The 144,179-nt window shown below is 29.1% G+C and overlaps 2 protein-coding genes across 3 annotated transcripts; one reads left to right on the top strand and one right to left on the bottom strand.

The window, feature by feature from the left end:
• Positions 1 to 45,645: 45,645 nt before the first annotated feature.
• Positions 45,646 to 80,848, bottom strand: LOC129958624 (uncharacterized). Of its 2 annotated transcripts, none has more exons than XM_056071223.1 (3): positions 80,759 to 80,848; positions 51,080 to 51,196; positions 45,646 to 48,633 (listed from the first exon to the last, which is right to left on the bottom strand). In XM_056071223.1, exon 3 carries the CDS (start codon positions 48,559 to 48,561, stop codon positions 45,733 to 45,735), a length of 2,829 nt encoding a protein of 942 aa, XP_055927198.1. In that variant the 5' UTR covers positions 48,562 to 48,633; positions 51,080 to 51,196; positions 80,759 to 80,848; the 3' UTR covers positions 45,646 to 45,732. The 2 variants fall into 2 exon arrangements, with proteins under 2 accessions (XP_055927198.1, XP_055927199.1); XM_056071224.1 differs by lacking the exon at positions 80,759 to 80,848 and adding an exon at positions 70,913 to 70,985.
• A 3,745-nt stretch (positions 80,849 to 84,593) lies between these two features.
• LOC129958877 (uncharacterized) lies at positions 84,594 to 138,976 on the top strand. The gene is made up of 2 exons (XM_056071599.1): positions 84,594 to 84,834; positions 138,030 to 138,976. Exon 2 carries the CDS (start codon positions 138,132 to 138,134, stop codon positions 138,864 to 138,866), a length of 735 nt encoding a protein of 244 aa, XP_055927574.1. The 5' UTR covers positions 84,594 to 84,834; positions 138,030 to 138,131; the 3' UTR covers positions 138,867 to 138,976.
• The last annotated feature ends 5,203 nt before the right edge of the window (positions 138,977 to 144,179 follow it).

Here is a 144,179-nt window from a genome sequence, read left to right as displayed (position 1 = left end):
TTAAAAAAGGATCCAGATGATTAAGAACTGTGTTAAATTCTAACCAAATTCAAAAAACATATTCGTCGTTAAATTTCGATTAAATAATTCTATGATCATACTACAACAAATTTAGGTAATTTAGTGTTGCAACCTATGTTTCTATCTGTATACTATAATATGGGATGAAATACAACAATATTTTTTATAGAATTAGATCTCAGTGCAATTAAACCTCAAAAATGTCATCAAAATTATACTCACACAATTTTTTGATAACCATTTAAAAAAAAAAAACCCTCAAGACATTTTTTTAAAAATATTTTTGCAAATTTTTAACAATGAGAGAAAAGATCAGTATTTGAACAAAAAAAAAAGCATAATAATGCTTAATTTTCTTTAATTAAGTGTAAAATTATTTATTATGAGTTATTTTGGAGCAAAATTAGGGAAATTATTCTTGCCCCCCCCATGTCGAATTTGTCTTGCAATCCAGGCAATCTAAGTGAAAAAGATGCAACAGAATAGAATCAGAAGAAATCTGACGCCGTTGCTTATATTAAGCTATCATTGTCAGACGAACAGGCCCTACAGTTTGCAGCAGAGGAAAATGCAAAATCTTTGGGATAAAATAAAGTCAACATTCACGGGTCAAGAAAAGACAGCAAAATGGATGCCGGCAATGAAATGAAAAATCTTCAAATAAAAAGTAATGAGACGGCAAACGATTATGTTGTCAGAGCAAGAGGAATTGCTGCGAAGTGTCATTCTTTAGGACTGGATGTCACTCGTTTATTATACAGTGCGCGGATTAAAAGAAAAATTCTCTAAAGTACGAGAAATTCTCAAAACCCAACGTGACAAGTCAATGGATGAAGTATTAGAAATTTTACGTGAACAAGAAAATACCTGTTATTCGCCGACGAGTACTAGTACTGAAGGAATCAATGCGGAAGTGTTTTATTCTAGAAAAAAACAAAAGTTCATGTGTAAGGCTCTGTTACATCTGCAGACGTCCAAATCATATCGCCAAGGACTGCTTTTACAAAAATAAAAATACTAGTCAAAGTGCTCCATGTGATGAAAATAATCAAACGCGAAATACACAACACCGTGCCAACCAGTCAACAAAACAACGAAGTGTTAGTGATAATGTGTTTACTACTTCTCATCAACAAGAAAGCTTAAGTAATAAAATATGGTTGTTGGACAGTGGAGCTTCTTGTCATATGGCCAAAGACAGTATGTGGTTTGAAGAAATAATCCCTGAAACAAAGGATATTTATTTCGCAGGGAAAGACTCTAAAATTTTGTGTGAGGGAATCGGAACAGTTAAAACAAAAACTGTGAGTAGTAATCCTACAAATTTAACAATTACAAATATTAACTATGTTCCTGAATTAAGATAAAATTTACTGTCAGTAACTTGTTTGATGGATAAGGGTTGTAAAATTAAATCGAATAATAACTGGCTGTTGATTTTTGATAAAGATAACAATTTAGTTACTAAAAAATTTAAAAATAACAATAGATTAGAATTATATTTAGAACCATTGTATAATCCAGAGTGTTACTTTTCTAAGCATTTCACTAGTAATTATGAGATTTGGTATTACAGATTATGTCTTTAAATCCTAAGTATATGCTTAAAATGAAAGATTATATAGATGTTAATGATATAAATGATTTTAGATGTGAAACATGTGATATAAGTAAGATAACCTGAAAAACTCACAATAATGTTGACTAAATCAAAGTTCTGAGCGTGATTAATTACTGCTGATCTATGAGGTCTTGTTGAACCCGAGTCATTTGGTGCAGCAAAATATTTCATGATATTGGTAGAAGATTTTTCTGGCATGTATTTTACTTATTTCTTAAAAAATAAAAATGAAGTGTTTAATACAATTTTGCAATTTAAAGCCAAATATAAAAATCTAACTGATAAAAGAATTAAAAAATTCAGAACTGACAATGGCTTAGAATTTGTAAATGAACAACTTGATAGTTATCTTGCTAATTCAGGAATATTTCATGGAAAAATTATTCCATACAATAGTGAAAGTAATGGTAAAGCTGAAAGAGCGAACCGCATCCTTTTAGAAAGGGTTAGATCTTTATTATATGAAAGTGAGCTTCCATTAAAATTTTGGGCCGAAGCCATTAATTGCAGCACCCAAGTGTCTAATGCAACCCCAAGTAAAGGAAAAGAAAAAATATCCCTTGAAATTTGGACAGGTAGAAATTAAATCATCTTAAAAAATTAGGCTGTGTGGCTTATTTTCACGTTCCGAAAGTAATAACAAATAAAGTTGATGTTCCAGGAAGCCGTGGTATAATGCTAGGATACGCTAGAGAAAGAAAGGTTACCGAATTTATGACATTAAAAGCCGAAAAATAATAGAAGAGATCAGTTAAATTCAATGAATCTTTAAAAGGTAGTACTTATTGCGGGAAAACGAAAGCTGAAACTTGGGATATTAATCCACTGCTTGAAACTTCTCCAGCGACATGAGAGATAAATCAAAAAACAAAATATGATATATCTAGTTTAGAAATTCCTGCCGAATCGGTAGAGGATGAGAATAGTGATTCATGAATTCTATACCATAGCAGAACTTCGCGTCAGACGGACGCCGCTATGGGGGATGAAAAAGAAATACCAGATGTTGAGTCAAGTAGTAATAATATCGTAAATCAGATTCCAGTCAGACGTTCGGAAAGGCTCAAATCTCAACAAGTCAGCTAATGTAGTTTATAACATTCCGAATACATACTTGGAGCAAAAAATAGTGCCGATTGGAAGAACTGGGAAATAGCAATGAAAAATGAATTGGATTCGTTAAATAAACACGAAGTTTGAGAAACAGAAACAGGCCTGCAAAAACAAAATTAATAAAAATCAAATGGGTATATTCTTTAAAACAAGATAACTCTGGTGAAACAAAATATAAAGCGAGACTTGTAGCTGCAGGTTTTAATAAAATAAAAAATGAAGATTATTCCGAGTCTTTTTCACCCGTTGTGAACATCGAATCTTTCAAAATGTTAATGGCACTTGCATCTAAATTGAATCTATTTTTTAAGTTCTTTGATGTTAAAACTGCATATTTATACATTGATATTTAAGAAAATATTTACGTTACCTCCACCTGGTTATGAAAAATTAATTGGAGATGAAAAAGTTTGTGTAAGTTGCGAAATAGTATTTATGACTTACCACAATCAGGTAGAAACTGGTATATGACTATATAAGGTGTCTTCAAGCACCATGCTGAGATTGATTGAAAATTAACAACAAAAATAATATATTGAACTGTTGAAATGAAACAAAATTCTCTTTCATTGTTGTTGCCAATATTTCATCTTAGCTTTTTTTTTCTTCTGTTGATGATAAAGATATGAAGAAACGGTTTATTTTTGAATAATGAGTAGATTTTTTAATAAAAATATGCTTTCAATATACTTTTTGAAACTTATAGTACTTACAATTTAGGTTTAACTTCATAAGTATGCAACAGTGAAATTTTTATAAAATGTATCCATTTTTAAATCCTGTTATTCCTTAACGTAAAAAATTATTGGATGAATAAGAATCATTGTTAATGAAATTAATTAATATTAGTGAAGAATATAATCTGTAATACACATAAACAATGCTGAACGATTCTCTATTCTTCTGTTATTTAAGAAAGATTTTGAGTCAGTTGAATTTTTAACAGATTCGTTTTTCAAGTTCCCATTTCAGTTGAGATTACCGAAAATCAGAGGAGAGCATTACAAAAAATGCGGAACGGTAAAAATTTTTTGAAGTAGTGGTAAATGTTACATGTCTATCAAATTTTAAGTTTTTAAATACTCTTGTGAGTAAGCGATCAAGAGCAAACTAAATAAATTTTAGCATGCTTATGCTTTCCGATGCATATTTAAATTTTTTTTTGAAAAAATATATAAAGTCTAAATTTCAGTCGAAATATTTTTAAAATATTCTACACTTTCCTCCACAATCATTAAATCCTAGCTTTTCCGCGGAGAATACGCAGTAAACCCTCCCTCTTATCGTTGGTGGCAGTTAGCATTCTCTTTTCAGTTACATTGTAAAATGTACCATACAGCAAGTAAATTCTTTTTTATTTACTTTCTGTTTGGTATCCCAGCCTGTGGTCATCTGGACCCTCTCAATACACATGTATTTCTTCGAGTTCTACCGCATCATGACTAACTTAGACTTGTTCTATGCTAATTTTATTTGCTTACTATTATATATATATATAAAGTTATTTTTCTTGCTCGGCTTTTTGAAATATTGAGAGAAATGCTTTGTCTATTATATTAATATAATGAAAATTTAAAACAACATTGTCGTGTATCGTAGGTAAAAATTGGGCATATCATCTTATTGCTGATTCTAGTATTACAAAATTGCTAATTCGTATGGGGAGAGAGGTAAAATATTTACAATATATGGTTGTGCGTACTTCTATATTTGTGATTTGACTCCAGGTCATTACATTAAAAAAAGTTCCCTAAATATGCTTGAGGGGTGGGGTGGGGGCAAAAGTGTTCTTTATTGCAATGGTTCAACTTCAAAAAGATGGCAGAAGTTCGAGAAAAAAAAAAAGATTATATCTTTGGAACAGCAGTTTCATAAATAGCGTCAGTAACTCCTAATTTCTCTTTAGTTATTCAATGCAGAAATTGCAGCGGAAGAAAAGTGAATCGCTAAACAGGAAAATAGTTTGTTGAGGAGAAATATAATGGTTATCGGAGTTCCGAAAGGCATAAAGCGGCAAAATGCATCCCCACTTTTAATTTTGAATTGTCCTTTTCATTTAAACAAATGTTAAATCGAAAAAAAAAATCGAAATTTTTAAAGTGAATTAAAGAAAGAGAAATTTGCTCAACAAAATATTAACCTCTGAGAAAATTTTGACTGCCGTAATGCAGGTATTTCAAAGAAATCGATGATGTTGTGTGAAACTGGAGATTTTGAGTAGATAAAAGATATGCAAAATAAGATGAAATGGGGTGAGCATTTGCAGAATTGGTCTAATTTTAGGATTATCGAATCCTCGAAGAACAAGAAATTAATCAATATAGCAGTTTTTAAGTTACGTGCTTAAGTTTTCTTATTCGTATATCTTGCAATAATTAATTCTATTCTTAATGATAATTAATTCTATTCTTAATAGAAAAGCAATTTTGTTTTTATCAGAAAAATAAGTAGCAAAATTAAATTTATTTAAAGAGAAATAAGAAAAAATTAAATCTACATCCTCTTTTATTTACTAAAATTTGAATATTCTCATGTTTCTGAATTAGTTTTATTCGAAATCGTGATTATAAAAGGAAATGTTTGTGTGTGTGCGTACTCCTCACCAGCACAAGATGTCAGCACAACTCTCCAAGAAATCCAAGATATCATTACCAGCCTCCCGGAGGAAAAGATTATCATCGGCGCTGATCTCAATGGGCACAACACCCTTTGGGGGTACAGATCCAATGACAGCAGAGGCAATGAAATCTTGGATTTTATCTTAGCAAATAATTTATACATCTTAAATAAATCAGATGCCCCACCAACTTTCCAAAGAAATAACAGCATTGGCTGGCCAGATCTGACATTATGTTCCCAATCAATTATAGACTCTTCCATTAACTGGGAGGTTCTGGATGATATTTTCTTAAGTGACCATAGATATATACAAACAACAATAGCATCCACTATAGCTAACCAGTTCTACAAAAGATACAAGATACGCCATGGGAATCATTCTAGATTTCTCAATATACTTGGTAAAGATATTTATTATCTAGAAAATAAAATAGCAACAGCAAGAAATTCCAGAGAGCTAAATGACGCTACAATAGTTCTTCAAAACTCTATTATTAATGCCTGCAACAAAACCTTTAAGATCAAAAAACAGCTTTTGTTAACGAAACCAAACTGGTGGACAGACAAATTAGAAATTCATAAAAAGAAAGTTAGAGCACTGAGAAAGAGAGCACAGAGGGCACCAGAAATTGAAAAGCAGTGGAGATACCAGATCTTCAAGAAAGAAAAAACAGAGTACAAAAAGCATATTAAAAAATCAAAAAATACGGGCTGGAGAAATTTCTGCAGTTTAGCCTCCAACCCATATGGAAAGCATTACAAAGCCGCCTTCCGGAAATCTGTTTTCCCATCTCAAATCCCATACCTGATGAACAGTGACCCAAAAGGAAGTCTGAAAGAAGCAGCGCAAACCATCTTGGACCAGATTTTTCCATCTCCTGCTATTTCAACTAACTATAATTTAAACACTTCAACGTAGCCACTTGACCCTCCATTTTCCCTCCAAGAAATTTCAATGATTATAGACAACCTTCCGTCAGGTAAAGCTCCCGGTATTGATGGAATTGACAACCTCCTTCTTAAAATTATACACAAGCGCTTTCATAATATCTTCCCAACTCTCTTTAATAAGTGCCTAGAATTAAGTTGCTTCCCAGATTCCTTGAAAATAGGAAATATTATTTTATTCCAAAAACAAGGAAAAGATCAGAGACTGGCATCTTCATATCGACCCATTTCTCTCCTGCCAACAATCGGGAAGGTGCTAGAGAAATTAATGACCCAAAGGTTAACTTATCATCTTGAGACCACTAATAGCCTCAGCGAGCATCAACATGGGTTTAGGGAAGGTAAATCTGTAGACACAGCCATCCATGAGCTGATAAACAAAATTCAAGCTGCAAGAAGAGAGGGCAAGCATGTCTTAGTGCTCTCTATTGATATAAAAGGAGCCTTTGACAACTTGCAACACAAAGAAATTCTCAAAAGTCTGGATGAAAGTCCCTGTCCTTTAAACATCAATCGCCTCTTTCACAGTCTCCTCCAAAACAGGAAAGTGACCCTAATGACTCCAGAAGGTAGGGCCATGGAAGATCAGAAACAAGGCTGCCCTCAAGGATCATGCAGTGGTCCCGCTCTCTGGAATCTCGTAGCCAACGAAATTCTCAAGCAGGTCTGGCCAGAAAATGTGCACATCCAGGCCTTTGCAGATGATTTTGTACTGGTTATCGAAGCGGACACAAAAAATAGCCTGGAAAGAGAAACTCAATTTGCAATAGCCAAATTTAACTCCTGGTGCTCAAATAATCAACTTTCCATCTCCACGGAAAAAACAACCCATATTTTATTCAGCAAAAGGGCGAGAGGCCTCAGAATCCTGTGGAATGGAGACATCATTAAGATAAACAAATCTATTAAATATTTAGGAGTCCACATTGATGATCAATTAAATTGGATGGAACACATAGAAAAACAAGGAGAAAAGGCCATTAAAATGCACCAAAACCTCAAAAGAATCGCCAGCAGCACATGGGGAAACTCTCAGAAACACAAAAGAGTTCTCTACAAGACAGTAGTTGAGAGAATGCTCGCCCATGGTTCATCAGCGTGGTGTCTAAACCCAACATATAGAATGAAGAGGAAGCTCTCCACCATTCAGAGACCATTTCTTCGCTACATTTCAGGTGCTTACCGCACAACTCCAACAGCAGCGCTACAAACCATTCTCGGCATTCCACCCCTGCACCTGCAATTACAGTTTGAAGCCAGACTGACGACAATATATCGCCTAAGAATCCCTCTTCCGCATAATATAACAGAGATACAACCAGAAGATCTTGAGAAGAAAGCAACTGGTTGGTCTACTCACCCTTCACAGCATCTCCATCCCAACCAAATTTCATTGGAAGATGAAGGAATAAATTTATCTCAAATAAATAATATCAATATCTTCACAGATGGCTCAAAAACAGAACAGGGAGTTGGAGCTGCGTTTTGTGTTCTGTTCAATGATTCCTGGTCCAACCACTGGTCTGCCAAATTGAATGACAACAATACCGTTTTCCAAGCTGAACTCACTGCACTTCATGAAGCAGTAAAATATACATCTCAGTTTTCAAACAACAATACTTTTAAAATACATGTTGACAATAGAGCTAGTATCATGGCATCTTCAAATCCAAAGAGCACAAACCAAAAAGCAAGAGACATTTTTGGTGTCCTGCTTTCAAAACCAACAATAAAAATTTCATGGGTTAAAGCACATGCGGGCAATATAGGCAATGAAAAAGCAGATCAACTGGCAAAGGACGCAACGCAAAATGGGCAATTTTATATACAAACAAAGATTCCAAAACCACATATAAAAGCCCTCCTCCGGAAAGACATGCTTGAGGAATGGTAAGGATATTGGAGCAATGGTGTCACAGGTAGAAAAATTTTTAACATCCTGCCTTCAGTCAACCTTAATCCCACTAACTGGAACAGAGAGGAAATTATTTTCTTCTCAGAACACGGCCCTTTTCCTGCCTACCTCAAAAGGTTCAATCTGTCTGAGAGTGACCAGTGCAGTTGTGGTGGGATAGGCACCGCACTTCATTATGCTACGGAATGCATCCTTACAATCTCGTGGCATATGAAAAAACCATCACCAAGCCATGAACAGGAATGGCGGAAAAGAGTCGCCGGCAACTTCCTTTCCAGGCAAAAAATACACAGTATAATCAAATTTATAAGTGGAAATGGAGACCTATTCTTGCCTCCATAGCACTCAACATCAAGTCTCCTACCAAAAAAGACTAAGGGAAAAAACAAGCACTGCAGTCTCCTGTCACACATTTCAATCAAACAGAGATTGTCTTCATTTCCATTTCTCAAATTATTTCCATCTGATTTATTTTAACTGCATCCTGATCTACTATATCATAAAAAATAAGTGAAAGATTATATGTATATTTTTACAAATTTTATCTCTTAATCTGCATTATATTTCTAAGTTTATTACTACAAATTATATTTCTGTTGAAAAATTATGTAAACGGTCTCATCATAATATAATTTCTTATATAATTGTAAATTCTGTAAATAGTTATTTTTGTTTCGTTTTCCTATTGTAAATATTTTGTTAATTAAATAAAATTCCCGTAACATGCCTACCAAACCGTTCAGTGACTAGAATGGTCACGGATACGGGGGTATGAGACGGCGTTCTGTTCTGTGTGTGTGCGTATTGTACCGTAGTTCACGAAGCAATATCTTTATAAGAAGTAAAAATAAATAAATAAAAACGTATAAAATCATCATTTTTGGCGTGTTAACGATTCATAGAATTTAATAGTTTTATTTTATGTTTCTGACTGATTTTGCTAACATTTATCAAGTCACGGGCGACACAGTTCAAGTACTGCTAGTAATCTAAATTAGCGATTAGAAAGCTTTTTTAGAAATCTTAAATAACGCTTTCAGAGATTTTCAGGCATCGTTATTATTAGATTAAAATTTCAACTGTAATAAGACAAGGCAGTAATGTCTTTTAATTTAAATTTGCATTTCTGTGCCAATATATCTTACTAATATATCTTTCCTCTTATTCGTGTATCTGTATTGTTTATAATGGGATAATCAGAAAATAATTTTTTAACAGAAAAAAGTAAAACAAAAATAAGTTCTTACAATATCATTTCCAAAAAAAAAAAAAAAAAAAAAAAAAAACTCAAATGTATATGATATTAAAACACATACAGCTTTAGGAAATTTCTGATCAATTTTTACATGATTAATTTAAAGATTTATTACAACAATTTTTACATGATTACATTAAAAGTTTATGTTCCTTTATTTATTCATTTTTTGATTATTTCTATCAATCCATCAAGCTACAGACCAGACCAGGTGTTTAAATTACAACTACCAAACCTGACACATATAAGGGTGGGAATGCGCACATCCAAGGCACTTAAAAAATTTTATTTTCAGAATTGAAATTTCGGCGCTTGACGTGATATTTTCCGAAACTATTACAGCATAAAAATGTTTTACAACTTTTTTTATATTCAAAGAATCATCTTATTAATAATGCGACTTTTTGCCACACAATTTTTTTCATATTTTTTAACCTAATATTAAAAATATTTTAAACGTATTTTAAAACAATATATTGAATTGTTGAAATGAAACAAAATTCATTTTCTTAGTTGTTGCCAAAATTTCATCTTGGCTTTTTTTCTTCTGGTTATAATGAAAACATGAAGAAACGATTTGTTTTTGAGTAATGAATAGATTTATATATAAAAATATGCTTTCTATATACTATCTGAAACTTACAATTAAAGTTTAACTTCCCGAGTATGCAACAGTGAAATTTTTATAAAGTCTATTCATTTTTTAGTTCTGTTACTCTTTAATGTAATAAATTATTTTGATGTATAAGAATCAATGTTACTGAAATTAATTAATATCAGTGAAGAATATAATCTGTAATACGCATAAACAATGCCGAACGATTCTCTATTTTCTGTTATTTAAGAAACTTTTCGTATTAGTTGAAGTTTAAACAATTTCATTTTTCAAGTTCCTATTTCAGTTCAGGTTACTTAAAATAATAGAAATGCATTGCACAAAATATGGTATGCTATAAGGTTTTTGAAATAGTAGAAAATGTTACATGTCTATCAAATTTTAAGTTTAAATATACTCTTCAGAGTAAGCGATCAAGAGCAAACTAAGTACATTTTAGCATTCTTATGCTTTTCGATGCATATTTTAATTTTTTTGAAAAAATATATAAAAGCTAATTTTAGTCGTAATATTTTTTAAATATTCTGCACTTTCCCCCACCTTTTTCGCAGAGGGATACGCAATAAGCCTACCTTCTTGCAACTGATTTTTGATCGGAGTTAGCAGTTTTCAGTACATTGTAAAATCTACAACACACCAAGTAAATTCTGTTTTTATTCATTTTTTGTTTGGTATCCCAGTTGCGGTCCTCTTGACCCTCCCAATGCACATGTATTTCTTCGAGTGCTGCCGCATCATAAAGCTAATTAGACATTTCTGTGCTAATTTTATGTACTTACTTTTATGTATATTTATATTTAGGTTATTTTTCTTGCTCGTCTTTTTGAAAAATTATATTGAGAGAAATATTTTGCTTATTATTTCCACATAATGAAAACTTTAAACAACATTTAACCGTATCGTAGGTAAAAATTAAGTATATCATCTTATTGTTGATTCCAGTATTACAAAATTATTAATTCGTATAGGGACAAAGGTAAAATATTTACAATATTTGGTACTTGTGTAGTTCTAACTTGACTCAAGCGCATCACAGTAAAAAAAAAAAAAAATCCTTAAATAGGCTTAAGGGGATGGGGTGGAACATAGTGCTTTCTATCGCAATCGTTTAATTTTATATGGATCGCAGAAGTTAAAAAAAAAGTAACAGTAGTTTCATAAAATGTGTCAGTAACTCCTAATTTCTCTTTAGTTGTTCGATGCAGAAACTGCAGCGGAAGAAAATGCAATCACTAAACAAAAAAACAGTTTGTTGAGGAGAAAGAAAGGTTATCGGAGTTCCACAAGGCATAAAGCATCAAAATGCATCTCCACATTTTATTTTGAAATGTCCTTTTCATTTAAACAAGTGTTAAATCGAAATTTTTAAATTTCATTCAATAAAGCGATGTTTGTTCAACAAAATATTAACCTCTGGGGAAATTTTGACTCTCTAAATGCAGAAATTTCAAAAAAATTGCGGGTGTGGTGTAAAACTGGAGATTTTGGGTAGATAAAAGGGATGTAAACTAAGCAAATTCAAGAAATGTAGTGAGCATTTTCAGAATTCGTCTCATTTAAGGATTATAGAGTTCCCGACAGAGCGCGAAATTAATCAATATAGCAGTTTATAAGTTATCTATACATGTGTATGTTTACTTATTCGAATCTCTTGCCACAAATGATAATTAATTCTATTCTTAATAGAAAAGCAATGTTGTTTTTATCAGAGAAATAAATAGCAAAATTAAATTCATTTAAAAATAAATAAGATAAAAAAGAAAATTAAGATAAAAATGAAAATCTTTATCATCTTTAATAAGATAAAAAAGAAAATCTTTATCCTCTTTTATTTATTTATTAAAATTTGAATATTCTCATATTTTTGAATTAGTTTTCTTCAAAATCCCGATTATAAAAGGAAATGTTTGTGTGTGTATATGTTATAATAGTTCACTAAGCAAAATCTTTATCAAAATTTTTTTAAAAAAACCTGGTACAATCATTATTTTTGGCGTTTTAATGATTATTATAATTTAATAACTTTATTATGTTTCTGGCTCTTATTTTGCTAATATTCTTCAAGACACAGGCGACTCAGTGCAGTTACTGCTAGTAATCTAAATTAGCGATTTGGAAACTATTTTAGAAATCTTAAATAAAGTTTTCAGAAAGATTTTTGGGCATCATAATTATTGGATTAAAATTTCAACAGCAACATGACAAAGTAGTAATGTCTTTTAATCTATGATAGCTAATCTATTTTAGTTTAATCTATGATAGCATTTTAATACCAATATATTTTATTAATAATCTTTCCTTCTATTCGTGTATCTGCACTGGTTTTATTGTGTAATAAATAAATAATATTTAATCGAAAAAGGGAAAACAAAAAGATATACTCACAATGTCGTTTCCAAGATTTTTTTAAAAAAAATTAATGTATATAATATTAAAGCACATACAGCTTCATCTTTCTTTCTTTCGCCACAGAATATTCCCGAATTTGGAATTTTCTGATCAATTTTTACATGATGCGGAAAAGTTTCTGTTCCTTTATTTAATTTTCTTTTGACTATTTCTTTTAAGCCAAGAAGATTTGGCTAGATCGTTTAATTTAGGGCCACCAAACTTGACACATGTAAGGGTGGGAATGCACAAGGGATGTAAAAATTTTCGTTTTAATTAATTAAAAATTAAGTGAAATTTTGGCCCTTTACATGATAATTTCTGAAACTATTACAGCACACAAAGTTTTTACATCATTTTTATATTCAAAGAATTGTCTTATTAATAATATGACTTTTTGCCGCACTATTTTTTTTTTCATATTTTTATCCTAATATTAATAAATATTTTAAACGTATTTTTGAAATGAAACAAAATTCTATATCATTGTTTTTGCCAATATTTCATCTTGGCTTTTTTTCTTCATTTATTTAATCATTCAATTAATGGTTCAAAAATTTTAAAAACCTGGAGACATTTAATCGAATATGCGTATTTTACAATTTAATTCATTGTTTTTTCTTCCTACTAATTTATGCACAGTATCATATTAAATTGGCTATATTCCTTGTTTAGAAAAGCTGAGGAAAAGAATTCGTCCGAACTTCATTTTCGAAATAACTGTATTTATCTTTTCTTTTAAATATGGTACAAATGAGTCATTTAATAAATAATTTAGGATATTCTGTTTTTCGGGAAAATCAGGCAGAAATTAGGATCGTCCCAGCCACACAGAAACATCAGGTCATTTTGCACATAGAAATACGTAGCAAAAGTTAAAAAAATTCAATTTAATTTTTCTCCACATCGGATTCTTTTCTTTCTGCATGGGACTCTTAACCATTATAGAAGAAGGGGCATTGAAATGTTTTTTTTTTTTCCTTGTTAAGGGGACGGTGGTCCACAAAATGATTGGAACCTCCGCTTTGGACCGAGAACTGTAAAATTTGACTCAGATATACACCGGGATGTAAAAATCAACACCTTAGATATAATTTTGAAATTTTAATTAAAAATTAAATGAAATGTTGCCATTTTTTCTCCCGAAATGCTGAATCTCATGAAACAAAACAGTGGGAGTGGTATCTTCGAAGCTCTCTCGCATACTCTCTAACAAAGCTTTCATCCGCCCACATGAAATTCACACCTTGAATAAAGTCGCGAATGCCTTCGTGGCATTGTGTACAAAATATTCGTCTCCTTCACAAATTTAGTATTTTTATTAAATTGCGATCCTTAGTGTGTTTTTTTACGCCTAATCCCTGACATTCAACAATAAGTAACCGAAAATCGAATCTGATGAAAGTCAGTGAGTTTTGGGGTTTACATGCTCGTAAATGTACAGGCCGATATAAAATCAACTTCTCGACGGTTTTGATTCTGAATTTGATTGATATCTACACTTTAGATGTTGAATATGTGTACCAAATTTTATTCATCTACCTCTCTTCGCTTTCTGATTATCGTGTTAAGTTATATTCGGAGTTAGACAGACAAGACTTCTTGTCAATAGATTTCGTTGAACATTTGACTGAAATTTATAAATTTGGTATAAAGATCATATGCCAAATTTCTTGTCTAGCTCAAAGCGTTTTTAAATTAACTTTCTCATGGACAAACAGACATAATACCAAAAATATATTTCTGGAAGTCGGGGAGGTCTAAAGCTTAGGCATTAGTCAAAATCACGAATTTGAATTTTTTGATGATTACAATACTTTCTCTATACGTCATATAAGAGAAAGTATAAAGAGTTTTATATCATCTTAAAATTCAGAAAATATCTCTTGAATGAAATCAATTTAATTGTTGTACAGTTATTTGTTTATCTTAAAGTAATTTTTAAACTTATTTTACAACATATTTAACTCTTGTATAAATAAACTAGAATTGTTGCCATTGCTGCTACAAATACTTCATCTAAGATTTTTCTTTAATTATTGATGATGAAGGCATGGAGATAGATACATTTTATTTTTCTATAAATAGGTTTCTTCTTTCAGTATACATCTAAAAACTTTTTGAAATTTTCTTATGCGTTAGTCAAGTTTTACTTTAAAATCATCAATCAACTAACTGGTCGTCAAAGGTCGCTAGCAAAAAATAAATGAAAAAATTGCCAGAGAAGATTATTTTGATGTTAGGGGAAACTCAAATTAAAAGTACGACTAAAAATTAAATCCATAAAATAATGTAGTTAACTATATAAAAAGTAAATTTATTTGAAGAAACAAGAAAAAAAATGGGTTACAAAAAATCTAGCAAAACATTGAAATCGCACCGCATCTTATTACGATAAAAGAAAGTTTTATTATCATAAAAATTAAAACAGATTTTGCACTCATGTTTTTAACAGAAGAGCAACATTATAATTAGAGATCTGATGGATCAATGAATTTGATTGGATTTTCATTACGATGTCGCAAAGCATTGATGAAAATTATAAATAAATTTTTTTTAAAAAATCCAAATTTAAGAACAAAACAGCATGACAACTAAACTGGTCCGATTTGAAATACTGATAAAACTTGATGGGTAACTTGATGCAATAATTTTAAAAATTGCATATTAAAGAATAAAGTTTCAAACAGGCTTCGTGATAAAGCATATGATAAAATTTATGAGATTTATAAAGTCATCAGAAACCTATCAGTCACTCAAGAGCACAGTGAAACAGCAATCTCAAAGCAGAAGACCATTGAGAATAGATTAAGAAATTTATTTCATGAGAAGTTGAAATCCTAAGCATTGCGCTCAATTCAGACATAATTATTACAAAATTTGCATGCAGAAATAATTATTGACAGATTTGCACAACTGGTATTAGAACTCATTCGTACGGACATTTCCGGACGAGTCATAAACATCCAATAAATCAATCGTAACCCATTGAAAAAAGTGGCTAGGGAGTGATTAGTCTAGGTTAACTAAAAATATGTTAGCTGTTAGCAAGAATATTTGGCAAGAAAATGTATTAGTATTTTATCTAAATTTTGATGTTAAACGTAAGGGGAAAGCTTTAATCTGTCTGTCTGCGTGTATATTTGCTGACTTCTGTACAAATCAGACCGTTTGATTTATAACTATCTAATTTGGTAAATATATAATTTGGAGGGTAGAAATGTGCTTTTCAGGACGATTTTATTTAATATTTAATTAACATTTTAATTTATCGAAAATTAAGAAATATATTGGCGGTTTTCGAGATAACATTCTAAAATTTCACTGTAGAAAAATAGTTTTTACATATCATAAAATTCATATATATATATATATATATATTTAATGATGCAAAATTTTTTGTCATATAATTTTTCTTTCTGTATTTAATAAATTTTTGAAATATTTTAAACATATTTTGCAACAATATACTATTTTACTGTTGAAAATAATACTTTAAACTGTTCGCAATGTTGCTACTAATATTTCATCTTGACTTTTTTTCTATCATTGTAACCAGGATATGAAGATTCGGTTTATTTTTCCATGTCGAGTAGGTTTCAATATTAGGTATGTGTGAAATAAATTTTTTTATATTTACAAATAAGGTTTAACTTGAAATTCTAGCAATATTGGAAAAATTTTTGAAGTGCGTCTATTTTAAAATATTACATGAAAATTGTATGATAATTTGAGTTAAATATAACATTATTTTTGTGGGATAATAATTTTGGGTTGCATTGAATTTCACATTTCTTCTTCTCAAATATATTTGTGTTAAAATCAGTGACTCTACGTACAATGGTCTGTCTTTGTAAAATAGATCGTCTAAATCGGTGAACTTTCTTTGAAAAATTGTGAAAACAGAATTAGTTAAGAATTTTTTTTTTCAAATATGTTTGTTTCTACTATACCTACAGCTGCTAGAGACCAACTTTTAAAGGTCTTTAAAGGTCATAGTTAAAATAATATACACTTATATGCATTTTAAAATCATTTCCCAAGTATTATAGACATTAAAATATATTTGCTCATGATCAATCAACATTAAATAAAAGATTATTCTAATATAAAAGAAATGCATTAAATACAAAATAATCTTTACGGATAATTGCTTTTACATTTACTATAAGCTAGGTTTATTTTGATTTATTTCATTTTGTGTCCTCATACAAAAAAAGGGGGGGGGGGCTTTTTTTATGCAAATGATATTTAATGTTATCAATTTATTAATTTCATAATAAATGTATGCTAAACAATGACAAGGATATTTTCATACTTTAAGGATTTCGAACATTCTTTCTGAGAGGTTACTAGACCGCAGAGGCATGCTGGTAAAGTCACGGTTTCAGGCTGGTAAAGTTCGGTTCCATCGAAGAACTATCGTGTAAGTGGGTCTGGCGCATGTTAAATCCGTCGGGGCCAGATATCCTCCCACTTTTGTGGTGTGAAAGTTTGGAGATGGGGTGCCAGCTCAGGTGTCGTCTTCGATATCTGGCTGAGGTTCAAATTAGTGAAGTAGTGTTGCTTTAAAAAACGGGACGTTAATATAACTGAACTGATAATCGTAAGAAGTTACTTTGATAGTAATTTCAAAATACAAATGTTATGCAAAAATAATTTTAATTATTTTTTATCGATAGTAACATTCAAACGTTAACGTTTTGTTAAGCATTTCTTCAAATTTAATACAAAATCATCAAAATTTTAGTCTATGTTGAGAATAAAATTACAGCTGATACATAAGTATTACACTACATTTTTTTTTTACTGAACAGTATTTTAATAGGAAATTATTATTACAAATTTCCATAACAAAATTATATTGAAGATTTAATAATTAAAAAAAAACTTTTTCATGCTACAGCAAAAAGTTTCTCCTGCCATGCAATAACATAAGTCTTATTTTGTTATTTTTAATAAAGAAACTAATTCTCTAAACTCAATTGCTCTTTTCGAAATTTTATATTGATCTTGATCGGAGTTCTGCGACCTGTGGGCTCATTGCGTAGCCAACTAGACTTTTACCATAACAAAATGTCTGTAACAAAAACATAGTTTTCAAAAAAAAAAAATTGTATAAGAACATCTGAATCAACGGGTACATTGAAATGTGTTCGCAAAGCCGTTTCTAATAAATACAATTAAATTCCCAAGAATTTTGAATCTGCAGTACGGTAGTTTTTATGGCAACAGGCCGAAGAAATTATTTAAAAACTCTAATGAAGCCAAAAAAAAAAAAAAAAAAAAAAAAAAAAAGAGGGCTAGTTTATTAAATAGACAAAGTCGGCAACTGCCAAGAGGCCCCTGAGTTCTCAAAGATTTTTAGCGGTAATTTGAAAATTATTTAATTTTATACTTTCATTTAATTATAGAGGCCATGTAATTGAAATTCAAAACAAAATAAAATATTGTGTAAATTAATTTTGGGTCTTTATTCTAGTGATATTCCTAATTACCATTCGCAAGTTATTTACTACGTTATTTTATAACTCTAAAAATTATGTGCATTTTAATTTCAATAAATAACTCCTCTTTTTATAATATATTTAAAATATGGTAAGAAAGTAATTTAATTTATTTAAAGTAATTTATAATTATTTAAAATAGGTCTTTTTTTTTACAATTTTTCTTAAAGCTAATTTCAAATTTTAGCTGTGCATTCTTTTATACGTAAAGTACTGAAATCGACTTTTTAGTAAGAGACTTGTGGTAGCATTTTGTCAAAATTTGCTACTTAAAATTGCTGAATAAAAAATAAATTAAAATCGAGAATTTGATTTTAAAAATTTGGAGGGAAAAGCAGGCCTACATATTTACAGCACCTCAGGGTCCCTGCAAGTTTAATCGGTCCTGAATTCTTTTGAAGCTGGAAATATTCACATTGTTTGAAATATGGAAAACGAGTGATTCAATTCAATGTAAATTCATCAGGTTTTTTGTTTTGTAAGTCTTCTGGGAAGAAAGCACACTTTATGAATAAAAACTTATAGTAATAATGTATTTCTATGATGTTGAAGAATGCATTACTAGTGCTTTTTTCATCGTGAGTTAACGACTCATTTTACATGTAAGAAGGATCTTGCAACAAAAGAAACAAAATTTTCAATGATGCAAACAAAGTTTAAATTCCTAAAAAATATATAATATATATATTAATGTATAAAAAATTTTTTCATTCTGTTTTATTTTTCAGCAGTAAATTTCGGTTATCGTTTAATAGTGCATCTATAAGAAAATTAAATTTGAATTCAGCTATTGAACATCTCTTACAGACGTTCGCAGCAGCAAAATTTAACAAAATATTAATACATTTCTGTGTCATTAGGCTCCTTCTTTTTGTGAACTCTGTACTTTCAATATTCCATATACAAAATGGAAAGTCATACCACGAAAGAATAATTTATTCTTATCAGATTACATGTCTTAAAAAACATAAGACATTGAAATAAATCTACGATGATAACCAGAAAGCTTTAAATTTGTAATAGCTCTTCTACTCTGGGTATTTAGAAACTGATATAGCGCGCGCTATTTAATAGAAATGTAACATTCGTACATGGTGTTTTCTTATCACTTATGGCATTTCAAAAATTGCTTTTGTATCTATTCCCACCTGAGAAATCATTCCAATACCAGTTACCTCATTTAATTGTACTTCAAACTTAATAAACAATTTTTTTTAAGTGCCGATATTTAAATAATATATATTTAGGTGTTTTCGAACTGATTGAATTAAATAAACGAATCAAGAAGAAATAAAGCAAGCACTGATTAAACCAAAAACCCTTCATTTAATGAAGATCGTTTTATTCATGTAAAGTAAAACGTTTACTATCTAAAATATAGACGAAATAATTATTGTTTGGAAGTAAATACTGTATTTATATAAGAAGAAATATCATCCGTCCTGAATACATTTATCGAAAAGCAATTTATATTTTATAAAAGACAAAGAAGGGAAGTATTCGCACTGTATTAAAAAGCATAAAATTGTATTAAAGAACATGTCATTAAGTATTCAAAAGTGCGTTAAACATCAGGTTAAATTTCGCCAAATCTCACACTTTTAGATAACGCTTAAAATATTGCAAACTCTTATGGAACTCATTCTTATCAATAAATCATATCACTGACTTTCCGACTCGACCGAAGGCACACGGATAATAAATACTGAATGACCGGATCGCCGCAACAGCAACATTGGTGGGAACTATAGTTGAGTCCTAAGGGCCATCAACGGCCACGCTACAACGCTTCCCTAAGGAAGTACGTCCCGTCATCGATGGAAGGAGGCAGACCCCCAACTATTTATGTACCCTCCAGGGTGGCGAGATCCAACCACCATGCCAGAAGCACCTTATCCTCATTTCGAGGTGCCCCCCCCCCGGTTGGTAAAGCAAGACTATTGAGTGACAGTTTTAAGACCGGTCCAGAAATGTTCTGCACGGAAAAGTCATTCAACCGCACAATCATCTACAGAACTAAAATACTTGTTGCATTGTCCTTAAATTAATGAACTGCGCATAATATATTTCTGCACTTTCAAGCTGTTAATAAGAAGTATTCTTTAAAAATACTGAAATTGCTAAAGTTTAAACATCACTTTAAATCTCGATTTTTTTTAAAAAAATTCAAAATAACAATATAGTTCCGAAATATCAGCACATTATACATCTATCAAGAAACTAATTTAGAATTCAATATAAATTTACTTTTATATTTGATATTCCATACTTTCTTAAATTTTTATAAGTTCACTCAGCCATTGGTTCTAATTCTGCGAAATATTTTATTTCCAGTTTAAAATGGTTGAATGACTTTTCCGTACAGGACATTTCCGTTCCGATCATAAAACTATCAATCAATTGACTTGTTTACCAGTCGGCTGTGTAACAGTTCCATAAAAGGTTACAATATTTTAAACGTTATCTAAAACTGCCAGATATGGCGAAATTTAACATGATGTTTAATACAGTTTTGAATACTTAATGAAAATTTCTTTAATACAGTTTCATGCGTTTTAATAAAGTCTGAATACTTTTCACTTTAACTTTTATGTAGGATAAATTGTTTTTCAATTAATTTATCCAAAAACGTATGATAAAAATTCAAGGACGAATAATATTTCTTTTCATATAAATACTGCATCAACTTCAAAACAAAAATAATTTCTTCTATATTTTAGAAAGTAATTTACTTTACATGAATATAACGATCATCATTAAAAGAAAGGTTTTTGGTTTAATCAGTTTTTGCTTTATTTCTTCTTGATTCGTTTGTTTAATTCAATAAGTTCGAATACCTAAATACATGTTACTTAAATAAAGGCACTTAGAAAAAAGTTGTTTGTTAGGTTTAAAGTATAATTAAATGAGGTTACTGATATTGGAATGATTTATTAGGAGGGAATAGTTTCAAAATCAGTTCTTGAAATGCCATAAGTAATAAGAAAATATCCAAGTACGGATGTTAAGCTTCCATGAGATGGAGAGTTATATCAGTTTCAAAAAATCAATTTCGAGAGTAGAAGTGCTATTACAAATTTAAATCTTTCTGGTTATCCCCGTAGATTTAATTTCAGTGCGGCTGCATTTTTAAAAATTTGTACTCTGATAAGGATAAATTATTTGTTCTTAATATAACTTTTCATTTTGTATATGAAATATTGCAAGTACAGAATACATAAAAAAAGAGAGAACCTAATGACACAGAAAAATATCAATATTTCACTAAATGATCATTTGCTACTGTAAAAATCTATAAAAGATATAAATTTTTTTTTCTCTATATGACTAATAAACGATAACTGAAATCTATTGCTGAAAAATAATACCTTTAAAAAATTGATTTATGCATTAATATATGGAGTAGATATTCTTCACGAATTAAAATTTTTTAAAAGATCGTTCTTACATGCAAATTGACTCGTTAAAGCGCCTGATGAATGATGCTTTAGTAATGCACGTTTCAACAAAATATATCTACACTTTTACTAAACGTTTTTACTCTTAAACTATGCTTTATTCCCCACAAGTCTTACAAAACAAGAGACCTGATGAATTTACACTGAATTTAATCACTCGCTTTCCATATTTCAAACAATGTAATTATTTCAAATTTCAAAAGAATTCAAGACCGAATTGCACCTTCCAGGGGCCCTGAGACAATATGACTTTTTTTCTTCCAAATTTTTAAAACCTAATATTTCTTATTGATTTTAATTTAATTTTTATTCAGTAGTTTTAAGTAACAAATTTTGACAAACTGCAATCGCGAATCCTTTCTAAAAAGTCGATTTTAGTAATCCAAGTATAAAAAAAGGACGCAGTTTTGAAAATAACTTTAAGCAAAACCGTTATATATATATAAAGGATTACTTTTTTTAACATACTCTAAATAATATTATAAAAGTAGGGGATATACTCTAAAATTAAAAAGCACCTAATATTTTAGAGTTATAAAATAGCGTAATAAATAGCTTGCAAATGGTAAGAAGTAATATCACTAGAATTAAGTTCCAAAATTAATTTATACAATATTTGAATTTCATTTGAACAAGTTTGATTACACGACCTCAATAATTAAATGAAAGTATAAAATTAAATAACTTTCCAAATACCACTAAAAATTTTTTAGACCTCATGAGCCTACTGACAATTGCCTATTTAATAAATCGGCCCTTCATTCCCTCTTCATTAGTATTATTTAAACAATTTCTTTGGCGTGTTGACTTAAAATCTCCGGTACTATAGTTTCAAAACTCTTGGAAATTTAATTATAATTATTAGAAACGGCTTTACGGACACCTTTCGATATGGCCGTTGATTCAGGTGTTCTTTAGCAATTCTTTTTTTGAAAACTACGTGCATGTTGCAAATAACTTAATTTGGAAAAAGTCTAACTGATTACACAAGGAGCCCACAGGATGTAGAACTCCAATTGAAATCAATATAAAATTTCAAAAAGAGCAATTGTATTTAGATCATTAGTTTCTGTATTGAAAGCCGTAAAATCAGACTTATGTTGTTCATTGCAGGAGAAACTGTTGCTGTAGCATTAAGGACATTTTTTTTAAAAAAATCCTCTTCTCATAATTATGTGCATGAACATTTACTTCTTTTTCTATAATTTACCTTCTATCATAATATATGAAACCTTGATTAAATCTTCAGTATATTTTTGTTATGGAAAATTGTAATCGTGTTATTAACATGAAAGGAATAATTTCCTATTAAAATATTGTTAAATAAAAAAATTGTACTGTAATACTTACGTAACATCTGTAATTTTTTTCTCAACAAAGACTAAAATTTTGATGATTTTATATTAAGGAATATTTATTTGAAGGAATATTTAACAAAATGTTTAATGTTTTAATGCTACTATCCATAAAAAATAACACATCTCATTTACACTTTATAATTACAATAAAAGTAACCTCTCACAAAGAATGCTCAAAATACTTAAAGTATAAAAATCCTTTTTCATGAATTTATTATGAAATTAATAAATTACTAATATTAAATATTATTTGTGTAACGAAATGATTTCCCTCTTCTTTTATTTTTTATGAGGATATAAAATGAAGTAAATCAAAATAAATTCAGTTTATAGTACCTATAATAGCAATTAAACTTAATGTTTATTTAATATTTAACGCATTTCTTTTAAATTAGAATAATCTTTTATTTAATGTTGATTGTTCATGAGCAAATACATTTTAATCTGCATAATATATATTTGTGAAATGATTTTAAATTGTATTTAAGTGTATATTATTTTAACTATGATAAGAGCCTTAAAAGTAACCATCCTAGCAACAGCAGATGTATTAGAAGCAGAAATATCAAAAAAAAAAAAAAAAAAAAAAATCTTTAATTAATTCTGTTTTTACAGAAATTTCATCGATTTTGATAGTCCATTTACAAGACAGTCCATTGTAGCAGAGTTTCTAAATTGAACACAAATCTATTCGGCAAGAAAAAATGTGCAATCAGTGAAATCCAAGATATTAAAGCACAAAAATAATGTTATCTATTGCAAATTATCATTCAATTAAGAAAAAAATGTAATTAATTTTATTGTTTCATCAACCTTTAAGTTGCTTATCTTTATACTATTAAAAATATGTATAAATGTTACATATCATATAAGTTTTATAGCAAAAATCTTCCATTTATATTTATGTGTAAAAAGATAAAGTTTTGATGTATAAATATAAACTTGAATACCAGATTTTTAAGCATGAGATTTGGTGTATTTTTTAACTATACTAGGTTTGTTAAGTGATTTATTTTATATGTATATGAATTATTCATTTGATTGCTGGAAATTCTAAATTTTTGAATGTATTTTATTTCAAATAATAAGAAACTTATGAGTTGTTAAATTCTGTTACAAATTTATGTATTATTAATTAGCTAAAATGTACCTTTAAATTACTCATTTATCTTAAAACAATTAGAATTGTCTATGTCTGTAATAATTAAGTTCAGGTTTATTGTTTCAGAATGGAATTTTACTATCTTAGATTTCTTATTAGTTTATTGATTTTTATATCAGAATTATATTTGATATACTTTGACTCTGAATGAATGATTCAGAGAATTAATATGATTTTCAAATGTATATTTTAAATTTGCTGTCCTTGGTGACTAGTTAGGTTGCTATGATTAATGGTTGATGAAAATTTCAATTCAAAGCTACTCGACATGTACCTAAATATACCTAATCTTTATATCTTGATCACAAAGATAGAAAAAAAAAGCCAAGATGAAATATTAGCAAGTAATGTAAAATGAAAGTAATTCTCAATAGCTTGCAACATGATTAAATCATTCTTTAAATCAGCCTTCAAAATTAAAAATCTAATAATATTTACTTAATTAAAAAAATTACAAGCAGAAAGTCAAATCATGCACATTATTTACCATTTAAAAGTCTTTATTAAGTTTAATTCAAAATTAATAAGACATATAATTTAGAATTCAACTATCTATACATCCTCCAACTCCTTTTCACATATATATATCATAACTGTCAATGAGCTTAAAAGAATAAACATTTCTGAATGAATATTTGCAGATAAGTACATAAAGAATTCAGTGTATCAGTTGACCAAGATATATATTTATTCATTTTTCCTTGAGCTTAGTATATCAACTTTTTTTAACGTTTTTTCAGCATCAGATAGAATTCTGGAAACAGTTTTAATATATTTGTTGTTAAATATATTATCACAAACTGTTAATACTGCATCACATTTTTAAGCTTAATATATCAACTTTGCACATATGTTCATGTTTTGAGACATTCAGCATGAAAGTATTTAACTCTATTTTTCCCCTGATACACTGCTCACATTTTTCTGAACATTTCTTTTATATAGTCCTATAATATATCAACATAATCATGAAAAAGATTGTAGGTAAAACAATCACGAAAAAGATTGTAGGTAAAACAATCACGAAAAACAAAGTAATACGAATATGATTAAAATTATCAACAAAACTTTAAAAAAACAAACAAGAATTTTAAAAAATGTTTTAAAACGTAATATTACAATACAAGTACGTATTATTCATTTAGCAAAGATATAAAAAGATTTTGAAAAAATGTTGTAATTTATGATATGATTAACTGCACAATGAAAAATAATTCTTTATCCACTAAACACATCCAACATAAAAATTCTAATCCATTTACAGGTAATAAAATGATGTCATCAGTGTTGAAAGTGTCTTAAGTTCTAAGTATATTTAAGTTTCACAAACCTGTTTGACAGTTGATTCAAGGCCAAACAAAAAACAGCTGGGACTCAGGCTGGAAAACAAGCCGGTGCAAATATGGCCGCGTTTATGCACATCGATGCAAAGACACTAAAAGACGATTGCAGTTGAAGTTGAGGAGTTTTTCTACTGGCTATTCTAAAAGATAAAAGAGGCTTGGCCAGAAGTATTGGTGGTATATAAAATTTACTGCTTCCAGCTAAATCAAAACATGCCTTCATATCATTTTAGTCAGAACTTTTTATTGTTGCTTGAAATAACAAGACATATGATTAGTTCGTCAATTCAAAATACGTGTTCCTTTGTAGCTAAAACTTAAATCTTACTGTATACAAAAAAAGTTCTTAGCTTAAATTATGTGTATAAAATTGTTTCCATCATTCACCTAAAATTTCAATATGAAAGAAAATTATATAAGGATTTTACATATCAAAGTTTCAATAATATGTGTTTGAAATAAAATGCTTGAAAATATATATTAATTGATTTTAAGCTCTGGTATTTGGCATAAAAAATAATTTCGGAGAATAATTATAAAACTATTTAAGATGGTATATTTTTTTTCTTTAAAAATTTTTAATGGGTATTTTCTAACACTATTTGAAAGTAAAAAATTTATAAAAATCATAGAACTTTAATTTGAAATTGACAGAGCCACGTCAGCCATCTGGTTCTTTAAAAATCAGTTCCCCAAGAAGCACTACGAGGAGGTGCGCCTCTCCAAAAAAATTTTTTTTATCCTTCAACAATTCTCTTATTACTATTAATACTTTGTTTCCGTGAATACAATTAAGATGTACTGATGATATCCAGTTTTCTTTTTTTGCCTTTACTTAACTTTGCATTGCTACTTTTGAGCTTGGAATAATTATTTAAAAATATATTAATAAAAAGAGATATAAATTTTTGACTGTGCTCTTCTTTTGTTCGTTGTGGCGTACAGCATATGCCTGCAATATTTAAAACTGGAATTTTACTTAATATTATTTTTTTTAATGCTGATCGTATATTTTCTGTGTGGAGGAGACTTTCACTGTCTGTTAAAATAAATTTAAAAATTTTGAAACTTGCTGCAAGAATTTTAACGATGTCTTCATCTGGATACGTCTACTTTCCTTTATCAATATCAAGCAAATATTCTTTAGCAACAGAGTTTGTCATTTCAAAGATCAATTCTTTTTCCACGCATAATAATTTCATACAGTCGCTACATTGCAAATAAGGTTTTAGCTTGTAAACCGCATATCCAGAAAGATAAATATACAAAGGAATTAACTCTTCTTCTTCATCCATAAAATTATAGAAATCTACACCCTTTATTTCGAATTCTGAGATTTGGAAAAATGCTTCTTTTTTTGAAAAATTACAGAAAAATTCTTTCAAATGAAAAGAGACATATTTTTTTTAATGCAGTTTTAACAAGGTATTAAGGTATTTTAATTTTTTTTCTGCTTGTAAAATTTTTCAACAGAAACACTAACATTACCACCACACAGCTGTCTGTATTGACCAAATCTGCCTTCCAGAGGATCAGTTTGATATTTGCCAGTTAAGACGTAGCTATTGGGAGAAATTTGAAGCTGATAAGTAATAATTTCAACTGCTCGTAATAAAATTTGATAGCAAAATTAAGAGGATCTTCATTTTCTTCTGAATCAGTTAGGTATGATTTTAGATCAAGCAAAATATTTCCAAGTGAAGCATTTTCATTCATATCTTCCTTATTTTTGAGATATGCAAATAAATTTTCCATTTGAGAACACAGAATTGCTTTTAATTGTTTGTCTTCATTCATGGAAAATAGCCAAGTCATACTCTGGTGGTCAATTTTTTTTTTATTGAAGAAAATATTTATATTCATTTTAGAATCAATTGTGAAACTGGCTTTAATTTCTAAAGGAAGATAATTGGGTTTTAATGTGTAGTAACTAATTCTTGAATCATCAATATGTGCAATTCCAAAAACTTTTGATTATATCTGTACGTTTAATTAAATCTTCAAAACAAGAAATAACATCTGAGTTTAAAAATTCTGTTATTTTTTTTATCAGATCTTTGCAATTGAATTTCACGTCGCATTTCAGGATCTTTTCTTGAAGACAACGAATTTGCTTGAGAATCAGAGAGATAGAGAGGCAAGTTTGGAAAAATGGAAGGAATGGATTTGGGTTTCAATTTGAATCTTTTACGTTGCTTTACTTCCGTATTACCCTCAGGTAGCGTACGTACATATTCTTTAATTACATCATCATTTTGAAGTGATGGATACAAACAACCGATCTAGCAGTAGGCGTAAAATCCTTTCTGTGTATTTTTCGGAGCCATTGTTCCTTCAGATCTGCATCATTGGGGAATTTAAATACTTTTATATTTTCTATAGTAGAATGATAATTCAATTTACAACCTGGTACACAGAAGACTGATGGCATTGTTATCTTTAAAGAAGAATAATTAAAAAATATCAAATTATTTATTCCATTGAACAAAAATAACCAAAAGATAAATTTAAACATTTTTCACATTTCCAAAGGGTTGCAAATAGTTGTGATATTTTCATAAAATAATACTCTAATTTTCTAATATTTAATGATAGTTTTATTTATCTGAAATTATAATGTTATTTTTTCTGAACTGTAGAAGCTATCGACTTGTTTAAAATTATTTTAAAAAGTAAAATATTTCCTGCGAAAAAAAAAAATTTGAAAAAATTGAACGCAAAAAATTAGAGAAACAAACAAACAAACAAAAAAGCAAACAAAATAATTCTGCTATTAGTATTACACAAATTGAATTATATGAATCGTTAAACCACTCGTGTTTACACTCTGCAATGAATAAAGATGTCTAATGCTAAGAGACAAGAAATGATTTTAGGTTTAATCTACACTTCACATTAAAACTTATAACTCGAAAAAAAAAAACTGCTATTAAAGAAAAATAAATAGTCTTAATTACTCACATGATAATCAAGTGTGATACGGTACTTCGTTTTAATGCGATGCAGAGGCGATGTTATAGAATTTTAATGCAAAAAAATGCTCAAAAATCTTCACAATCACAAACGAACAGATGCTAGGGACGATGGACATCAACTGCCTAAAGCTGATAAAAGTCCATCGCTTAGTTAAAATCAGTAATGGCGGAAATGGTCAGTGTTCCAGGCCCATAAAACTTTTAGTGCTCTCTTAGTTCCCGGAGGCCCCGTCCACACCGAGTTTTTTAAGAAATTCTTGTACCAGAACTTCTACAGCGGAGAAACGACGCCGATGAGTCATCAGTAGAAATCCCGAAGTTTTCACCTCCTTCAGCGACAATGCTTAATGATCAGTGAAATGACCCCTTTACATCCCCCGCTGCTATCTTCCTTAAGCGGCGGTCCAACAACCTGCCACCTCACGGATTTGGTCATAAATCTGACATCCGACCCACTGGGGGACCATACTCCTCCGTCGCCCGTGGTACGCCTGTATTTTCCCGCAAAATGTCGGTAGATGGATAAACATCAGAGAGCCGGAAAATTTGTTTAGGCTATGGGGGGGGGAGGGGGTCAAAGAAACTGAGGGTTTTGAGCGGTCGAAAGGGGAACGCGTGCCGTCTGAAGATTTCTCCGGTGGTGGGTCCGCTGCCACAGGCGGGGGTGGCACCACGAAGGAAGGGTGACAGTTTTATGACCACATCTGTGAAGATCCTCTGGTCGTGAGACAGCTGCTTCTGAAGTGCAGAGTGAAGCGATTTAAAGAATCCTGTGCCCATCTTGCGAGATAGCAGTATTATATTTTTACAACTTTCAACAGTGTTCGGTACAGTTCAACAGTGTTTCCTTCAAGTATTCACGATTTTTATGCCATCATGTCAACATAAAAATCTAGTATGAAAGGTGATTCCTCAACATATCAGCGAGTGTTGTGCCATCATGTCAACGTAAAATTCTAGTTTTAATAGTATGTTCCATGATAAAAAAGAAACGTCCTTTGTCTTATGTGATTGTATCTACAATTGCATTTCTCAATCTCTCTCTTGCTCTTTTTTTTCCCTAGAGAGTATGTAATATCTCTCTTCATAATCAAAACTTCAACAGCTTATTATAACTTCAACAGCGACAACAATAAGATTCCAATAATTATTAATGGAGTCAAGTTCATCATAATGGTAACTTTTATTGCTGCAATTTGAATTTCTATTTTATCAAAATATACTTTAGTATTATTAATATATACCTGAATTTTTTTGATTGATTTCCATATAATTTTTGCTTTTATATTCAATATTACATCTATTATATCTTTGAGTATTTTATGTATATTGTCTTTTACATTACTTCTTATCATTGCTATTTGAAAGTACTTGATTGTTTCTATTTTAAAACAATACATACAAATTAATACAGTATATTTTATTCTAAGTAAAAGCTTATTTAATCTTTTTTTTTTTTTCCTTTAAATCGCATGTTTTGAAATATTTATAAGCAAATATTTTCATTGAAATACACGTTGAAAATATTCTATTTTAATAATTAAAATAATTTAAATTATATCAATTTTGATCTTTTGAATATAAGCTGAAATTATTAAGTATTATTTTACTGAATAACAGTGTTTCTATATTTTGAATTTATACATATTATTTCTTGCATCTTTTTAATGATTAAAAAGAATTTAAGAATCATAACAATTTTGATTTTTGATTATGAAAGGAAATTATTAAGTATTATTTTGCTGAATAAGAGTATTTTATTTTTTAAATTTAGGCTAATTATTTCCTATTATTATAATAATAAAATTAATAGTATATAAAATTATGTATAATAATGTATAAATATATATAAAATTACCATATTTAAATTTATAATAATTTATAAGTATTGATTTTATATTATTTATGATAACAGGTGAATTTCATTTTAGCTGCCAATTAATTTTCTTTTTTTTAACAATTATTCAATCCAAGACTGGAAACGAATTCTTTTAAACTTAATCAGGCTGGAACTCATTAATTATTTTCCCCATTTAATTAATTAATTCCCTGGTGTATTCCTTCTCTTGCAAAAATGCCATTTTTTGGAAGTAGAAGAAAATAAGATCTTGTGAATTTAGATGCAAAATTAGATCTAGTTGCAACCCCAGATAAGACAGTTTTAAAACTAAAGGATTTAATCATTAAATGCCGTGGATGTGAAGAAGAGTTTGTTAAATTAATATTCAATAATATTTTGGAGGACCGCTAGAAAAAAGAAACGGAAGAGTTAAAAGGGGGGGGGAGAAAGAAAGAAAGAAAAGAAAAGACGAGATTGAGGTGGAAAATCCAAGACTGGAGGCTCAAATCAGGTCAGGTCAGGGAGAGAAAACAGAAAACACGTGAACACCAGACAACGAATTAAATAAACTCTTCTACAAATTTAGATGTCACCCTTGCTTGGCTTACTACCTCTGTATGTAACACACATAATCGCGCGAGAACCTGAAGAGAAAGTGAACGATTACGACAACGTGAAGGACCTGTTATTAAAAAGATTCAGGCTTATTCCTGAAAAATTTAGGCAACTTTTTATTTCGCATCGGAAATTACCTGAGAAGACTTGACAAGATTTTTTCCACGATCTTAAAACTCATTTTGACGGATGGACATTAGGTTTGAAAATCGGAAATTCCGAGCAGTTGCGTGAACTCATTAAATGCTGACCATATGAAGCTACGTGCTCCACTAGAATGTAAGGTTAACTTTTTGGACGAGTTAATTCTCCTAGTGAGTTAGCGGACAAATTAGAAGATGTGAGAAAGACATTAAAACGGTCATTCGCTGCGTATTCTAAAAGATAGGTATGAAGTGAAAAAATCAGGTAGATACAGGAAATTTGAACAACAATCACGTATGGTTGAATATCACAGACGAAAAGGGAAACAAACTTGAGAAGAAGTCCTCACAGCCAGGTCAAAGTAGACACTATGGAAAAAAGTAAATATTATGATTATAACCCTCCTCGCCATTCCTATTCGAATTCTGTCAAATTTAAGGAAACGTCAGAACCGGTAAGAGAGTCAAGAAAAAATATCAGAACGCGCAAGAGAATCAAGCTCTCACATACAAACATGTTTCGATTCCTCCAAAAGAAGAATCAAGAACAAGGAATATAACTCTTGGAAAGAAGACGCTTGTAGCACTGGTAGACACAGGTAGTTCATTCAGTCTCATACGTGATGATGCGAGTGAGAAATAGCTGATCACTCCAAACTATCGAAAAATACTAAACACTATCTGGAATAGGAAAATCACGGGTCTCAACAAAAGAATTTTTCAAGCAAGAATTTCTTCATAGACGAAGACAATTATTCTCTAGTGCGGCACGTCGTACTGGCAACTCAGTTGGGATTTGAAGCAGTCCGATCCGATTTTAAGAGCAAGCTTCACTCGATTTCACCAAGAATGGTGATGAATTTTCTAAATACGAGACATCAGCATGGCTCATGCAAGTCTTTAAATTATGTCTTCAAAATGAAATCGAGTTAGGCCACATTACCGATTCTAAAGTTAAGAATACATTTGCAAAGATGATTTACAAGTACAAGCCTAAAAAAAACTGTCACCACTGATGTTTCAATGAGAATTATTCTGAAGGATTTTATACCAATTTATCAACCAGCTCACCGCCTGGCATTTTTAGAAAAGCAAGAAATAAATCTATAAATAGAAAAATGATTGTAGCAGGGAATAATTAGATCTGGTTCTTCTGAGTATACTAGCCTTGTTTTGTTAGTGAAGAAAAAAGACAGCATTTCTAGATTGTATTTCAAGATGCAAAACTGATGACACTGATTAGATTTCAAAAATTGATTTTTCCATGTTAATGCAGATGAAGTAAACCATAAATTTATTTCTTTTATCGTTCCAGATGGTCAGTTCAAATTCAACAAGACGCCTTTTTATTTAAGCCCCAGCCCTGGTGATTTTCAAAGATACGTCTAGTGCATTTTTAGAGATCTTATGAGGAAGAGTATAGTTGCAATTTATATGGATGACTTGATTATCCCATCAGCAGATGAAGGAAAGGATTGGAAAGGCTCAAAAATGTATTTGAAATTGCTTCTAAATATGGACTGGAGAAATTTCAAGAAATGTCAATTCCTGAAGAGAAAATGTGAATTCTTAGGACATATTGTTGAAAATGGTAATTTATGTCCATCATTTACGTAAACACTTGCTATAAGAAAATTTTCTGAACCAACAACTGTAAAACAAATTCCAATTTTTTTAGGATTAACGGGCTATTTTCGAAAATTCATTGTAGGTTATTCCAAGATAGCTTAAATCATTTAGTGTTTTGACAAGGAGAGAAAATCAGTTCATTTTTGGTCCACATCAAAAAGAAGGTTTTGTGAAACTTAAAAATTTATTGTTAAAAAGCCCAGTTTTGAGAATTTCCAAGCAAAGGAAAAGAATGGAGCTTCAGATAGATTTCAGCTAACATGGATATGGAGCTTTACTTCGAAAAGTAGCAGAAGATGAAAAATTACATCTTGTATAGCATATATATATAAAAAAAAAAGTTCAATTGAATCAAAATACAATAGTTACGAATTGGAAATTCTTCAAATTATCGAAGCCATTAAAACATTTCGTGTCTATTTGTTAGGTAATAAATACATTTACCATTTTTACTGACTGTTCAACCTACCAGAAAACCATGAATAAGAAAAACATCATCACACGTATCGCCAGATGGAAATTGCTACTGGAAGAAATTGATGATGAAATAATACACAGAACAAGGCAGAGGATGCAACATATTGATGCCTTCAGCAAGTATTCTATTCTGATCGTTCGAAACGATACTCTGACCGCCAAATTGAAGAAAACTCAATCAGATTATGAAAATATTTGTACTCTAAAAAACCCTCCTGGATAGTAATGAATCACAAGAATTTTTTTTATGAAACTGAATTCTTTATAAACTTGTAAATGGGCGGGAACTCATCTTAATTCCAAAGGATATGCAGACAAAATTGATCAAATTAGCTCATGAGAAAGGTCATTTCTCAGCCGCTAAAACCGAAGAAATTGTCAAACAAGAATTCTTTTCCCCCAATCTTAATAAAATGGCTCACAATTTGGTCATGAATTACGTGCCATGTATACTCGCCAATAAAAAGGGTGCAAAGAAGGCAGAGTTTCTGAACCCGATCCCTAAAGAACATATACCTTTAAGCACTACCATGTATATTTGACTGGTCCATTATCATCAACCAACAAAACCTACTAACCAATTGTTGCTGTAGTTGATGCTTTCAACAAATTCATATGGCTATATCCCGTAAAAATAGTTTCGGCAGAAGACGCTTCGGATAAATTAAAATTAAAAAAAAAAAAAAAAAAAAAACTTTTTTGGAAATTATGGAAGGATAATAATTGACAGAGGGTCCGCCATTACTTCAAAAGCTTTCAACGACTATCGTGTTGAAGAAGGAATCCAACCTTTGCAAATAGAAGCTAGAGTTACTCGTGGAAATGGACAAGCTGAGATAATCCATCGTATTCTCATACCAGTACAAACAAAACTGACTCTGACTGATGCGACAAAATGGTATCGATACTTTTAGACAAGTTGCAAAGAATTCTCAACAGTATTATCAATCGTAACACCAAATGATCATCCTTCGAACTGTTAACTGGTGCCAAAATGAGAAACGAAGATGATATTGCAATAAAAGATTTGCTAACAGATTATGGAAGACCTGCAAAAAAAAAAAGGGGGAATTTTTTTTAAGACAAGATGCGAAAAAGAATATCCAAACAATGCAATCCGAGAATAAAAGGACATATGACAGGAGAAGAGAAAAAAGCGCCTAAATACCAGAAAGGTGATCTAGTACCGATCCAAAAGATGCAATTTGGTTTCGTTTTAATGCTAAGACCTAAATTTCGAGGACCATATTGAATCATTAAAATGAATCCTAGGGATCGGCATGAAGTAGAGAAAATAGGCAATCAAGAAGGGTTTAATTCGGCCACCACTTTAGCCGATATAATGAAACCTTTCACTTCCAGTTAAATCGGTAATCTATTTTAATTATTTATAATATATTTTATATAATTGTATTTAACCTAGTTTTACTCAGTGAGTGTTTATTGTTATTACCACCATCCAGGAAAGCATAATTATTTACAAGAAGATGCAGCGTGGCACAAAAGCAGAAGTAAGAAAGAAGGCAAAATAAATGATCACTAGTCTTATATAACATAGGATTTCCGACCACGAGCCAATTCAATACATGTTTTGACCTTCAGAAGGGCAACGGAAGCATCACTTTCATTTGATACGTAGTACTGATGGCGCATTAGTTTTACAGAGGAATTAATTAAACCGAAAGTGGAACTGGATCACGAAACAAGAGAATATTTTTAGAATGAAGTTACTGTTACGTAAGCATGTTGCCCCGCCTCTCACTTGTAACGCCCTCTAGCGGTATATGTAAAAAACCACCAGTCTTTGTAACATCATCGACGTAGCAGCACACCGAAAGGCAAAGCTCAAACCAACTCCCGAAAGCGGAGAACCAATAAAATCTTTAAAATACAAAAAAGGTCCGTCACCATTATTGAACCTCTCCATTCTGGTCCGTCGAGCCGGAGACGAATTAGCGAAAATACGGAGAAAAATAAAACTCAAAAAACCAAAGAGTTAAATAGAATCCGTGGAAGGATAAAGGCGAAACTAACAAGTGTTAAAAAATTTGTTGAAAGTAGTTCAACGGTTGAAGAAGAAAATAAATTCATATTAAGCTGTCAACAAAAGCTGGCAATTGTGGAAGAAATAAAACAAGAATTAGAAATTTTATTCAAGGAATATTTAGAAATCGACGAAGATGAAACGCTAAGCCAAAAGTGCGATCAAGAAATGTTGGATATCGAAGAAGAAAGAAACGAATTAGAGGTAAGTTTGAAATGCTTACTCTCTAATTATAATGTTAAGGAAAATGTAATGCATAATATAAATGATCAAAATTCAAATTTGAAAGCTTATATCAATCATATTCAATTAAAAACGAAACTTCCGGAAATTCCCTTACCGTTATTTTACGGAAAAATGGTATTCAGTAATTTCAAAAATCAATTTATGAGTCTAATAAACGATAATATCGAATTAACGAATGATCAAAAGTTATTTTATTTAAAAGCTGCCCTCCGTGGTGAAGCAAAATTTATAGAAACAAGTGACGATACATTTGAGTCACTATTTGCTGCTCTCGAAGAACGCTTTGGAAATAAGCGAGCAGTTGTTGATATCCACATTCGAAATATGCTAAAACTAGAAAAATTAAATTTTGAGTCTGCAAAAGGCTTACGAAATATCACAGACACAATAAATAAAAGTCTGAGAGGTTTAAAAAGTTTGAATTTAGAATGTAATGACTTAGCAAATGCTATATTAGTAAATATAATATTAGAAAGACTTGACAAGGAGAGTAGAAAGGCATATGAAATGTCCATACAATCAAAACAAATACCTTCATTGAAGGAGCTCTTGCAATTTTTAGAATCAAGAGCGATGGTACTCGACCAATTAGGGAAATACTCTACAAGTAACAAATTCCACAAGGAATTTCAAGGCGCAATAAATAAGCCGAAAAACTTTCTTCATGATGCGAATAAACTAAGTAATGTAAAGCCATGTATTTTATGTAAATTTGAACATCCTTTACAAAGATGCTCTGAATTTTTAAAATAGAGTGTTACTAAAAGAATCGAGCTTTAAGAAAAATAAAACATTTGTAAGAACTGTTTGAAATTGCATGAGCCACCCTGCAAATCCACATTCCTCTGCCGAAGCTGTCAAAAATCAGGCCATAATTCTTTGATACATCTGGATCCTAAACTCTTAAGTGCGCGCCTTGCAGAGGTAACGCCCCCAAACGCGGGGGAGCAACTTTATGTAAACAATGAACCGTCTGGCTCGTCGAGGTTGCCACAAAAACTAACCCCTGATCTGAGTCAGCGCTTACAAGTAACTCGAAACTATCGTCAAACATTCTATGCACCGCTCAGTTATTTATTGAAGACGCATTTGGTCAAAAAATAAAAATAAAAGCCCTGCTGGATTCTGGGAGTTCGGTAAACATAATAACTGCAGATTTGGCCAATTCTTTAGATTTGAAGCGGGAAAAGGTTAATTCATCCATCTCTGGTATTAACGGAGGAGAATTCTTCGTTAAAAATAAATTAACCACTACCATTTTTAATGAAGACAATGATTTTTCCAGAACTGTGTCATTTTTAATTATGCCTAAAATAACGCATTTAACTCCTTCTAATGAAATTGATATCTCAAAAGTCAACTTCCCAAGTGAGATAAAACTTGCGGATGAGACTTTTTATAATTCTAGTCAAATTAATGCATTACTCGGATGTGAGTTGTTCTTTGATTTATTGAAGGCAGAAAAATTTAGATCATACGATAATTCACTCTTGTTACAAAATAGTGTGTTCGGATATTTAGTAACGGGAACAATCAACGGCAGAAATTCGAATTTCTTTTCTGGATTAATTTTTGAAAATGATAATCTGGAGAATTCTGTTAAAAATTTCTTTAACTTAAAATCTTTTCCTGGTGATAATACAGATGATTCAGTCGAATCAAAAACATATGAACAAACTTACTGTGAGGAACATTTTCTTTCCACTCCTAAGAGGGATAGTACCGGAAGGTATGTTGTTAAATTACCAATAATTGAAGAAAAACGTTCTACACTAGGTGATTCAAGAGAAATGGCGGAAAGGAGTTTAAATTTACTTTGGAAAAGATTAGATAAAAATAAAACAATGACAATACAATACAAGGCTTTTATGGATGAATATTTCCAGTTAAATCATATGGAAAGAATTTTAGATTCTCCTGAAATTGCCAATAGTGAATATTATATTCCTCATCATGCCGTGTTTCGCCCAGAAAGCACATCAACACCCTTGCGTGTCGTACTTGATGCATCTGCAAATTCCAGCAATGGAGTTTCACTTAATTCCATTTTATTGAACGGCGGAACAGTTCAACAGGAACTATTTTGCATCATTCTAAGATTCCGAACATATCAGTTTGCATTTAGTGCAGATATAAAGAAAATGTAAAATGTTTTGGTCGCAGAAGCAGATAGAGACCTCCAAAAAATTCTGTGGAAACCTAAAAGATTTGCTCCTGTGGAAACATACAAACTACGGACTGTGACATATGGAACAAAATGTGCTCCATTTTTAGCCATCAAAACACTCAAGGCATTAGCTCAGAAAGAAAAAAGTGAATTTTCTCAAGCATCTGAAGCACTTCTTACTGATGTTTATGTTGACGACATTTTAACTGGTTCAAATAACTTACCAGAAACCAAGGCTTTACAACAGCAGTTAATAGAACATTTAAGTAAAGGAGGCATGCAACTTCACAAATGGGTTTCAAACCATCCTGAATTATTAGGGAATAAATCAAAACTTAAATTTTGAATTTCCAGACTTAACAACAGTTAAAAATTCAAAGATGTGTTATCATCAAGAATCCCGCCACCATAGACCTACATTGCTTCTGTGATGCCTCAGTTAAGAACTACGGTGCAGTCATCTATGTGTGTTCAAAAAATAAATCCTGTGAAGTGAAAACAAGTCTCTTGTGCAGCAAATCGCGAGTGTGTGCAATCAATACCGACTTTATGAAAGAAGTTAAAACTCTTTGTGAATTGATTTTACTAACTAATATTTCTAATAATTTTATTTGTAATATTTTAAATTTAAGTAACAACTGTGCTAAAATTGTAAGTTATCTTTTCAGATTTATTAATCATTTGAAGTGTTCTTCTGAATGTAAAAAAGGTAAGATTATAATAATGGAAATTCAAGCAGCATCCAACTTCATGGTAAGCAAGGTGCAACCTTCTGAATTTTCAGAGGAAATTAATTATTTGTCAAAATGGCAAAATTAACTAAATTAGTACAACAAGTTTGGAAAAATTAGAAACGTAATTATTTGAATAATTTACATCTTAGAAACAAATGGCAGTTTGCTAAGAATAATGTAAATCTTAATGATATGGTTGTAATCAAAGATCCAGATTTGCCTCCATATAAATGGAGACTGGGTAGAATTCAAGAATTAATAAAAGGTTCAGATGGTTTAGTCAGAGTTGTTGTAATAAGAGTTTTGAATGGTGTTATTAAAAGAGGTATTAGTCAAATATGTTTACTTCCAAAAAATTAATTGGATTTATATGTGTATATGATTGTAAATAATATATAGAGACTTTAACTCATTTGTATAAATTTGTATATATAAGAATTATTTCAGTATTATTTTGTGTAAATTTATATATAAGAATTATTTCAGTATTTTTTGTTTTTACATTTATTCATTTTTTTTATAATAATTCTGTCAAATTTATTGTGATGTGTGAAATTCATATAGTGTCTGAATATTGAAATTGAGCAATTTCAAGGCGGGAGTATGTTACGTAAGCATGTTGCCCCGCCTCTTACTTGTAACGCCCTCTGGCGGTATATGTAAAAAACCATCAGTCTTTGTAACATCATCGAAGTAGCAGCACGCCGAAAGGCAAAGCTAAAACCAACTCCCGAAAGCGGAGAACCAATAAAATCTCCGTCACCATTATTGAACCTCTCCAGTTACTATGGGCTAAATTAAGATAAAATCTTGGCAATTAATTAAATTGAAATTAGAATTAAAATATCATTATATATATATATATATATATATATATATATATATATATATATATATATATATATATATATCTTTTATTTCAATATTAGCTCTGGTGTTAAATTTCAAGGGGCAGGGATATGCGGATTTCGGTAACTAAAAATAAGGGAGATGACACTTATTTTCTATTTGGTCTTTGAGCCATTTTATGGAAATTAGGCTTTGTTCTCTTCTAAACTGGAATGTTTATTTTTTATATTAAAGTCTTGTGTTGAAGTTATAGGAGAACTATTTCGTCCCAACAGTGAGATTCCTGCATGAATAATCCTTAGTTCATTAATCTGTACTATTTTACTTATATGGCTGGACGCATTAAATAGCTAAAATAATGGAGGAAAATAAATGTCAGAGTTTGAATTTTAAGAAATGCATTTTAATTAATAAAAAATGAATGCAATTCTGAGTGTACATTAAATTCTAAATTCAAAATAAAATCGCATGGTGCTAAAAATTTTAAATGACACATTGTTATTTCATGTCCCATAAGCTTAATAAACCGGGGGGGGGAGTGTATAAATTTAAAATAGGAAATCAGTGAAATTCGTGTTACACTTCAAAGCTTAACGTTTTCCGAGTATACAGGATGAAATGCCATATATAGCCATTTTCGAACAAAAGACCATATCTTCACATATGTAATTTTTTATGATTCTCCAGGACTAGTAAAAGATTTAAATGTGCTATAAGGACATAAAGAAAAGAGAGATACTCTATCACATTCGGTTCCAGTGTTTTTGGTTAGTTTTTCAGCCGCTTCCCTTTCAGTGGTTTTCTAGCCAGTAGACATATTATGCACGCAAATTTTCAAATTTATGATTAGGTATTGGAGCACCTACACACTTGACAGTCAGAGCCGCGTCACATCTGCACATACATGAAGCTCTCTAATCATCTCAACAGATTATTTCTAAACCGACAGAGACAGCTATGTAGCTCTAATTGGAAAAATGCTTTAAATGACATTTAAAAATATAATTTCAAATTGTTTCAGTCAATGAACGTCCTACAAAACCAGATCAAGCAGTAAAAGAAAGCTTTTCATGATTATAAAATACACTGAATCAAATAAAGGAGGAATTAATGACCTGCTTGGAAAATTTAAGTAAATTCAATAGTTTTAATAATTTAAAAATTTGGAAAGTCTCTGTTTGACCATTCCAGCATGAGGAAAACTCAAAATTTCAAGCAAATTACATAAATAATCGAATTATAATTTTATTAAATGGCTGAGTACTAAAAAAAAACGGAAAAAACATCACAACTTCTAACAACAAAGATTTTAAAATATTTCATTTGGAAATAAGAATAAAAATTTAAAAAAATTTGAATAAAAAAATCGTTACGTGGGTTAAAAGCATCAATAAGAAGAGTACTTTCAGAACTTATACAATTATTCCTGATATTTCATTAACAAAATAAGCTACTACATTTTTTAAACTATTGATCTTAAGAGAAGGAAAAAAAAAAAGGAACGGTTATACATATAAATATATAGGGGGTTTTCATAGGGTGCTAAATTAATCTTATAGAATAAAAACATTTTACGGATAGTAAGTTAGCAAATATATGTTCTGGATTTTATTTATTAAGTAATTAAAACTTGAATCAACTACAATGATGGGATTTCGAATTTGTAATTAAAATCACAAGAATTGTAATTACTTTCTAATAGACAGTACACTTATAGAAATTGACACTTACGACTCATACTCTGGTATACTTTACAGGACTTAAATATCATAGAAAACCTATTTATTAGAAAAGAATAAATTCATAGCTGTAAGCAAAATAATAGTAATCTTGCTTGAAAAATAATTATTTAAAAGAAATTAGAATAAAAAAAAGACATAAAATCAATTTGATTGAACATAAAAGATGCCGATGTATGTATCTTCTGTTCAGAGGTGAGAAAAGTGGCAGGGAGGGGGCGATTGCCCCCCCCCCCTTCGGGAAGAAATTGAGAATTTCGTTGGCAAAAGTCTTCATTGCTACGGAATAGTGGTATGGAAAGTTGAGTATTAATGAATATAATAATTTAAAACGCATCTTACAGGCAATATATTATAAACATTCGGAATATCCTAATAATAATTTAAGTTGGCAGAATGACAAGTTAGTCTAAAAGTCAACAGGTGAATATAGTGTCGCATTTTCCGATTATTCTTGGTGGATCGGCCAAGATATCAATGCAACGTTAATGTCAGGCATGATTCAATTGTTGACCATTGAACCTATAATTTGTACTACATTTGGCAGAAGAACCAACGAGGTGGCAAGGGAATAAGATGTCGTATTTTGCCGGCTATTCTTTGTCGGTCCACTAAGAAATCAAAGCAACAGATGTTGGCGACAATTTATAGCACATTTGGCAGAATAACAGACGAGATGACAAGTGAATAAGATATCGCATTTGCCAACGTTTATGGTTGGCAAAGAAATCTATGTGACGACGATGCTTGTATTACATTTGTCAGAATAACCGATAAGGTGGCAATTGTATAAGATGCCATTTTTCTCACTATTCTTCGTCAGTTGACTAAGTTATTTGTGTAACAGATGTAAGTGATTGTCGACAAATTTTCAGACATATGATGAAACGGCCACATATTCAGCCTATATTTGCTCTACAATTGGTAGAAGAGTCGATTAGGTGACAAGTAAATAAGACGTAGCATTTGCCTTTCAGCTAAGAGGGAGGTAAAAGGATTCATGAAAAATTTATTTTTTATTTTTATTCGCTATTTCAATCACTTGCTGATGAAATTATTCAGAAAATTAGAGCATCTATATTATTCATGAATAAGGCGGTAAGGTTGTTTAGTTGAATTCAGATTTTACTGAGTAGTTCAGAAAAGAAATGGCATTTTATTCAGCCAAATATTTCTTTCTCAGTTATAAATTAGCAAGGTCTTCCGATTTGTTATGCTTTATTTTATTATGATAATTTATTGATTAAACTCTGGTTAATAGATAAAGTAAATTTTATAAGAAAGCAATATTCGTAACTGCTGTTGGTACTCTTTTTGCAATATGCATCGTAGCTAAATATTCACTACAGCTAAAAATGCAAAAAAAGTAAAAAAAAAAAAAACTAAGGAAGGGGGGAAAAAGTTAAAAAATGAAAAAGAGAGGGGGGGAGAAATAGAATCAAGTGTTATCTTAATATGTGCTGGAATCGCTGGAATACTCCTTTGAATTCTTCCCTTTTGTTGGTTTTCTTTTTTGATACATCCAGTAAACAAGTCTGTACGACCATGATTTTGAATTATCATATTCAACTTGTGGGGAAACAAAACAAACCAAAAAGCTTTTTTCGTCTTCACGAAAAAATAAGGCACTTTTTAAGGACTCTTCCTGAAAATTAAACACTTTTAAGGTGCTTAAAAATGGTTTTCAATTTTAAGAACTTTCATGACGCTACACACCCTGTAATTCCAATAGTAATTTTTATTTTAATACTTACTTGGCTAGTGTAATGAATTTTTATATTAATTTGTTTTATTTAAATTTGTAAAATAACTCGAACGAAAACATAATATTTGTATTAAAATATTCATGCAGTATTGGGTACCAAATAATCTGAATAGCGACGAAAAAATTACATTGCTATTCTTTGTAATCAGATAATGACTAATTGCTGTCCTTTGGAATGTGATAATTGAATCCATTTACTGGTTTAGAATTTTTAAATACAAAGATGTCCATTGTTTAGTATAAAATAACAGAATAAGAAATCATATGTCATGATGAAATGTAATATATGCATTTGTTATACATTTGAGTTTTTTCCACCCCTTTTTAAAGTTTTAAAAAAACACATATTTCAATTACCGCAGTATAAATGCGCTAATAATATTGCGCAACTACAAAAACATATAGAAACTTCTCTGTAATGTTAACTAACAGTGAATTTCAGTTAGATATCCGGAAAAAAAATTGCATACTTACTGGAAAAGAATTTTAAAAAAATAAATTCCTTATTTGTACCAATCGATATGAAATAAATTATTTTTAATGTTCTGAGTAAACTGTCATTAAAAGAAACTTCGATATAGCTTTAAATTAATGATATAATTTTTTGCCAAGTTAAAATGAGCTACCAAGATAGAGTGCTCACAATACTCTAAACATTGTTTTGAATGTTATTCTAACAATTTATAGGCTAAACGAGAAAGCTGCAGCGTTTCCCACGAAAACGTGGACTTAGCTTTTCTTGAATCGAATTATGCAATTCTCGAGATCTATTAATTTTCGTTTATGTAATAATTCTACTAGATTTTTAATATATCCAGCCCTTTTGTATAAATTTATCTATTTTATTAATTATTTAATCTTACTAATTTTAATTCTAGGAGAGTATGTTTGGCAGACAACATGATTTCATGAAGTTCAGCTTTTTGGGTTCCAAATATGTGCCATGATTGATTTCTTTCTCTTAGAGGAACACTATTTATTTCAAATCAATTTTATTAATTATTTTTTTGAGTGTATTGAATATTATGGATAGAGAAGATACTGTAAAGAAACAAAAATTTTATTGTTACTATTATTTACATCTTAAGTAGGGTACAAATAATAATTCCAGTTAACAGAAGAATTATAAAAAAAATAATAACATTTTTCAATAACATGAAATATAGAAAAAAAAAATCTGAAAAATTATTACATTATTATTCATGAAACTTGTATGAATTACAAAAGTATATACCACACAAAATATTTATTAATATCATAGTAAATTTTCTTAATAATGTATGTATGTATGAAGAATATAAAACTGAGTACAAATGTACAAACTTTCAAAGAAATGTAAACACAAAACATAATTACAGAAAACTTTCAATAACATGGAATGTAAAAAAAAAATCTGAAAAATTATTACATTATTATTCATGAAACTTGTATGAATTACAAAAGTATATACCACCCAAAATATTTATTAATATCATAATAAATTTTCTTAATAATGTATGTATGTATGAAGAACATAAAACTGCGGACATTTGTACAAACTTTCAATAACATGGAATGTAGAAAAAAATCTGAAAAATTATTACATTACAATTCAAGCAACTTTATAAATTGCAAAATTATATACCCACAAAATATTAATTAATACTTATTAAAATAAATTTTCTAAATAATGTAAGTATGTATGCAGAACATAAATCTGCGTGCATTTGTACAAACTTTCAAAGAAATATAAACACAACACATAATTACAAATAACTTTCAATAACATGGAATGTAGAAAAAAATCTGAAATATTATTACATTATAATTCAAGAAATTTCATAAATTGCAAAAGTATATACCGCGCAAAAGATTAATTAATATCATAATAAATTTTCTTGATAATGTATGTATGTATGCAGAACATGAAACTGCGCGCATTTGTACAAACTTTCAAAGAAATGTAAAGACAACACATAATTACAGATGACTTTCAATAACATGGAATGTAGAAAAGAAAAATTATTACATTATAATTCAAGAAACGTTATAAATTTCAAAAGTATATACCACACAATATATTAATTAATAATCATAATAAATTATTTTAATATATAATCATGCTTGATTCTTTCTGTTAGAGTGTCACTATTTATTTCAAACCAATTTTAGTAATAATTTTTTATTTATGTGTATTGAATATTATGGATAGAGAAGATACTGTAACGAAACAAACTTTTAATGTTACTATTATTTACATCTTAAGTAAGGTACAAATAATAATTCCAGTTAACCGAAGAATTATAAATAAATAGTAACATTTTTCAATAACATGAAATGTAGGAAAAAAAAAACCTTGAAAATTATTACATTATAATTCAAGGAACTTGTAAAAATTGCAAAAGTATATACCACACAAAATATCAATTAATACTTATCATAATAAGTTTTCTTAATAATGTATGTACGTATGCAGAACATAAAACTGCGTGTATTTGTACGAACTTTCAAAGAAATGTAAACACAATACATAATTACAGATGGGCCAAACAAAAGAAATCTAAAATCATTACATTAATGCTACAGCTATAAGTCATTTCATTGACTTTAATACACTCCCAGATTCATATCACATTTTAGAGTAAAAATTACTTTTACGATTAAAAATATGTAGTTTTTCTCTAAACCCAATGTATTCTTTATAAATATCAGCACTGCAGGGTTCTGGTTAATAGTTATTTATTTGTTAAAAATGGGTCTACCTAAAGAAATGCCTAATTTTTCTTTTTCAGTGTTAATATATTTTGTTCGAAAATTACTTTCAAGCTCAAAATTTGCAGATTCCTTTAAAAAAAAACATTTTATGTCAGTTGACATAAAATACAAGGGTATTTTAGGAATCCCAATAAAATGATATGCGATGCTAGTATATCATTGTATAAATATAAAATGATACGAGAGATTGATTCAGTTGAACAATTATGTTCAATCGAATTAATGCAGTTTTGAAATATCACTTTAAATAAATATTTACATTTTAGTGAAAATGCTTTAGAATTTTTGTACAAAAGCTTTTAAAAACCTTTTTTAAACAATGATAAATAACTGCATAAAAAATACCTTTAAAAATCGTTTAAAATACCACGAAAAGATGTTATTTTTTTCTTTTGGAGTCTGATTTTTCAGAAGAATTTTTTGCTCCATTTTCATTCATTTCTTCGTTTTTCTATATCCATTTCTTCTCTCTCTATTTCATTTATTTCTGCTATGTCCATTTTATTCTCTTGTGGAATTTCGTTGTGATGGTCTTCTGATGTTTTACGAGTTCCCATCAATCTTTGTAAATAAGTACGGCGTTTTGACTTTGATTCAGGAAATTTAGGTATATCAGAAATGGGAACAGGTTTAAAAGATATAACTTGTTCTTCTTTATCTTTCTTGATACATAATGTAATGTCACATGACTTACAGCCTTGCCCATCACAGTATTCTTCGGACTCATCAAGATCGTCTTCCTCTCCGCTTTCGTCATTAGGTCTTTCATCAGGAGTGAACACAGTATCAGTTGAAGAATTATTTTTTTCTTGTGAAGGTTCATTAATGAGTTCATGGGAAGGTGCTAAATTAGGAGACACAATATCAGCACAAACCACGGTCTCCGGTGTAACGTTATTCAATTCATATAATTTATTGGCTTCAGTAAAACTGCCTACACTTGAAGAGTCCAAATGTGAGGCGATTTCTGCATCCAATGCATCACCACCCTCTTCTGAAGTGTCATGAACTGAATCCACAGCAGAGCTTAAATGGGCTTGGATTTCGTAACATGTTTTTGCTTCAGCCACAGATGACACATTTTCTTGACTTAATTTAGTATCATCTGGAAGAACATCTTGATTCACAAGTTGAATGCACTCTTCCAAAAGTATTTTAATCGCATTGTTTTCACAAGGAATATGACTAGGTTTTGCATCGATACTCTTTTCAACTTTTGAAAAGCAATTTTCGCTACTAGTCGAAGGAATTTGATTTTCGACGCTAAGGTTGTCACATCTGTCGTTACTTGTCAAATGTTCAGTGTTTGAATCAATTGCAAGATTTGACTTTTGTTTCATCTCGCCATGCTCACCAAAAGTTATTTCTTGTACTTTATCACAATTTTCTAAGCTCCTTCCATTGAGAGGCAAAATTTCTCCCTTTTCATTAACTTTTAAATTAACATCATATTCACTCGAATTTTTAAGGTTCTTCATAGTCTCTCCACCCTCACCTGGAGTACCATGCACTGAATCTACGGCAGAACTTAAATTGGCTTGGGTTTCGTTACATGTTTTTGCTTCAGCCGCAGGTGACACATTTTCTTGACTTAATTTAGTATCATCTTTAAGAACCTCTTGACTCACAAGTTGAATGCACTCTTCCAAAAGTATTTTAATCTCATTGTTTTCACAAGGAATATGACTAGGTTTTGCATCGATGGTCTTTTCAACTTTTGAAATGCAATTTTCGCGACTAGTTATCTCAGTTTTGTTGCATTTTGGTACTTCACTGACATCATTATGAGTAGTGTGTTCCTCTGAACGCTTTGTGTCTGACATGTTGGATTGAAAGTTAATACAAGTTTCTTTTTCTTTTTCACTGATGAAAACTTCAGGTTTGTTTGTACTCTTAGTTCTGAGTTTTTGACCCTTTCGTTTTGAGAGCATCCTATTTTTGTATAATGATTTCCTATTTTGTATCCTACGCTTTGGTACTTCACTGACACCATCGTGACTAGTGTTTTTCTCTGAGCGCCTTGTACTAGTTTCTGATAGGTTGGATTGAAAGTTTTTGAAAGTTTCCTTTTCTCTTTCACTTGCGGAAATTTCAAATTCGTTTGTATTCACATTTCTGGGTTCCTTATCTGTTGGGTCACTCAACATCCTGTTTATGTTTCCTAATCTTCGGGCCTGTATCACAAATCTTTCGGCTTCCACCGCAGCAGATGTTATTTGTCGCCATTGACCCTCCAAATAAACATCTTTATTTAAAGATCTTTTGATAATCCATTCTACTAATTCTTTATTAATTACATTCTCAAAATTTTCATTCATGGAAGTTAGTTCCTTTTCCAGATTTCTTTGCCGAAGCTCATCTAAAACATTACTGCTTGCGCTTCCTCTTAATTGTACTAAGTATTTTATAAATTCTCTTATATAAAAGTCATGTCCACATAGGATATAAGATTTTTTGGAATCTTTACTTTTTACTGATTCAGTTTGTTCTTTTGAAAAGCATATTAAAAATGGTCTCTTTTTCATGATTTTTCTATATTTGCGTCTGTCCTTTCTTGTAGGCACTTTGTCCGCTTGCCAGAATATTTTCTTCATTGGTCTTGGTTTACAGGGTTTTCTTTCTGTACTTTGTTTTGATGAAGAAGGCTGATGATGCTCTAGTTCTCCTTTTTTCCTCAGATCCTCAGCTGCCGTTTTTCTTTCTAGTATCGGTAACATAGATTCCGGTAATCTTTCAAGCAAGACATGAAGATGTCTTGTGAGTACTATTTCTTTTTCTTTGGAGTCGGTTTTATTCTCTACTATTTTCCCCTGCTTCGTTGGTGCAGCTCTGTTATTTCTTCTTCTACCTCGTTTTGAAGAAGAAGGCTGATGGTGCTCTAGTCCCTCTTTTTTTCTCAGATCCTTAGCTGTCGTTTTTCTTTCTAGCATCGGTAACATAAATTCCGGAAATCTTAGCTTCGTCGGTGCCGATCTCTTATTTCTTCCCCTACCTCGTTTAGAAGAAGGCTGTTGGTGCTCTAGTCTCTCTTTTTTTCTCAGATCCTTAGCTGTCGTTTTGCTTTCTAGCATCGGTAACATAAATTCCGGTAATCTTAGCTTCGTCGGTGCTGATCCCTTATTTCTTCCCCTACCTCGTTTAGAAGAAGGCTGATGATGTTCTAGTATGTCTTCTTTTTTCTTACTCATTTCTGTTTCCTTTCGTAGCAACGGTAAATCAGAATCCGGTTCATTTTCGGATTTTTCATTCTGTTTTTCCATAATTTAGGATGGGGTGGTGCACTCTCAGAAAAGCTAAGTGTCGAATTTTCAGGTACGAAATTCAAAAGATATCTGTAAAGGTAATTTATAAAAAAAGAATTAATATATGTAAAGCTTAAATCAATGTGCATGTACTTTGACCAGTGTATTTAACTAAATTGTCATGGAATTACCTTTTTCTTGAAGCGAGAAAATAATATATATTAAGTTAAAAGTTTCATATTTTAGAAACATCATTAATAATTACCGACACATATACACTGTCCATACATAATAATAAAAATGTCTGCAAAATTGATGCTATTATTACATAAAATTATTTTCAGAGAAAACCATTTTCAAACATTTAATTATAAAATTTCTGTGATTTAATAGCGTAAAACTTCAAAGAATCACTTCCACATAACTCACGTATGCCAAAAATTGTTTATTATTTATATGTAGGAATACGGAAAAACTGTTCTGATTACCATGAAATTAATAATCCATACACCATGCGTGCATCATATATATATATATATATATATATATATATATATATATATATATATATATATATATATATATATATATATATATATATGTGTGTGTGTGTGTGTGTGTGTGTGTGTGTGTGTAATGATATTTTTAAACTTAATTTAATTCTAATTAATTTCCTAAATTCTTAGCCTAATTCAGCCCATGTCAAAATCATTCTAAAATATTCTCTTATTTCCTGATCCCATTCCACCTTTTCTTTTTAATTAATTCAAGTGAAGCTTTGTAAAAATGACTGCATCAGCGGTTCTCACGTGCCGAGTGAAGGGACACAGAATCGCTGGTGTAAACAGATTTTTCTAAAGGACCCCTCTGTTTCTCTTGTCAAGGTCGACACGTGTGAGAAATTCCAATCAGAAACGACACGTGTCAGAAATCTCATGTTACATAAGACTAGGGATAAAATGTTCATCAGCTCTTTTTCTTTTCGCTCTGTGTTGTGTGTATGCTCGTTGCTTCTGCTTGTACATAATGCGTGTCTCTCCGTGATGAAATAAAATTACGTCAAAAAAATCGAAAGTCTCTTCACTGTCTTCGAAAATGCCTTCTGATTAAAAGTTTATATGCTTACACACTCACGCACGCATACACGTCACACACATATATGTACAGGTGGTTATCAAAATAATGGGAACACCTTAGATTGATAACGAATCCTTTATTAGTATGGTGTATGACCGCCTTTGGCATGTAATAGAGCTTGGATTCGCCTAGGAATCGATTCATACAAGTGTTGAATAGTGTTTAGAGGAATATTGTACCATTCCTACTGGAGATATTGTGAATGTTCTAGGAGAGAAGCCGTTGGAAATTATCGTTTCCGTATTGAACGCTCTAAAATAGACCATAACTGTTGAATTGTATTGAGGCCGGGTGACTATGTGGGCCAATGCAGATGTTTAACTTCATCATCGTGTTCATCAAATTATGATTGAAGAAGTCTCGCTGTATGCATTATTATCCAGGCAAATTCCAACTCTTGCAGGAAACAAAGTTTGCATCATAGAATGGATCTGGGTCAGATAAAATTTCTCTATACTTCTCCCTAGTGATCCTTCCTTTGAGAGTTACGACTGGTTCAGCAGAAAACTACGACATGGTTGCCAATATCATGTCAGATCCACCTCCATGCTTGACAGTTAGAAGGAGACAATCACTATCATACGCTTGTGCAGGTGTCCTCCAAGCGTGCACCTGTCCTGTTATAGGGAAAAGTGTGAAGCAGGATTCGTCAGACCATATTACTTTCTTCCACTTATCAATCGACCAGGTTTTGTGAGTTCGACACCACTGTAGACGACGTATACCATTAACATCTGTGACAAGTGGCTTGGAAATTCCTGCTCTACCATAAATGTTCTGTTTATGAAGGTGCCTTCTAACTGTAATCGCTGACACTGGAAAATCCCCATCTGGCCCATCTAACACCCAGATAGGGATTGAGCTCTGCGGTCACTTTTACTGCGTTATTCGCTTTTTAGACATTACAATCCTATTCAATACTCGTCGGTTTCTTTCATTGAATTTCTCTTTCCACCCACTATTCTGCTTTGCCGAGCTTGTCTTGCCGCACTGTGTGCATGCCGTCATGACTTTAAACACCGTGCCTCTAGGAATGGCTAAAAGTTGGGATGATTCGGTCACACTTGCTCCAGCTAGACGGGTTCCTACAATTTGGCCTCTTTGAAAACCTGATAGGTCCGACATTTTACGCCTTTCAAAAAAATCCAAGAATTACAAAACATCAATAAGACTAACACATACTACCAGAATATATACATTGCTATTTATATATATATATAAAAAAACGGTGGTTGTTATTATATTTTAATGCTTATGAAGCGCATTAAAAAATGTCACTTTAATTAACAGGTGTATATATATATATATATATATATATACACACACACACACACACACACACACACACACAAAAGAATTAAAATCAAGTTAATAGGAAAATCAAATAAAAAAATAATACGGCCTGAAGACTTTTTCAAAGATCACCCTCAGGCAGGGATTCAAAAAAAGGAATTTTTTCTGTGAGGGAAAGCAGACAAGAAAGTCTAATAATGATTCCTCTTGACCCGAAAATCCCCTGAAATTAGAAAACAAATTAGAAGAAAATAACTACTAAAAAGTAAAAATGCAATAACAAAATAACAATAAACACTAAAAACACTTAAACCATTAAAGACCAAACAAAAAGGAAAGTACATACCAGCAGCAGCAAGGAAATTTTAAGCTATCGATTGTGATTCCCGCTTTTTAAAAACACAAAGCTAACGTATTACAGATAAATAATAATTGTAGTCTCCCAGCGCCATCTATTGAGTGATCTAATATGCAAGGAAAGTTCTATTTTTATTTTAGGTAAAGGATTAATCCCAAACCATATCTTGTTTAATTAAAAAGTTGACATTACCGGATTCATTTTTTATTTGGTTTATTTGATTTACCTATTAACTTGATTTTAATACTTTTGTATCAATTCATCTGTGTTTTAGAAGTAGCTGCATTTGCGCTCTCTAAATACTATAAAGTTTTTCCTGTTCCTTTTTTGGTTTTAGTTTGTATAAGTAAAAGTTTTTAGTAGCGATTCCGAACCTATTTCGTTTCGTTTTCGAAATATTTCTTACTTTAGATTGGTTACTTATATATATATATATATCTTTTAATACAACTGTTGTTCATTTTATTATAATGAGGTAATTGTTCATCTAATTTGAATAATATTTCAATCTTTAACAGTTTAAATAATTATAGAGGAATAAAAGTTTCAACTCCACACCACTTTCTCCCCTTTAGAGTTGGGTTACCTACTAACTCGTCCGAGAATTTCACCTTCCATACAACATATTCGTCAATGGTTCAAATCTTGTAAAAATTACTTCACTCATCGCATTAACAAAATTATTTGGCCAAAACGTTTTACGAAAATATAACTTTTTAACAAGGCGTGGTTTCAGTTCTAATCGCAGAGATTTGTAGATAAATCGTGTCAAGAGAAACACTGCAATTGGTAAACTCCCGATAAGGAATTTACAAAAAAGCTGGAACAAAAAATTGAAAAAGACAGTTTCCTCACATAGTTAATAAATAAAAACTTGATTTGTCATACAAAACTCTCTGTGAAGAAATTGAAAACGAATTGTTTCAAGACATCTGCATGTATCATCTATGACTGTTATAGACAAATAATATCGAGTCAATCAAATGATTAATTTAAATACACAAAAAAGGCCGCTAATGAGGAAAAAAAGTTTCCGGAATTATGAGGTATTTTCATAATTTAATCCTTTAACTACCAACAGGATATATACATCCCACTAATCATTTAAAATTAGTTACAATAATTCTTATTGGAAGTACTTCTTTGAGGTTTATTTGACCATAATTCCCCAACCCCTGACTTAAAAATCATTTGGGAAAAAAAATTTGTTTTATTCAGAACCTATTCTCTTCACATGAGTAGAAAAGAACGGAATTTTTTTAAATAAAATTCGCAGTGAAAAGATCAAGAAAGATTGTTATTTCACATTTATAAAATTACATTTAATAATTGGGAATTAGACGGTGTCCTATGGCCTTTATTATTTCTTTCAATACTTCTGGCACGGTATCCAAGAACTTTTTTGTCATTTTGAAGAAATGTTATTCTAAACCTCCCAAATAGCATTTTTTAGTTCAGTTCTGTTCTGAATTCCCTATTTTTCGAGTTCAAGACCGATTTCTTTAAATCGGGAGACAGAGATGGACTGTAAATATATTGTTTAGCATGATAGATGCATCATTCCTCTCAAATCTTGGATGAGTGTTCAAGATCGTTTTCTAGTGGGATATTAAGTATAATTCTAAAGGACAATTTTTATTTCCAGGTTCATACGTCTTCCTTTAGACTGTAATTTCGATTAATCACAAAAATGTACCGATTCCCATAAAGATAAAGACTTAAATGCTTTTTTTCAAACTCGAATTTCTTTTTTTCTGTTAAATAGTTTCTGTTCAATAGTTAATAGTTTCTGTTTACTAGTTAATAGTTTAAATAGTTTCGGGTTTTTTTCTGTTAATATTACATTTCCATGAGATAGCGCGTTGTAACAGTTTCTAAAAATCAGTTTCCAGAGTAGAAGAGCTATTACAAATTTAAACCATTCTTGTTATCGTCATAGATTTATTTCGATGTTCTTACATTTTTTAAAACATGTAATCAGTTAAGAATAAATTATTTATTCGTTGTATGATTTTTCATTTTGTATATGGAATATTGAAAGTACAGAGTGCATAAAAAGAAGGAGTCTAATTACATAGAAATGTATTACTATTTCGCTAAATATTGCTGCTGCGAAAATCTATAAGAGATGTTAGCTGAATTCAAATTTAATTTTCTTATAGATGCACTATTATACGATAACCGAAATCTACTGCTGAAAATTAAAACATAATAAAAAATTTATTTATACATTAATATACGTAGTATATATTTTTTAGGAATATATATATATATATATTTTTGTATATGTATATATTTTTTTTGAAGATCGTTCTTACGTGTAAAATGAGTTGTTAATTCGGGATGAATGCTCTAGTAATGCACTTTTCAACAATATAGATCAACACTTTTACTATTAAGTTTTTATTCATAAACTATGCTTTTTTTGTCACAAGTCTTACAGAACAAGAAACCTGGTGAATTTACACCGAATTTCAAACAATGTGAATATTTCTAATTTCAAAAGATTTCAGGACAGATAAAACTTACTGGAGCCCTGAGGTAATGCTAATCTCTAGGCCCCTTTTCCCTTCCAAATTTTTAAAAACCATTATTTTTATATTGATTTTAATTTAATTTTTATTTAGCAATTTTAAGTAGCAAATTTTAAAATGCAAACCCCTTCTAAAAATTCATTATTCAATATTATAAGTACTCTTCGATTTCAATATTTTACGTATAAAAGAGTGCACAGCTAAAATTTGAAAGCAACTTTAAACAAAATTGTAAAAAAAAAAAAAAAAAAAAAAAAAAGGACAACTTTCTTACCATATTCTAAATAATATTATAAAAAGAGGGGCTATTTATAAAAATTAAAATAAACATAATTTTTTAGAGTTATAAAATTGCGTAGTAAATAACTTGTAAATGGTAATTAGAAATATCACTAAAATAAAGATCCAAAATTAATTTATACAATATTTGATTTTTGGATTTGAATTTCGATTACACGGCCTCTATAATTAAATCAAAGTATACCATTGAATAACTTTCAAATTACCGCTAAAATTTTTTTAGAGTACCGTAGCCTCTTGACAGTTGCCAATTTTGCCAATTTAATAAATTGGCCCTTTTTTCTGTTATCATTAGAATTATTTAAACAATTTGTTTGGCCTGTTGACATAAAAACTCCCGTACTATAGAATTTAATTATATTTATTAGAAACGGCTTTATGGACATATTTCAATGTGTCAATGTTGATTCAGATGTTCTTATACAATTGCTTATTTGTGAAAACTATGTGCATGTTGCAGACATTTTGCTTTGGTAAAAGTCTATTTGGCTACACAATGAACCCACAGGTCGCAGAACTCCGATCAAGATCAATATAAAATTTCAAAAACAGCAATTGAATTTAGAGCATTAGTTTCTTTATTAAAAGTAATAAAATCAGACCTATGTTATTGTATTGCAGGAGGAACTGTTGCTGTAGCATTAAAAAAAGTAACAGAAAAAAATTATCTTCTTATAATTATGTGAATGAACTTTCACTTCTTTTTATGTAATTTACTTTCGATTATAATTGCATGAAACCTTGATTAAATTCAGTATATTTTCGATATAGACGTTTGTAATCGTGTTATTAACCTAAAATGAATAATTTCCTATTAATGTATTGTTAAAAGAAAAAAAAAATTATTGTAATAGTTATGTAACAGCTGTAATTTTTTTCTCAACATAGGCTAATATTTTAGTGATTTTGTACGGAATTTAAAGGAATACTTAACAAAATGTTAAAGTTTTAATGCTAATGTCTATAAAAAAATAATTTAAATTATTTTTACACAATATTTATATTTAAAAATTACTATCCAAGTAGTCCCTCACAATTATCAGTTCATTATATTAAAGTCCCGTTTTTTAAAGCAACACAAGGGTTATTTTGGGATGGACCTCGCAATTTTGGATCTCAGTCAGATGATGACATCTGAACTGGCACACCCTCTCCAAACTTCCACACCAGCTAGAGTGCGTTTGGCTCCGACGGATTTAACGTGCACCAGACCCGCTTACACGACAGTTCTTCGATGGAACCGAGTCTCGAGCCTGAAACCGTGACTTTACCACCATGTCTCTGCGGCCTAATAACCTCTCACAGTGAATGTTCGAAATACTTAAAGTATGAAAATAGCCTTATCATTTTTCAGCATACATTTGCTTTGAAATTACTAAATTTTTAACACTAAATATCATTTGCATAAAAAAAGTCCCCCCCCCCTTTTTTTGTATGAGGACACAAAATGAAATAAATCAAAATAAACCCAGTTTATAGTACATGTAAAAACAATTATACGTAAAGATTATTTAGTGTTTAATTCATTTCTTTTAATTTAGAAAATCTTTTATTTAATGTTGTTTGCTCATGAGCAAATACATTTTAGTGTGCATAATACTTGGCAAATGATTTTAAAATGTATTTAAGTGTATATTATTTTAACTATGATAAGATCTTTAAAAATTTGTTTCCAGCATCCTCAGATATATTAGAAACAAACATATTTGGAAAAAAAAAAAAAAAAAACTTAACTAATTCTGTTTTCACAATTTTTCACAGAAACTTAATCGATTTTGACGATCTAATTGTACGTAGATTTACTAATTTTAGCTCAAATATATTTGGGAAGAAGAAATGTGCAATTCAGTACAACCCAAAAATTTTAACGCACAAAAATAATGTTATATTTAACGCAAATTATTATACAATTAAAAAATTTTCTTTAATTTTATTGTTTCATCAACTTTAAGTTGCTTATCTTTATACTATTAAAAATACGTATAAATCTTAGATATCATATAAGTTTTATAGCAAAAATCTTCCATTTATATTTATGTGTGAAAAGATAAAGTTTTCATATATAAATATAATCGTGAATACTAGATTTTTAAGCATGAGATTTGGTGTATTTTTATAACTATATTAGGTTCGGTTAAGTGATTTATTTTATATGTATATGAATTATTTATTTGATTACTAGAAATTCTAAAGCTTTGGATATATTTTATTTCAAATGATAAGAAATTTATCAGCTGTTAATTTCTGTGAATCGTCTATGTCTATAATTGTAAAGTTCAGGTATATTTTTTTAGAATACAGTTTAAATATTTTAGATTTATTTTTACAGTTTATTGTTTTTCATTTCAGAACTGTATCTGGTATACTTTGACTGTGAATGAATGTTTCAGAGAATTAATATAATTTCCAAATGTATATTTTAAACTTTCCGCCTTTGGCGACCAGTTGCTTCATTGTGATAAATGGTTGATGAAAGTTTCAATTGCTTCCTCAACAAATCACTCTTAAACTTTAAATTTTGATATCTATCTGTGTATATACAGTGTCTCACAAAAGTCATGGGACACTTGTGCTTTACAAAAGGAAACTGTAATAAAATAAATTAAAAAAACATTTTTGTAGATGTGTTTCATACTTAAATTTAGTAACAATTGTTACATAACATACATTTTGTCAAAATATTAAAATATTAATTTAATAAAAAATACAATTGTTTAGAACGGAGCAAAAAATAGCTCACATAAGTGATGGGACACCATTAAATATGCAACAAAAATCGGCTGAAATAAGCAATGAAAATATTTTTGGTGGTTTTATTTTTACTCAAAAGCAATTGGCAATAATTTATAAAATCGTCTGCAGTATTTCTCTCCAGTTTGTTTTGGAATTTTTGTGTTTTTTAGCTCTGTGCAGCAATAAATGCTAAACGGAAAGAAACTTCGCCTGAAATTCGAAAATTAGTTATTAATTTGCATATTGAACGTGGAAAATCTATTAGAAAAACTGCTGAAACAGTTAACTTGAGTCATTCAACAGTTTTCTGTATCATTAAACGATATAAAAAGAATCATATTATTGAGAATAAAAGAAGACCTGGCCGACCATCAAAGCTATCCAATGGAATAAAGCGAGTTATCTTTCGAAATATTAAAAAAAAATCCAAGAAAGAGTGCTCCTAAAGTTGCTGCTGATTTACAAGCATTATATGGAATAATTGTTAATCCTGAGACTATTAGAAGGGTGATTCGATCTGCTGGATATCATGGTAGAGTAGCCAGGAAAAAATTCTTCGTAAGTGAAAAGGATAGAAAACTCAGACTAGCTTTCGCAAAATCCAACATAAATAAGAATTCTGATTACTGGAATAAAGTTATATTTGCTGATGAGAGTAAATTTAATATATTTGGTTCTGACGGTAGAATCTTGGTGTGGAGAAAACCCAGGGAAGAATTTCGCAAACAGAACTTGGTGCCAACAGAAAAACACGGTAGAGGAGGAGTTATAGTATGGAGGTGCATGTCGTCCGCTGGAGTTGGTAATCTTGTTTTTATTGACAGTATAATGGATAAGTACAAGTATATTGACATTTTAAAGCAAAATTTGAAATCTTCAGCACGAAAATTGAACCTTCATAACGATTTTAAATTCTACCAGGACAATGACCCCAAGCACACTGCTTTGAACGTTAGACTCTGGCTGCTGTATAACTGTCCTGAAATAATAAAAACACCACCACAATCTCCAGACTTAAATCCCATAGAGAATATTTGGCAATAATTGGAATCAAGAATTCGCAAACACACCATTTCTTAAAAAAAAAAACAATTAAAGTCAGTGCTTCAAGAAGAATGGGATAAAATCACTCCAGAAATCACAAAAAAATTAGTCGAATCCATCCCAAGAAGATTAAATCATGTTTTAGAAGTCAAAGGAAATCCAACAAAATATTAAAACCTTTTAAAAAGTAAAATTTTTGGATAAATATTTGATGGAAAAGTAAGTGTCCCATCACTTATGTGAGCCATTTTTTGCTCCGTTCTAAACAATTGTATTTTTATTAAATTAATATTTTAATATTTTGACAAAATGTATGTTATGTAATAATTGTTACTAACTTTAAATATGAAAAACACCCAAAAACTTTTTGTACATGTTTATTTATTTATTTTATTACAGTTTCCTTTTGTAAAGCACAAGTGTCCCATCACTTTTGTGAGACACTGTATATATATATCACTTACATTAGCCTTACAATGCTTGTTCTGACGCCAACGTCATCTTTTGAGTTTTTGTAACTATTGGCAGAGGGAGTGGTGTTTAATAAAGCAGTGATCGTTGAACAGTGAAAAAACATGGCCACTCCGAGCCGGAGCGAAAAAAGCGTGTGCGTACTAAGTGCGTAAGAACGATGGTTCTTTCCCATTGTAAAAAGCGCGAATGAAATCTAAACCGGAGGAATTGTGTTTTTGAGTGACTGCAGGTGCCGATCAAGAGTGCAGTTCTCTTGGTTCGTAGTTTCGTTTTCAAACTAACTTTCGTTTCTAAACTGCAGTAAAATGTCATTGCTTAAAAATCTTTAAAAAGGCGAGGTTGTGCTTGTGGCTGAAGAGTTAGGATTAGAGATACCAGTGAATCCAAAAATTTTAGATTCAAGAAAAATAATTCAGAATAGTGACATTTTCAAAATGGATGAAGAATTTATTCAAAGTGTAATTAATTATGTTTTAGAAGAAAAGAAATCTAAATAAAATAATGAAAAATCTCAAAATGAATTTAAAAAATTAAAATTAGAACAAGAAAAACTTAAATTAGAATTTGAAAAAGTTATGCTAGAGCAGCTTAATAAAGAGCTTGAGCTAACAAAGGCTAAGAGTAAAATGGCCCCAGAACAAGTAAAAAAGATAGATATCGAGTCTTTTAGTATAGAAAACTTAATTAAAAGTGTGAAAACTTTAACGATTCCTTTCCCTTCTAAAACAGAAACAGTCAATTTGTTCTTTCAATCAATAGAAAAAGCTTTCAAAACTAAAAATGTCGCAGAAGAATTTAAAGCCGAAATTTTATTAAATATTTTGGGAAGGAAGTAGGAAATTTAACGGTTTACGTCAAGGAAGAGGAACTTGAAAATTATGAAAAGATTAAAGAGTTAGTGTTAAAGCAATTTCAGCCTACTCCTCGTGTCTATATGAATTTCGAAAAGCTCAAAAATTAGCGACAGAAAACTATGTTCAATTTGCATCTAGAGTTGCCTCTATGTTCGAATACTATTGTCAATTGAGAAACATAAGTGAATTTAATTATTTGTGCCAATTAACAGTATCAGATCAAATATTTAATTCTCTTGATCAGGAATTAATGAGTTATATCAGCATTAAACAAGGGGAAGATTGGTATAAACCACAAAATTTAGGTCGTAAGTTGGATTTGTTTGTATCATCAAAAGGTTCGAATAAAAATGAGACGAATTCAGGTTTTAAACAAAACAAATTCATTAAAAACAGATTCGAAAAAATAAAAAGAGTTAGGAAAATGTTCCAAGAGTTTTTTTGTCCGATGCTAGAGTGTTCATTCAGTTTTGAAAATCACACAATGTCCTTTTGTAAAAAATTTAAACAACTTCCTGCTGAAGATAGAGTTGAGATAGTTAAAAAAGAGCGCTTTTGCTTTCTTTGTTTAAAAGAAAAATGCTCAGCTACAAAATATTAGGAGAAAATTACCGATTTACCTCGGGAATCACAAACTTGACAACAAATTGAAATATCTTCTTTCCTTCATGGTGCCTTCAATGGGTTCTGTGTGTATTGATTCCTCAATAATAATAAATAAATAAATAAATAATATGGCTCTATCATAAACGTAACAGTAAAATCTCTCACCACACTGCCAAAATTCAGTTAGGGATGAAGTTTGGTATACTGGTAGTATACATTTAGAATGTTCACTCCCGAAAATATTAAAGCGCAATCGTTAATTTCTAGGAAATGGCCCTCAAACTTTTATTTAAAATCTTTAATTAAACTTTAATTTTTAAAAAATTAAATTAACCCATCGAGAGCCGGCTGTCTAGCTTAAGAATGTTCTTAAAACGGCGGCAGTCAAAATAATGGTTGAACACAATTTACTAGAAAAGAAATTGGCAGAACGTTCGTAAACCGGCCTGGTATATTTTTACGGAATCGGAACTTTTGCGCTCGGTAAATCATTCCCTACCCCTGTTGCTGTCATAGGTTTACTGGGATTTGGACCTTTGGCAAGAAAACTTGGCGAGGGTGACGGTTTTTAGTTTTCCATAGCTGCATTTCCAGTCGGGCTTATTGGTAATAATGGAATGGCGATAATTTTTGTAAAAATTTTATTTGATCTTTCATTTATGAGATCTTGTACATACATTTATCTTATTATTATTAATAAGAGCCTTGTTCATTGCTCCGAAAAATTAATATATATGAATTTTCCCAGAAAATTAATCTACATATTTTTATCACTCAAAATTTAATAAAATAATTAAATAAAACGCCAAAATGATGCACTGCCTTGAATTGTTCCTGAGAGGAGAGATCTAAGTGCTAAGTGTAAATATATTCATGTCTCAAAACAATTTGTTAAATAAGATTCAAAGGTTAATGTAAAATTATAAACATGTAAACGGATTACAAAGGGTAATTGAAAGGACCTATGAAAAAATTTAAAATTCTTAATTCATCGGAGCTTTTATTGACTCCAGTAACATAAATTGTAATTGTTTAGTTCATTTAGACCATTTTGTTAGTAGATGCGTGCCCCTGATTAAAATTGACTGATGGGCGCTGATTACAGTGACTATCCAATAGATATATAAACCCTGTTTACCTTAAATTTAATTGTTTGATTTAATTAATAATATAGATATTGTAAAAGTTCATAGAAATCTTTTCCTCCATTTACTTTTTAGAAAATATATTTCAAATTTGTTCGCTTCATACAGACACTAGCTGAAATTTACACTTTTATATATTTAATTTACAATAATATTTGATTTATGTTTTTAATTTGAACTTCTTTCAATGTGATGGCAACAGGTGGATAACAGCTAATTTTTTCCCATTGACGTGCTCATGCAGATTAAATTTTATTTTTATTTTGTGCGAAGTACATTGTTGAAAAATATGGTTAAAATGTTTCTTTAAAAACACGTTAAAAATCGAAACTTAATTTGTAAATTAAAGCATTGGTATCATTAAAAAGATAATTTTTTTAGCTTTATCTTGATGCAAAAATCAATTTTGTGTTTTAATATTTTCGGAAGTTATAGCGTTGTAATTTTTAGAAAGTTTACCCATTTTTAAATCTTGTTACTCCTTAATGTAACAAATTATTGTATGTATAAGGGTCAATGTCAGTGAAATGAATTAATATTAGATAAGTATATTATCTGTAATGCTCATAAACAATGCTGATTGAGAAAGTTTTCGTATTAGTTGAAATTTAAACACTTTCGTTTTTCCAAGTTCCCATTTTTTGTTGAGATTACTGAAAATTAAAAAAGATGCATTGCGCAAAAAGCGGAATAGTATACGGTTTTAAGAACAATAGTAAATGTTACATGTCCAATAGAATTTGAAGTTAAATATGCTCTTGTGAGTAAGCGATCAATGACAAGTTAAGTAAACTTTAGCAACCATAAATCTGAATTATAAAACTAAGTTGGCCATTGCTTTCATAAAAACTTTTTTAAAAAATGCTTTTTAATGTGTATTAGCATTTGTGTAACAATATATTTTGCAACTATTTTTCTTCAATTCATGGTTATATAGGAGTAATCATAATTTCTATTTTGAAAAAAGCAACATTACTACCAAGTTATTCCAGGAATCTCTCAAAACTTTTTTTTTTTTTTTTAAATTTTGATTACATACAAATGAACAAAAAATGCCGTTAAGCTTTCAGAAATGCGGAACAGTCTTGACTATGCTGAATGTCAGAGAGATAAATGTTTGCAGTTAGTTTATTTTTTTTATTTCTTTATTTATTTTTGTTAAATGTAAGTGACCATACTATGCATATTGTGAATGCATATTAAAAAAAGAATTATTTAGAAATTATATTCATTTTTTTAATTCACCTTTTTATTATTTTCATATTATTTTTTTATGTATAAGTAAAAATTATAACAATTCCTAGATGAATATTCAGTCTGAAATATTCCAGAACTTTAATACGAAATAACGAAATATACAAAAATTCAATTTAATTTTGTTCGTTTCTTTCTCAATTAAACCTATTTAATATTTTTTGAATAAATAATTTACTTATAAAATTCGAAAAAAAATTAGGGACATTTTATTAAAATTCGCTGTTAGTACTAAAACTATTGAGAGAAAGGATTGAGCCATTCTTTTGGGATGAATCCGAGGTCTTACAATTTCATAGGCCCATAGATGTTGGCCGATTCTCCCGGATTGAAAAATTAATAAAAGCAATTATTGATAAAAATAAAATCGTGTCAAACGAAATACTATAAACATTGAATTACTCCTTCTAAATTACAGAATTCGGTAATGTTAATTAACAGAATTATAGAGAACAAGTAAATGTCCCAAAATCGAAGTGCTTCAATAATTAATCAGTGATGAGTTCTATGTTCTAAGAGCCCTTCTAACATTCACGCGGGCCTCAGTATGATTTTCTGTGCAAGCAGAGAAAATCTAAAATATCCAACTCAAAGAGTATTTTTTCCAAACAAGTTTGGGTGACTCATTAACCCCACCAAACCCCTCTCGTGATGTACAAAGACAGTGACCTCTTCAGAGAGTAAGGGAAAGTTTTATTGGTTAATCGTTTTATTGGGGGTGGTTGATGGGTCAGTTGACCGTACAGTTTGGCGTACATTGTAAAATCGCCAAATCTTACATGCAAAGATAAAGTTTATAATGTGGTAGTCTTTCTTGACACTTGAGCGGAAAGGGGGTGATTTACCGAGCGCAAGTGACATAGAACCGTTTTTACTTTCACCCGACTATTAACAGCAGGGTGTAAACTTTCCCGCGTCTCGACAATCACGTCCCCCTAAACACCGGGGATTTTGAATAGTACTGACCGATTAATCAAGTAATAAATCTGTCAACGCAGGGCAATTGCCATGCGGTTTTTCAACTGAGAATTTGGTTTTCGCTCTGAAGACTAAGAACTTCTCTTTAATCTGCAATATTTGCGAAAAATAGAATTTGTTCAAAAATAAATTCCGCATAAATTCAAAAATAAATAAAAAATACTGCAATATGATTTTATAATTTTTTTTAAGTAATAGAAAAATTTGTTTAATAAATGATTTAGAGAAATTATCATTTATCAAATTGCATTACGAATATAATATATTCTTTTTACTGACATTCAGAGAATTTTACTTAAGTTTCATCTAATTTTTAGTTTTAAGCATTTTACTCGTATATTTGGTATACGAAATGAAAATAGCATTGCATATTATATATATATATAATATTGTTTTCTGATTAAAACAGATTGTAAAAAATTTATTTTTAATGATTTAATAATACGCAATAGTAAAAATACTACGTTCATTTCGGAAAATATAATCTGTTATTGAAAATTTTTAAATAAAAATTTGCATGATTTTTTTTTTGTTTTAGATTTTTGTTTCCTATTCCACTTTTTTAAGTTCTGAAAATAATAAAACAATCTTTGGTCAATATATAGTAGGTGAATATTTTATTGATAATATGTTTATGAAAATATTATTAACTTGAATATTTTTGACATATTATCTTATTTTGAAATAATTAAAGCAATAAGGTGAGATAATAAGTTTTTAAAGATAATTTTAATGCTGAAATATGAAAACTTACTAATGCATCCATTTACTCACGAGGTTTATATCTGATAAAAATTATCATTTCATTCATATTTTTAGTAGGTAAATATTTTGAATGGCAATTTCTTATATCATTCCTAATCTTGTCACAAATCTTGATAAAAAGGACTCAAAGTCAGCGCAAAAATAATTTCCTAAATCCATGCATTTCTCTGCCGACAAATATTGGAAAGAAACCTTTCCTTCATTTAACTCCATCAATGAACTCAAAATTTAAATTGTACCAATTTTATTAAGTTACAACATTATGATTTTTTGTGAAAATTCGTAAATTATGAAATCTCGCAGATAAAAATGAGACTTAGCTGCATATATCGAATAATTAAGAATTACCCCTTTCAGACCGGTACTTCCATGCTCTTCATGTCTGAACAATTCAAACGAATTTCATTGGCAACATTTATAATATATTTCACTTCATGTGAATTTCAAAAAACGGATGCACAATAAAATAAAAGAAAAACAATCTAGAGTAGGTAATCATAACTTCAGCGAAGTTTAAAACCCGTGAGTGAAAAATAAGGTTTTTATTTCATTTCAACAATAAAAGTACTTGCTATAAATTTTAGCACATTAATTAAAATAAAACAAATTATAGATATTAATGAATCTGTAATAGTTTTGCCAGTTTGTGGAGGAAGGACAGAGTTCTTCATTTAAAGGATCTTATCCTCCGGTCACAAAAATTGGATGGAAGAAAAGTGGCTTAACAATGACATTACATATTAAGAAGATTGCGCTAAATCAGAAATAGTATATATAAGTTATTTTATATATATAAGAAAAATAGAGAGAAGCGTGAATTTTAACGTCATAGAATTAATTAGCAAAGACTGGGTCGGAGAATCATGTTGGTGTGGTAAAGCAACAAGTTATTGGTGGTCTAGTCACAGATGACTCATTGGGGTCACATGATGTTAAAATCTTCTTATCATCTGTAACTATTTTTTATCAAAGAAAAAGGTAAGATTCAAACATAGCTTTTAAAAAATTCAAAAGCTAATATTTTCGTAAATTATTAATTTTTAAAGCATGACAAAAATTTTAATTAAAATTTTCCCGGGGTAATTCAAAGAAAAGAAAATTAATTATTTTGAAATTTGTATATCAATTTATCGAATTTATGTATATTTTACATCAGTATATTTCATTATGAAAGGAAAGAAATTATGGAAGTGAAATTAAATTGTCTTTATTGTTGCTTCTATTGTTGATATCAAGATATGATTCAACTTATTCTTTAATGTTGAGAATGTTTCAGTGGTATGCTTTTGTTAAAAAATTTTTTATACTTTAGATAAAGTTCAAGTGCAAAATCAAGCATTGGTGAAAAAATTTTAGCTCATTTTTAAAAATTGCTATTAGGATCGGCCTTAGGAGGTGCATTAGAAATAAATTTCCTAAAGGAAGCAATTTTTCTATTGGAAGCAATCTTTACTAGTGTCTGATCAATAGCCGAATTTCAACCAAAATATAAACCAATTTAGTAATAAAATCCATTTGCATTATATTAGTGAACAGAGAAATCGATTTTTTTTTTTATTTTACTTGTTAGTTATTAATTATTATTAAATATATTAAGAAGTACGTCTTTAAATGTTCTATGAAAAAACTTTAATAAATATGAAAATCAAAAATGATAGAGCACACAATTTTTTTGAACCAAAATTTGAACTTGAATAAAGAGCAAAACTTTAAAACTTTTTTCATAGATTATTGCCATAATACCGACGTTAATTTTATAAAAACAACAGTGCTTTCAAGAGTGATGAATAAATCTTTTGAATCCAAGATTCATAAATTTCAAGAATGGTAAAGATTAAAAGAAATATTCGTAACATCCTTCAAGAATTCTTTCGTGTCTTGCTGAATGCCTAGCAAGGGAAAATATCCTCCTTTTCAATGCAAAATTAGTACTTCTATTGTACAATTTGCCTGGCGCATGTTTTATATAACCCATTTTGAGACACAAATGTTTCTTCAATAGGCTATTGTCGCCAGATATAACGCTTCTCTTTGTAACTCGGGCAACTGTTAGCACTAAACCTACCGACATTTTACTGCTTGATTTGATCGTAAAACTTCTATTAACAATACGGACAAGCCGAAAAACTACTTTCACATAGAGAAACACTTGCACTTTCTTACGGAATACTAACAATTGAACAGAATCGAAATCCATAGAAATAATAATAATAATAAAAAAATATTCTTGAGATAATCTGTGAGAAGTTTCTCTTAAAACATATTGCACAGTAAAACGATAAATGAACCATGGTGGTAATAAAACAGAATATTATGCATTTACACCACATCGGTCCAACTCTTCGACATTGTTCCAAGCAAATAGGAATGGTTCCATTATGTCTTCATTTAGAGTAGACTGTAGATAGTAAAAATGTTGCTGACTGTTATCAATTGACGGGTTGCATATTCTCTACAAAATGCCATCCAAGAAATCTGAAAAATCGAAGCAGCATTAAAAAAAAATCCTTTTAGATGAGGAGAAGGGGCTCTCTAAATAAATCCTTTATCACTTTTTATTGCCTCTGCTTTCTTATTGGCCACATGTTTAAATTCTAATTTCTCATTGGTATTTTCTTCATAACAGCTTGACTTATATAGGCATTCACCAGGATTCTTATTCTTAGATTTTAAATCCAAAGACTCTTAAGTTTTGCTGGCTATAGTTTTCTGTTTGAAAGGTCTAGCAACTCGAGGGAAGTGCACTGCGCAGGGAACTTGAGTAGACCTTATTAATATTTATTTAATTAAATAAATGTTGATTGCTTTAATGAAAGATTTTATCATCCAGTTTCTTTAATATGTTATTGAAATTTGCAATTGAATTCCTGCAGTCAAAGTAATTAATATTATATTTATGAGAAAATTGATGAGCTTAATATGGATTCAAATTCTGACTATTCTGACTGTGATGAATTAATGTTATCTTCTGAAGATGAATACTCTGAAAGTGAATCTGACGATGATACTTTAAATGCGGCTCGCTGTTGGTGTCCTATTGACTTGCAAGCACTTTCACCTGCTCCTCCAAATTTTCAATTTACTTCGACTCCTGGTATCAGTTCAGCGGCAAACAATTTCCTTGGGGACTCAGATGATCCGATGATGTTTTTCAGCATATTTTTTGATAATGCAGTGATGAATTTCATTATGGAAGAAACAAATAGATACGCCGAAGACTTTTTCAACAAAACCGATTTGACACCATCATCGAGAGTATTAAATTGGAAAAATACGGATATAAAAGAGTTACATCTATTTTTTGGTTTACTTTTACTTCAAGGAATAATGCCAAAATCTGTGGAAGCAACGTACTGGAGCATAAGACCCATTTTAAACACTCCTTTCTTTGGACAAATCATGAGTGAGAAAAGATTCAGTTTGCTAATGAAATTTCTTCATTTTGAGAATTCAGATGAATTCAATAAAAATACGCATCCAAATGCAAAGTGAAGAAAAATTTTTGATATCCATAACATGCTGGTTGAGAGATTTAAATCTGCTTATACACCCAATCAATCTGTAACAATAGACGAGTCTTTGCTTGCTTTCACGGGTTTACTTGCATGGAAGCAATACATTCCAACTAAAAGAGCTAGATTCGGAATTAAATTTTTCCAACTCTGTGAATCAGAAAGCGGTTACATTTGGAATTCTATTATCTATACCGGTAAAGGAACCCTTTTCATGGAAGAATACGAACAATTTGGATTATGTGTACTGACTTTTGGAAAATGTGTACTGACTTTAATCCATGAACTTAAAAATAAAGGATATCAGCTAACATCAGACAATTTTTATACTTCTCCGGAAGTGGCCGAAATTCTTCTTCAATATAAAACTGATTTAATAGGAACTGTTAGAGGAAACAGAAAACGTTTACCGGTGGAATTTAAGAACACAAAATTGAAAAAGCATGAATTGAGAGCATTTCAAAAGGGAAAAATTATGGTACTACAGTGGAAAGACAAGAAGGTTCTAACAATGCTAAGTACCATTCATAATGCTGCATTAGTTAGTGTTGAATCAAAAATATCCACTACAACCAAACAAAAGCCTAAGGTGGTAGTCGATTATAATAGATCTATGGGAGGAGTTGATAAGTCTGATCAGTGCTTAGCATACTATCCTTCACCCAGAAGCCGACAAAGGAAATATTACAAAAAAATATTTCGACATCTACTTGACCAGGCTGTGTGGAATGCTTTTCTGCTTTATAAAAAAAATGGAGGAAGTGTAAATCATCTCGAATTTAGAATGCGATTGATAGAGAGATTATGTGAGGAAGGAAGAGGATTACCATCGTCTAAAGTCCCAAAGAGTATTGAAAATGTGGGAAGATTGACGGGCAGACATTTTCCGTCTTTAGTTGCTCCAACAGAAAACAAAAAATACTCTGCTAGCAGATGTGTCGTGTGTTGCTCAAAAACAAATGCAAATGGTAAAAGAGTGAGAAGAGAAACACGTTTTGAATGTGTAATCTGCAAGGTGGGTTTATGCGCTGCTCATGTTTTGAGATATATCACACTCAATCTGTTTTTTAAATTTCCTTACATGTAATTGCTGTGGATGAAATATTGTAAAACTTGCTCATGATCACATTTATCTTTCAAATATTAAATTATGCCTTTTTATAAATTTCATCTAAAAATTTTGCTGTATTTTAAGTTCGTATTTTTTTTTCAGTATTTATAGCTTTATGTTAATATTCTCACTTTTAAGAATTCTGTAATGATACGTGGAATTTGGCAGTTATTTTCTAATTTTGTCACTTTTCAAAGAAAGTATACAAACTATTTCTGATGAAAAACTTTTAATAATCGCCTAATTATTTTTTTAAAAATATTTCTAGTAAAAAATAAACAGATTTTATGCAGTACTGTTTGTGTTATATTTATTAATCTTAGAAATTTTATTATATTTAAAATTTCTTCTAGAAGACATTTTAAAATATTTATATTCTACAGATTATCAGCAGCTATGTTGCAGATATATATAAAAAAAATGTGTCATCTGTTAGGTAGTAACTTTTATTTATAATTGCATTCATTTACTTTCATTTTTAAGTTTGCATGTAAATCAGTATTCATTATTAAGTTCTGAATCCACAGCCTTGTGATACGTTCAAACAGCTAGAAATCGTATCAGCCTTTAAATGCATTTGTTTAATTTCATTAAATAGCTAATACTTTTTTAATGCAAAGCAATAATTATAATCGCACAGATACAATTTATTCTTTCCATTTTTCAAAGCAATATCTATTAAATTCACTCAGCATCGAATTTTGTTGAATATAAATAAATATTTCTATAATAGTTCCCCATTTATTAAATATATTTTCTTTCTTTCATATACTAAACTTTTTTTAATAGTCCTTATTATTTCTATGTTATTTTTTTTTTTCATTTATACTTTTCGCAGCCCCTCACAAGACACAAAACTTCTTCCCATTTCAATGTGGTTTGTTTTTTTATAGAGATTTTAAATATATATTTATAATATAATTATATATTTTAAAAATATAATTTCTAATTGTTTTTTTTAAAAATATTTATAAAAGAAACGTTTTTTCCCTTCCCGAAAAAAAGACAAATATGATTTGCAAAAAGCAGTAAACAGCGCTTGTATTAAAATAGTGAAATAAAAAATAATATTAAGCAGTAAAAAGAATAATAGTAACTACATTTATTAAGATACTTTAAATAAAAACGTTTATAAAAATAATTAAAAACACTTTTACTATAGTTCACTCTAAACTATAAAAAATAAATATATAATTAGATCCAAAAGTTTTCAAATGTGCCTTTCATTACGTATTAAATACTTCGCCAAAATCTATATACAAAGCCTAAGCAATAATTAAAATTACATTTATAAATAAATATTTGTCTCGATTAATAAATGGAATGAAAATAAATTTTTAAAAAATTATATAAGGATTTTTTTTATATTTTACTGCGTTTTAAAAAATGTATTATTAAAAGTTCAAACGTATTTTTTTAATATTTCATCAACCAAGTACTGAAAATTCAAATCTGTTTTTGCGAGCTAATCACAGTCATTAACTGTTATACATGATTATGACATGTAAATATGAGGGATTCCCTACCTTTAATAAGTATGATAGTTTTCACCTGTATATTAAATTTGCTGTGAAATAATGAAATATTCAAATCAATAATGAAGTATACAGCTCATATCACCAATCGATCCTGCAATCGTAAACTCTTGCGAAGAACGTTATTTCCACTTCTCGTGAGTTCATTCTCCTAATTGGAGGGACCACCCAAATTCTAACTGTCAGCGAAAACCACAAAATGACCTTAACAAGCAGATGACCCACCTCGTTTATTGCCTTTAAGGGGGAAAGCATTGACGACTTTCTACGTTATAGCCGGGATTCAAACAGTTTGCGGAAAGCAACTTCCTACGTTCCAGCCGGGATTCGAACGACACGTTGGAGCGACTTTCTACGTTCCAGCCGGTTGAAGAGTTAAATTACAGACAGTTTTAATTAATATGTAACTCTTACCACTCAAAAATGAATGTTTTAAAAATAAATCTATCTCAAAAATAAACATTGTTTCGCTTAAACTTGAATTATAAACTGATTTTTAAACAGGAAAAATAACTACTTATGTAACTTAAATGATGATAAATGTTAATTAAATTACTGACATCAAAAAATATTTCATTAATTGTTTTATAATATACAAGAGACCAAGGTGATTATCGTAAAAACATTTCAAACAAGAAAGATAGATAGATTTTGATATCTTACAAAATTCATAAATAACGATTATCCACAAGAGATAAAAAATCATCAAGAGATCGATAAAAAAAACAACATTTACCTCTCAAAAAATATTTGTTTTCCTTCAGAAAATCGAACAGCGCACATGGCATATTGTATGTTAATAAAAATTCTGAGTCATCTGCCTATGCATTCCATAACTTAACACCTGCTTTCTGATTTTACTTTCCGATTATAAAAATTTTGAATGTTTGTCTTTAAAATTTTATTTATTTCAGCTACTCTCTTCCGTTTCCGATATAAATATAGCTTCGCTGAGTTATAATAAATAATTTCGCTTTATTAAAATCCAAAAATTTTAAACTTTTAATGAATGTAAGATAAAAAAAGCTTTTTGAAACATTTTTATAGTTAAAATTATAGTTACAATTCAAGAACAAAGTACATGGATATAATTAATTTTCTTTTAAAAAATAAGTTGTAACTTATGTATTAAAAGAAAATACATTTATTTTTTCCATATAAAAATGAGTATCATATAAATTGAAACCATCTATAAATTATGGATTTAATTTAAGTAATTCTGAATGTGTAAATGCATAATGCATTCATACTTACAATTATTTTTCTTCTAAAAATTAAATTATAATCTCCGAATCTGAAGAATAAAAATTTATATTTGCATTAAAAAATTTTAAAAAACAACAACATATTGATTAAATCTGTTCGTAAATTCTAAAATTAATCTGAAATAAATTAGGATTTTTTTTTTTTTTTTTTTTTAAGAAAGCAGAAAGTGCTGGCAGAGGACCGAACTCAGGTCTCCTTGTTGAATATTTAGAAAGTATCTGTTTACAAAAATGAATTTTCGGATCCGAATTACTATGACGTCTTTGTGTTGTTTTTTCCAATTCCTGCCCATGATCTCAATTTATGTAAACAACTGACTGATTCGAACCCGACCTTTTTCTAAGTTTATTGATTAGTGATCTGGGCGTCCTCGGTTCGAGTCCCGCTTCAGGCATGGTTGTTCTTCATCTGCTCTATCTGTGACATGTGTGAATGTGCCCCCTTGTAAAAAGGGACTGTGCAAGCGAATGTGATGCGTGAGTAGCAAAATCGTACACTTGGCCCTAGTTGGCACTACTGTAAAACAAGAGACACTCTCTGTCGGCTTAAGATCGCTGACTTCTATCAGCGGGGCTTGTCCATGCCAAGTTCCATCAGAAACAACAACAGGTAAAAATTAAGTATATCATCTTATTGTTGATTCCAGTATTACAAAATTGTTGAATAGCATAGGGACAAAGGTAAAATATTTGGTACTTGTGTAGTTGTAACTTGACTGAAGCGCATCACAATTAAAAAAATTCCCTAAATATCTTAAGGGAGTAGGGTGGGGCAGAAGTGCTTTTTATCACAATCGTTTAATTTTATACGGATCGCAGAAGTTTGAAGAAAAAAAGGATTACATCATCATAACAGAAGTTTCATTAAAAGCATCAGTAACTCCCGATTTCTCTTTAGTTGTTCGATGCAGAAACTGCAGCGTAAGAAAATGCAACCACTAAACAAGAAAACAGTTTGTTGAGGAGAAAGAAAGGTTATCGGAGTTCCACAAGGCATAAAGCATCAAAATGTGTTTCCACATTTAATTTTGAATTGTCATTTTCATTTAAACAAATGTTAAATCGGAAAAAAAATCGAAATTTTTAAAATTTAACTCAATGAAGCGATGTTTGTTCAATAAAATATTAACCTCTGGAAAAATTTTGACTCTCTAAATGCAGAAATTTCAAAGAAATTACTGGTGTAGTGTAAAACTGGAGATTTTGGGTAGATAAAAGGGATGTTAATTAAGAAAATTCATGAAATGCAGTGAGCATTTTCAGAATTCGTCTCATTTAAGGATTATAGAATTCTCGACAGAGCGCGAAATTAATCAATATAGCAGTTTATAAGTTATGTATATATGCGTAAGTTTACTTATTCGAATATCTTGTAACAAATGATAGTTAATTCTATTCTTAATAGAAAAGCAATGTTGTTTTTATCAGAGAAATAAATTGCAAAATTAAATTCATTTAAAAATAAATAAGATAAAAAAGAAAATCTTTATTCTCTTTTATTTATTTATTAAAATTTGAATATTCTCATGTTTTTGAATTAGTTTTCTTCAAAATCCCGATTATAAAAGGAAATGTTTGTGTATAAGTTATAATAGTTTACTAAGCAATATCTTTATCAAAAAATTAAAAAAAAACATGTAAAATCATGATTTTTGGCGTGTTAACGATTATTACAATTTAATAACTTTATTTTCTGGCTCTTATTTTACTAATATTCTTCAAGACACAGGCGACTCTGTGCAGTTACTGCTAGTAATCTAAATTAGCGATTTGGAAACTATTTTAGAAATCTTAAATAACGTTTTCAGAAAGATTTTTAGGTATCGTAATTATTAGATTAAAATTTCAACAGCAACATGACAACGTAGTAATGTCTTTTAATCTATGATAACTAATCTATTTTAGTTTAATCTATGTTAGAATTTCAATACCAATATATTTTACTAATAATCTTTCCTTCTATTCGTGTATCTGCATTGGTTTTATTGGGTAATCAGAAAATAATATTTAATCGAAAAAGGAAAAACAAAAAGAAATACTCACAATGTCGTTTCCAAGATTTAAAAAAAAATTAATGTATATAATATTGAAGCCCATAAGCTTCAGGAATTTTCTGATCAATTTTTATATGATACGGCAATTAAAAGTTTCTGTTCCTTTATTTAATTTTCTTTTGACTATTTCTTTTAAGCCAAAAAGATATAGGATAGACTTTTAATTTAGGGCCACCAAACTTGATACATATAAGGTTGGAAATGCGCAAGAAATTAAAAAATTTTCGTTTTAATTAATTAAAAATTAAGTGAAATTTTGGCGCTTTACATGATAATTTCCGAAACTATTACAGCACATAAAGTTTTTACATCATTTTTATATTCAAAGAATTGTCTTATTAATAATGTAACTTTTTGCCGCACTATTTTTTTCATATTTTTTTCCTAATATTAAAAAATATTTTAAACGTATTTTTGAAATGAAACAAAATTCTATATCATTGTTTTTGCCAATATTTCATCTTGGCTTTTTTTCTTCATTCATTTAATCATTCAATTAATGGTTCAAAAATTTTAAAAACCTGGATACATTTAATCGAATATGCGTATTTTACAATTTAATTCATCGTTTTTTCTTCCTACTAATTTATGCACAGTATCATATTAAGTTGGCTATATTCCTTGTTTAGAAAAGCTGAGGAATAGAATTCGTCCGAACATCATTTTCGAAATAACTATATTTATCTTTTCTTTTTAATATGGTACAAATGAGTAATTTAATAAAAATTTAGGATATTCTCTCTTTTTCGGGAAAATGATGCAGAAATTAGGATTATCCCAGCCACTCAAAAACACCAGGTCATTTTGCACATAGAAATACGTAGCAAAAGTTAAAAAAATTCAACTTAATTTTTGTCAATATCGGATTCTTTTCTCTCTGCATGGGACTCTTAACTATTATAGAAGAAGGGGCGTTGAAATGTTTTTTTCAACTTGTTAAGGGAACGGTGGTCCAGAAAATGATTGGAACCTCCGCTTTGGACCGAGAACTGTCAAATTTGGCTCAGATATACACCGGGATGTAAAACTCAACACATTAAATTTATTTTTGTAATTTTAATTAAAAATTAAATGAAATTTTGTCATTTTTTCCTCCCGAAATGCTGAATCACATGAAACAAAACAGTGGGAGTGGTCTCTTCAAAGCTCTCTCGCATACTCTCTAACAAAGCTTTCATCCCCCCCCCCCACATTCGTGGCATTGTGTACAAAATATTCATCTCTGTCACAAATTTAGTATTTTTATTAAATTGCGATCCTTAGTGTGTTTTTTTACGCCTAATCCCGGACATTCAACAATGAGTACCCGAAAATCGAATCTGATGTAAGTCAGTGAGTTTTTGCGTTTACATGCTTGTAAATATACAGGCCGATATAAAATCAACTTCTCGACGGTTTTGATTCTGAATTTCATTGATATCTACACTTTAGATGTTGAATCTGTGTACCAAATTTTATTCATCTACCTCTCTTTGCTTTCTGATTATCGTGTTAAGTTATATTCGGAGTTAGACAGACAAGACTTCCTGTCAATAGATTTCGTTGAAAATTTGACAGGAATTTATAAATTTGGTATAAAGATCATATGCCAAATTTCTTGTCTAGCTCAAAGCGTTTTTAAATTATCTTTCTCACGGACAAACAGACATAATACCAAAAATATATTTCTGGAAGTCGGGGAGGTCTAAAGCTTAGAGATTAGTCAAAGTCACAAATTTGAATTTTTTGACGATTACAATACTTTCTCTATACGTCGTATAAGAGAAAGTATAAACAGTTTTATACCATCTTAAAATTCAGAAAACATCTTTTGAATGATATCAATTTAATTGTTATACAGTTATTTGTTTATTTTAAAGTAATTTTTTAACTTATTTTACAACAACATATTTCACTGTTGTATAAATAAATTCGAATTGTTGTCATTGCTGCTACAAATACTTCATCTAAGATTTTTCTTTAATTATTGATGATGAAGGCATGGAGATAGATACATTTTATTTTTCTATAAATAGGTTTCTTCTTTCAGTATACATCTAAAAACTTTTTGAAATTTTCTTATGCGTTAGTCAAGTTTTACTTTAAAATCATCAATCAACTAACTGGTCGTCAAAGGTCGCTAGCAAAAAATAAATGAAAAAATTGCCAGAGAAGATTATTTTGATGTTAGGGGAAACTCAAATTAAAAGTACGACTAAAAATTAAATCCATAAAATAATGTAGTTAACTATATAAAAAGTAAATTTATTTGAAGAAACAAGAAAAAAAATGGGTTACAAAAAATCTAGGGAAACATTGAAATCGCACCGCATATTATTACGATAAAAGAAAGTTTTATATCGTAAGAATTAAAACAGATTTTGCACTCATGTTTTTAACAGAAGAGGAACATTATAATTACAGATCTGATGGATCAATGAATTTGATTTGATTTTCATTACGATGTCGCAAAGCATTGATGAAAATTATAAATAAATTATTTTTTAAAAAATGCCAAAATTGAGAACAAAACAGCATGACAACTAAACTGGTCCGATTTGAAATACTGATAAAACTTAATGGGTCCCAGTTGCAATAATTTTAAAAATTGCATATTAAAGAATAAAGTTTCAAACAGGCTTCGTGATAAAGCATATGATAAAATTTATGAGATTTATAAAGTCATCAGAAACCTATCAGTCACTCAAGAGCACAGTGAAACAACAATCTCAAAGCAGAAGACCATTGACAATAGATTAAGAAATTTATTGCTTGAGAAGTTGAAATCGTAAGCATTACGTTCAATTCAGACATAATTATTACAAAATTTGCATGCAGAAATAATTATTGACAGATTTCCACAATTGGTATTAGGACTCATTCGTACGGACATTTTCGGACGAGTTATAAACATCCAATAAATCTTTCGTAACTCATTGAAAAAAGCGGGTAGGGAGTGATTAGTCTAGGTTAACTAAAAATATGTTAGCTGTTGGCAAGAATATTTGGCGAGAAAATGTATTAGTATTTTAACTAAATTTTGATGTTAAACGTAAGGAAAAAGCTTCGATCTCTCTGTCTGCGTGTGTATTTGCTGACTTCTGTACAAATCAGACCGTTTGATTTATAACTATCTAATTTGGTAAATATATAATTTGGAGGGTAGAAATGTGCTTTTCAGAGCGATTTTATTTAATATTTAATTACATTTTAATTTATCGAAAATTAAGCAATATATTAGCGCTTTTCGAGATAACATTCTAAAATTTTACTGTAGAAAAATAGTTTTTACATATCATAAAATTCATATATATATATATAGAGATTTAATGATGCAAAATTTTTTGTCATATAATTTTTCTTTCTATATTTAATAAATTTTTGAAATATTTTAAACATATTTTGCAACAATATACTATTTTACTGTTGAAAATAATAATTTAAACTGTTCGCAATGTTGTTACTAATATTTTATCTTGACTTTTTTTCTATCGCTGTAACCAGGATATGAAGATTTGGTTTATTTTTCCATGTCGAGTAGGTTTCAATATTAGGTACGCTTGAACTAAAATTTTTGATATTTTTTGTATTTACAAATAAGTTGTAACTTCAAAATCTAGCAATGTTGAGAAAATTTTTTGAAGTGCGTCCATTTTAAAATATTACATGAAAATTCTGTGATAATTTGCGTTAAATATAACATTATTTTTGTGGAATAATATTTTTGGGTTGCATTGAATTTCACATTTCTTCTGCTCAAATATATTTGTGTTAAAATCAGTGACTCTACGTACAATAGTCTATCTTTGTAAAATAGATCGTCTAAATCGATGAAGTTTCTTTGAAAAATTGTGAAAACAGAATTAGTTAAGAATTTTTTTTTTTCAAATATGTTTGTTTCTAATATACCTGCAGCTGCTAGAGACAAACTTTTAAAGGTCTTTAAGAGTCATAGTTAAAATAATATACACTTATATGCATTTTAAAATCATTTCCCAAGTATTATACACATTAAAATATATTTGCTTATGATCAATCAACATTAAATTAAAGATTATTCTAATATAAAAGAAATGAATTCAATACAAAACAATCTTTACGGATAATTGCTTTTACATTTACTATAAGCTAGGTTTATTTTGATTTATTTCATTTTCTGTCCTCATACAAAAAAAGGGGGGGGACTTTTTTCGATATGGTCATCGATTCAGGTGTTCTTTAGCAATTCTTTTTTTTTTTTTTTTTTGAAAACTACGTGCATGTTGCAAATAACTTAATTCGGAAAAAGTCTAGCTGGTTACACAAGGAGCCCACAGGTTGTAGAACTCCAATTGAAATCAATATAAAATTTCAAAAAGAGCAATTGTATTTAGATCATTAGTTTCTGTATTGAAAGTCGTAAAATCAGACTTATGTTGTTCATTGCAGGAGAAACTGTTGCTGTAGCATTAAGGAAATTTTTTTTTAAAAAATCCTCTTCTCATAATTACGTGAATGAACATTTACTTCTTTTTCTGTAATTTACTTTCTATCATAATATATGAAACCTTGATTAAGTCTTCAGTATATTTTTGTTAAGGAAAATTGTAATCGTGTTATTAACATGAAATGAATAAATTCCTATTAAAATATTGTTAAATAAAAAAAATTGTACAGTAATACTTATGTAACATTTGTAATTTTTTTCTCAACAAAGACTAAAATTTTGATGATTTTATATTAATATTTATTTGAAAGAATATTTAACAAAATGTTTAATGTTTTAATGCTACTATCCATAAAAAATAACACATCTCATTTACACTTTATAATTACAATAAAAGTAACCTCTCACAAAGAATGCTCAAAATACTTAAAGTATAAAAATCCTTTTTCATGAATTTATTATGAAATTAATAAATTACTAATATTAAATATTATTTGTGTAACGAAATGATTTCCCTCTTCTTTTTTTTTTATGAGGATATAAAATAAAGTAAATCAAAATAAATTCAGTTTATAGTACCTATAATAGCAATTAAACTTAATGTTTATTTAATATTTAACGCATTTCTTTTAAATTAGAATAATCTTTTATTTAATGTTGATTGTTCATGAGCAAATACATTTTAATTTGCATAATATATATTTGTGAAATGATTTTAAATTGTATTTAAGTGTATATTATTTTAACTATGATAAGAGCTTTAAAAGGAACCATCCTAGCAACAGCAGATGTATTAGAAGCGGAAATATCAAAATATTAATAATAATAATATTTAATTAATTCTGTTTTTACAGAAATTTCATCGATTTTGATAGTCTATTTACAAGACAGTCCATTGTAGCAGAGTTTCTAAATTGAACACATATCTATTTGGCAAGAAAAAATGTGCAATCAGTGAAATCCAAGATATTAAAGCACAAAAATAATGTTATCTATTGCAAATTATCATTCAATTAAGAAGTAATGTAATTAATTTTATTGTTTCATCAACCTTTAAGTTGCTAATCTTTATACTATTAAAAATATGTATAAATGTTACATATCATATAAGTTTTATAGCAAAAATCTTCCATTTATATTTATGTGTAAAAAGATAAAGTTTTGATATATAAATATAAACTTGAATACCAGATTTTTAAGCATGAGATTTGGTGTATTTTTATAACTATATTAGGTACTGTTAAGTGATTTATTTTATATGTATATGAATTATTCATTTGATTGCTGGAAATTCTAAATCTTTGGATGTATTTTATTTCAAATAATAAGAAACTTATGAGTTGTTAAATTCTGTTACAAATTTATGTATTATTAATTAGCTAAAATGTACCTTTAAATTACTCATTTATCTTAAAACAATTAGAATTGTCTATGTCTGTAATAATTAAGTTCAGGTTTATTGTTTCAGAATGGAATTTTACTATCTTAGATTTCTTATTAGTTTATTGATTTTTATATCAGAATTATATTTGATATACTTTGACTCTGAATGAATGATTCAGAGAATTAATATGATTTCCAAATGTATATTTTAAATTTGCTGTCCTTGGTGACTAGTTAGGTTGCTATGATTAATGGTTGATGAAAATTTCAATTCAAAGCTACTCGACATGTACCTAAATATACCTAATCTTTATATCTTGATCACAAAGATAGAAAAAAAAAGCCAAGATGAAATATTAGCAAGTAATGTAAAATGAAAGTAATTTTCAATAGCTTGCAACATGATTAAATCATTCTTTAAATCAGCCTTCAAAATTAAAAATCTAATAATATTTACATAATTAAAAAATTACAAACAGAAAGTCAAATCATGCACATTATTTACCATTTAAATGTCTTTTTTAGTCTAATTCAAAATTAATAAGACATATAATTTAGAATTCAACTATGTCTATACATTCTCCAACTCCTCTACATATATATATATCATAACTGTAAATGAGCTTAAAAGAATAAACATTTCTGAAGGAATATTTGCAGATAAGTACATAAAGAATTCAATGTATAAGTTGACCAAGATATATATTTATTCACTTCTCCTTGAGCTTAGTATATCAACTTTTTTAACAGATGTTTTCAGCATCAGATAGAATTCTGGAAACAGTTTTAATATATTTGTTGTTAAATATATTATCACAAACTGTTAATATTGCATCACATTTTTAAGCTTAGTATATCAACTTTCTTTAACAGATGTTTTCAGCATCAGATAGAATTCTGGAAACAGTTTTAATATATTTGTTGTTAAATATATTATCGCAAACTGTTAATACTGCAACTCATTTTTAAGCTTAGTATATCAACTTTGCACATATGTTCATCTTTTGAGACATTCAGCATGAAAGTATTTAACTCTATTTTCCCCCTGATACACTGCTCACATTTTTCTGAACATTTCTTCTATATAGTCCTATAATATATCAACATAATCATGAAAAAGATTGTAGGTAAAACAATCAAGAAAAACAAATTAATACGAATATGATTAAAATTATCAACAAAACTTTAGAAAAAAACTAGAATTTTAAAAAATGTTTTAAAACCTAATATTACAATACAAGTACGTATTATTCATTCAGCAAAGATATAAAAAGTTTCTGAATAAATGTTATAATTTATGATATGATGCATATGATTATTTTATGAAATGCATATGATTAACTGCACAATGAAAAACAATTCTTTATCCACTAAACACATCCAACATAAAAATTCTAATCCATTTACAGGTAATGAAATGATGTCATCAGTGTTGAAAGTGTCTTAAGTTCTAAGTATATTTAAGTTGTACAAACCTGTTTGACAGTAGATTCAAGGCCAAACAAAAAAACAGCTGGGACTCAGGTGCAAAACAATATAAAAGCCGGTGCAATTATGACCGCGTTTATGCACATCGATACAGACACTAAAAGACGATTGCAGTTGAAGTTGAGGCGTTTTTCTACTGGCTAATGCTAAAAGATAAAAGAGGCTTGGCCAGAAGTATTGGTGGTATATAAAATTTACTGCTTCTAGCTAAATCAAAACATGCCTTCATATCATTTTAGTCAGAACTTTTTATTGTTGATTGAAATAACAAGACATATGATTAGTTCGTCAATGCAAAATACGTGTTCCTTTGTAGCTAAAACTTAAATCTTACTGTATACAAAAAAAGTTCTTAGCTTAAATTATGTGTATTAAATTGTTTCCAGCATTGACCGAAAATTTCAATATGAAAGAAAATTATATAAGGATTTTACATATAAAAGTTTCAATAAATACTAAAAATTTCATGTTACTTTTGCCACTTTACAAGTATAATGAAATGAAGTGATAGAAGTCGTGATTGCTTAACCTTTCTATGAAATTTATCATAGTTGCATAGATTTTAAAAAAAAAAAGGTATCTGTACCTTTTATATTTCCTAATTTGAAATTGTAAACATAATTTATTCATATATACTAATTTGAGTTTCAAGTTCTTTTCTCTGAAAACATCAGTTTCAATATTAATAAAAATCATTACATAGGAAAAAAAAAATTAATAACTTTATTAGTGAGCTTTAAAATATTATCTTTTCTAAGAGTAATAATTATTTTTAAAAAGAATTATATTCGTAAGATTCAACATTTAATAATATGTAAAAAAAGAACATATGTAATTTTTCAAACACACTGCCATAGTCATTTGTCACAATGTATCCGGTGGATAAAATAGGAAAAAAAAATAAAGGATAGGGGAAAGGAAAGAATGAAACGGCAACAAACGAATTAACAAGCAATCTTAATTAATTATGCAAAAACAATAATTCCATTGAAAATGTTAATTAAAATTTTAATATAAGAAATAAAATTACATTACTACGAAAATCTGGAGAAAATAATTCAAAATATTAATTTCTTTTTTTAAAAAAATCAAAAGTTTTTAAAAATTGATCGGCTAGTGTAACATTTACTAAAGTTTCATCGGCGCTATCGACAGACATCCCGACATGCGCAGAACGGTTGAAAATTGAACAGAAGCGGTTTGTTTCGTACCTGACACGTGACCGTGAATTGACCCCATTGACATTTCATCTCTCCTTGCTAGATATGACACATCCTCGAACTATTTTTGGGCAACTTCTATTAAATATATTTTTCTCCATTCCCCTTCCTTACTTTTAAAAATTTATTTTATTCTCATCGCATTTATAAATCTTAATTTTTATTAGGTATTTTGAAGTTTCTATTTTTCTCTGCAATCAAAATCTTCCATGTAATTGTGCTTGCTCTGCATTTTCTCTCAACATTATTAGGACCAGAGGTTAAGAACTTCGAGTTCAAATACTCCGCGATTAATCCCTGAAATCAGCAAATATCCTCTCTCTCTCTCTCTCTTTTTTTTTTTTTTCAGACAGAGTTCACAAAATAAGATTTTATTTTACTTGAAAGGTTTGTCAGTTTTTATTGCATTATTATGTGCTATATGACAAAACTAAGGTTGTCTTTTATCCTAAAGCTTTAGTGTAGTAATTACTTAATTACCAGGTTTTAGAATCTTAAAGGATCGGGTATAAGAATTTGAAAGCGGTTAAACGAAGAGTTCGTTTTTTGTTTTTCAAACAAATAAAACGAATTAATGGTGATGAGGCCACGGGTACTGCGGCTAATATAATGTAATATTAAAATTATGTTTAGTTAAAATATTATAATACGCATAATTCTCTTATAGTCTGCAGCTTTATGTTTTTTAAAATGAGAATAACAGTTTTACTAAATAAATTTCAAATCTCGTAACTGCACATAAAGTTACATACTGTGCCAAATAATTTTTAAAAAGCAAGTGCATATTATTAAAAAAAATATCAATAAAAATTTAGATTATTAAGTATTTCTTAAACAAATTTATAAGAAGTTTACGTGGTTATATCTTATTCCATAAATTAATCCCTAACTTTTAATGTTACAATCAATGAGTAGATGTTTAGATTTTTTAAAATTATGGTTTGAAATCAAATCATCCGTTGTTCTTAGTCGTCCGTAAATCAAGTCAAAGTGAATGTTAATATTAGCCGCGATCACATTAAGAGACTTTCATTGTATTCTTTTGACAAAAGAAATAAAGCAGAAGGGTTTATTTGAGTTTTATAGTTGAATTAATGCTTTACATTATTAAAAAGTGCAAGAGAACTTTCTTTACTTCAGAAATTAACAATTCGGCCCCTAATCCTCCTTATTTCTCTTATTAGAGGAATTTCTTTTATATATTATAAAATTATCTATCATTTACTTTACTAATTTGGAATTTATGGATTGTATGAAAAATTTCTCTTGAATGAATTTCAAACTGAAACCGCTTGTGGATCAAATGAGCCAATCAAACACTACCTGATACTTTATATTTTAAGATTATTAAAAAAAATACTTTGAAAAAGGGGTTTGAAAAAGGACCTAAAAAAGAACTATCGATGTAGCTATCGATAGTTCTTTTTCATCGATTCAGAACTATCGATGAATCTCATAAAATTCGCAGAAATTTTTTCATTCTGTTAAAAAATCTGTTAACCATTAACGAAAATAAATTCACCAAACAATGGCAAAATAAGTGATTAGCCTTATTATTTACCATGATTCGCTACATTCCTCACCTTTTCATGGGATTAACTTAATTAATTTTCTGGGACATTTTTGAAGAATATATGATTGTTTCTTAGTTTGTTAGTTTCAGATTTTATTTCGAAGAACTCTCTCAATCAGAAATCTCTCTGCATATTTTCAAAAACTTTAAAAATTATAAAAAATTTCCTTTAATTCCATATGACGATTTTTTTCGTTAATTAAAAACTTAAAACTTATAGGTTTGTTTTTCTTTATTCCAACTTATTTCTGCATCTCAGTTTTACACGAACAAATGAGCTGTACCGATTTGAAGCGGGCCTGATCTATTTAAGTTTTTTGTAAGAGAACATTTTCATTTACTGATTAAGTGATAGTAAAGAAGATGATTTAAATGAAAAACCTTGAAAATATCCATAATTTTTTTAATTATACGAATTTTGTTTTTGGACCTTCATTGAACTTTTATAACACCATGGACGGGAAGCTGTTCAAATCCATTGATTAAAAAACAAAGCAAAAAAACTTGTGCTTGATAATAATAAAAATATTTCACAGTATTTTCTGATTATTAATTTTAAAAAATGCATTTTTTTATATCTTGAGTAAACAAAAATTATAAATGTATTTGGCTCCAATTTCTGGTAAAAAAAAATGCATCAACAGATTTAATCAAACTGTTATTTGTAGACGATCCTGTAAAAATGCCATATTTAATACTTCTTTTTATTGGTATAAAAACTTTCGCAGTATGCGGAAAATGTGAATGATATTAATTAATAATTTTTATTCAGGCTTTTAAATTTTTTTTTATTTTTACAAAAAAAAAAAACATAATCAAAAGATTCTAAAAATATAAGTACGTTTAATTATATAAGTAATTAATTTACTAAGTAGCATATAAACGAACATTTATTATTCATCTTTAATGATATTCTTCTTTAATAATTTCGTTACTAAATGGAACTTTATGCGAAGGCAGAAGCACAAACCGCGTTACAGCGATGGCAAAAAAAAAACCTATTTGCTAAAGCGGATGCAAAAGAACCGCTTCACACATGACAGAACAACGGAACGTAATACTCGCAGTGAAGTACCGAATGGGTAATCGCTCGCTTTGTTTATTACTTGGCTATAACCTGTTGGTGACCATCCACGGTTGATTCTGGCAGATTTTAAATTTTTTGTGATATTCGTGTTTTGATTTTGTTAACCCGGCACAAGCTAAGAACTCGTTCAGGAGCATACGCTGGAAAACAAACCGCCATTCCTTCCTGACCATCCACATTAAGGTAAGAACTCCCGCCAAAATTTTGTTTCGTTTAATTTTTCAAATGTTGTGTTCTATTAGATTACCATTCTGTTTTGAAGGCATACAGAACTTAATGATTCAAATCCAAAATAATTACTCCTTTAATAGGTTTGTTAAACGAAATTTTAATTTATAGAAACTATAATCCCTGGCTTGTGTGACATGAAAAATATTTTGGATCTATCAATTACCAGGTCTTTTCTTAGAAGAATTTCTGTTTTAAATCTTCAAAACTTTTGTTCTTAAATTTTCGTTATCTGTCTGTTTTTTGATTAAGTAGGCTATAATGTGTCAATATTTTTTTTTATGAGTAACGAAGATTATTTTCTTTATTTTTGTATTAATTCCACTTGGAAAGTTATTGCATCAGATTGAAAACGATCAATCACTTGCATTTCTCACTAAAAAGAATTCCATGTGAAAAAATTGGCCATGTCTTAAATTTAATGATCATCATTATTAAATTTATCTTGAATTAAACCTGGAAATTCTAGATGGTTATGTGTAGATATTTATCAGATTTAAGTTATGAGCTATTCAAGTTTTCATTGCCATTAATAAAGCTTCACTGTTACAAATGTTAACTTTTATGAAATATGGTTACAGCATTTTAAAATATTGATTTCAATGAAATAACTATTTGATATTCAACAAAGGGAATATTGTAAAGAAGTTTTTTGAATTTTGTAATAAATTAATGCTTTAAGAATGCTAAAAAGTTTTAAGGAACTTTAATTAAAAAATTGTTAGTTATATTTCTAACCCTCCTTACTTCGCTTCTTATCATAGGAAGTTCTTTTCATATTAAAATTTCTTTGTCATTTATCATTGCATTTTCAAGTTACTAACATTTATAAAATAGTTTGTTGAAATAATTTCATTCTGAAATATCTTGTGGATCAACAGAACTAATCAAATGCAATCTGATATTGTATATTTCTAATGATTTGAAATTGAGTAATCACTCTTGTAACTTGCAACATAATTAAAAAGATTCTTTTAGACTGGACAATCTTATTCAATTTGATATAGCCCAATGTCTAATTTGGGCTTTATCAAATTAGACATTAAAAATAGGACTGCTATATTTTGCTTTTGTAATTAAACTGAGGTTTAGTTTAGGAGATTTACTGAATTGCATCACATTAAAATGTATTGGAAATTATTGAAGTCCCTAGTTAAAAACTTGTACTTTTAATAATAATTACATCATAAGAAAATTCTTCATATTATTAGATTGTACAAGCTATCAGTATTGATGTGAGCAATGTTTTGTGTTTTACTGTTCGTCAACAGATTCTGAGACGACCACATTTCGACGACTCCATCTCATTAAGGGATGAGAAGCAGAACGATGAGTGCATTTTTGGTATTCTCTTTGACCTGGGATTTCCCCTATTAGATACTAGTAAATGTAAACATCTCCTCCTTTCATCTTTCCTTTCACCCCTATTTTGACTAATTAAACCGATCCTAACACATGGGCAAAAATGTGGAGGGTTTTACAATTCGTAGCTGAACAGTAGTTTCTTTGAAGCATATATGTAGTTTCTTTGCAGAATTCTTTTCATCCTCTGATTAAGTAATAGTAAAAATAATGTAAGAAACAATGAAAAATATTCATATTTTTTAAAGCCATACAAGGTTGATTTTTGGAAATGTATTGAATTTCCACACTGCACTACTATGCAATTCATGTTCCAAACAGTTTATGCTTGATAATAATAATTGCAATGACAGTAAAAAATATATCATGAAATTTTCTGTTTTGAAATTTTACCAAAATTACTTTATATATTGATTAAAGACGTTATGTATGCTGTTTCCTCCCAATTCTAGATCCAAAAAGTTCCGAATTCTAAATCCAAAATCTGTTTACCAGATTAATTCAAATTGATATTAATAGATTACCCTGCAATAAAACTACATATATATTATTGTTTTCCAATGAATATAAAAACTTCGGTTATTTCATTATATCTTTAGGTTAATGATATAATGAAAATTTCTATAATGAATGTTTCTGTTGGATTTTTATCTTCTATACATAAAAAAAAAAAAAAATTGTACAGTGGTGGCCAAAATTGTGGACACTTTTGGAAAATTTTTATGTTTTTTAACTTTGTATGCTTATAGAAAATGTAACATCTCATAAAATGCAAAGTATTACATATCATTTTAAAGAGAATTTAATGCTGATTTCAATACAAAAAGCAAAATTTGAATATTTGCAATACAAAAAAAGTTGAGTAGAAATGATTATGGAGATACATTAGATGCTGATGACTGCAGTGAGTTATCAGTACTTAGTAAGGCAGCCTTTATTTTTTATTACAGCTACACACTGATGTTTCATTGAGCTGACGAGAGTTTTAAGATCTTCTTTCGTTATTGAATGATACTAGGAAACAATTATAGCCTCAAATAATTCTCTTTTATTTGATAAACACTTCCTATGTACAAGAGTTTTGAAACGGTGCTATAAGTTCTCAATAATTTTGAGGTCAGGACTATTTCCTGGCCATGACAAAAATTCAATGCTCTTTCTACTAAACCACTCTTTCGATATTTTTGCTTTGGGGCAAGGAACTGATCCTGCTGAAAAATAAATGATGCTTTGTTGGGAAAGAGATCACTGATGGAAGGTGTAATTTTTGGCTCTAGAATAGTGTCAATATATTTTCTTACATTTAATGTCCCATCGATAACATGAAGGAGACCAATATCGTCTGCTGACATGCATGACCAAATCATAACACTAACTGAGTTATTCATAGTTACCTGGATGTAGTCAGGATGTAGCTCTTCGCCTATTCTATGTCTTACCTATTTTCACCATCACTACCGAATAACAATATCTTCGTTTCCTCACTCCGTATAACTTGTGACCGCTGATCATTTGCCCAATTAATGTATTCCTTTACCCACTATAATCTTTTTTAAATTAAGGTAAGGTTTATTTCGAGGAATTCTGACTCTTATTCCAACATCTAATAATCTTCTCCTGATTGTTCTGGAACTGACAGAAACACCAGTATCTTTCAATTGACTTCTGATGGTTGCTGATGACATTCTTCTATCTTGGAGACATAGTTTTTTATTATTTTGTCATGAACAGATGTGGTACACCGTTTTCAGCCATTTCCTGCTTTGTTTTTTATGGAATTTGCCTCCTGATATCGTAAACAAACTTTTCAGTCTCCAGTTGTAGTCACTGAACCAGCCATCTGTCTTGCAATTTCTGCATAGGAAAGGCCACGCTCATGTAACACAATAATTTTATTTCTCTTTCTAATTGCCCAATATATTCTTTTATTTCATGTCGTTGCTTCTTGGCTAAATATTAGGAATATTTCCAAAAATTCCAACTGTATATTAAAAATTTTAACGAAACTTCTAACTTGCAGTTTAATTACATAAAAAACAGTCTTCCTTCTGCAGAGAAAAACACAATAATGACTTATTCCAACTTTAAACATGATGTCAGCTTCTGATAGCAATTATTAAAATTTGATTGGTTCCCAGAACAAGAACAGCAATTTGTCAGGAAAATTAGAAATTACAATCCACTTCATCACTGTGTTTGTTATTCAGACTAAAGCAAGAATAATTTTTTTGTATTACAAATATTTGAATTTTGCTTTTGGTATTGAAATCAGCATTAAATTCTCTTTAAAATGATATGCAAGAGTTTGCATTTTGTGAAATATAATATTTTCCATAAGCATACAAAGTTAGAAAACATAGCGATTTTCAAAAGTGTCCACAATTTTGGCCCCCACTGTATATAGAATAAAAATAACGTTTTTTCTGAAACTGATTTCATTTTTTCAACCATTTCAGCTTCTAAAAAGCAATTATTATAAAGCACAGATGAAATCTGAAAACAGTATAACTAAAACATAAATAAATAATCAGAATTTTGTTTTTCTTTATCATTTTTACAGTATTTTGGTCATATTATAGTTTCTTAAGCTTTCAACACTGACATAAGTTTTATAACTTTATTATTGAAATTTGACTGAAAAAAATGATCAAGTATTGTAATATAAAAAATATATATATTTGCAAACTAAGTATAAAGTAATGTGATACAATTTAAAGAATGGTACATACAAAATGTAGCCTATATTAATTGTATCAAATGTACCTGAAGATTTATTGATGTTGTTAAAAAATATAATAAATTATTATTGAAATAAATAATTATTACCATAGTAATAAAATAGTATTATAAGTATAACAAATATTTTATTTACATTAACAATTAATATATTAATTATTTAAAACTCCTAAGTATACAGAAAATAAGAAATAAATAATTTTATTATTCAGAGATTCATATTTCTCTTAATTTATTGCTCAATTACTGAAATAGCCTTTTTAATAATATCATTTTTGAATAAAACTTTGTACTAAAGAGAAAACTCACAACAGCATTACAGGCAGTGAGAAAAGAATTGAAGAGTGAGAGATACTTCTAATATTGTGGATGGTCAGCATATCATTTATTTGTTTACCTTTCACATGACCAAAGCTATCTACCTGAATGTGACCATCAATAATATCAAAAATATTTACTAAAGAAAGTACTTAGTACCTAACACATCCATATTTCATATTACTTGGCATTCATTAAGAAGAAGTAAGCACATATCCTAAAATGGTGAGCTGTCATCTACTCTGTTTACTATTCGGTTACCCTCCACCGTTTCACTAATAATCCCAAAATTGGTTTATCATCAAGTTCTAATTAGAATTTATTGAATATCTTTGTTTTTTTTAAAAAATAGCATGCTAAAAAAGATGCAACAGTTCATCAAGAACAAATAATGTCATTTTTCTTGATTTAAGCTAGTAAACTTTCATATTCTTAATATCTTTTATTGTGTGTAATATATATATTTTTTTAGTTGTATATCAGAATATTCCTTAAATGAAAATAAGTATTTAACAGTAATTCATCTGTGGAAAATAGGGTGTTTTTTTATTATTGTCTGTCTTTAAAATGGTGTAATATCATCTTTGTGCTACAAATAGGTTATGTTTCAATAAATAGAATGCTTTGAAGTAAATAATTTCATTGGAAGATTATTATTTAGATAATATATTTCTAATTTGACATATATTGTTATTTCCTGATTTTGTTATTGCCTTTCTTAGTCTGTAGGTATGTAATCAGTAAAATCATATAAAATTATGATAAGTAATAAATAGTTTACTGCCTTACTACTTCAATCAGATAAAGTTTTTCATTTCCATCAAAACCATCTGTATAATTTTAAAATTCCATTTCATATTATACAGTATTATAAGTGAGAGATAGTAAAAGAACAATTTTTTTCTTCTTCTCATATACAGGTTGCCTACTAAAGCCCTTTACCACCATCTTAACTATGGAATTGTTGAAGCTATATATATCTATACGAGTGATGTCTGGGTGTGGTAAAGTGACTTTGCATTACTGACTGGAACCATTTTCAGTTGCCCTTTTCATTTTCGTTATATATGAGGAAAATGGTGAAATTAGCATTATTGTCCTTAAAACTGTATGAGATACAGGAAAAAAAATGAATTACAAAGTTATATAGTATCATTTATTTAGAACAAAAAGACCTTATAATCATGAATGCTGAAAAAAAATGCTTAAAATTCACATTTGTTTGTTTGTGGTTTCAGAAACTTTGTAATCACAAAACTTGAATGGGGGGGGGGGGGAGTTATCTTTCAAACAGAAACAAGCCCCCAACTTGAAAAAGTGATATTGCTAATTAAAAAACAAACAAACTGTGATGTTAAAGCGGTGGGTTGCATTTTTGTACTGGCTGTCCTTGAAAAGCAGAGTAGACAATATGCAGATTATGTAGAATCATTTTACAAAACACATCAAATCAAAACAGCTTGAGTTTGGTGTGCAGAATTTGTGCATTATGGAAATATGCATGAAACAGTGTGGAAATATGCATGAATTTTTAACTAAGGTAGCTATTGCAGAGTTACATTCTCAGAGTTGTATTATGAAGCTCTTGATCATGGAATGGTTTTTAAAAATTTAATATTGTAGAATGATTTTTTTAATAATGAATATGGGCATAAGACATAGTTGACAGCATAATTATATTAGCAATACTTCTCTGGAGGATTGCATCCTTCACATATGTCCATCCAAGAAATCACAAAATATTTAAGAGAAACAGACTATGTGACTAACAGACCTCAATCAGCCGTCCAGGGAAAGTAGGGGAGTAACTGCAACTAGGAGATGTGTTATCTTTTGCCCTCATACATCCAACAAGCAGCACAAGGGAGATAAGCAAAAACTGTGATCTCTCAAAAAGTCACATTTAGAAATTTCTGAACATATCGGATGCTTATCCTTACTAGTCAACAACTCCTTGGATATTACTGGATGGCATATGGGGAGACGCACTTGGTGCAACATTGTCATGAACCAGACAGAGGTCTATCCAATATTCTTTATTCATTCATTATCTGAATCATTGTCATAATTCCATTTAAAAAAATCAGATGAAGATAATTTTTATTTTACTATTAATTTTATTTGGAGCAAAATATGTCAAAATATTTTGTTACCATATTTGAGTATATCTTCTCAATTATTCTAAAATAGTGATTAGCCATTTCTGAATACAGAAGGACTTTTGATGTATTTCATTAAGTTTTAGAGAATGAGCATTTGACGAGGAAGAATTGTCATTCCTGTTGTGCAGTAGCATACACTTTTTATTGAACTGTCTGTACGAGGCCTACAATCTTGAGTTATGATGTTTTTTACCACTCAACTATTAAAAAAATATATTTGTATTATATGTAAGGAGTAATTTGTTCGAATTTTCGAACTGTATTATATTTTATATTCTTGAAAAACTTTCTCCTCCTGATTGACTAAGTCTTGTTTTACAGTCTCTATTTCTATGTTCATATTCATATCCAGTAAAATTTCTATTGTATATTACCAGGTATCTCAATTTCGTCAGTAGAGTTTTGTAATGAATTATTTTCGATTTTTTTAAATATACTTTATAGATATTATAATATATTTTTCAAAGAAGAAACGTATGATAAAATTTAAATTTACCACTTTTAAAATATAAATGGTTTGATGAATTAGTTATCATGGGTATTGGGACATGAACCCACAATTTTTATGACTGCATAACTGTCTTCATCTTCATTTCTTCTTTTGCTTTACATTTTTCACTATATTGTACCTGGCATGTATAAACATGCATTATATATATATATATATATATATATATATATATATATAAACATTATTTAACTCTATCAAATTTTTTTTACTGTTTTTTATAAAAAATTGTGGTTTAGATCATCTTCTTAATTAATGTTTAAGAAGAATTATATAATTTCATGAGTTTATTTTTGTGCTACATAAAAAAATAGGAAGCACTTTAACTTTACTTCCATTTTCTTGCAGAACAAGAAAGTTTCTCTTTTCTTTGGTATTAAAATAGTAGTTCTCTGGATAATCTGAAACTGAAAAATCTAATAGTGGTAAAAAAAATTTAAAAAATTATTTTAAGTGTGTTGTACTTTTTTTATGCATTAATAATCAAAAACCAGTTTTGCAGAGAAATTTAAATTAGCTCTACTGTTGATCTACTATTGATGTACATAAATTTATTCATATTTGCATATGATTTCCCACTTATATTTCATACTTAGACAAAACAAATCTTGTTCTATCCTTAATTTTAATAGTTAGTTAATTGCTTAGTTGATAAGAAAATGTATTTGATTTATTGATCTCTTTGCCCCTCCTTCCCTTGGTGTAAAATTATGAAACTGGTACAGTCCTTATGTTTGTCTTAAAATTATACTTCTTTTTTATTTGACAATGATAGTCATTTTAGTGAATAGCTTAATAAAAGTTTTGTTTCCAAATATTGAATACTGCATAACTGCTTCAGAAAAATGTCTTTTATATCTTGAATCAAATAAAATAATTTTGGTAACCAAATTTTCTGATATTATACAGGCTATATAGTGTTGCAAGACTACATAGATGCAAAATATGCATTCTAATTTTTCTTAAAGATTACTGAAAGTATTTATTTTTTTTAAATTGAGTGACCCATTATTTATATATTTATTTTTGAGCAGTTTATTATAAAAAATAATTCTATGTTGCAGTTGAATTGTATGAGTTAATTAAAATTTATATGCCGTTTTGTATGTTTATCTTTTTTTACTGTATAAATTTTTCATAATGTAGTGCATATTATTTATTTTAAGAAATTGGGAAATAATATACATCTGCAATTTTTATATTTAATATAAAAGATTTTTATTCTTTTTTATTATGATACCTTTTAAAGAAGTACATATTATCAAGCAGGTACTATTATTTTCCTTAGTGATATGATGTTGTTCTTTTCTAGTAAATAGGTTTTCTGTGATATTTAATTCCTGTTCTGTATATCAGAGTAAAGATCATTTATCTTTTCCTATAATCATATTGTTTATTAATTTTTTACTGTTTTGTTTATGATTTTAATTATAAATTAGAAAAAGCATGACTTTAGTTGATAGAAAGTTTGTAATAATTACTCAGTAGGTTGAATTTAGCTTACGAACTATTTAACATTAGTATTCTTAAAATATTACAGTTTCTTAAGGTTAATTCAGCACCCAATGAAAGTATTGTCTATTTATATATATTACAATTACACTGCACTTTCTTTAGATCTGTAATTAAAAAGAACATTTTAATATGGCTAGTATCTGTATCATATATATATTTTTTTTTCTTTTTACATAAAGTAAAAATAAATGTGTCAGTTCTCAAATTACTCTTCTTAGTGATTCAATTTCTTTTTACATCAAGAGTTTTAAAGTTTTTATATGCATTTAATTTGATGCATATTCCACTTTGAAAATTTGATAGAAATAGCAAAAAGCTTCTTCACTGAAATCAGTGTCATTCTCTTGAATTATTCTATGCAGACTTCTGAATTCTAGTGTGAAAACATTTTCTCCAAAGGTAGAGGATTGTTTACTAATTTTTTTTAAATCTCTAAGTAATCTATTGTCTAGTCTCTTTTCTTCTTTTCTTTCCTTGGTAGAAATATATTTAATATGATGTGTTTCTGAAATGTGAGATCCATATATTTTTGTATACATATTAATTGGACTTTACATATACATGGCATATAAGAATACAATATTAATCAAAAATAATGGAGCACTATTAGTTTCATGCATGCATCTGATTTAACTTTTTGGTTGACTAACTCAGAAAACCAGTCCTTATGTGACATGAACTCGATCACATATGCCCAATTATTTTTAAGATAATGCAATTCTGTATAGGCGTCAAAGGTGCTGATTTGAAACAAATTTTTAACCACTTAAATTAAAGCAATACTTGACCATTTTTTTAAAAAAAATTAATAAAAGTTAATAAATATTTTATATGTTTTAGCAAAGGATAAACAGAATTTAAACTGCTGGAAATTAAGTAGCAGAACATGTTATATCTTTTAAGAATAAATTTTATTGACCACAGTTTAGTACTTATTACAGTAAAATTTTATTCAAATATTTTAAAGATAAGATTAGGTGATTACTTTTTATTGGGGGGGGGGAAGGGGCTTAAACTGGAAATAAAATTATTTCTTGAATTTGATAGTCATTTTAAGAGGTCTATCGTAGCTCTCAGAAAGCAGTTATAATCACTCTCGTTAATTAGAAGCATAAACTGGAATTGTAAAAAACTAAAGCAAGAAGATATAAATTAATATTAAAGACACCAAACAATGCAAAAACTAAGGCTGTGTGCTTTTATATCTCGAGGAACAAACTAATAAAAAAAAGAAGTGTTACATTTCATAAAATATCAAACTTGAGTTTAGATTGTATATGTTGATATGAACTTGAAAATCGAAAAATATTTTGCATTATTGAGTTTAAAGAGATGGGTAATGTAATTTAAGGAACCATTTTCTTTGATTGGGTTGATGAAACAATTTTAATAGGCTTTGTTTTATTCTACTTTTAAGTTATTTCTTAAAAAGTGTATTACATTTTTAAAGGCAAATAAACTACAAAAAATTTACTACTTTTGCTTTATTGAAATTAATTTTCTGTCAGTTTTCATTAGAAACTGTTTCGATGATTCAAATATGACAGATTTTCCTTATTTCTACTATTTTAAAAATACTCCTTTTAAAGTAAGTAGCAACAAGCTAATGTTCTTCTTAATGCAACAAATATAATTGTGAAGGAATCAAAATCTACACAATGTTAATTTTATAATTGTGTGGACCACGTTAATCCTTCTATTTACTGACCAATTACATTAGATTTTTTTTGTTAATTTATATAGTTGTATCACTAGAACCCGAATGTGAAACCAAAACAAGTCGTATCATAGCCTAAAAATTCAGTTCCCTATGTATTAAATAGCCTATTTTATTTAATATATAATTTTCAAATTTCGGATGTGAAAATGTCCTCTTTAGACATCAATTTTCTTTATCTTTTTTCGAGAAATATACATTCTCTATCAGACATCGTAAGACATTTCTCTTTATAAAAGCAGTGCTCATTATGTAAATAGAATTCACATAATTTAAAATATTTTTTAAAGAATATTTGACATAAAGTTGTGTTGAAATAAACAAAGGAGTTTTTTACCTAATGTATTGCATAAAAAAAGGAAGTAGAATTTAAAACTGGAAGATAATTAGCAAAATACCATGATCCAAGTAACCAACTTATGCACATTTTTTTTACTTCGATTTTTTTTCTATTGCGAATTTGATTTAAATTAATGCTAATACAGTTTTACCCCTACTAAAATGATGTAGTGAAAACTATTGAGATTAGCAATTTTGGATGCTTTATATATCTGCAACAATTATTATGGAAGTTTTTTATTCTAAAATTTGATATATCTATAATTTTTTGCGCCAATTTTTCCAAGATTATTTCAAATTCTTTTTGACTATATTACAATCAGGGTAGTAATTAAATGAACTTTTTTCAATATTTAATATAATTTTTAGCTTTTCATGGCATAATACCCAAACAAATCAAGTAGTTCGAAAGGAAAGGTTATAAATGTAATAATTATTTTATTTTCATTGTTAAAAACTTCGGATATTAGTGATAATTGGACATTGCTTGATAATCTCGAACTCTCCTTTTAATTTTTACTAAATATTTCTTGACGTCGATTTGAACTTCATCCGGCTGACAAGAATGAAGCATTTCAGAGAGAACACTGCTGTCTTTTGTTTTCAGCAGCCGTTCACACTTTTTCGGACTTTTCATTAACGCAGCGCCATGTTACCACATTTTCAAAGGATACCTTAGATGTAGGAAAACAAAATGGAAAATAATACATTAATTCACGATAAACGAAACTGAAATTTGATAGAATATAATTCTTTAGCAAATAAGATTTTTCTTAAAATCAATATATATATATATATATATATATATATATATATATATATATATATATATATATATATATTTAAATCGATCTGAATCTGTAAGTGAAATAGTCCGCACACGATAGCTTCAGTTAACTCTGTGATAGTTATACATGAGAGTGAACTTCATCGAAAGTATATTATTCCGTAAAAATTTAATGAATTGTTCCAAATCAAGACGGCTTTTTTAAAACTATTTTTCTTTCAAAACTAAATAGTACACATATAAAACGTTGACGTATGTTACACAGTTATTGTCGATTGGGAACAGTCAGATTTAATCAGATCTATACGTTTCAGATTGTTTTATTGAATACATTTACAGCTGCACTAAATTCCACGCTTCGCTAATTAATGCAGCTATGAAATATTTTTTAAAATGCTCTGTTGTGTCATTAAAAATTCTATTCAGTCACAAGAAGGAAGAAGTAAAAGAAATCAAGAAATAGACGCCAAACAAAGTTTAATTAATCACTGAAATTGGCTCAACCGTCGTCAGATTTGTAATTACCTTGATTTGGACATGAAAATTGATGACCATATTCTCCAAAACTATTGTCTCACAAACATGTTTTTTTTTTTTTTTTTTTTTTTTTTCATTATTTTAAAACTCAAAAAGTTATTTTTTAATAATAGCATTTTCGTTTCTGTACCTTTCTTCGTTATTTTTAATAATTTTTTAAAAATTTAATATACACATTCTGTAGAGATATCTTTAATGTTCTGATGAAATTCATTCATCTGTTAAAACTTTTACTTGCGTGCTTTATCCCACGTTAAAATTAAGATTTAAAAAATTTCTTTCTTTGGGCTTTATCTTATAACTTCGATATAGCATTTTCACTTCCGCATATATTTTGAAGTACACTTTTTAATACACTTATATACTTTATATACACTTTTAGCACTCAGAGTAATCTAGCAAATTGGATTAAATTCATGTTTTTCCGTCTTGTCAAATAACAAGGCACATTTTAAAAGATACATTCCACATTAAGCATTTAACAGTCTGAAAAACCCATGATTTAGGTAAACCAATGGCGGTTAGTATTGAAAAAAGGAAAAAAAAAAGGATTATAAGCATGTATGATTGTGGACTTGAATAGCTCCATTCAAGATCGGGAATCACAATATAAGAAAATGTGCAATAGATTAAATTTTATTGGCAGGCGACTTATTAGCATCGATACGACATAAATTCTGAATTCAATAATAAGTTGATATTTCGAGTAATCAAATTAACAAATGTCATATAATTTTGGCTATAGGAGAGGCTGGGACAAGATTGATACTGGGGCATGATCACACAAAGCATATATTTCACTTATCGTGGTCGATGTGAAATATATGCCTTACGTCATTTTAAGAGAAGCGTCTCGGCCATCTTTTACATTCATGTCAAGAGTCAGTGAAAATGGACAAGGTTTACTGATTCTTTAACAAAATAGTGCCCTTGCTTAATGGCTTTAATAATAGAGATCGTACTATTAGAATATTGAATTATTATGGATTATTCTCTTCGATTGTACCTCTGTAGTTTTAAGTTATTTAATTGATTTATTTCTTTATAAATAAAGCTTATATACTGTTATAAAAAAGAATGGCGTTGGGCCAAGTTTACACATAGCACATGAGACATATTTACACACTGTGCAAAATTGTCTCCTTAGTAATAATATTCAGTTGTCCTGTTATTTTTTATTTTTATTCATTGTATTATTATTTTTTCACTTAAAAAATGGCTTAGAACTTTAAAAAGAAATGAAAATATTCAACCATATGCGATGTAGATGACAGTTAGAGCGTAAAAAGTGGTCAATTTCAGAAAAAAAAAGTATCTGTGGCATTTGGATTTCATTTCAAAACACTTGCTAACTACTGTAAAAAGTTTAGCGCCCCAGAAAGGTCAGAGGACTTGAGCCTTTAAATTCCGTAATAAAACGACGCAAATTTTATGCCGTTCTCCATATCTAATGGACCAGCTCCTATTAAATCTAAACTACTTCCACAAACTTCTAGTGTTTGCTCTAGAACTTGATTCATTTTCCTTTGATTCTACTTCTGACCACCCTGTTGCTGGCGCATTTGGCACATGCATTACGAAATCATTCTCAACACTTGAAAATGAAAGGAATTTTCAAAGACCAAGGCTTGGGAAAAGTAGACTCAAAAAGAGGAGGAGGGGGGGGGAAGGATAAACATCAATTCTTTTAGATACGCCTCTAAAAATATTTCACAAGTAGAGAAGAAAAATCAGTTTGGAGAAAATATTATCCTTCATTTTAAATCTCAATCAATTATAATTTCATGAGTTTATTTTTGTGCTACATAAAAAAATAGGAAGCACTTTAACTTTACTTCCATTTTCTTGCAGAACAAGAAAGTTTCTCTTTTCTTTGGTATTAAAATAGTAGTTCTCTGGATAATCTGAAACTGAAAAATCTAATAGTGGTAAAAAAAATTTAAAAAATTATTTTAAGTGTGTTGTACTTTTTTTATGCATTAATAATCAAAAACCAGTTTTGCAGAGAAATTTAAATTAACTCTACTGTTGATCTACTATTGATGTACATAAATTTATTCATATTTGCATATGATTTCCCACTTATATTTCATACTTAGACAAAACAAATCTTGTTCTATCCTTAATTTTAATAGTTAGTTAATTGCTTAGTTGATAAGAAAATGTATTTGATTTATTGATCTTTTTGCCCCTCCTTCCCTTGGTGTAAAATTATGAAACTGGTACAGTCCTTATGTTTGTCTTAAAATTATACTTCTTTTTTATTTGACAATGATAGTCATTTTAGTGAATAGCTTAATAAAAGTTTTGTTTCCAAATATTGAATACTGCATAACTGCTTCAGAAAAATGTCTTTTATATCTTGAATCAAATAAAATAATTTTGGTAACCAAATTTTCTGATATTATACAGGCTATATAGTGTTGCAAGACTACATAGATGCAAAATATGCATTCTAATTTTTCTTAAAGATTACTGAAAGTATTTATTTTTTTAAAATTGAGTGACCCATTATTTATATATTTATTTTTGAGCAGTTTATTATAAAAAATAATTCTATGTTGCAGTTGAATTGTATGAGTTAATTAAAATTAATATGCCGTTTTGTATCTTTATCTCTTTTTACTGTATAAATTTTTCATAATGTAGTGCATATTATTTATTTTAAGAAATTGGGAAATAATATACATCTGCAATTTTTATATTTAATATAAAAGATTTTTATTCTTTTTTATTATGATACCTTTTAAAGAAGTACATATTATCAAGCAGGTACTATTATTTTCCTTAGTGATATGATATTGTTCTTTTCTAGTAAATAGGTTTTCTGTGATATTTAATTCCTGTTCTGTATATCAGAGTAAAGATCATTTATCTTTTCCTATAATCATATTGTTTATTAATTTTTTACTGTTTTGTTTATGATTTTAATTATAAATTAGAAAAAGCATGACTTTAGTTGATAGAAAGTTTGTAATAATTACTCAGTAGGTTGAATTTAGCTTACGAACTATTTAACATTAGTATTCTTAAAATATTACAGTTTCTTAAGGTTAATTCAGCACCCAATGAAAGTATTGTCTATTTATATATATTACAATTACACTGCACTTTCTTTAGATCTGTAATTAAAAAGAACATTTTAACATGGCTAGTATCTGTATCATATATATATATTTTTTTCTTTTTACATAAAGTAAAAATAAATGTGTCAGTTCTCAAATTACTCTTCTTAGTGATTCAATTTCTTTTTACATCAAGAGTTTTAAAGTTTTTATATGCATTTAATTTGATGCATATTCCACTTTGAAAATTTGATAGAAATAGCAAAAAGCTTCTTCACTGAAATCAGTGTCATTCTCTTGAATTATTCTATGCAGACTTCTGAATTCTAGTGTGAAAACATTTTCTCCAAAGGTAGAGGATTGTTTACTAATTTTTTTTAAATCTCTAAGTAATCTATTGTCTAGTCTCTTTTCTTCTTTTCTTTCCTTGGTAGAAATATATTTAATATGTGTTTCTGAAATGTGAGATCCATATATTTTTGTATACATATTAATTGGACTTTACATATACATGGCATATAAGAATACAATATTAATCAAAAATAATGGAGCACTATTAGTTTCATGCATGCATCTGATTTAACTTTTTGGTTGACTAACTCAGAAAACCAGTCCTTATGTCACATGAACTCGATCACATATGCCCAAGTATTTTTAAGATAATGCAATTCTGTATAGGCGTCAAAGGTGTTGATTTGAAACAAATTTTTAACCACTTAAATTAAAGCAATACTTGACCATTTTTTAAAAAAAAATTAATAAAAGTTAATAAATATTTTATATGTTTTAGCAAAGGATAAACAGAATTTAAACTGCTGGAAATTAAGTGGCAGAACATGTTATATCTTTTAAGAATAAGTTTTATTGACCACAGTTTAGTACTTATTACAGTAAAATTTTATTCAAATATTTTAATGATACGATTAGGTGATTACTTTTTATTGGAGGGGGGTAAGGGGCTTAAACTGGAAATAAAATTATTTCTTGAATTTGATAGTTATTTTAAGAGGTCTATCGTAGCTCTCAGAAAGCAGTTATAATCACTCTCGTTAATTAGAAGCATAAACTGGAATTGTAAAAAACTAAAGCAAGAAGATATAAATTAATATTAAAGACACCAAACAATGCAAAAACTAAGGCTGTGTGCTTTTATATCTTGAGGAACAAACTAATAAAAAAAAGAAGTGTTACATTTCATAAAATATCAAACTTGAGTTTAGATTGTATATGTTGATATGAACTTGAAAATCGAAAAATATTTTGCATTATTGAGTTTAAAGAGATGGGTAATGTAATTTAAAGAACCATTTTCTTTGATTGGGTTGATGAAACAATTTTAATAGGCTTTGTTTTATTCTACTTTTAAGTTATTTCTTAAAAAGTGTATTACATTTTTAAAGGCAAATAAACTACAAAAAATTTACTACTTTTGCTTTATTGAAATTAATTTTCTCTCAGTTTTCATTAGAAACTGTTTCGATGATTCAAATATGACAGATTTTCCTTATTTCTACTATTTTAAAAATACTCCTTTTAAAGTAAGTAGCAACAAGCTAATGTTCTTCTTAATGCAACAAATATAATTGTGAAGGAAACAAAATCTACAGAATGATAATTTTATAATTGTGTGGACCACGTTAATCCTTCTATTTACTGACCAATTACATTAGATTTTTTTTGTTAATTTATATAGTTGTATCACTAGAACCCGAATTTGAAACCAAAACATAAGTCGTATCATAGCCTAAAAATTCAGTTCCCTATGTATTAAATAGCCTATTTTATTTAATATATAATTTTCAAATTTCGGATGTGAAAATGTCCTCTTTAGACATCAATTTTCTTTATCTTTTTTCGAGAAGTATACATTCTCTATCAGACATCGTAAGACATTTCTCTTTATAAAAGCAGTGCTCATTATGTAAATAGAATTCACATAATTTAAAATATTTTTTAAAGAATATTTGACATAAAGTTGTGTTGAAATAAACAAAGAAGTTTTTTACCTAATGTATTGCATAAAAAAAGGAAGTAGAATTTAAAACTGGAAGATAATTAGCAAAATACCATGATCCAAGTAACCAACTTATGCACATTTTTTTTACTTCGATTTTTTTTCTATTGCGAATTTCATTTAAATTAATGCTAATACAGTTTTACTCCTACTAAAATGATGTTGTGAAAACTATTGAGATTAGCAATTTTGGATGCTTTATGTATCTACAACAATTATTATGGAAGTTTTTTATTCTAAAATTTGATATATCTATAAATTTTTGCTCCAATTTTTCCAAGATTATTTCAAATTCTTTTTGACTATATTACAATCAGGGTAGTAATTAAATGAACTTTTTTCAATATTTAGTATAATTTTTAGCTTTTCATGGCATAATACCCAAACAAATCAAGTTGTTCGAAAGGAAAGGTTATAAATGTAATAATTATTTTATTTTCATTGCTAAAAACTTCGGATATTAGTGATAATTGACATTGCTTGATAATCTCGAACTCTCCTTTTAATTTTTACTAAATATTTCTTGACGTCGATTTGAACTTCATCCGGCTGACAAGAATGAAGCATTTCAGAGAGAACACTGCTGTCTTTTGTTTTCAGCAGCCGTTCACACTTTTTCGGACTTTTCATTAACGCAGCGCCATGTTACCACATTTTCAAAGGATACCTTAGATGTAGGAAAATAAAATGGAAAATAATACATTAATTCACGATAAACGAAACTGAAATTTGATAGAATATAATTCTTTAGCAAATAAGATTTTTCTTAAAATCAATATATATATATATATATATATATAAATCGATCTGAATCTGTAAGCGAAATAGTCCGCACACGATAGCTTCAGTTAACTCTGTGATAGTTATACATGAGAGTGAACTTCATCGAAAGTATATTATTCCGTAAAAATTTAATGAATTGTTCCAAATCAAGACGGCTTTTTTAAAACTATTTTTCTTTCAAAACTAAATAGTACACATATAAAACGTTGACGTATGTTACACAGTTATTGTCGATTGGGAACAGTCAGATTTAATCAGATCTATACGTTTCAGATTGTTTTATTGAATACATTTACAGCTGCACTAAATTCCACGCTTCGCTAATTAATGCAGCTATGAAATATTTTTTAAAATGCTCTGTTGTGTCATTAAAAATTCTATTCAGTCACAAGAAGGAAGAAGTAAAAGAAATCAAGAAATAGACGCCAAACAAAGTTTAATTAATCACTGAAATTGGCTCAACCGTCGTCAGATTTGTAATTACCTTGATTTGGACATGAAAATTGATGACCATATTCTCCAAAACTATTGTCTCACAAACATGTTTATTTTTTTTTTTTTCATTATTTTAAAACTCAAAAAGTTACTTTTTAATAATAGCATTTTCGTTTCTGTACCTTTCTTCGTTATTTTTAATAATTTTTTAAAAATTTAATATACACATTCTGTAGAGATATCTTTAATGTTCTGATGAAATTCATTCATCTGTTAAAACTTTTACTCGCGTGCTTTATCCCATGTTAAAATTAAGATTTAAAAAATTTCTTTCTTTGGGCTTTATCTTATAACTTCGATATAGTATTTTCACTTCCGCATATATTTTGAAGTACACTTTTTAATACACTTATATACTTTATATACACCTTTAGCACTCAGAGTAATCTAGCAAATTGGATTAAATTCATGTTTTTCCGTCTTGTCAAATAACAAGGTATATTTTAAAAGATACATTCCACATTAAGCGTTTAACAGTCTGAAAAACCCATGATTTAGGTAAACAAGCTGTCACCAATGGCGGTTAGTATTGAAAAAAGGATTATAAGCATGTATGATTGTGGACTTGAACAGCTCCATTCAAGATCGGGAATCACAATATAAGAAAATGTGCAATAGATTAAATTTTATTGGCAGGCGACTTATTAGCGTCGATACGACATAAATTCTGAATTCAATAATAAGTTGATATTTCGAGTAATCAAATTAACAAATGTCATATAATTTTGGCTATAGGAGAGGCTGGGACAAGATTGATACTGGGGCATGATCACACAAAGCATATATTTCACTTATCGTGGTCGATGTGAAATATATGCCTTACGTCATTTTAAGAGAAGCGTCTCGGCCATCTTTTACATTCATGTCAAGAGTCAGTGAAAATGGACAAGGTTTACTGATTCTTTAACAAAATAGTGCCCTTGCTTAATGGCTTTAATAATAGAGATCGTACTATTAGAATATTGAATTATTATGGATTATTCTCTTCGATTGTACCTCTGTAGTTTTAAGTTATTTAATTGATTTATTTCTTTATAAATAAAGCTTATATACTGTTATAAAAAAGAATGGCGTTGGGCCAAGTTTACACATAGCACATGAGACATATTTACACACTGTGCAAAATTGTCTCCTTAGTAATAATATTCAGTTGTCCTGTTATTTTTTATTTTTATTCATTGTATTATTATTTTTTCACTTAAAAAATGGCTTAGAACTTTAAAAAGAAATGAAAATATTCAACCATATGCGATGTAGATGACAGTTAGAGCGTAAAAAGTGGTCAATTTCAGAAGAAAAAAAAAGTATCTGTGGCATTTGGATTTCATTTCAAAACACTTGCTAACTACTGTAAAAAGTTTAGCGCTCCAGAAAGGTCAGAGGACTTGAGCCTTTAAATTCCGTAATAAAACGACGCAAATTTTATGCCGTTCTCCATATCTAATGGACCAGCTCCTATTAAATCTAAACTACTTCCACAAACTTCTAGTGGTTGCTCTAGAACTTGATTCATTTTCCATTGATTCTACTTCTGACCACCCTGTTGCTGGCGCATTTGGCACATGCATTACGAAATCATTCTCAACACTTGAATTTTCAAAGACCAAGGCTTGGGAAAAGTAGACTCAAAAAGAGGAGGAGGGGGGGGGGGGAGGATAAACATCAATTCTTTTAGATACGCCTCTAAAAATATTTCACAAGTAGAGAAGAAAAATCAGTTTGGAGAAAATATTATCCTTCATTTTAAATCTCAATCAATTAATTCCGCTAGAAAAATTTAATTTTGAAAAAGAAAAATGTAGATAAAAAATAAAAAATAACTTTATCTGAAAGGAAAAAAAAAAAAAAAAAAGAAAAGAAAAATTTTGAGGGTAAAAAGAAGACTGAGTAGAGCTTTTGACTCTGATTTAATAAAAATAATAATAATAAAGACCCACCATGACGATGAAAATTGTTTGTTTGCTTATTGTTTAAAAATATACGACAATTCACCAAATGCAACAGATGGGCTCATGAGAACTATATCATCACAGGTAATTCAAAAAATTTTATTTGCATAAATTATAAGAGCGATTTTGAGAAAAAATAAAATAAAATGAGGATTTACCATTATTAATGTTTGTAATCTATTATGCACTCTTGAAATAAACTAAGTTTCTTTTGATTGAATTTGTTTTTTAATCACAGTAAGTCTGTTATTTAATCATTTTCAACGGTGTGCAAACCTGTCCCAGGCATTGTTCTTGTTACGAGGCAAATTTGCACAGATGAAATCTTGGCAAAGAAAATAATATAACAAAAAATAAAATTATATAACTAAAGACATTTGTACTGATCATAGTTAATGGCTCTTCGTGCCATCTGTTGGTTGACCCCGGATATATTCTAAAGTTCGGATTACTTTTTTTTGGCGGGGGGGGGGGGTTAAAGAGCGAGGCGAATGATACAAACTTACTCATGATTTGGAAAGCCAACTCAATAATTTAAAACAATTAAATGGAAGTTATGTATTTTTTCCAAATGTAAGTATAGTTTGACTGGACTATTACTCTGGTTTCGATTTCATCGTTCGGCTTTATCAGTAGCGCCTGGTCAGCAATGTGAGCCCTTCTGATATGTGACAAAATTTTGCATTTATAAATTAGAGTTTTTTAACATAGTTTTATGTTTTTAATAGAATATGCAATAGCTATCATAAGTGTCTAATATTTTTAGAACATCCTATAGTTACTAAACAAATTTTTATGAAAATTTACATTAAAATGAATTTATTCGCTTTTTTTTTTAATTCTTAGACGCTGCATTTCTTAAGAATTTCAAATATTAAACAAATATGATTTTATATAGAATTAATCGAGAAAGAAAAATCATTTCTGTTAATTTTTTATCGGTTTTAGAGAAATATCGCAAGAATTCAACTGATTTTTATTTATTATTTTTAGGCAGCATTAAAAATAAATCAAATAAAGAAATTCATGTTGTCAAGAGTTTCGCGAAACATAGTTCAAATCATTCAGATCGGGACCATATATTTTCCAAAATTATTAATAATAAATAAAAATCCCCTACTAAATACTGAAAAAGTACATGTAATATACATCGATTAAATTAGGCAGTTTCATTTTTCAATAACTCATTAAAATGATAGATAAAAATTTTATATATTTTAAATGGCATCCGAATTGCTATAACGATTAAAATTAATTAAAATATTAACATTTGTTTGGCATGTCATATTAATTGTGAAATTATTAATTTAAAATTCTAGGTAACACATCGCAAATACCCTTTTCCGGTTATAAAAGGCGTGAAAACAGATAATATCTGTTTATTTTCTACAGAATAAAATTCAGATCAAGATGGCGTCTTTGTCATTTCAAAGAAGCCATCTTATCTTCTTGATCTGAATTTTATACGCTTCAAAACTGAGAATTCCGTTCCAAAAGACCCCCCCCCCCTTGTTGTGAGGAAACATGACGTAGATAAAACCTACGTCGGAAATCCTTTTTTCTTCTGCGCATGCACCGATCGATTTTGATTTCGTAAAGATAGAAGTGAGGTAAACAATAAAGGAAAAGTTTCTTTTTAAATTTATATTTTATTTTATCAAGAAATATACAGAGACATCACGCAGGTTTCGAATCGAAACAATACGATACGACTGAAAATAAAAAACCAACTTTGCAAACAATGCTTAAAAGATAAAATGAACACAACATAAAAGGGAGAGAAAATTATTTTCTGGAGTTTTATCACCCATCTGTTAGTTCGGAATCTTCCATTAAGTGGCTGGTTTCGGGATTTCGCGCATTAAGATTTTTCTCTTTCAAGAGCATTATAGCGGTTTATTCCCAATGAATAACATCTCTTTTCGACGCTATAATCTTTTTTTTTTTTTCTCAAAACAATTATATTTCTTTTTATGAGATATGAATTGCCCTGAATATAAATATATTTTTTTATCCTTATTTGAACTACTTATTCATCATCTTTCTAGCTAGAGAATAATAATTTTCGAACTCCATTTATTCTGCTTTGAATAGAGATGCATATTTTCACTACCTACTATTTTTGCCGTATTGAAATTGATTTTGAAATGCTTGATGATAATACAGTCAGGCACTTTAACTATTTTATTTTTAATTTCAAGTAGGAAAGATTTCTGATAAAGAAATTGTAATTTGATAACTTCAAGTTCAAAGCGAACCTTTAAATTATTTTTATTGTAACTTATTTTAAATAAGTATAAAAAATCCGATATTCACATAGGACCTAGGGACCCCAGATTTTAGGGAGAGGGCAAGCTCTCGAGATTTTTTCCTAGTATTTTGAAATTTATTTAACATCTTCCCTGATTATCCCGAGTTATCTCGGGTTCATATATATTGCAATTCATTATCATCACGAGAAAAGTCGCATGATTTGCCTAGGTAACTCGCATAATTTGCCAATAGGATTCGTTCAGTCATGTTCTTCTTCGACCTAAAGCTCCAAAAGAAAGAAAATATTCTTCTTTAATTAGAGAACTGTGGATAATTGGATTGGACTGACATATGTTTTTCCCAATAGTTTAGTCGGCTACTCGATAATTAAGGATAATTGCCTTGGAAAAGAGTAATAAAATGGCGATTGCATATGAAAGAAAATGTGCTGCACATTATTTTTCAGAAAGTGACTATGAAGACGTGGACTTCATATATAAAAAAAATGGACTAAATATAGTGGAGAAATATTTAACTCTTTCATCTCCCTAGATAATTCAGGAGAGTAAATTGATAGTAAAAATATATGCTTTTACACCTCTAAAAAATCAGCTTAAATTCTGCGTATTATATTTGTTTTGATTACTTTATTTAATAAAGGAATAAAAAATTATTTTCCTTTGGAATTGTTCTAAAAAATTGTTGAGGGAAGCGGTTAATTTTGTGCTTTAATTTATAAATGCCATGCAATTGAGCTTATTCGAATCAAAATCTAGTATTGCTTAAATTAATTTTGGAACATTATTTTAGTGACATTCCTAATTAATTACCATCTGCCTATTTCGTGTTTTGTTATTTTAAATTCCTAAAAAAAAAACTTGTGGTGCTTTATAAATTCAAAAAAAAAAAAAAAAATCCGCTTCCCTTATTAAATATGATTTAGATTATGATGAGGATTTTTTACTGTTTGGTTTTAAATTATTCAATTTCATTTGTATATTTTTTTTATTCGCAATATACTGAAAAAACTTTTTAAAAAGTAATCTGCCATTAGCGTTTTACCATTTTACTTTCCCAAAATTTATTACTTTAAAATTACTTATATAAAGAGAAAATTAAAGTCTATAAAAAATATTTGGTTTTGGAAGTTTTGGAGAAAAAAGGAACTTTCCACTCAATGTTCAAAATTATCCATAACACCACACAAGTGCACTTTTCAGAAAATTATTTTAAAAAAGGAAAATTGGTTTTAAAATAATTGCTCTCATTCCACACGTAAGATTCCATTTTAACTTCCTTCCAGTTTTTTATCCTCAGAACACTCAGCTCTCTTTCTACATCTTCCAGCCTTTAGTGAAAAATCAATACTATAGCGTCTCTTCCACAGGTGGGCGGAGTTTCTCATCTCTCCTCTCCTCTTCTAAGAAGCAGTATAATGGCTGTTAATAGAGTTTCACGAAGAGAAGATCGATAAATCGATTTATAAACGAATAAGCGCTTGTTTGAAGCGAATGCGTCAATTCCCAGGCACTTGTTGCTATGCTGAAGGAAGGATTATCTGTGTAAACGAATGCGCACGGTTCCAGTGATTTCCAGGTTCCTAGTTTGCAGTAAACGGAATGAAACGGGGGGCAGAGAGATTTCCCTTTTCCGCCATTAACTTCAGAATACATCATCGCATAAAAACTCTTTTTACACCATATCAAAATTTAACTTTCAGTGATATTGGAACTTTTCAGTGACATAAATTTTAATTCCGAAAAACTAATCATTTTTTCAAAATTGATTTAAACACAATTTGTTACAATTCCATTTTTTTTCTCTCTATGAAATATTAACACTATTTTATTGTTAATTATATCTTTCATTCGCGTGCTTTTACTATACCCCCCCCCCCCCCCCAATACCACTTTCGATTTCCGTTTTCACTTTCTCAGTTTAATAATCCAGTGGGAAAATATTTTATCATGAAAAAAGTATTTAACAGTAATTTTATTGGTTTAAATTGTTGAGTAGTTGGCTATTCAAAACAGGTCCTTAAATTTATACCCGAATATGTTATCGGGTAAAGAGAAGGAAAGGTAGAAGTGGGGCGCTGATTTTTCGAGTATAAATGAAAGAAACTATTAATCTTAGAGGAAAAGTTTGGGATTAAAAAGATCTAGAAAATGAGTTATCGAACGTTATGATAATATAATTAGGAGTAAATTTTTAAAAAAAATGCAAAGTTAGGATTTTTTTTTTTTTCTCAAATTTTTCGGAATCTTATTTAAATGCGTATTGCAAAGAAGTTAATAATTAATAAAAGTTTCAAATCATTATCTGCATAGTTTTTTTTTTTTTTTTTGAAAAATTTTTCGTCGAAAAATGTCTAGTTTTGTATGTCAGAAATCGCGTGCAAAAAAAAAAAAAAAAAAAAAAAAATGTTCTAAGAGTGTTATTCTATGATTTCCAGTAATCGATTTTCAAAAAGAAAAGGCGAAAATTAAATTTGAAAAAAATTCTTACTTTGTAGTACTTGTTTGTCGAAAAACAAATATTAGTGTTCGCGAACGTAACGGTTATAAGCAAATGAATTCAAGCTTAATAACTGAGACATAATATTTAACTTCAAGTTTCACCACTTTTTTATAAAATCAAGCATTATGATAACATTTGAAATCGTAGAATAATACTTTTTGGATAGGAGTTTCTTGTGAATTCTGATGAACAGAAAAGTACTTATATGCCTTGTTTGATGACCCTGAACTTTTTTTTAAAAAAAAAATTCTAATTTTTATAATAATAATAATACAGATATCGATACGAAATTTTTACACACATAGTTAAGTAAAATTTGAAAATTTTGCTCAAATTAAAAAAAAACAGTAATAATGAGTGTGTTTTCAAATTTGCTCTTTTCTTTTTTTTTTAATTTATAATCTTATTAATAAATGTTTTAAACTCTTGTCGAATATTATGGTAGCTTAATTAAGTCATTTTACAGATCTTTTTTAATATCTACAGCTTTTAAATTTAAACTTGTCTTCGGGTTTTTTTAAAACGCGAATATTTCCGTTTAACCTCCCACACGCATACTCTTCTTATCTGGTATGGTGTCAATTTGTTTGTACGGGCAATTAACAACTATAACCAATAAATTTGCTGTTATGTATTTTTGCCTAATTTTGATATTTTTCATGACAATTCGGCTGATTAATAAACACCTTTTAATATTATGTCTTTTTTAAATGATTGTTTGTTTATTTTTATCTCGGGCTCAGTGAATAAGATTTTATTTCCCTTAAAAATTTTGTCATATTTCATTTGAATTATTATATATTTTACTGCATCAAAATTATACTTTGTAAAATGTATCCATCAACGGACATTTTCTTATAGCTTTGTAGTTTCTAAGTTCAGATTTTTTTTTTTTTTTTCCCCTTCTTTTAGCTTTGCAGTATCGTATTTTCTTTTTCTCTCTTAAACACTATTGCCATATCATCAGAACTCAGATCATCAGGACTCAGAATTCAAATTACTGACTCCTAAAATTGTATAGATATGAATGTATTATTTCAAAATTTGTACGAAATCTGAAAAATTTCTTCAAAAATAAATAAATAAATAAAATAAACACAACCAAAAGTATTTTTAAAAAATGTGGTTATTTTCATGCGCGTTGACATTTTGTTGAGTGTTCGTTGCAGCTTGCTTCATGAAAATTATTAACACTTTCAACGCTACCGAAGAGATATCTCGCCTTTCAAATACTTCCAATTACAGGCTTCTGTGAACTACAATTTGTCTCTTCTGCCAGTTTAGATAGTTTGAACTATCTAATACATATCTGACGAATACCTTTACTTTTATCTAAACTGGCCTAAGAGACAAATTTTAGCTCACAGAAACCTGTAATTGGAAGTATCTCAAAGACGAGATATCTCGTCGGTAGCGTTGAAAGTGTTAATATACGCATTATCTGAATTTTGTAATCATTGTTTTTAATAACAATTGGAATTAAAATGTCTACACGTATTACTACGTCGAATATTAAATCAAAGACCGGTTAAGATCTCAGACCACAAAACCTTTCGGATTGTCTTTAAAATTGCTAATTTTTTAGATTAAAATATAATCTAAGTTCCCAATATTAACCTAAAAAAATCATATTTTTCTCACGGCCAAAAAGTTAAATTAAAATTTTTAAAAAATGCGCATTATGAGACTGCTTTACAAATTTTCGTCGTTTTATCTATAAAGCCCATGTGGTAAAGGCACGACCAAGCAGCTTGAAGGAAAGCTTGATTGCACCGATGAATCACATGGTAAGTATTTTGGTGCAAGTGCATCCCACCGGATCCCATCCTCTCCGGCGGTGTTAAATTAAATGGAATTGAAGACTCTGCTTACCTAGTTCTATGAGTCCGCCTAATCCCTAATCCGATGAAAATTCTACTGCCTCAAAACCTGGGACAGATTTTCCTCTACGTAAACAGAATTAAATCGTCCCTTCCTTCAGAGTAATAATAGGAGGGGGAAACTGGTTGAGCTATGATTGATATGCTCCTCCAATTTACCGCACTAATAGGACACCCTGTGGAAATCAGGGTGTCCTATTAGTTTTAGCGAAGGATTTGTTATCAGTTGCTAAATTTACACTCACCTATATTTCAAAGACTTTTTTTTTTCCCTTTTCTTTTAGTATGTGTATAGCTTATCGCTGTAATATAATCAGGAGAAATTTTAAAAAATCAGAATAGTCGAATTAAACATCAAACATAATCATCTACGATATTTCAAGCTATAGGTTCCAATCTCCTTTAAATTTTTTTCTCAAAAAATGTATCACTTGTTTATCACGTATGAAACCTTTTAATAATAAAAAGTTATTTTTAATTCAATTTGACTGATTAATTTTCCTCATTATTTTCTTTTTAATTTTATATAATGCATAAAAATGCATCAACGTATACATGCATTTAAATGTATAACACGAAACTTAAATGGTGACATAAAATAGAAATAATTTTTTTTCCTTTGTCCTTAGTAATGTCGTTTGCAACATGATGAAAAGAAAATTGCTTTATTTGTCAATATTTTGATACTTTTTATAAGAACACCAATTTTACTTCCAGTTTTTATTTTTCTCATAAAGGAATTTTACACTTAGAGGAATTTTAAATGTAAATAGTGGCTCACAACTTTAATGGAAAGGGATTTCTGCATTGTTTAAAAAGTTAAACCTGCAAGATTAAGCGTTTATGTTAAAATTGTTAGTTTTTCCATTTCTTAATCGGAGATTATTTATTCATCATTTTTTCTCTTACATATTGAGAAAAATTATTTTAATAACTCTTAAATTTATACAAATTTTATTTCAAATATACAGACATTTGTAAAAAAATAAAATAAAAAGATAATTTTAATTTTGTGGCTTTCCATTATTTATTAACTTAATAATATAACAGACACTTAAAAAAAATCTTGAGACATTATTCTTAGGATTTATTTCTCATACAAAAAAAAAAAGCAATTAAGAAATACACTTCGTGCAGTAGCTTTCATCAAAATATATATTATAAAAAAAGTTGCAAAAATTTATTATTTTGGAGAAAAAATCATGTGAATGGTATTTATTATTCAATAGAGGAAGAGTTACTGTCAGCTGAAAGGTGGAGTTTTTATTAGTGAACTTAGTTCTAGGAATACTGACATTTATTAAAGTCGAAAAATTGACAATTAAAGTCATTGATTTAACCTTTTCTCTGTTGTATTATTTTTTTAATTCGTTAGTTTTTTGTTTTTTTTTTCCCTCATACCAGATTATGAATTTTTTTACTTCCTCTTTCTTTTTTCTGCATGTAGCATTTAGATTCAGGATGAAAAAACTTGACAAGCGTTTAAATCAAGCGAATTACATTTAAACGATAAGACATCTGAATTCTAGAAATGTTAAAGTATTAGTCTCTTTAAATGTAGATGCCTGTTATAATCAATGCTTATTGTGAGTAACAAGTTTATGTTATTTATGGCGCGTTAATATTTACAATAATCAAATTTAGATTCTTTAGGGAAATTTAAGAGCTGTCACCACAGTCCTATGATTTAACGCAAACACTTCACAATGAGTCAATGAAAAAGGGGAATTTTTTTTCCTAATAAATAATTTGTAGGATTATAATTATTTAATTTTACAAGCAGGCTTACTTATAATTAATTCAAAATGAGCTCTACATTTTATAACAAGAAAAGGGTCAATTTTGTTTATTTAGTATTTATTGTTGTTTGTTTATGCATTCAATATTTTTTACAAAAGACTCAAATTTCATAATAGCAATCTGCCGTATTTGCAATTATTACAACACTATTTATAATCATCATAAATGGAATAAAAACCGTTCAAGCATCAAAACATTATTAAATAATACATTTAATATTAATTTTTGGATGCAAAAATATCTTACATTTATTTTATACATATGTTAAAACGAAAAATTTCAAATAATTTTAATGATTTAGGAAGTATTGATTAATATTTTAGGTTACTACTATTTTTGTCAATGATTTCATTTTTTAAATGTTTATTTTAATATGAAGGATGGAAGTAAAATATAATTTAAAAATAATAAATTTCAATCTTTTTCTACTTGAACGTCGAAATTAATAACCTCTTGAAAAATAAAGTTTTATAAGAATTTCTTTTGATGAGCTAGGATATTTGATTACAAAATAGTGCACAAATTTTCAAATATATATATATATATATATATATATATATATATATATATATATATATATATATATATATATATATATATATATATATAAAGATTTGTTATTTACAAAGAAGACAATAGATTATAAGTGACTTTTAAATTGTTCGCGGCTATTCTTTATTTCACCTGTTATTCGGGATTTGTCAAATATTTTTATTTAAGTGAATCAAAGCGCTGCTTTTCTTCTTTTGAAAAGAATTTTAAACTTTTTAGAATGAATGCGAAAAGTAAGCCTTTATCTATTCTGACTTTTAAATATAAACGTTAATTTGGATAAACAACATTTAAATATATTATCACAATTTTAATTTCTTTTTTTATTGATTTTTATACCTCCATTTAATATATTTGGTTGATAAAGCTATAAAGTTTCTGTTCCGAAATAAAACGAATTCTACTAAATTCGTTTTGTTCTGTTTTAATAAAAAAAATTTAATATAAATATTTGAATATTAAGACATACATTATAACATTTGATTATAAAGATATCTTATAGAATAATTATTCTCATAATTATTATATGATAATTATTCCTATAATTACTCCACAGATATATTTCCCGCTTCTTTGAGTAACTGCGGGCAAGGTAAATACAAAAGATTAGTGAAGCACATGGTCTATAGAGATTGAGAGCGCTGAGGGGGCCTTCTTTTGTTATAAACTGCACCTGGATCGAAAAGGGGAAATTTGCCTATTGTTGGGCTACTTATATTCTACAAATTATTAAAGATGTTTTCTGCCAATATGAGCATGAATTGTCAAATGGGGGAACCTTTAAGGCTTTTCCTATCTCTGCGTTTCCCTGAAACCTGAACAATAATTGTATTTAAGTTCTTTTCCGCTGTGGAGGCCCAGATTGGGCATGCAGAATAAATGGGGCGCAGACAGGAGAGATAAATGAGCTATTCATCATCGAGAGAAGGGCTAGAATTTCTACATGCGAGTGAACATTGGAGATCTAAAATCTTTTCGCATACTTCCCTGAAAGTCTGAACATCAGAGGCGGCAATTGCGTCACTGTCAGCAACCGCTTGTTCCCTGTCGGCAAGAGATTGAGTTTCGTCGGCAAAAGTCTTCACTGCTTCAGGATGGTTGTGGAAGCTGCACCTTCTGGAATATGATAATTTAAAATCTCCCTTAACCTTTAGGTTACGGGAACCAAACTTGAAAAAAATCCCCTTAACCTTCTTTTAACGGTAGTGAGAGAGAGTTTCCCGTCTTTCCTTTCCGATGGGTGTCCAAAGGGTTGATCAAACAATCCCATTATTTGGCGGGAAATATAGTAGAAAGCCAGCTTCTAGCCAGATCAGAAGCCTACATTAGATTTGGGAAATTTTTGAATTAAATGCCTTTTTTTATATTTAAAAGAAATAATTTATGGAGAAAAGGCTTATTAAACTTTGTTTTTTAGAAGAATATTATGAAAATTCTATTTCTCAAACTTTTGTTCTGTGTCGAATAAAATCTTCGATTTGGTCGGGGGGGAATCATCTTCAATTTATTACTTTCTGAATCAGAAGAAAATATTTTAAACGCTGTGTGATGTCCTTATACAACAGTAAAAATGGAGAGAAAGAAAAAAAATTACAAATTTATCAATCGTTCAGTGTATTTTCAGTGCTGTTTATTATTATTTTGAGATAAATTGTGTACTGCATTATCTTTTGAAAAAATCTTTCCAGCATCTGATGACACAAATGAAGCGAAAATAGATACTAAGGATTTCATTATTTTTCAACACATATTTATGAAATGATTTACTTTTTTTTTTTTAAAGTCTTCAAATTAAGAAATTTTTAATGGAATATTTCTTTAATTTAGCTGGAAATAATGAATTATTTTAAATTGCTATTATTATTTTAAATGAATTATTAATTATTATTTTAAATGAATAATTGTTAGGTTATTGAAACTATTCAATAACATGACATTACTAAAGATTCTCTTAGTAAGATTACAGTATTGTGTTCAAAGAAGCGTAGAATTATATAGATTATTTCACTTTTCCTAGAAAAAAAAATGTACAGTTCCAGGAAATAAATTTACCATTTATCATTAATAAATGAGAATAAAGATTAAGCTATAATTTCTAATCTCTTACTTTCAGTTTGATATATTTATATCTTTTAATCTAATTCTCCATTAATTATTTATATAATTTCTTACATAACCTTTTTTCTTTATATTTTTCAATTATCCATTTATTTTCACTATTCATTCTATAATTTCCTGCTTTCATTTAAATTTGCATGAAAAGAAAGCGTTAAAGTAATAAGGAAATCGTGCATGATAAATGCCCTTTCTCCTTGGTTTATTTTAATTCATTAATTTATGTTATCATGCATTATTTCTTGTTCATTTTTTTTCAGGCAATTTTTGTTGCCACCTAGGCTGAGAGTTAATTTTAGAAACAGCAGCGACAAACACTTCTAAAGGTAAAAACGATCTATTTGTCGGCACTGCATCGTGATACATCCCATAATAAATGCTTGAAGTAGTACGCCATAAAAAAATACGTTACTGCGTATTCGGCGTCACATAGGGTTTACCAGAAAAAGCCGTTCGGAGATTAGCAGTAGTTAGATTTAGGGATACGAAAGATAAACAAATTGGCGACATCCTGACCATCCACAGTAAAATAAGAACCCTGCCCCCTTACCAAGCCGTTCAGTGACCAGAATGGTCACGGATACGGGGGTATGAGACGGCGTTCTGTTCTGTCTTTAAATTTAACGTTTAAGGGTGCCGTATACACGCCACCTACAACAATACCGAGTAAAAATTGGGAAAAATCTATCTCTATCCAAACAGGTGTAGCCCAAGGTTCCGTCCTAGCGCCTCTATGTTTCAATATCTATATCAATTACATCGTTAGAACTATCAGAACGCAACTTTATCTATTCGCTGACGATTCAGCCTATCCTAAGTACCTCCAAAAACTTGAATACAATAGCCCAAGACCTAGACACTCATCTCAGTAAATTAGAACCATGGCTAATAAAATGGAAAATAAAAGTAAATGCTGAAAAAAGCCAGGCAATCCTCTTTACTCATAAAAAATAAAGCTCCAGCTCCTACCTTAAATAAAATTCAAATTCCCTGGAGATCTAACACGAAGTACCTAGGGGTCCAGCTCGATCAAAAACTGACTTTCTCCCAGCACATTAGCAATATCACCAAGCAATTTAAACAAACCAAAGTCCAACTCTACCCTCTTCTCTGCAGTAATTACAAGCTCTAAAAGAAAATAAACTTCTCATCTACAAATCCCTTCTCAAACCGCAAATTACATATGCAGCACCGATATGGGGTGCAGCAGCAAAGACTCATCTGAATAAACAAGAAATAATTCAAAATTCTACCCTACGTCAGATCTTAAAAATGTCATGGTTCATTAGAAATACCAATATCAGAAAAGACCTCCGTATCCAAACAATAGAAGACTTCATTAAAAAACGTTCAACTTCATTCTTCCAGTGAATAGATATCACAATAAAATCCCTCCCACGGTACGACCCTAAAAATCCTCATAACAAAAAAAGACCGCTTCATCAATTAAAAGACTGCTTAGTAGGGGGAAAAAGTAAAAAAGAAAAATATATTTATATAAATAAATGAATAATAATATAAAAAAAAGCACACAACCTCTGTTGAAGCCAGCGCCCGAGATGAAAGACGAAGAAAGAAAGGATTTAAAAAAAAAAAAAAAAAAAAAAAAAAAAAAAAAAAAAATGGGCTTCAACCCTTCCAAGTACCGTTAGGCAAAACAACTGATGGTCTCCCCACCATCTTCCAAACTGGTTGGACATGAAAGCGAACTTACCGGCCTGCTCAAGGACGGGGATTCCCTCTCACTGATCTGCATTCACGCCACAATCAACCCAACAATTTAACGCCATAAAAAGACGCAATACATAACTACCCTTTTGTTTTCATTTTTCTTATACCAACCACCCCCAAGATATTAACAAATAATTACTCATTAATAACTTAAATTAATTAAATAACTACCAATCACTTAAAAAAAATTTCCTAACTAAAAAAGCACAGTAATATTATGTTGTAATGCATCTGCTCAGCATCACTAAGGAATGGAGGTTATAGGCGTTCACGCTTGGATCCTCCCAACTAATACTCTATCGGCTGGCTCTACCTACAATGTTCAAATGTAATGTCATCCTATGGAAAAATATTGCGGTCTTTTTTCGTTTGCTTTTGCGATTTCTTTTTTATGAAGTCAACTACAATCGTTAGAAGGAATAAAAGCACAGGTTTCTATCAAAGGGATTTTTTCTCGGACTTATCAAAGTATTTTTAAATATTTATTGAAAGTTCACAAAATTTCAATTGCACCATGTAAACAATTTTAGAAAAAATTCTATCATAAATAAAATAAAAGTAGCAACTGAAAAACGTCCATTTTGGTATTTTCTTTTCGATGCATATTTAAATTTAAAAAAAAATGTATAAAAGCAGCATTTTAGACCTATAATTGGAAAAATAATTTGCACTCTCCCCAATGCTCCTTGAAATCCTCTCATTCGCGGAAGAATACACTATAAACCCTCCCTTTACCCTCTGATTGATTGTGACTTTTATTATCTGGTTCTCACTACGTCTTAAAACCTCTCCTCTGCATTATTTTGTTCATGCTTTCCGTTTATTATTATTATTATTATATAGTTTACCATCACAGCTGGTCATCTGCGCCTTCACAATCCACACTTGTTTCAGCGAATACTACCGCACCCCTGGAAACAAATTTAGTACACTTTTGTAAAAAAATTTGCAAGTCCAATGTTGTGGTTTATTTGTAAACCCAAATTTTGCATAATTAGCTGCATCTCTGGACGGGCTAATTGGTGATGATGGAATTGTGGGCGTAAAATGCACAGCATCCTGTAAAAATATTACTCTAGATGAGGCAATCAAAGATAAAAAAATTTCCATTTTGGAAATTAAACAAAGATGGAAAAACAACTAAATAAAAACCATAAATATTATTTTCAAGTGCAGGGCCAGCTGCATATTATACAAAGATGCTTTTGTTTATTTTCAAAGTGGACGGAAAAGGGACAGAAAACTGGAAAAATAAATAAATAAAACGTAATCCAATATTTTGGTAACAAAAAAAATGGGGGAAAAAATTGAGATTCTTTTATTTTGACTGTTTATTGCCAGAATTTGTTGATCCCAGATATCCTAGTTGAATGAAAATTTGAGATCCTTCTCCGATTATAAAGGCCCAAAAGAAATTTAAAAAAAGAGAAAACACTATAAGAATGTTTCCGTAGCTTTTTTTCCTCTGGATATTTTTATAAATATACTTTTTTATATACAGGGTGATTATAATTAAAATTTAAGTTTCAAAATTCTATAAAAAAGAACCCCTGATGAGAATGAAGTGAAATTTGAACGGCATGTTATTGAAGAAGGCGGAAAGCATATGGCAGAAGAAAAAATTTAGTTTCAAATTTTAGCAACAGATGGCGCTGTAAGCGGCAGAAGGTGTAAATTAAAATACCTGTCATGCGCACGACACATTTCAGTGTTATAAAACCGCCAGGTACTGTCTGTCCACGACAAGAACACTGCTAGACAATCGTCTATGTTTACGGCGGGCGTTATAGAAACAGGTTACTGTAGGAAGAGTTCATTTCGCAGAGGTAGAAATTAATTCAAGTTTCTTACGTTGGCACGGTTAGCGCCAAATTGGCGATATTTGGTATTATTACATTTAATTCTTGAAAACAAATTTAAAAAATAATTCACTAAACTGAAAATCATTTGCATACTCGGAATATTGAAAATATCTGATATTCCTGTCATATGTATACAAAGAACAAAACAAATCAAATAGAAAAACTGAATAATTATTTGTAAGTCTAACGATTGCACAAGAAGGAGAAAAAATAATTAAGAAGTAAAATCATGCATGACAAAACATTAACAGTCTTCATTTCATTTGCTTTAAATTTATATAAGTTATTAATATCAAATTCTCCGCAGCAAACGCGAGGTAATCTGTCTAATTTAACATAAAAACTATAACATAATTAATCGTAATTATTTCATAATTTTTATAAAAGGTTGCTTTTATTCTGTTATAAAGTAAAATGTTCATTGTTAAATATGCTTGAAACCTTTCCAAATTTATATTTATTTATTTTTCTGATGTATATACTATTTCCCGAAACACAAAATTAACGATTACCATACTATCAATTTTCAGATTTTTAAAAATCAAACTTTGATTTGTAACTTATTTTCAATAAGCACAAGCGTTTTACAGCATAATTAATTTCGCAAAGTTTATATGTAAAAGTATTCTGAATTTGAAGATAATTCAAGTGTTCATTCATGCACGTGCCAGATGTCCCGGGCTTAAAGGAATCCAACTAAATAAGCCCAACATCGCTCTACATTATTCTACGAAAAACGCGGTAAAAGTTTGATTTTGTATTCCAGATAACCATTTATTCATTTTCCCCGGCTTGAAAAAGAAATACAATTATTTTAAAGAATTTTTTTTCTTATGAACTGTCAATTCAAATAATAGAGTGATAAATGAACTTTTTCTTTCAATGTATATCAGTAGTCATGAGCTCGAAGCAATAAAGGATCCAAATTCCTGCATGCATTTTATCATTTCGGGGTTGAAAATTCTTCACTTCCAATGTTCTTTAAATTTCTATTCAAAGCCCATCAATGCCGTTTGAGAATACTTATCTGCAACCGTTTTACTACCACAAGCAGTGCACCTGAGTAGAAAGGAATCACGTTAAATACTTTAATCCTTCTAACTCACATTAACGTGCATAAATTTTTAGATTCTTGGAATCATAGTTATGAAGGAAAGCTATTGAAACAACAAGGAGGCGAGAAAACAAGCTTGAATAAATGATTATTTTTCTTTATGTTATTGAAAAAAAAGTAATGCGCTATCTATAATATAATATTTTCTTCATACCATTATATAGTTGAATAATATTTTTAAAAGGATGTCAAAATTTAAGAGACAAAAAAAAATTAAATAATGAAATGCAGTTAATATTAACCAAAGAAAAGATTAATAAAATATAGAAGAAGTAAGCTCAGCGAATATAAAGATACGTGCAACTGCGACTAAAGCGAGAAGACGAATGAGCAGCAGGTTTTCTTTCATCGCTTCACATTGACGCCAAGAAAAAGAATACCCCCCCCCCAGACTTCTGTCCGATTCCACCCATTCAAAATGGATCGTCCCTACCGAAACCTGTTTCTATAACGCCCGCCGTAAACATAGACGATTGTCTAGCAGTGTTCTTGTCGTGGACAGACAGCACACGGCTGTTCCTCATTTCGCATCTCAGACGTTCGCCATGGGTGTCTCACTGCAGGACCGCGCTCTGCTGGTAAAGCTGTATTACAAGAACGATGATTGTGCAAGAGTAGCTCTGCAAAAGTTCAGGACACTGAAGGGTATAAAAGAAGGCGTTAGTCCAATGAGTGTTGTGGGTTTGAAGAAAATGATGCCAAAATTCGAAACGACAGGTTCGTTTGATGTGCAATCTGGTAGAGGGAGAAAAAAAGTACATTCGACAGTAGTTGAAGAAGTGGCCACAGCATTACAGGAGGGGTCGGCCGGTGGTGTGCAACCGTGCAGTGCACGAGGAATTGCCCGAACTTTGGACAGGCCTACGAACACGGTGCTGAAAATTGTATGAAACATCCTGCAAGGCTATCCGTACAAAATTGGCCATGTGCAGGAGTTGCTTCCGTCTGACCTGCCAGCAAGGGAGACGTTTGCGTTAGAATTTCTTGCTCGCATGGAAGTGGATAATGAATGGCCGTGGAAAATTTTGTGGACAGATGAAGCCCATTTCCATCTGACAGGGTACGCCAATACCCAGAATTGTCGAATATGGGCAACAGAAAATCCACTGGCAACGCACCCCGTACCACTTCATTCTGAAAAGGTCACGATGTGGTGCGGCTTTACGGCATCATTCATCCTACAGCCATATTTTTTCGAGCAGACGGGTGCTTCCGGTCCTGTTACCGCTACAGTCACTGGTCATCGCTATGCTTATCTTTTGCGCAACCACGTCATTCCAACTCTGCAACAGCGTGGGTGTGTGGATGGAATCATTTTTATGCAAGATGGCGCTCCTCCGCACATTGCACATCCCGTGAAGCAGCTGCTCAGGCGCCATTTCGGAAATGCTCGAATTATCATCCGTCATTTCCCTACAGCTTCCGTCAATTATCATCCGTCATTTCCCTACTAAATTTTTTCTTCTGCCATACGCTTTCCGCCTTCTTCAATAATATGCCGTTTAAATTTGATGTCATTCTCATCAGTGGTGTTTTTTTTATACCGTTTTGAAACTTAAACTTTAATTATAATCACCCTGTAAATATAATTCAGAAATCGATGCTATTTTGTCTGCATTTTTGTGTAAAAATTTTATTTATTTGATCTTGCATTTATGAGATCTTGTACATACATTTATCTTATTCATATATCTTGCAATAAATGGTAATTAATTCTATTATTATTAGAAAAGTAAGACTTTATATCAGAAAAAATAATTAGCGGAATAAAATTATTTTAAAGAGAAATAATATATAAGAAAATCTATATCTTCTTTTATTTAATAATATTTGAATATTCTCATGTTTTTGAATTCATCAAAATCGCTATTATCTATACTCATAAAAGGAGGGAAATTTATGTGAGTGTATGTATATTACAATAGTTCATTAAGCAATCTCTTTATTAAGAAACTAGCCCTTTGCTACCAGCCGGTTCGCCAATATAAATGATCTCTAAAATTTTCAATTATAGATTTTATGTAACTTGGTCTCTTAATAGCTTTTTCTGCAAAATATGTAGCTATCAAAGCTTCAGATTTTGATAGTTATATAATTCAGTTTTACTATTATGCATGTCTTAAATAGTTCTGTTCATTGTATTACTTATCTCTTACTAATTTTCTGTCAGAGTCCATAAAATGTACACTTTAAATTGGAGTGGAAATGTTAAAGTGCAATTAATATAAAAACATTTTTTACTCAAACCAAGGACATCTTTTTTTAAATATGAAAATTGAAAACAGAGTCGTTCATCACTGAAGTTGTATATTCACTGCAGAATAATTTTCGTAATTTATATAATATCTTAAAGAATTATTCAACAAAAATTTCTCTGATTCATCATAAAATTCAGTTTTTAGATGCACATTTGCACATTTTTTACTTTCAAAATACTTAAATGATGCAAATAAAAATATTTTATTTGACTTCAGTCAATAAATATACTTATGAAAAAATTATGAAATTTTAATTTTACACAGTCTTTTTGTTCTAAGAAATCGTATTCTGCCAAATACTCTTGACACTTCAACTTTTAAATAAGTCAATAAACGTTTCTATCTTCTGCGATCAAAGCTGTCAGTTTTTATGTATCAATATTAGAACAATCAACAGTTTCATAATCATAGGCTAATCACTGTGGAGAAACCCTGTTAAAAGATTGGCGTATCTTTGAGACGCTCTTTCTTTGAGTCCTTCTAACATTCACACTGCTCTGAGTACGATTTTCTGTGTAAGCGGAGAAAATCTAAAATATCTAACTCAAGAATATCTTTTCCAAACAATTTTGTGTGGTTAATTAACCCTACCAAACCCCTCTCTTGATGTACAAAGACAGTGTCTGTTTTCGAAAGACCTATTCAAAAAGTAAGGGAAAGTTTTATTGGGGATAATTTGGTGAGTCTATTGCTCTTCTTAATGTCACACTCCCACACAACAATATCTCCACGGAACTGGGAATTCTTTTCTTGTTGAGTGTTATTCGGCTTGTCAAGCAAACCTTTTAAGCTGCTTCCTTCGTTTATTTCGTCAACGGATTACCTTTCCCCCCATCGATAGGAGGCGCTTTTGTCGACATTGGTTTCTCTCTCTGTATATGGCACTCTTAAACACTCAGGAAAAATAATAAGACCAAAAATCTTTATTTGATGTGAATAATGAATTTTTCAATAGAATTTTCAAACAGTTCGAAACTGTTATTAATCCATTATATATCGGTTGTTATAAAATAAAATTATCAACAAAAAATGGGAAATACACTAACAATTAAAAAAGTTCCAGATAAATTTCATAGAAAGATTAAGCAATCACGGCTTATATCACTTCATTTTATTATACTTATGTAGTGGCAAAAGTAACATGAAATTTTTAATATTTATTGAAACTTTTACACTTAAAATCCTTCTATAATTTTTTTTCGTATTGAAATTTTATAACAGTGCTGGAAACAATTTTAAGCATATAATTTAAGCTAAGAGAGTTTTCGTGTACAGTAAGATTTAAGTTCTAGCTACAAAGGAAGAGGTATTTTGAATTGGTGAACTAATCATCTGTCTTTTTATTTCAAGCAAAAATAAAAGGTTTTGACGAAAACGATATGAAGGCGTGTTTTGATTTAGCAAGAAGGAGTAAATTTTATATGCCACCAATATTTCTGTCCAAGCCTCTTTTATCTTTTAGCATTAGCTAGTAGAAAAACTCCTGAACTTCAACTGCAATCGTCTTTTTGTGTCTTTATATCGGCGTGTATAATAGCGGCCATATTTGTACCGGTTTTATTTTGCGTTTTCAAGCCCGAGTCACAGCTGTTTCTTTGTTTGGCCTTGAATCTACTGCCAAACAGGTTTGTGCAACTTAAATATTCGTAGAACTTAAAACACTTTCAACACTGATGACATCATTTCATTACCTGTAAATAGGATTACAATTTTTATATTGGATGTGTTCAGTCAAAAAAAGAATTATTTTTCACTCTAAAGTTAATCATATGCATACCTGTCATAAATTATCACATTTATTCAAAATATCTTTATACGTTTGCTAAATGAATAGTACATACTTGTATTGTAATATTATGTTTTAAAACATTTTTTAAAATTATTGTTTTTAGTTTTATTGATAATTTTAATCATATTCGTATTACTTTGTTTTTCTTGATTGTTTTACCTACAATCTTTTTCATGATTATGTTGATATATTATAGGACTATATAGAAGAAATGTTCAGAAAAATGTGAGCACTGTATCAGGAGAAATATGCAGTTAAAGACTTTCATGCTGAATGTCTCAAAACGTGAACATACGTTTAAGAGCATGCAAAGTTGATATACTAAGCTTAAAAATGTGATGCAGTATTAATAGTATGTGATAATATATTTAACAACAAATATATTAAAACTGTTTCCAGAACTCTATCTGATGTTGAAAACATCTTTTAAAGAAAGTTGATATACTAAGGTCAAGGAGAAATGAATAAATATAAATCCTGATCAATTGATACATTGAATTCTTTATGTACTTATGTACAAATATTCGTTCAGAAATGTTTATTCTTTTACGCTCATTGACAGTTATGATATATATTTGTAGAGGAATTGGAGGATGTATAACAAAGTTGAATTCTAAATTAATGTGTTTTATTAATTTTACATTAGACTAAAAAGATTGTAAATGGTAAATAATGTGCATGATTTGACTTTCTGCTTGTAATTTTTTAAGTATGTAAATTTTAGAAGAATTTTAATTTTAAAGTCTGATTTAAAGAATGATTTAATCATGTTGCAAGCTACTGAGAATTACTTTCATTTTAATAGTATCATTTGTCCAATAAAAATTTATTATGCTATATTCACATAAATTGTAAAAGATACATTTCATTGTCCTCTGCCGCAGTTAAATGGCAGTTTTATATTTATTAAAGAAATCAAAATTAGTTTCAGGTTCTATTTTCAAACTCAGAATGCTTTAGGCATGCTTGATATGATGCAGTTTTAATATCGTGGTTAATAATTATGTTAGATTAGGAACCTTCTAAAGAAAGACAATGTTATTAATTTTCAATATATTTTTGTGTTGGTTGGAGATTGAGAAGCTTCTTTATTACTAATGATTTGGTCATATGGTTCGGAATAAATAATCTTTAAATGCAAGTAAACCAAAAGAAATCAGTTTTCAGTGATCGTGAGTTCTTAGCAGTGTTTTTGTAAATGTCCCAATTATTATTTCTTAGACGAATAATGAAAAATTTTAGTTTAAAAATATATATTTAATTTTAAGAAATAATAATTATAATAATAAAGATCTTCAAAGCTATTATAATTCAGAGTTTAGATTCTGTCATTTTTTAAAAACAATTTCTGGCTTTTCTCGTTTCATAACACAAATTTAGCAAATATATAGTTTGGAGGGCAAAAATGTGCTTTTCAGAGCGATTTTTTAACATTTTTAATTTGAATTTATAAAAAATTGAACGAAATTTCGGAGTTTATTCGCTATAACTTTCTAAAATTTTATTGTAGGCAAATAGTTTTTACAGCATCATAATTTTTTTTTAAAAATTATGTTTTTAATGATATCAAATTTTTTACCATATAATTTTTCTTTCGACATTTAATTAATTTTTGAAATATTTTAAACATATTTTGCAACAATATATTTCAATGTTCCAAAGAAACTAAACCTTTCCAAATGTTGTTGCTAATATTTCCTCTTGGCTTTTTTTTTTATTATCTTTGTAATCAAGATATGAAGATTAGATATATTTTTCATGTCGAGTAGGTTTCGATATCATATATAATTGAAATAAATTTTTGGATATTTTTTTTGTATTTACATATAAGGTTTAACTTCAAAATCAAACAATGCTGAAATTTTTTTTAAAGTGCCTCCATTTTAAAATATTGCGGCTCCTTCCTTTGATATAATTGTAAAAATAAATATTATGTGTCTATAGTAGAGGTAGAAATAGATAGATATTCGTTCAAAAATGTTTATTCTTTTTAAATCATTGACAATTGTGATGTACTAGTTTTTAAACGCGACTTCGTTCGCATGGAAATTTTGATGTGTATGTATGAGAACTGACGGTTTCATCAACACTCGGCAGTTTCTGTTTAAAATCGCCTGCGAGCAAAACGGCAAAGCCGCCCATCACCGCCTGATTGCCGCGGATGTCCTGCAGGCTGCGGTTTAACGCCTCGAATGCATTCTTCTGCGACATCGTGCACTCGTCCCCTACTATTAGCTTGTACTGCTGCAAAAGGACTCCCCGGTCGTTGTTTTCGGTGATGCTGCATCTTGGGGATGTTCTCTTGCAAGATTAAGCTGCAATTTATTAAAATGAAAACACAGTGTTCAACAATCAGAGCACACTACGCATGCGTGAATTTTCAACGCCAGTTGGGGTCACGCAAGTGCGTGAGTTTACTACGCCAGTTGGGGTTACGCAATGCAGATTAGAAATTTTTAATTTCCTTTAATCTGTTTTATTTTAATTTAAAAGTACTTCAGAATGAATCCGAAAGATCGATTAATTAACAACGTTTAATTTTAAATGCATCAAACACCAAGAAATTAACAGAATCCTTTGAAATAATCGGTAGAAAATATATTAAGCCTAACCTTATTAGTGTGGGGGAAAAAAACGGAAGCTTTATTCATTTTTAGCGGGATTTGGCCTCAGATTTTTGGCGGGAAAGTTAGTCTTTAGTTAATAAAAAATTAACCAATCAATTAACCGGAATAATTAGTAGCCTATGTCCTATTCCAGACAATAATCTATCTGTGTGCTAAATTTCATCCAATTCCGTTCAACCATTCTGGTATGATTGACTAACAAACATCCATCCAAACTTTCACATTTATAATAGTAGTATAGATATGTATTGAGGAGCTAGCTACAGGATGTATAGCAAAGTTGAATTCTAAATTATATGTCTTATTAATTTTGCATTAGACTAAAAAAGACTGTAAATGGTAAATAATGTGCATGATTTAACTTTCTGTTTGTAATTTTTTAATTATGTAAATTTTAGAAGATATTTTATTTTAAAGTCTGATTTATAGAGTAATATAATCATGTTGTAAGCTATTAAAAATTGCTTTCTTTTTAATACTATCATTTGCCCAATCTATATTTATTATGCTGTATTCACATAAATTATGAAAGATACATTTCATTGTTCTCTATTATAGTTAAATTGCAGTCTTATATTTATTAAAGAAGTCAAAATTAGTTTCAGGTTCTATTTTCAAACTGAGAATGCTTTGGACATGCTTGATATGATGCAGTTTTAATATAATGGTTAATAATTATGTTAGATTAGAAAACTTCTAAAGAAAGCCAATGCTTTTTTTTTCTTAAATTTTCAATGTATAATTGGGATTGTTGGCAATTGAGAAACTTCTTTATTGATCATGATTTGATGATCTTGTTAGGAATATATAAGTTATAAATGCAAGTAAAACCAAAAGAAATCAGTTTTTAGTGATCGAAAAGAATAGGTTTTCACTGATCATGAGCTCTGTAGCTGTGTTTTTGCAAATGACCCAATTATTATTTCTTAGATAAATCATACAAAGTTTTAGTTTTTAAAAAATATTTTTTTAATCTGATATTTTTAATCAAAGAAATGATGATTACAATAATAAAAATTTTGAAAACTATTTTAATTCAAGGCTCAGATTCTGTCATTTTTTAAAAACAAGTTCTGCCTTTTCTCGTTTTATAACTCAAATTTGGCAAATATATAGTTTGGAGGGTAAAAAAGTGCTTTTCAGAGAGATTTCTTGAAATTTTCAATTAGAATTTTAATTAATCAAAAATTAAAAGAAATTTTTGGCATTTATTCGCGACAATTTCCTAAAATTTTATGCTAGAAAAATAGTTTTTACAGCATCAAAAATTATGTTTTTAATTATTTAAATTTTTTTACCATACAATTTTTCTTTCTGGATTTAATAATTTTTTTCAAATATTTTAAACATATTTCTCAACAATATATGTCACTGTTGAAAGGAAACTCGAAACCTTTCGCAATGTTGTTGCTAATTTTCATCTTGGGTTTTTTTTTTTTTTTTTTTTTTTCAATCTTTGTGACGAAGATATGAAGATTAGGTTTATTTTTATATGTCGAGTAGGTTTCAATATTAGATATGCTTGAAATAAATTTTGATATTTTTTTATATTTATAAATAAGGTTTAACTTCAAAATCAAACAATGTTGGAAATTTTTTTGAAGGGCTTCCATTTTCTAATACTGCTTCTCTTTCCTGTGATATAATTGTAAAAATAAATATTGTGTGTATAAAGTATAGACAGAAAATTGGGGAAATGCAAAGGACAATGAACAAAAAAAAAAAAAAAAAAAAAAAAAACAGTGTAAGGCTACTGTAAGTTATATATAGGGAGACATATCTACAGATAGATAACAAGATTTGAAGTTTAAGAATGATTTGTTAAGAAAATTGAAATTGTCATCAACCATTAATCGTAGAGAACCAATTAGTCGCCAAAGATAGCAAATTTAAAATATACATTTGAAATCAAATTAATTCTTTGAATTATTCATTTACAAACAAAGTATATCAAATATAATTCTGATATAAAAATCAATAAACTGTAATAAGAAATTTAAATAGTGAAATTCTATTCTAAAACAATACAAATTTACTTCAATATTACAGACATAGACGATTCTAATTGTTTTAAGATAACTGAGTAATTTAAATGCACATTTCAGTTAATAAATAATACATAAATTTGTAACACAATTTACCAACTGACAAGTTTCTTATTATATGAAATAAAATATATTCAAAGATTTAGAATTTCTGGTAATCAAATAAATAATTCATATAGATATAAAACAAATCACTTAACAAACCTAATATAGTTATAAAAATACACCAAATCTCATACTTAAAAATCAAATATTCGCATTTATATTTATATATGAAAACTTTAACTTTTCATACATAAATATAAATGAAAGTTCATGACTAGAAAACGTATATGATATCTAAGACATATACATATTCTTAACTATAAAGAAACGTAACTTATGTTACGTTTCTTTATATAATTTGCAATAGATATAACATTATTTTTGTGCGTTAATATCTTGTATTTCATTGATTGCACATTTTTTTCTTCCCAATTGTATTTGTGTTAAATTTAGTGCCTCTACGTACAAAGATCTGTCTTGTAAAATGGACTATCAAAATCGATGAAATTTCTATAAAACATGTGAAAACAGAATTAGTTAAGAATTTTTTCGGATAGATTTCCTTGTAGTATATCTTATCATAGTTAAAATAATATACACTTAAGTACAATTTAAAATCATTTCACAAATATATATTATGCAAATAAAAATGTATTTGCTCATTAACAATCCACATTAAATAAAAGATTATTCTAAATTAAAAGAAATGCATTAAATTCTATATAAGCATTATGTATAATTGTTATAACATGCACTATAAACTGAATATATTTTGATTTACTTCATTTTGAATTCTCATACAAAAATAAAAGAAGAGGGAACACAAATAATAAAATATATTAATATTTTACACAAATAATATTTAATATTAGTAATTTATTAATTTCATAATAAGTTCATTGACAGTGATAAGGGATTTTTATACTTCAAGTATTTTGAACATTATTTGTAAGAGGTTACTTTTATAGTAATTTAAAATATAAATAAGATGTAAAAAATAATTAAAATGATTTTTTTATGGATAGTAGCATTAAATAATTAACATTTTTTTAAATATTCCTTCAAAATACAAAATCATCAAAATTTTAGTCTATGTTGAGAAAAAAGTTACAGCTGTTACATAATTATTACAATAATTTTTTATTGAACAATATATTAATAAGAAATTATTCATTTCTTGTGAATAACATAATTACAAATGATACGGAAGATTTACCAAAGGTTTCATTTATTATGATAGAAAGTAAATTACATCAAAAGAAGTAAATATTCATTCACATAATTATGAGAAGAGGATTTCTTTTATAATTTTCTTAATGCTATACCAACAGTTTCTCCTACAATGAATAACATAAATTTGATTTTATGACATTCAATACAAAAACTAATGTTCTAAATTCAATTGCTGTTCTTGTAATTTTATATTGATTTCTATTGGAGTTCTGCTACCTGTGGCTCCTTGTGTAACCAGCTAGACTTTTTTTAAGCAAATTGTCCCCAACATGCACATAGTTTTCACAAAAAGAATTGCTGAAGAATTGAAATGTGTCCGTAAAGTCGTTTCTAATAAATATAATTAATTCTCAATAGTTTTGAATCTGCAATATGGGTTCTTTTATCAACACATGAAAGAAATTATTTAAATAATTCTAATGAAGAGGTGAAAAAAGGACCGATTTATTAAATAGGCAAAGTTAGCAATTGCCTTTAGCTCCTGAACTCTCAAAAAATTTTTAGCGGTATTCGGAAAGTTATTTAATTTTATACTTTCATTTAATTAAAGAGGTCGTATAATCGAACTTATTCAAATCAAATTGAAATATTGTATAAATTAATTTTGGAACTTAATTCCAGTGATAATCCTTATTACCATTGCCAAGTTATTTATGACATTATTTAATAGCTCTAAAATATTAGGTGCTTTTTAATTTAAAAGAATATCCGCGGCTTTTATAATATTATTTAGAGTATGTTAAAAAAATTAGTCCTTATATATATATATATATATATATATATATATAGTCAACATGAAATGCTTCTGCCGGTGTTCGCTAGGCGAACACGTCCGGTGGTTTGGAATTATGTAAATGAGGATTCATCAGACCAGATGGCTCGTTCCCATTGCAGTTGTGTCCCGTTTAGGTGGTCCCTGTACCAGTGTAGTCTCTTCATAGCATTCCGCGCCAAAACTAACGGTTTTGGAATCACTATTCTGCCATGAATATTCGCAGCATACGATTCTCGTTGAATAGTTTTCATGGATACGGGATTCTGAAGGGGGTATTCGTCTCGGACGTTATCTGCAGCAGTGCAGTTTTCCGATTTCGGGCCTTCAACTTCGACTTTCGCTCACTATTGTGCTTCGCGGGAGACACCTTACCCAGCTTTGTCATAACCCTTAAGACAATGGTCCTTGAAACACCTTCAAGATTGGCTATTCTGGACACGAACGCTTCAGCGAGGCGAGCTCCAATTATCATGCCTTTCTTCGCTTAGGAAAGGTCCGTCATAATCACGCTTTGCTAGGTACAGAATTTTCTCATGCAACTCTCACACCTCGAAATGCTTCACTGATATCTTCCCTTTCGCCGCCATTAGGTGGCACATTGCTGCGACGCGAGGCAGCCTTTTATTGGTCAGTCGAAGGACGCCTCATTTTTAAATGGGTGTTCCTATTATTTTGTCCTATACCTGTATATAACGGTTTTGTTTAAATTTACTTTCAAATTTTCGCTGCCTACTTTTTTTTTACTTGGAATTTTGAAATCGACTTTTTAGAAAGGGTTTTGCGATTGCAGTTTGTCAAAATTTCCTACTTAAAACTACTGAATAAAAATTAAATTAAAATCAATAAAAAATACTGGGTTTTAAAAATCTGGAGGGAAAAGGGGACCTAGAGATTTGCATTGCTTCTGGGCCCCTGGATAGTTTAATTCTGTTCCTGAATTCTTTTGAAATAATTTCATTGTTTGAAATATGGATTGCGACTGATTGAATTCAGTGTAAATTCACCAGGTTTCTTGCTTCAAAGTTTCTTGCTTACAGAGTGAAAACTTATGATAAAAGTGTAGATTGTATTGTTGAAAAGTGCATTACAAAAGCATAATTCAATACGAGTTTTAACGACTCAATTTAAATGTAAGAATGATCTTTGAAAAAAATTTAAATTCGTGAAGAATATATACTACATATATTAATGCATAAATCAATTTTTTTATACTGTGTTATTTTATTATTTTACAGCAATAGATTTCGATTATCGTTTAATAGTGCATCTAGAAGAAAATTAAATTTGAATTCAGCTAATATTTTTTATAGATTTTCTCAGCAAATGATAAGTTAGGGAAATATTAATATATTTCTGTGACATCTCTTTTTATGTACTCTGTACTTGCAATATTTCATATACAAGATGAAAAGTTATATTAAGAACAAATAATTTATCCTTTTCAGAGTACAAATTTTAAAAAATGCAACAACGTTGAAATTAAACCCATGATATAATCAGAAAGATTAAAATTTGTAATAGCACTTCTATTCTGGAAACTTCTATTCTGATGTAACACGCCGTATCATGGAAACGTAACATCTGTATTTGGATATTTTCTTTCTGCTTATGGCATTTCAAGAACTGCCTTTTTATAAATCATTTCAATACCAGTAACCTCATTTAATTGTACTTGAAACCTAATAAAAAACTTTTTTTTATTTGCCGTTTTTAAATAACATGTATTTAAGTGTTTGAACTCATTGAAATAAACAAACGAATCAAGATGAAATGAAGCAAAAACTGGTTAAACCGGTTTCGTTTAATGATGATCGTTATATTCAAGTAAAGTAAATTACTTTCTAAAATGCAGAAGAAATTATTTTTGTTTAGAAGTAGATGCAATATTTATATGAAAAGAAATACCATTCGTCCCTTATTTTTACCATACATTTTCGAATAAAGTAATTAAAAACCAATTTACCCTTCATAGAAGTTAAAGTGAAAAACATTTAGACTATATTAAAACGCATGAAATTGCATTAAATTAATTATTAATTTAATAAGTATTAAAAATTGCATTAAATATCATGTTAAATTTCGCTATATCTGACAGTTTTAGATGACAGTTTTTATCTGATAGTTACAGTTTGTTGTAATCTTTTATGGCACTGATTCTTACCTGTAACACATCCCGCTTGTAAACAAGACCATTGATTGTTAGTTTTATGATCGGTACGGAAATGTGTCGTACGGAAAAGTCATACAACCATTTTAAACTGGATATAAAATACAGGGTGGTCAAGATAAAAACTTCCCCTATGTATGAAACCCTAGCGGCCTATCCGCTCAACCAATCGAACCAAAATTTCCGACATGGTTGTTTGAAGGTATGCGCTGGAGATTGTGATGATTCTAAACAACACAGGGTTCACGGTTACAGTGAGAGAATTTTGAAATTTTAGAATGACAACACCCACTTTTTCCTTGCGCAAATTGATCCGCGTGTTGAAAAACCACAAATGGCGTTGGAACGATTAGCGTGTGACGAAAATTGAGGCCGTAAAGCATTTGCAAAAAAGAGCATTATAAAGGACCAATGACAACACAGAGAGGAAAGAGAAAAAAAAAAGTTTTTATTGGAATGAATAGTTATAATTACAGATTTTCAACGTGTTCACCTACTCAGGCGACAAATCATTGCATTCGGGAGATTGTGGACAACAATGCCGAACGTAACATGAAAGGAGCAATCTGCATAACTTCACGTGTTATGGAATCTTTCAATTCTGACACATCTCGTAGACCAGGCGTGTACACCTTATACAATGTCCCTAATGACATTTCGTTGCTGCAATTCAGGAATAACGGATTTCTGCAACTGTGTCAGAATTGCAAGATGTGATAACACGTGAAGTTATGCAGATTCCTCCTTTCATGTTACGTTCGGCATTGTTGCCCACAATCGCCCGAATACAATGCGTTGTCGCCTGCGAAGATGAACATGTTGAAAGCCTGTATTTATAACTTTCCATTCCAATAAAAACTTTTTTCTCTTTCCTCTCTGTGTTGTCATTATTCCTTTATAATGCTCTTCTTTGCATATGCTTTAATGCGGCAATTTTCGTCACACGCTAATCGTTCCAAAACCATTTGTGGTTTTTCAATACGCTGATCAATTTGAAGGAAAAGGTGGGTGTTGCCATTCTAAAATTTCAAAATTCTCTCACTGTAAACTTAACCGTGAGTTCTACGTTGTTTAGAATCATCACAATCTCCAGCGCATACCTTCAAACAACCAGGTCTGAAAATTTGGTTCGATTGGTTGAGTGGATAGGCCGCTAGGGTTTCATACATAGGGGAAGTTTTTTTTTTTGACCACCCTGTATTGCGCAGAATTAGAACCAATGGCGGATTGATCTTATCAAAATTTAAGAAAGTATGGAATATAAAGTATATAAGTAAATTTATAGTGAATTCTAATTTTCTTGATGTATGTATAATGTGCTGATATTTCGGAACTATATTGTTATTTTGAATTTTTTTTTTTAAAAAATGAGGTTTAAAGTGAAGTTAAAATCTGGGTAGCTAAATAAGAAAAAATATTTCACACATATCTATGCAATACGCCATATTCCATTTTGACAGGGGGAATTGGAATCTATAATAATTGGAACCTCTTGACTTATTTTGCCATAGTAGTAGTTTTTATACACAAATTTCTTTATTTTTGATGGTTTAAAATAGGGTTTGACGGTTTTGAAAACCAGTTTTACAAAACCGGTTTCTTAAGGTAAATTTGTGACATTCGAAAACCGGTTTTTAAGAATTCATATTATGTAAAAATTGATTTTGAACTTATTTGATTTGCTATTCATTCTATGCAACGGGCAGCAAACACATTTTTTCAACGTTGCAAGTTGCGTTGGCCAGTGCTTGTGCACTGCACAATTGCGCCTCGAATTCGTCAATTTATGTTTTTCATGAACATCCCTTTTCACTTTTTTTTTTCTAGGTGAAACAAAAGTTTGATAAAGTTCATCTCTTGATTCTCATTGGATGTTTTGTCTATCGGTATGAATTCAGTGCTAATAGAAACGTCAGCAATTTTACTGGCTCGTTTCGAAGAACGTGCGAAAGGAATAAATAATTCCCCGCTTTCTGCTTCTTGATCATAGTATTTAATGATATCATAAAATTTTCTTCGTACCACTCCTGAAAGCTTTTTTACACCACTTGAACTAGCCATATCAATACGAAATATTCAGTTAAAATAAAATGCTGTCAGAAATAACATAACACTCACATACACGTGAAAGAAAATAGAAATAAAAAAGGATATAATACGAGAAATCCAAGGTCAAATGTGCTCATCGTTCCCCCTCTCACCCCTGATTGAAATGGAATTGTCGAAATATGGTCTCAGAATCCGATCCGTCTCGAGTCACGACAGGTTTGCTTAATATTATGGAGGTGAAAACTGGAAACAAAAGTAAAAAGTTGTTATATTTGGTAAAAATAACGGAAGTATTAAGTGTTTTTAATTTTTGTTTATATTTTCTATTTTACATTTTAAAATTTCAATTTTATCATACAAATTTCTTCTATCAAAAATTAGTGTAAAATAAGAAGTTCTGGCTTCTGTTTAATGGAATTTTAAATAAAACACAGGGTGTTAAAATATTCCATATTTTGTCTCGCAACGTTTTAACATAAATTATGTCTTTAGCAAGCATCGGAATTAGATTAAGTGTTGTTTTTTTTCAAACTTCCTAGAAAATGTGTAGATTAGATTTTAAATTACACTAATATTAATAGTTAAAATAATAAAATTGTAAAATAAACGTCAAAAATATTTATTCAATAACTTTAATTTCATTTTTAGATAAAAATGAGTAAGTCGGAAGTTTGGGATAGTTTCTAAAAGTTCGGGATAGGCAAGGTAATCTGAAATCATTGTAACAAAATGTTGAGCTGCAAAGGATCATCTACGAGCAATCTACATAATCATTTGAAAGCAGTTCATAAAATAATTGTCGGAAATAATATAACTGTTTTATTTCTTGAAGACCCTGAAGAAAAACTTACAAATCCAAAGACACTGAAAGCTGAATTTTCATTATTTGAACAAACGAATAAAAGAACAAAAAACTTAGATTTGTAATTTGATGCTAAACTCAGTAACTAGTGAACGAGTATTTTCATTTCAGGCAGTATTGTGTCCAAAATAAGAACGAAACTCAGCCACTCTTTAGTGGATATTTTATGTTTTTTTAATCTTATTTTCTTAGGAGAAATTAAAATTAGTGAAAATAATATAAACATTATTTGAAATTTTTGTTTGAGTTTTCGTTATGTTGTGTAAGTAATATGTATATGTAATCTTTAATTTTGTTTTTTATATTTTGACTTTGATATTAATTTCGTTTTTTATTGTTTTATATAAATTAAAATAAAATAAAAAAAATAGAATAGGGAAAAATGTTTTATTTTTCCCTACTCAATTTTTTTTTTTACAAAAATTTGAAAACCGGCTAAAACCGTTTTTTTTTTTTTTTTTTTTTTTTTGAAATATCGAATTCGAAAACCGGTTTTTCAAAAAGTCAATTTTTGTATAAACCCTAGTTTAAAAGTTCTGAATGCATCTGCACACTCTCGTCTTTAGCTTTATTACAGAGATCACTTTGATGTGGATTCTAGTCATGGATAAATATGTCTTTAAAATTATTTGTAGAAGAAATTTTCTTGAAATTTCTAACAGGAATAATTAAAAAATATCTATTAATATCTTCTGTCTTTAGATTACGTTTATATAAACATGAAATATGACATAAAAAGAAACTCTCAGCATTATTTGGATTTATTGTTTCATCCTTATCCAAATTTTAATTAAATTTTATATTACATACTCAAATATACCGTTTTTTTAGGGACAAAATTAGTTTTTTCCCTCCGTAAACGCTTTTACCAAGATCATTTTATGAGTTATTAAACTACAAAAATTATAATAACAAAAATTAAAAGAAATTGATATTGATTTTTCATTTCCATGGTCCTTCTTGTATATATTTAATTTAGTAGATAATATTGTTTCTTTACAATTTTATTGCCATTTTTATTTAGATATCAAATTTTCCTGAAAACTCTGCCATCAAATTGATGTTTCATGAGACCATTTCTTTTGTTAATTCTTAAATCAATGGTAAATTTAATAGTAAAAATGATTGAGATAGATCTTTTTTTTTAAAAAAAATTAATGTCTTTCTTTTTCTTTTCTTTTTTTAGAAATAGCCATATTTGTTATTACCTCCTGAAAGGAATCTTCACAACCAAGCCTACTAGGAGATACATCTTTTACATACAAAGTGTTTAATACCTGTTCGTGATATGTTTTCACAAAATCAACTACAGGTGAAGAATTCGCCTTCAAAAATGCTTCAAAACTTTGTCCATCATATAGAAAAGAAAGATACTGAAGGTACTGCAAATTATGTGTCAGGGATGGTTAATTTTTTTGCAAAGCCGAGGCAAATTAAATCTATAGAAGAATTAACAAAGACTGTTGTTGTAAAAGTACAAAAAGTTACTCCTAAAGCAATTCTTGAACGATTAGGTAGACAAAAAGACTCATTGAAAACAAAATATAGAAGAGTCGAGTCAGTTCAAAACAGCAATGAAATTTTGGCACAAGAAATGAAGATAGTTGCAAAGAGAAAAAAAGCTAAGGTTGAAACTATTCCAAAGAAAGAAACTAATTTCGATGGACAATTTGAGAAAGATATATGTGGAAAACGAAATAAAACTAAAAGTGGGCGTGCAAGTGAAGAAAAAGCAGGGAGGTATTACAGTGAAAATTATTTTCCCACTGCACTTACTAAAGTACATTCCTTTTGTGAAAATACTGGAGATAAGATTCAGCAGCATAGTTATTTATGTCAATCAAGTAACACGCATAAAAATCGGACAAGAAACTTTACAGAGGACAGTACAAATTGTTCAACTTATTGTGTAAATTGTAATAATATGAGCGTGGTTCAGAGAATTGACTATAACACTAATGCCTTCACAGCTGCGATTCTACAAGATTTGCTGGAACCTGAAAGCGATTGCTTAGACTGGTAGGTCTTATCTGTACAATATAAGACATTTTTAAAACATCTAAGTGATTACAAAGTCATCATCAATCTCTAATATGCATTGTTAAAATGTATATATTATCTTTAATATTTGTGTTCATGATCATTGTGTTGAAATGCTGTATTGTGGATAATGTTATCTAATTCATTAAAATTTTGATAATACAATTGTATCAAATATTATTAACTATATTCTCATTGATGTCATATTAAAAGCATGTCGAAATAAAATAATCTTTTTGGCATCTTTTGACACGATCATTTCTTTGTTTACTCTACTCTTCATCAGAATTTTGGAAGTGCTTTATATTTTCCGTAAAATTATAAATCATGTTTATTTTGTATTTTTTTGCAATAATTAAAAATGCTTTCTAGTTTTTCTTGCGATTATTAATATTTGGAATGCTTGCCGATATAATTTTATTAATTTCAACTGCTCTTTTTAATTCCCAATATAAATTCGGATCCGTTGTGTTGTAATAAATAATTTATCATTATTAATATCCAAAAAATAGAAACTTTTAATGATTTTAAAATAACAATAGTTATTTAAAATATTTTTGTAGTAAAAATTATATTTGTAATTCCAGAACCATATGAATGATCATAATTGTTTTTCTTTTGAAAAATTAGTTATAATTTGTGTATTAGGAGAAAAAGCATTTATTTTTCCATACGAAAATGAGTATCGTATTAATTAAATTATCTTTAAATTGTTAATTTAATTTAAATATTTCTGAATATTTAAAAAAACGCATTCATTATAATGGTTTTTCTTTTAAAAATTAAATTATAATTAAGAATTTATTTGCATAAAAAATGATAAACATATTAATTAAAGCTACTTCTTAATTGTTAATTTAATTTAAAATAATTTAGAAAGAAAACTAATAAAAAAAACCCAGATATTACTAGTCCAAAATCGAACTCGAGTCTCGTGAATGCTATACCAGCACCTTAACCACTGTGGTATTTGACTTCTCAATAGCGACACATTATTAGTATGTACACTGTTTTGAAATTTTGAGGGTCATTTTCAAGAAATTGGCCAGCTATTGTATCTTAAAGTTTTCATGAAAGCAGATTCTAAATGTATATTACCATTATACAAAATCTCATCCCGAATTCAATTTTCAACCTCGTGGCCTTCCGTTGTTAGTATCAATTTTAAAAATTTCACTTTTGGTTTGTAATTTTGCCAGTAACTTTGCTTCTAACTACCGCAGAAACAAAATTAAATCAATTTTGGAATCTTAAATGCGTTGGCTTTAATAAAAGATAATAAATAAATTCGAAAGTTTTACGAAAACATTGATTTTAGGATATGTGCATACCGTAAGTTATTAATAAATGGCGACATTCAAACAAATATTTTGTCTGTAAAGATAGCATTTCTTTCCTCAATGGTTTCTTATCTTATGCCCTAGTCTCTTTTTAGATCTTAATTAAAATTTAAAAAAAACATACAATTATTACTTGCGCATCTATGAAATTTTACTATATAACATTTTCAACAAAACATACGTTTCAGTTTCACTATTTCATTCACAATGATGATTTAATATCGTTCACGGTATAATACAATTCGAACATTTATTGCAAAAAAGGCACTACATATTGGAAATAATAAGAAACATTATTTGCATTAAAATAAATACACAATAATTAATAATAATGTTTATTTATATATTTATATTGATGAGAAAAAAAAAAAACAGGCCAAACTTGCAGCTAAGCACGTACAACACTGCAAGCACTCGAGATTAAAATAAAACAACTAGCAAAATAGAATGCAATTATATAAGTTTAAATGAAGCTTAGTAACAAATTAACTAAATTAAATACAATAACTAAGCCAAACTATGAAATATTATTCAGTTATAACATCAAAATCACTGAGTGGTCCGAGTTCAGAAATTTTAAATTGATTTAAAATGGATATAAATTGAATTTTTTGGAATTTTATAAGGAAATTATTGATTTAAAAAATACTAAATATGTTTAATTTAGAAATAAAACGAAAGAAATGAAGTTGGATTTTTCAACTCTTTCTACGTATTTGATATGTGTAGTACCTGATGTCTCTGTGTAGAAGTGATGTTCCTTATTTCAGCCCAACTTTTCCGAAAAAGAGAATATCCTAAAATTTAATTAAATGAAGCATTTGCACCATATTAAAAAGAAAAGATAAATATAGTTCTTTTGAAAATGATATTAGGCCTAATTCTATTCCTCGGCATTTCTAAACATAGAACATAGCCAACTTAATATGATAATGTGCATAAATTGGAAAAAAAAATAATGAATTAAATTGTAAAATGAATATATTTGATAAAAGGTCTCTTGGTTTTTTTAAACCATTTACTGAATGGTTATTTCTATATTCATATTGTTTAGTTTATTTATTGAGTTTTGCCAGTACCACCGTTCATCTGCTTAGCCAGGATTCCGTATTTCGCTTCAGAGTTCTGGAATATTTCAGACTGAAACTTCATCTCAGATTTGTAAAAATTTTACTTATATGTATAAAAAAATCTGAAAATAATAAAAAGTAGTTATAATTTTAAAAATTAAATCTTATCTCTATAAAGTTCTTTTTTTAATATTTTATAATGTGTATAGTATCGTAACCTATATTTAACGAAGAAAAGAGTAAACTGATCACAAACCTTTTTCACTCTGACTTCTAGGATAAGTCAAGACAGTTCCGCATTTCTGAAGGTTTATCGGGTATTTTTGTTTATTTGTATATAACTAAAATTTTTTAAAAAGTTTATGGAGATTCAATTAAATAACTTGGTAGAAATGTTGCTTCTTTCAAGATAGAAATTATTATTTCTCCAATATAACCATGAACCGGGAGAAAAATAGTTGTAAAATGTATTGTTACACAAGCGTTAATACACCTTAAAAAACATTTCTTTGTCATATAAAAAAAAGATTTTAATGAAAGCAGTGACCAACGTAGTTTTAGTTAATTTTTGTAATCAATCTTTGTAAATAATCTTAATTTTCTCTTAATAGCTTACTCACAAGAGTATATATAAACTTCAAATTGGATACACATACAACATTTACTATTATTTAAAAAACCTTAAACCGTTTCGCATTTTCTGCAATGCATCTCTTCAATTTTCAGTAATCTCAACTAAAATGGAAACACGAAAAACGAAAGTATTTAAACTTCAACTAATACAAAAACTTTCTTAAAGAACAGAAAATAGAGAATCGTTCAGCATTGTTTAGGCGAATTACAGATTATATTCTTACGTAATAGTAATTAAATTCGTTAGCTTGATTCCAATGATTTATTACATTAAGGAGTAAGAGGATTTAAAAATGGATACACTAAAAAAATGTCACTGTAGCATACTTATGAAGTTAAAACTTAATTGTAAGTAAATATTTCAAAAAGTATATTAAAAGCATATTTTTATATAGAAATCCAGTCATTAGCAAAAATAAACTGATTCTTCATAATTTTATCATGAACAAAAGAAAAAAAGCCAAGTCGAAGTATTGGTAAAAACAATAAAAGAGAATTGTGTTTCATTTCAGCAAATAAATACATTGTAGTAAAATACATTTAAAATATTTTTAATATTAGGTTAAAAATATGGAAAACATTGTGCTCCAAAAGGTGATGTTAATAATAAGATAATTCTCTGAATTTAAAAATGAAGAAAAACTTTTTGTGCTGTAATATTTTCAGAAATTATAATGTAAAACGTCAAAATTTCACTTCATTTTTAATTAATTAAAATGAACAATATATAAATGTGCCAGGTTTATTGGCTCTAGGCTAAACAGTCTGGTCTGTATCTTGGTGGCTTGAACGAAATAATCATTCAATAAATAAATAAAAGAACAGAAACTTTGAATTGCAGCATCATGTAAAAATAGAACAAAAAAGTCCTGAAGCTGCACGTGCTTTAATACCTTTAATATATATATTTAATTATTTTTTAATCTTCGAAATGACATTGTATTTCTTTTTGTTTTTCCTTTTTCCATTAAAAAATTGTTTTCTGATAATAATATAACCAATGTAGATACATGAATAGAAGGAAAGCTCATTTCTAAAATATATTGATACAGAAATGCGAATATGGAGTTTTGAAAAATTACTTCGTTGTCATGTTGCTGTTAAAATTTTAATCTAATAATAACCATGCGCGAAAATCTCTCCGAGAGCGTTATTTAAGATTTTTAAAATAGCTTCCAAACAACTAATATAGATTACTTGCAGTACTTTCACATAGTTGCCCGTAACTTGGTGAATATTACCAAAATCAGAACCAGGAACATAAAATAAAGCCATCTAATTATATTAATCGTTAACTCGAAAAAAAAAAGATTTTACACGTTTTTGTTTTTATTTCTTGATGTGGATATTGCTTGGTGAACTATTGTATCCTACTGACATACACAAACATTTACCTTTTATAGTAACGACTTCGACGAAAACTAATTCAGAAACACGAGAATATTCAAATTTTAGTAAATAAAATAGGATGTAGATTTTCTTTTATCTTATTTCTTTTTAAATAAATTTAATTCCTCTAATTATTTTTCTGATAAAAATAATATTATTTTTCCTTTGAGAATATAATTAATTATCATTTATTGCAAGATATGTGAATAAGATAAACAATTGAACAAGATATCATAAATTCAAGATCAAATAAATAAAATATTTACAAAATAACATCGATTTCTGAATTATGAAAAAGTATGGTTATAGAATTATCCATAGAAAAAAAAAGCTACGAAAACATTCTTATTCTGTTTTCTCAGTTTTTTTTTTTTTTTTTTTTTCACTTTTGTTTCTCTAGAATCCAAGAAGGATCCCGAATTTTCATTGAGTTTTTATTACTAGAATATCTGGAATCAACGTGTTCTGGCAATAAACAGTCAGTAAAAGAAACTCCATACCGCCCCCTCCCTTTTTTTTGCCTAAAAATTGGATCACGAATTCCTTTTTCTGTTGTTTACCCCTTTTTCGAGGACGTGGAGATTCCTTAAAATCGCGAGTCCGAATTTTTTGATGATTACCATAATTTATTTATACTTTATATACAAGAAAGTAATAATAATCATTTATTGAAAATTATAGAAATTCGATAGTTAGATAAACCTATTTATTAGATCATATAAACACAGTATTATATAAACAAAGCATTCACAAAAAAACGCATCAGTTATTGAAATTTAGTATATATAGATATATGTGAAGTTTGGAGTCTTTTAAGATAGAGAATTAATGAAAATGTTTAACACTCCTTTTTATGTATATCAG

This window comes from Argiope bruennichi, chromosome X1, assembly GCF_947563725.1.
Source record: "Argiope bruennichi chromosome X1, qqArgBrue1.1, whole genome shotgun sequence".
NCBI classification, from domain to species: Eukaryota; Metazoa; Arthropoda; class Arachnida; order Araneae; family Araneidae; genus Argiope; species Argiope bruennichi.
Note: the sequence above shows the minus strand (reverse complement) of the source record. Positions and strands in the feature narration are given on the sequence as shown.

What these genes read in the sequence shown, in the direction of transcription:
- LOC129958877 (XM_056071599.1), top strand. Translation starts at nt 138,132, where the DNA reads ATGTTTTCACAAAATCAACTACAGGTGAAGAATTCGCCTTCAAAAATG.
- LOC129958624 (XM_056071223.1), bottom strand. Translation starts at nt 48,561, where the DNA reads ATGGAAAAACAGAATGAAAAATCCGAAAATGAACCGGATTCTGATTTA.